At 40.4% G+C, this 144,179-nt stretch overlaps 7 protein-coding genes and 5 long non-coding RNA genes across 12 annotated transcripts; 6 read left to right on the top strand and 6 right to left on the bottom strand.

The window, feature by feature from the left end:
* Window positions 1-27,129: 27,129 nt before the first annotated feature.
* Window positions 27,130-30,267, bottom strand: LOC130992879 (glutamate-1-semialdehyde 2,1-aminomutase, chloroplastic-like). Its single transcript, XM_057917638.1, has 3 exons — window positions 29,916-30,267; window positions 28,818-28,991; window positions 27,130-28,371 (listed from the first exon to the last, which is right to left on the bottom strand). The coding sequence occupies exons 1-3, from the start codon at window positions 30,090-30,092 to the stop codon at window positions 27,304-27,306; spliced, it is 1,419 nt and encodes a 472-aa protein (XP_057773621.1). The 5' UTR covers window positions 30,093-30,267; the 3' UTR covers window positions 27,130-27,303.
* A 2,220-nt stretch (window positions 30,268-32,487) lies between these two features.
* LOC130992875 (pentatricopeptide repeat-containing protein At1g50270) lies at window positions 32,488-35,429 on the bottom strand. The gene has a single exon (XM_057917634.1). The coding sequence runs from the start codon at window positions 35,359-35,361 to the stop codon at window positions 33,505-33,507; it is 1,857 nt and encodes a 618-aa protein (XP_057773617.1). The 5' UTR covers window positions 35,362-35,429; the 3' UTR covers window positions 32,488-33,504.
* Window positions 35,430-45,715: 10,286 nt separating this feature from the next.
* Window positions 45,716-48,350, top strand: LOC130992909 (uncharacterized). Its single transcript, XR_009091469.1, has 2 exons — window positions 45,716-45,976; window positions 47,476-48,350. It is a non-coding gene; the product is annotated as an uncharacterized LOC130992909 (long non-coding RNA).
* A 1,470-nt stretch (window positions 48,351-49,820) lies between these two features.
* LOC130994199 (uncharacterized) lies at window positions 49,821-50,780 on the top strand. Its single transcript, XM_057919233.1, has one exon. It carries the CDS (start codon window positions 49,821-49,823, stop codon window positions 50,778-50,780), a length of 960 nt encoding a protein of 319 aa, XP_057775216.1.
* A 492-nt stretch (window positions 50,781-51,272) lies between these two features.
* On the top strand, window positions 51,273-53,907 carry LOC130992907 (uncharacterized). The gene is made up of 2 exons (XR_009091467.1): window positions 51,273-51,533; window positions 53,033-53,907. It is a non-coding gene; the product is annotated as an uncharacterized LOC130992907 (long non-coding RNA).
* Window positions 53,908-55,377: 1,470 nt separating this feature from the next.
* On the top strand, window positions 55,378-56,337 carry LOC130994198 (uncharacterized). Its single transcript, XM_057919232.1, has one exon. It carries the CDS (start codon window positions 55,378-55,380, stop codon window positions 56,335-56,337), a length of 960 nt encoding a protein of 319 aa, XP_057775215.1.
* A 492-nt stretch (window positions 56,338-56,829) lies between these two features.
* Window positions 56,830-59,464, top strand: LOC130992908 (uncharacterized). Its single transcript, XR_009091468.1, has 2 exons — window positions 56,830-57,090; window positions 58,590-59,464. It is a non-coding gene; the product is annotated as an uncharacterized LOC130992908 (long non-coding RNA).
* Window positions 59,465-71,726: 12,262 nt separating this feature from the next.
* On the bottom strand, window positions 71,727-75,041 carry LOC130994197 (uncharacterized). Its single transcript, XM_057919231.1, has 3 exons — window positions 73,149-75,041; window positions 72,242-73,076; window positions 71,727-72,139 (listed from the first exon to the last, which is right to left on the bottom strand). The coding sequence occupies exons 1-3, from the start codon at window positions 75,039-75,041 to the stop codon at window positions 71,727-71,729; spliced, it is 3,141 nt and encodes a 1,046-aa protein (XP_057775214.1).
* Window positions 75,042-84,647: 9,606 nt separating this feature from the next.
* Window positions 84,648-87,628, bottom strand: LOC130992926 (uncharacterized). The gene is made up of 2 exons (XR_009091486.1): window positions 87,403-87,628; window positions 84,648-85,626 (listed from the first exon to the last, which is right to left on the bottom strand). It is a non-coding gene; the product is annotated as an uncharacterized LOC130992926 (long non-coding RNA).
* A 3,069-nt stretch (window positions 87,629-90,697) lies between these two features.
* On the bottom strand, window positions 90,698-93,689 carry LOC130992920 (uncharacterized). Its single transcript, XR_009091479.1, has 2 exons — window positions 93,464-93,689; window positions 90,698-91,692 (listed from the first exon to the last, which is right to left on the bottom strand). It is a non-coding gene; the product is annotated as an uncharacterized LOC130992920 (long non-coding RNA).
* A 34,483-nt stretch (window positions 93,690-128,172) lies between these two features.
* LOC130994196 (uncharacterized) lies at window positions 128,173-129,147 on the top strand. The gene has a single exon (XM_057919230.1). The coding sequence runs from the start codon at window positions 128,173-128,175 to the stop codon at window positions 129,145-129,147; it is 975 nt and encodes a 324-aa protein (XP_057775213.1).
* Window positions 129,148-130,949: 1,802 nt separating this feature from the next.
* LOC130992874 (nuclear pore complex protein NUP98A) lies at window positions 130,950-140,083 on the bottom strand. The gene is made up of 13 exons (XM_057917633.1): window positions 139,873-140,083; window positions 139,456-139,512; window positions 138,852-139,154; window positions 137,591-138,154; window positions 136,975-137,202; window positions 136,254-136,879; window positions 135,613-135,694; window positions 135,443-135,503; window positions 134,715-134,853; window positions 134,499-134,615; window positions 134,198-134,366; window positions 133,218-133,277; window positions 130,950-131,923 (listed from the first exon to the last, which is right to left on the bottom strand). Exons 2-13 carry the CDS (start codon window positions 139,469-139,471, stop codon window positions 131,229-131,231), a joined length of 3,060 nt encoding a protein of 1,019 aa, XP_057773616.1. The 5' UTR covers window positions 139,472-139,512; window positions 139,873-140,083; the 3' UTR covers window positions 130,950-131,228.
* Between the last annotated feature and the right edge of the window lie 4,096 nt (window positions 140,084-144,179).

Below are 144,179 nucleotides of genomic sequence, written 5' to 3'. Positions count from 1 at the left end.
TTAGCAAGAACATGTGATTTTTGAATTTTTGCCTATAAATCATTGAGGTATGCTTCTCTCACTCTTAATCTATGTTCATTCCTAAGCTTTTACTACGTTTTTTAGCCAAATTGGTTGATTTTTCTTGATTTAGTAGAGCTAGGGTTTATGCTAGAACAATGAAATAAGCTTAATTGTTTAAGGAGTTTGAGTTCTTATGCTTAGTGTTGGTGTTTGAGCTTATTGATATATACTTGTTGGTGATGATGAATTTTGGTTGAATCAAAAAGAGCATGCTAGTTTTAAAATTGTTAAGTCTCAAGGGGTTTTATCTTTGCTATGTTTTTGCTTGGTACTTGTTTGATGATCATTTGTGATGATAATTGTGGCATTGATAAAATTCATGAGACTTTGTACCCTTAGGAAGATTAAGCATGATATGGGGGATAATGTAGATAAAGGAAGTTGAGAATGTGGAGTGAGATTGATAGTTGGTGCTGGATTAACTTGTTTTACAATCTTGTGGAGTGATAAATGATTTCTAACTAGCAGTTAATCCAGGGTACTATGGCACCCAAGAAACGTCGAGCTACCGACGCCTCAAGCTCCCGCCAACCAGCCGAGTATACTCGTGAGGACCCCGAGTTTAATGGGGTATCACTCATTTCAGATGATGATCGGACTAGATTTTGAAAAAATTGCAAGGAAGGGGATTGAGATCACGCGTTATGCCGACCATGAGCTTCTGCGGGAGATGGGTATCTTCGAGGACGTGCGAGATTTGTTCTACCATGTCGGGTGGACTTATATCTTCAATGGTGGATGGCCCACCTATGAACGAGCGACTTTGGAGATCTTAAGCACGTTGGACCAGGCGGTTTTCAATCAATCCAGACCAAGCAGGATTTCGTTTCAGCTTAACAACATTTGGGAGACTGATATCCCTATGACAGAGATCACTACGGCGCTTAATAGCAGAGTGGGAGGTCACACCGTATATACGATTGGAGCAGAGTTCAACGCCGCATCATTCTGGAGAGAGATAGCATTGCCTAGCGCCAGTTCATTTGTGTCAGGGACATCAAATGCAGCTGACATTCGGAATCCTGTCCTAAGGATGACACACCGCATTCTTGCTCATACGGTACTTGCTAGGAAGGACAACAGCCACGTGACGCAGCACGAGCTATTTATCATTTGGGGGATGCTTACTCGCACACCAATGGATTTAACCCAAATCCTTCTCAAGCAATTGTTTAATGCGTCAAAGGCCAATGCAAGAGTTATCGCGATAGGAGGGATGCTTACACCCCTCGCGCGCCGCGTTTGTCCCGCACTTGCTACATGGGAACCGATAGCGGGTGATATGCTGCTCAGTGGTAACCGTATGGTTCGCATGAGATTCATGTCGAGGGCCCGACCACCATTTAAGTTGGTGCAGAATGAAAGTGACCACTTCCCTTTGCCAAACCCGACTCTCACCCGTTTGGGTGGGCACTTTGAGACCCAAAATTGGCTGATGAACACAGGCGCCCATGTGAGAGCTATAGCAGGTGAGCAGGCAGCCGAGCAGGACCCTCAGCATGTGAACGATGAGGAAGAAGAACAAGAGGAGCCCGCAGCAGCAGGAGCACAAGGAGGACATGGAGCTCATTTTGATGTCACTAAGCTCACCGAGAGGATGCGGGTAGTTGCAGGCCTTTGCTGAGCAACAAGAGGCACAACTCACTGTTATACGCATAGACGTCACGGCAATTCGCCTGCAAGAGCAAGCCATGGATGCTTATCAGCGTGAGCAATTTGCTCATTTTGACGCTTTCGAGACGTATGCACGGGCAGAGTTCGGTCGGCAGGTGACGTTTGAGGCCTGGCAGCGCGTAGAGATGGAGAGACAGCAGCAGGAGTATGCTAGGCAGATGGCGATGTAGGAGAAATCTTACGACAGTTTCAGGAGTTCCAGAGGAGACAAGGAGGACCACCATCTTGAGTGCTTTGTAAGTATGCTCACCATAACCTTTATCTGTTATTCCCTCCAAACTTATTTCGAGCATTCGGCTCCTTTATAAGTTGGGGGAGGGGGATGGAGATTGGTTATGGTTTGCATTTTTAGCCTAGTATGTTTTGTTCTTTTTGCTGCTTTGTGGAGGTATTCGTAGTATTTTATTTTTGGGTTGTTTGTTGGTAAGGTGCCTATGAGGAATTCTGCGAAAAGAATGTAATTTCTGATTTTTTTCGTGACATTGTGACATGATTTGAACTGATGTGTGTGATTGATGAGTATAATTTTGCCTTGACTTTCGACGTTGAACAAGCTTGTGAGGAATTGAGCCTTAACTGCCCATGTTTGCAGTTTGTTCTTTGTTTTTTAGTGTTGTCATGCATGTAGTGCACTTCTAGAACTTGCCATGGTTCTTGGTTGAGATTGCTTGTTGTGCCTAAGAGTTTGAGATAATTTTAGGCCATCTTTCGTAAGCCACGTTATATCCCAAACACTTTCCTGAAAATATTATTCCCTTGTTAACCGTGTTTGAGCCTTGTTAAGCTTTGATTCTTGGGTTAAAGTACATATTCACCCCTGAAGTCGACACCCCTAGAGCATTGGGCTCCCCAGACTCGGTCGTGGCGCGTTGACCTCCCTGAACTCTTGGAAAAATGGTGCTTGCATTTTCGACAGTTGAGCCATCGTCGATCCGGACTTTAAAGTCCGGATCCAAAATTCGGCTGATCCTAACTCTGATATGCCGGATACTCATCGGGGCATTAACCCTAACGTCGTTCCGGTTTGGGTGCATCAACTCGATGCAGGATTGCGAATCCCTCCCTTCCCCTTCTTGATTGACGTATGTAACCGGTATGGGATTCTTTTTTTCCAGCTTTCTCCCTCTTCTATTCGTCGAGCCCATTTGTTGCACATAGTCTGCGCCGCTAACAATTACCCTTACAGCGCCGCCCTATTTCATAAGACCCATGTCTTGAAACGGACCGGGTCTCACTATAATTTCACTTCCAAGTCCGGGGGCCATATGGCCTTCATGAAAAAATTGACTTCCTTAGACAAAAAATTTCATGACAAATATTTCTTTGTCCAAACTCGTCATGGTTCTTTGCCAGATATTATTGGTGCTGATGCCCAAATTCAATGGCATCGTACCAAACATCTTTCCCCTTCCAGCTCCGAACGTGTCACTGATATTGAGGACAACCTTCTGAATCAATTAGCTGCGGCCCGTAATGCTAATGTTTTGAAGGTGAAGGAACTAGTGACTAGGCCTTCTGTCCTGGCCGGCGCAGGATTATTCTCCCGCTATCCCTTGTCCCCCGCGGGTATTGAATGTGTTGTTGGTGTTTAATATTAGTATTTGTTCTGTTCTGCATCCTCATCTGTTCCTTTTATCTTGCTGATGCTCGTATTGTTTCTTGAAATATGTTTCTGACGTGTTTTTCATGTCGATTAATCCGTGTTAGGTATGGATTCGTGGAAAAACACCGTCACATGGTGTCGTCGCCAGCTTTAACTTTGCTCAAACAGGAGCTAACCCATCGGCCCCGGCTGCGCAGACCGTTGGCAGCGCCACTCAGGCCATTGCGGTGGGGTCTTCGGTCTCCCGTCGGCCCCAACTCAGTCCTTTTCAGCTTCGCGATGAGGAACTGGGCGATGAAGATACGGAAGAGAGCAGTCCCCTGATTCAGAGAAAACGAAAAGGGGCTCCGACTAAAAAGCAACCCCAACAAAAGAAGAAGAAGAAGAAGAAGGTAGCGACGCCAGCGGCGTAGCCAGAAACCCTTCAACTGATCTCGGAGGATGTCGACTCTTCTGCTTGATGCTTGCTTCTCCTCCTCGTCCTTTCGACGGTGGGACGACCTCTGGAGTGGGCATTGCCCCTCGTGCCCTTGTGGATCTGACCGGCGAAGAATGTCGGTCTCAAATGATCGCCTAGATCGCTCCCTCTGACCTCCAGGCCCGGGAATCCTTGGGACGCCAGCAAATGGCTGACAACCTTGTGTTGATGATTGAAACGGTAAAATGTCGTTATTTACTCTCTCTGTGGTGTTTTTAATGGATGTTCCTTCAATTTCTTCTCTATATTGTCTGCGCAGGCCAGGGTTGAGTGTCTGGCTTTCTCTCGAAGCCTTCTCCGTGCGGAGGGCGAGGTCCAGGCCAAGGATAAGGAATTCCTGGCGGCGCTGGCCAGGTGTACTAATGCTGAAGAGGAATCTCGCCGTTTGCGAGAGAAAAATGAGAGGTTGAGAGCCGAGAGACTGTCCATTGATGCGGAGTTGGCCCGGGTTCAAGAGAAGTTAGCGCGTACAAACCGCGAGAAAGAGGGAGAACTCGCGGCGATTACTCAGGATTGCTCGAAGAAGTTGTCTGCCCTCCAGCAGCAGGTCGTGGCCAAAGAGAATGAGGCCTTCCGGCGCGGAACCGAGCAATATCGTCTGCGCTATTTTATTTCTTCGGAGGGTTAAGCGTTCCTACGCATCATGCTGATGGAAACCATCAATGCGTTCCTTTGCACCCCCGAGCTGCTGAATACGGCAGCTCCAGCGCTGCAATGGCTTGTTAAGGAGTCAACCCAGGTCACTCTCGACTTGATACAAGCCTCTCCCGAGCAACGAGCTTTATGCGAGAATGATGCAGTGCTGAATGCCATCGACTCGAGTGGTCTCGGAGGGACTCTGAGTATCGATGCAAATGCGCCGAGAACTCCGAAGTGGTGGTTCCCGGTTGTAGACAAGGCGATTAGCCTGTTTGTGACTGGCCACAGCGTCGACCTCTTGCCGGCAGAACCCTTCGTGAGAACCCCTTACCTGGACGCTATCCGCCCTCGTATTCGATCAGTTCGAGGTAACTTCCCCGGCGGTGGGGTGTTCTATGCACCAGCTCCCGTAGCTGAGGCGGCGCCGACATCCGGAGCTCATGATCCTGCGCAGCATGGACCCTCTGGTGATGATGACAACGGTAGTACGGACTAGGAGCTGCACATGGAAGATCCCCCGGCTACGACCCCCAATCCCTAGGCCTTGAAATATTTCTGTATTTGATTTGTAAAAACTTTGAGTATCTGTACCGAGATTTTTGTGACGAAGATTGGTGTAACCTGTTTATCTTTTGTATGAATCTTTCTTTTCTGGTATTTTCCCTTTCTTGACAGCTGTTCGTTATTTTGCACTGTGCTTTCGTAAATATTGTTTGTTATTTATAATCTCTCTGTTGCTGTTGTAAGATGACATTCTTCGGGTCAGATTACACTTCAAATGATAACTAGGGTCGTTGTTTTAATTAATGCCCTGCACCCCTGCGTACGTTAAAATGTTTGAACCTGTGGTTTAATAATGGGAACTTCGGCTGATTACTTAGGCATTGTATTCGTTTGCACAGACTTGGGATATTGGTCTGCGCCGCCTCGAGACTCGGATCATCGCGGTTTAGGAGTTGCAGTTAATGCCTTAGATTTTGCAATTCGTGCCTTGGATCGTGCAATTAATGCCCTCGTCGTGCAATTTATGCCTTGAACTGTGCAATTAATGCCCTCGTCGTGCAATTTATGCCTTGAATTGTGCAAATAATGCCCTCGTCATGCAATTTATGTCTTGAATTGTGCAATTTATGCCCTCGTCGTGCAATTTATGCCTTGAATTGTGCAATTAATGCCCTCGTCGTGCAATTTATGCCTTGGATTGTGTAGTTAATGCCCTCGTCGTGCAATTTATGCCTTGAATTGTGCAATTAATGCCCTCATCGTGCAATTTATTCCTTGAATTGTGCAATTAATGCCCTCGTCGTGCAATTTATGCCTTGAATTGTGCAATTAATGCCCTCGTCGTGCAATTTATGCCTTGAATTGTGCAATTAATGCCCTCGTCGTGCAATTTATGCCTTGAATTGTGCAATTTATACCTTGAATTGTGCAATTAATGCCCTCATCGTACAATTTATGCCTTGAATGTTGCAGTTGATGCCTTTGTCTGCGCCGTCTCTATGACCAGTGTTGAAAATCATGCTGAAGAAAATATAAGAGGCGAATTTTTCCTAAAACCATAGATCTTTATTGATGATGACCATGGCCCCAGACCTCATTAAAACCCCTGTGGGAAAAAAGGGTATCTGGTCTATACAACAACAGAACATATCTGAAGTTCACACATAGAATTCTTGAGATGGTTGATATTCCACGGCCTCGTGAGACATCTCCCCTCTTGATCAGACAAGTGATAGGCTCCGCCTCCTAAGACTTCAGTGATAATATAAGGTCCTTCCCAAGTAGCTTCAAATTTTTCGGTGGTCTTTAGAGCATCCGCGCGCTTGAGCACTAGGTCCCCTTTCTGGAGTCGGCGCTGCTTGACTTTTCTGTCGTACCCTGCTTTGACAATACTCTTATATTTAGCTGCTTTGATTTGGGCCTCTTCTCTCTTCAAGTCTATCAGGTCCAGTTCGAGTCTGCGCAGTTCTTCATTCTGCGCTGGATCATATGTACAAATTCGATGTGACTCTAACCTTACTTCTGCCGGTATGACCGCGTTTAAACCATAAACCAAAGTGAACGGGGGTTCACCCGTAGCTGTTTTTGGGCTGGTACGCAATGCCCACAAAACCATATCCAACTCTTCTGCCCACCGCCCTCAGCTCCTTTCCAATCTTTTCTTAATGCCCCCCTCACAAATAGTGCGATTAGCCAGCTCTACTTGACCATTGGCTTGTGGATGAGCCACTGAGACGAATCTTTGCTTGATGTCCATTCTTGAACAGAAATCTTCGATTCTCTGGCTCGTGAACTGGGCTCCGTTGTCTGATATTAAAACTCTGGGCACTCCGTATCTACAACAGATGTTCTTCCAGATGAATGTTTCGATGGTGGCCTCATCCACCCTTGTTACGGCCTCTACCTCTACCCATTTCAAGAAATAGTCCACCGCCACTATCAGGAAGCACTTTCCGCCGGGTGCTGTCGGCAGCTTGCCTACAATATCAATTCCCCATTTGTCGAAAGGATGTGCCGAATACATTATCCCCATTTCCTCTCCTGGGGTGTTAATTCTTGGCGCATGTCTTTAGCAAGATCCACATTTCTTTACGTAGGCTTTGGTGTCTGTATCGATGCCGGGCCAATAGAACCCCGCTCTGATGATTTTCCTGGTCAGGTCCTTGTATCCCGCGTGGTTCCTGCAGCAGCCCTGATGAATCTCTTTTAAAGCAAACTCTGTCTCCTCTGGTGACAAGCATTTAAGGAACAGCTGTGTGAAAGATCTTTTGTAAAGTTGGTCACTGATCAGACAGAAATTCTCATATTTAGCGTACTTTGTGGTGTCTCCCTCCATTCTTTCCCCTGTTCGTAAAAAATGAATAATTGGAGCTCTCCGATCCTTTTCGACTTCGACCGCGCAGACTTGGACCCCTGAACCCTTCTTTGGCTCGAACATGAGTGTAATTTCATCATTCCATGATTGCTCGACGGCGTTGGCCATCCTTGCTAAAAGATCAGCTTTTCGGTTTTCCTCTCGGGGAACTTGTACTATTTCCAATTCTTCAAATTTTTCCTTGATCTGCTGCATCTGATCATAATAGGCTCTCATCCTATCATCGCAGACCTCGCATTCACCCCTCAACTGCTGGGCTACTAGTTGAGAATCAGTCTTGATGATGGTTGTGTCTGCTCTGAGCTCCTTTAGGATGTGAGCGGCCCTTATTACTGCCTCATACTCTGTCTCATTATTTGACAATTTGTCTTCGAATTTGATCGCGAATTGGTATGTTCCATCTTCCGGTGACTCGATGTATATTCCGACTCCACACCCCTCCTTGGTGACGGAGCCATCGACCTGCGCCGTCCATGGTCTTCGCAATGGCCACCTTGTAGTTTCTTGGATGAAGTCGGCCAAGGCTTGCGCTTTGATGGTTGTGCGAAGTTCAAACACCACATCGTACTCTCCCAGTTCAATGACCCACTTTACCATTCTTCCTGCGAGGTCGGGTTTCCCCAAAATTTGCGGAAAAGGCAGCGCTGTTCTGACGATAACCTTGTGTGATAGGAAATAAGGACGCAATTTTCTTGCCGTAATCATGATAGCATGGGCTTGTTTTTTTCTGCCGCAGTGTATCTAATCTCGGCTCCCTGAATGATTTTGCTCACAAAGTAAATTGGTTTCTGAATACCTCCTTCCTCTCGGACTAGCACAGCACTTAGCGATTCTATTTCCACTGAAGTGTATAGATATAATGGTTCCCCTAGCACTGGCTTGGTTAAGATGGGTAGTTCTTTGAGATAGTTCTTGAGGTCTTCAAAAGCTTGTTGGCATTCACTGTTCCATTCGAACCGGCTTCCTTTCCTTAGGATTTTGAAAAAAGGTAAATTTCTCTCCGCCGATCTTGATATGAACCGGCTCAGCGCAGTTATTCTTCCGTTCAGTGTTTGTATCTCTTTGATGTTTCGCGGTGCTGTCATGTCAAGAATAGCCCGAACTTTGTCTGTGTTTACCTCTATCCCTTCAGGTGTAACTTTGTATCCCAGAAATTTTCCCGATTAGACCCCAAAAGTGCACTTGGCCGGGTTAAGCATGAGCTTGTGTCTTCGCACTACCGAGAAGATTTCCTCCAAATCATCCGCATGTGTACTCACTTCGACACTGCGCACTAGCATGTCGTCTACGTAGACCGACACGTTCTCCTTTAACTGATCTTTGAAAATTTTGTCCATCCTTCTTTGGTACGTTGCTCCCGTATTTTTGAGTCCAAATGGCATGCTCTGATAAGCGAAGATCCCTGCGCAGACTGCGAATGCTGTTTTGATAACATCGTTCCTGTGCATCTTAACCTGATGGTACCCTTGGTAAGCATCCATCATTGACAAAAGTTCGCATCCTGATTGTAGCGTCCACTAGTTGATAGATTCGCGGCAGTGGGTAACAATCTTTCGGGCAAGCTGCATTGAGGTCTCGATAGTCCACGCACATCCTCCAGGTCTTGGCCTTTTTTTTCTACCATAACAGCGTTGGACACCCATTCCGGATATTGAACTTCCACAATATGCCCAGTTTCTAGCAATGCTTGTACTTGTTCCCGAATAGCGACGTCTTTCTCGGCACCAAAGTGCCTCGTCTTTTGTTTCACTGGCTTAATTGTGGGGTCTACGTTCAATCGATGTTCAGCTAGCTCTCTGTCAATCCCCTTTAAATCTGCTGTACTAAATGCGAATACGTCAGCGTTTCTGCGCAGACAAGCGATTACCCTTCTTTGCAACTCTGGTTCCATATGTGCTCCGATTTTGGTAGTAAATCCCTCCTTATCCGTGAAAAGTTCGATAATCATACACGTATCACTGGTGGTGACGAGGGGAATCTTATCATTCCCCCCCTGTAGCTCTGCGATTTCCTTACGCTCAGGCTCTGAGGCTGTCACTGTTCCGGTTTTCCCCTTCTTGCTTATCTCTGCTTGGTGTACTGACCTTTCCCTTTTTTGTCCCGAGTATTGAGTTAGCACTTGTACGTGACATTTTTTCGACATGGCTTGGTCTCCCTAAACCTCTCCAGTTTTCCCACCTTCCAAGGGGAACTTCATCTTCAGGTAAAGAGTGGAAATTACTGCTTTGAAAGAATTCAGCGCTAGTCTCCCAAAGATCATGTTGTAAGAAGGCTTTGGTGCGTTGATGACCAGGAATTTGACCATTCGAGTCTTTTTTCCCTCTGCTTGCCCTATCGTGATTGGCAATTCGATTGTTCCCACCGGTAGGACTGATTCCCCTGAAAAGCCGTAAAGAGGAGCCACAGCGAGCTCTAACTTAGCCTCTAAACCCATCGCCTGCCAACATTCCAGGTATAGAATGTTGACAGCGCTGCCTGAATCAACAAAGATGCGGTGCACTAGCACGTTAGCCACATTCGCGGAAAATACGAAGGCGTCTTCATGAGGATAAAACAGGGGCCTAGCATCTTTTGGGCCAAAAGATATTGTCGGTTCATCGGGCGCAGTGCTGACTGTCATGACAGATTGGTCGTAGTATCCGGATCTAACTGTGCGAGCGATTTGCTTTTTGGCCCTGTTAGATGTTGGTGTATTGTTCTCTCCTGTGATCATGTGCACTTCTCTGTCATACTGAGCATGATTTGCGGGGTTATGTCTATCTTGACTGTCTCATCTGTGGTCTCTTCTTTCCCTTCTTTCTTCGTGTCTGTCCCTCCTATCCCTGTCGTCTTGACCACGGCGGAAGTCGTCGTGTCTGCGCCGTTCGTTTTCTCTGTCTCGTCTATGTTCATCATAGCGGCGCTCTCTGTATGTGCCACGGGGCCTTTCTATATACTGGTCCAGAAACCCCTTCCTTACTAAGATCTCCAATTGATGTTTCAAGTGTCCGCATTCGCGGGTGAGATGACCATAACGGTTGTGATACTCGCATAATAGATTATTCCTGCCCGGTGTTGGTGCTCCTGGTTGATAATCTTTTGGGGCCCTGAAATAATTCTCTCCTTTAATTTGGTGGAAAATCTCATCTATGTGGCGATTCCATTGGGTCTGATTTTGCAGATCGTCTCGATAACCACTGCGTTCCTCTCTCCTCTCTGCCTACGCCGCAAGTAACGGAACAGCTTCGGTCTCGACGGACATTGTTGGAATTCTTGGAGGTAATCCTCGGTATGGGTTCCTCGTGATGTATTTTTCTCTAGTGTCTGCGTTGTCTTGTTTTTTAGGCTTGAGTTTGTCGGCTTCTACTTTTCTTGCCATTTTCGCATCTTTCAACTGAAGGTACCCCGGTATTATTGTCATGATATTCTCGAAATTGGTAGGCGGTTTGATCTACAGTGCCTCGAAGAGCGGACCTTGCTTTAACCCTCTAGCAAAGGCGTACTACTTAATTTGAGATTCTGCCTCTGGTATATCCAGCGCAATTGTGTTGAACCTGGCCACGTACTCACGAAGCGTTTCCTGCGGTTCCTGTCTGATGTCCATTAAAGAAATGGCCGTTCGCCCTACCCTCTTGGCGCTAGCAAATTGTCTCATGAACATGAGGTGAAGATCACCATAGGATTGTATAGAGTTGCTTCTCAGGTTGTGAAACCACCGCAGAGCCATTCCTGACAGAGTTGTGGCGAAGATCCTGCATTTGATTCCCTCCCCATACTGATGCAGCGCGGCTAAACCCTCAAAGCGAGCCATATGCACCTCCGGGTCGGTGGTACCATCATAGTCCAGTGAGATAGGACGATAATTTACCGGTAGAGGCTCCAACAGTATTTCTTCTGAAAATGGGCTCTTGCTGACCGGCGTCGCTATGGGAGTGTTGGGATCGCGCCCTTCCCTATCTCTTATACGTGTGGTCTCAATCGGTCTGCGCCGACTTCTTTTGGGAAGCTCTTTTCGGGGCTCTTCAAACCTCGGCTCATATTGGTCAGGGGATTTATTCACCTCCGTATTACGATCATGCTCTTTGAGTTCTGTCTCCAAACTCTTCAACTGGCCTCGGAGGAAAGATACTTTCTCCTTGAGTTTGTAATTGTCTTTGTGCATTCCCAGACTGCGCTGCGAAGTAGTCCCGCTAGTTGAATCAGTTACATCCTCAATCTGAACACTATTCGTAACGAACTTTCGTTTATTTCATCCCCCGTCTTCTTCCCTGTTCACTCCCGTCTGCGCGACCATCGCTATCCCTCCTTCCCCAGCCTGCGCGGGCGCCGTTACTGCCTTTTGAGTAGCGAGAATTCCCTCTGGTGTGGTGACGGGCTGAGTAATGCCCATTAGGGAGCGCATAGTTGCGTAGTTAAGCATGGCTAGCATTTGTTCAGTGATAGGGACATTGGCTGGCCCCGATGCCGGAGCAATGGTGCCAGTAGCGGGCATGACTGTTCCCATATTAGATTGCACGGAGCCTGGGATCGTGTTGTTGATCGTAGTGAAACCTGGTGGGGTGAGTCCAGTCAGATCGATTCCCTTAGTCGATGTGTCGTCAGTTGGTTTGGTGCCCGTGTTCCCTATAGCAGCTTCGAAATCCTTGTTTAGATCTTTGCGGTGCTCGTGAGTTTCCATTGCGAAGTACCTGTTCTATGTGTGGCGATAAAATGAAAAATAATGAGTTAAGATCGAAAATGTATTGGCGCAAACGAGCTGCGCTGGCATAGCTTATTTTTGCGTATAGTTTCCTTTTCATAATAAGTGGGCCCATAAGCGCTCCAATAATAGAGATAAACTCTAGAAAAACCCATGAACTCCGGCCCATAGAACGATTCTCGATCAAATGTACGGAAATCCATAGATAGAAAGAAATTTATAGAAATCCTCTTTGAAGTTCGTGAATATCCCCATTTTCTGGGAAATAAACCCAGAAAAGGTAGGCGAAGTCCCCGTCGCTCGCGTTTGAAACAAAAGATATTCCCATGATAAAAAATTCCGATAGAACATACTCCCGGTAAAACACAAAGGTTAGCCAAAAACGACAACAAAAGATCAAGCGCAAGTAAAGAGAGTTACCTCGACCAGCTCGCGACGGGCATTCATCAGAATCAAAACAGGCAAAATTAATGAACGGTATAAGCATAAGATTTGAAGAACTCAGAAAATGACACAATTCCTAAGAATATTTCGAAACTTTTCATTCCCCTGTTATTTCTCCTTTGTTCATGCAAGGTGGCAGAGGCCATCCAGATCTCAAAAACCGAATAGATCGTAAACACGGATGATCAGCCGTACATTTCATCGATTAGAAATGCGAGATGAAACACATTAAGCATTTATACACGAGCCACGTAATTATTCTGTTCCCCTCTTACACACAATATTCAGATATGGTTAAATATGAACACAAGCGTAGATCTAGCAATTAGAACCCCATTCCCCCTTTAGATTCACGCTTTAAACAACCAGATTCAATTAAAGCATGCATGAGAACACCCAGATACATTCCTAAAACTCATGCCTTAGCCCAGATTTCCCACAGACGGCGCCAGTTGGTGAAGCTCAACATTCAAACCTAGATCTAAACAAATCGGAAAAGAAGATCGGAATAACCTGTGTAGCGATATGAGAGAAAACTTGCTTTAACTTGCAGACGAATTCCTTAAAGTATTTTTGCGTGTCTATTATGATAGGTTACAAGGAGTATTTATAGAGTTACATTAGGGCGAAGGGTAAAGAAGACTTTACAGGTCATTCACGTGCTCCATATGCGGTGCTCGTGAATGATTCTCTATCTATTAACAAACTTTCCTAACTACTTCGCAGCTTTATGCTGAACATGTGTGCCTCCCAAGCTCGACACTAGTTGCTTCCACTCTTCGTCTGCGCCGACTTTATAGGGGCGAGCCTTCATCTGTGTTGACTTAATCGGGATGAACTTTTGTCTACGCCGCCTAAAATGGGGCGGCTCTGAGTCTGCGCCGTCTTAAACTGGACGGACCTTTGTCTGCGCCGACTTTTATATAGGGCGTAACTGATCCCTTCGTGTGTGTTGCCTTCTGGTCTTATCCACGCATCTCTTTTGATCCTTGTTCTCGCTGAAGATGTTTCTTTCTTTGAGTCCTCTCCAGGTATTATCTTGAGGTTAAGCCATCTCTTCTAGTCTACGCAGACTTTAGTCTGCGCCGCTGACTTGCTTCGACAATTGTATGATGCATCTATGCTCTTTAAACCAAGTACGTTTAGAGCCTAAATCGGCGCTGCTGATTCTCATCTCCTAGTTTCTGTGCTGACCTGATATTTCTGGAATAGGGTGGCTGATGAGATCCTTACTCCTCATCACGATCCACTGCAGGATTTTGAATGGGCCAAATGTTGGGAACTTAATGAAATATCCTAGCCCTAGTTTTGATGATACAAAAATCCTTAGGTTTTCTTTGTAATAGACTAGAACCCTCTGAACTCAACTGTTGGATTTCACTTTCTAGTTTATCTAGTGTTCTGAAGACTGAAAACTGAAGACTGAAGAGCAGAGGAATAAAGACTAAAGACCGGAGGACTGAAGACTGAAGAACTCAACTGAAGTTTGCAATGAAAGGCCAAGTCAAATACTGATGTTTTGACTTAACGAGTTTCTCAACTGAAGAATCAGTTATGACCGATTCATCAAATGCTGGCTACGTGGAATTAGCGGACTAATACTAAAGTCAAGTATCAGTTGACATTCTTCCTCGTACTGAAACTCCAATGATAAAAGGAAGCCACGCACTTTCAAGTACAACCGCATTAATTGCAGAGATATTGAGGATCGTCCTTTTCTCTGCAGAGCATTCTTTTTTGGTGATTACTTTTCAGAGGCGCTTTACCTCTTATACCTGAGACAACGTTTCTCACCAAATATGGAACCTCGAAGATTGAACCCTCAGCCAAATTTGAATTACTCTCACAACAGATGAATTCTTGAAGACCATCCCCGCCAACGGATCTATTCAAGACCTCTCCTATAAATAGAGCTCGATGATCACTTCAATCTCCACCGATTCAAAAGCACAATCTGAAATGCTGCCAAAATTCCAACTCAGCCATTCAAAGCATTCTAAGATTTGAATCGAAGAAGAGACTTCACAAAGCCAAAATCAGACTATTGATTTCATACATTCTCTTAGATCCTTAGGCAAATACCTTGTTATATTCAAAGCCTAAGTTCCGATTACAGAGAGCATGTTCTTTGTAATCTAGTTGGTACTTCAAACCTCCTTTCAACCGAGCGAAAAGAGTGTTTGAGTAGAGATGAGTTCAGACCAGTGTTCTGACTCCAAGAGATCTTAGCCACCCACTGAAAAGACATTGTTGTGTCTAGCATGCTAAGAGCGAGTGAGAAATCCAACCCAGAGTGTTGGTACTGAAAAGTGTATTTTCAGTTCAAGGTTTGCTGTGCACCCGCAAGCACAAGCCTAGAGTGATTATCAGTGTGATCAACTGACCGTGGACGTAGAAATTTGTTCCGAACCACGTAAAAATCCTTTGTCGTTTATCGCTTTCAGTTTTACTTTCTTATCTGTGCACAAACGCCTCTTTAACTGAAACTGATTAATTGCAAAGTGAAACCTAAACCTGACAACGTGATAATCAAAGGCTTTTTCAAAAGATAAGTTTTCCGCTGCCAGTGTTATTAGTCTAACCGATAAATCTTTGGATAATCAGTAAGATTCATAACACTACTCTGTTTAAATTCAAGACTAACGCTCTACGAGAATATCAGTTAAAGTCTTGTGCCTAACTGATATATTTACTGAAGTAATTTCAGTATCAATCTTCAACCTTTGTTTAACTGAAGTCTTCGCTAACTGGGCTCATCAGTCAAACTTTTCTGTATCAGTTGATACTATATCAGTTAACTTCAAAAGGTGGTCATGTGAGTTTTGAAAAATAGCCTATAGGTGTATTCCCCCTCCCCATACACCTATTCTAGACCTTCCAAGACCTAACACCAAAATACTGTAGCGATAACTTAGCTGATGCGCGCTTAGCAACGGAGAATTGGCGATACGATTGTAGGCGAAGCCAAACCTATTGGCCTTCTGCCAAAGTAACGTTGCGGTGGTGATTGTCATAAGCACTTAAGCAGCCCACATTCTCTCTTGTGCCCGAGTGAGGTGAGTCAAAGCATCACACAGGATTTCATCTTGGCTTTTCAAGGCTGCATCGACAGCCTCGATCTTGGATAAACCTGGGTCATACGAGAAGAGTCTCGGTGGCTTGCGCCCATGCACCATCTTAAATGGAGAAGTGCCTAAAGCTGAGTGATAAGATGTGTTGTAATAGAATTCCACCCAAGGTAACCAAGCAACCCAAGTGCATGGATGAACATCTGAGATACATTTCAAGCGTTCGGTTCACCACTTCCGTTTGACCATCGGTTTGCGGGTGGTACGATGAAGAAAAAACCAATTTTGTGCCACATAACTGAAAGAGTTCTTTAAAAAACGAGCTTGTAAAAACAGCATCCCTATCACAATGGATTCCGACAACCCATGTAACTTGAAAATATTAGAGAAAAATGAATGAGCCACGGACGCAGCTGAGTAAGGATGTGAGAGTGCCATGAAGTGAGCATATTTTGAAAAGCGATCGACCACTACATAGATTACTGATTTCCCTTCCACTTTGGATAGTCCGTCGATAAAATCCATTGAAATATCAAAGCAAATGTGTTCGGTAATTGGCAGGGGTTGTAACAAACCAGCAAGATGTAGGTTTTCCCATTTATTTTTTTTGACAAATCGCACAGTTGGTGATAAAGTCCCTCACCCATGCAGCCATGCCTTCCCAAAAGAATTCACGTTTCAGTCGTTGCAGAGTCTTTTGAATCCCTTCATGTGTAGCATTGTGGATGGCAGCTAAAATGGTTGGAATATAATCCGAGTCAGGCCCTACGTAAATTTTGGATTTGTAATAAATAAGGCCATCGCGCACTGTCCAATTAGGATTATCTCCTTGAGCTGCTTGTGCTAGAACAGAGCGCCCCTCCATGAAATTTTGGTATTCTTGCCTCAGATCCTGCAGCAATTGGGAGTGCACCATCGTGACTTCCATGAGAGATGCGTACTCGGTATCACGACGAGGTAGAGCAACTGCAACTTTGTTCAATTTGTCGGGTTTATATTCCACTGTAAAATCAAAACCCAAGAGTTTGCTCATCCAATGCTGTTGCAGCAAGTATTTGAGGCTATAATGGTCCGTGCGAATAACGAATGAGCGACCCCAGACATAGTGCCTCCAATTCCTTATAGCTTGCACCAATCAATTAATTCTCGCTCATAGGCCGGAAGCTTATTGTGGCGGTGATTTATGCTTAATTTTCTCTATTTTTAAGGGTTTGTTTGTGCGTGTTTTAAGATAATCTTCTAGAAATTGGTGCGTTTATGGTGTATTTTATGCTTTGCAGGAGATTTAGGCTTTCGTGATGGAAGAATGCAGTTTTGGAGAATTTTGGATGAATTTGGCGTATTCTAGGTGTTCTGGCGATCCATTCCGCTGGCGATTCATTTCTCTGGCGAGGTCAAAGAAATCATCCATTCCTCTGGCGAGAGCCGCGAAGTCGGCAAGAGTAGGAGTGTTTTCCGGAGTGAGCATCCAGCTGGAGAGTTGCCTTATTTTACACGATTCTATTACCTTTAGAATTCTACTTTGCATGGCAACTTCCATGGTGATCCGAAGAAAATCTGAAAACTATAAATAGGTCCTCTTTTGACCTATTCGACACACCCCGAACCCTAGCATTTATATTTCAGTTTTCTAGTTTTAGAATATTGTTGTTTTCTAATTTTCAAGGCTTGGATCAAGATTGAAGATTCAAGCCGCTACAATCGTTTTCATTCGGTTTTTATACAATTTGTTTTTTTTACAATTGCGTTCAATTTAATTATGTTTAAGTTTTATTTCAGCATGTCTGGCTAGTTTACTTTAGCTGATTCTAGGGTTTGTAAATAGTTGATTAAATTTATGTGGTTTTTTTGTTAATACATTTGTGCCTTCCAGTTTATGATTCATAATTCCCGGTGCTTAATTTCTTGTGAATTATCTGATCAATAGTTTGCATGTTTAGCTATTCGGTTTGAGACCTAGCGGAGATAACTGTTTAGCGGATTCAGGAATGTATGATATGATTTTAACCTTGAGACCTAGCGGAGATAGGTGGATCATAGGGAGCTATTCTTAGGAGCTTTTGGGAGTTAGTAGATTTTCTTGAGACCTAACGGAGATAGATAATTTACTAATCTACGATCGTTGCTGCTCTAGCGAGAGTAATTGATTAATTAAGTGATCTCTCATCATAACTGGATTAAACTGGTACATAGGATTAATAGATTAATTGCGTAGATTTAGTTAATGAATTTACTACCCTAGGATCAGTTGTCTTTTATTATTTGATTTTTGCCTACGTGTTTTGATTTATCGTTATTTGCGTTTTAGTTTAAGTAAATCAATCTCTACTTTCGTTTGCCTGTCTACTGTTTTAGTCTGTTTAGGAGATAGTTAAAGTAGTTTCGTTGTGTCAGTCCCTGTGGATACGATACTTGGTTACCAATTTGTGCTACAATTGCACCGTGTTAGTTGCGGTAATTTGTTGCTAATAATTTAGTGATCAACTTTTTGGCGCCGTTGTCGGGGACTTATTAGAATTTACTTTAATATTTCCGATAGGACTTTATAGTACTTCAGGCTTTTATTTGTTTTTATTTTTCTGTTCTAATTTTTTTTTTAGTGTGGTTTTGTAGGGTGCGCATGAACACTAGATCTCACGGAAATCCTCTTTTTGAGTTTGACCCTGAAATCGACAAGACTTTGCGCAATATTAAGAAGCAGCAGAATCAAGTTGAGCAAGATACGATGGCTACTCCTGAGGAAATCCAAATTCAAATGCGAGCTCTTCAAGAGCAATTGAAGAAGCTGACTGATGAACATGAGACGAGAGAAGCTCAGAAACAACCAGCCATAAATGAAGCGTTCATTCCGCAGTATGTGTACCAGGAGCCCCCACGAGTGAACGTAAACAACTTTGAGCTGAAAACGGGATTGATCACGATGGTCCAACAGAGCCAATATGGTGGACAAGCGATCGAAGACCCTAATGCGCACCTGGCGCATTTCCTGGAGCTGTGTAGCACGGTGAAGATGAATGGTGTCCCTGATGACATTATCCGTCTTCGTCTTTTTCCCTTCTCACTGCGGGATAAGGCGAAGTCGTGGTATCATACGCTGCAGCTAGGAGATAATATCATGTGGGAAGATTTAGCTCATGCATTCCTACGCAAGTTTCATCCACCTGGCCTTACGTTGAAACTGAAGATGGACATCGTGCAGTTTCAACAGTACGATGGAGAAAAGCTAGCGGAGACTTGGAAGCGGTATCAGGAGAAGCTCAGAAAATGCCCAAGTCATGGATTTGATGAATGTACGCTCGTGATAATGTTCTACAATGCCTGCGGGGAGCGTACAAGGATGCACATGGATACAACTGCAGGTGGCTCTATACTCCAGAAAAGTAGTTCTGAAGCATGGAGCATTATTGATAGTATGGCTTCTACGAGCTACCAATGGCCATCTGAGCGAATTCAATTGAAGAAGGTTGCAGCTGCGTCCAGTTCTGATCCTATAGCAGCATTGGTTACTCAACAGGCATCGATGGCTACACATCAGGCAGCGATGGCTACACAGCTGACAGAGTTGACTACAAAAATAAGTGAATTGAATGTTGGACGTCCTGAGCAAGACCCATCAGGCATGGAAGATGTTAATTATGTGAATGGCAGAAATTATGGGAATTTCCAGGGAGGACAGCCAGGAATGTATAACAGAGGTCAGCAATATCAGCAGGGCCAGCAGCAGTTCTAGCCAGGAGGACGCCCGCATCCGAATCTTTCTTATGGCAACCCAAATAATGTTGTGCAACCTCCACCAGGATTTTCTGTTTCTAGTGGGGGAGTCATCAATGAGCCAAAGAAAGATACAATGGAGGACATGATGAAGCAGATGCTCATGAAGATGACTGGAATGGAGACAAATGTGGGAAATAAAATTTCTAACATAGAAAATAATTTCTCAGCACTTTCCAAGCATGTGCAGATGTTAGAAAATCAAGTTGGTCAGATTGCCAATCAAGCAGCTGCGCAGCACACACCAGGAAAGTTTCCTAGCAACACTGAGATCAATCCTAAAAATCAGTGTAATGCAATTCATCTAAGGAGTGGAACTCAATATCAAAATCATACAGAGCAGAGGAATCATCATTCCTCTGCAGAGCAGCGGGATCATGCAGAGCAGCGGGACGGCAAGAATGGAAAGGAGAAAAATGTAGAGATTATGGAGGAGGATGACCTGGAGACGATTGTGTGCGATTCGTCGCCTCCTTCTAAGGTATCGTCGAATACCTCTGCTGTTAAGAAGCCTATTCCTACTCCTACGCTTCCCAAGCCAGAGTACAAGCCTGTAGCACCCTTCTCGAATAGCCTGGAAAAGCCGAAGATGGATCAGAAGTTAGCCAAGTTTATGGAGATGTTTTCAAAGCTTCACATCAACATTCCTTTACTTGATGCTTTGAGAGATATGCCAGGCTATGCCAAGTTCCTCAAGGATGCAGTCTCCAACAAGAGGAAGTTGGGGAAATATGAGACGATTAATCTCTCCGAGGAATGCAGTGCAGTGCTACAAAGGAAGCTACCATTGAAGCAAAAGGATCCTGGCAGCTTTACTATAGCTTGTGTAATTGGAGGGCAGAATTTCTCCCGCGTTCTTTGTGACTTAGGGGCAAGCATCAATCTGATGCCTCTCTCTATTTTCAACCGGTTGGAGATTGGAGAAATCAAGCCTACCTCTATTGCTTTGCAGATGGCAGATCGTTCCATCACATATCCCAAGGGAGTTGTGGAGGATGTTCTAGTACAGGTGGAGCAGTTTATTTTTCCTGCAGATTTCGTAGTCTTGGACATGTCGGAGGACAAGAATACTCCATTGATCTTAGGACGTTCGTTTCTAGCTACGGGCCGTGCGTTGATAGATGTGCAAGAGGGAAGTCTGACTTTCCGCGTCAATGATGAAAAGATGACATTGTCCATTTATGATGCGATGAAGAAGCCATCTGAGCCACAAATCGAGGATTGCAATTCCATTGAGTCTGTAGTGGATTTTCCTGCAGCCGTGGAGGATCTTTTAGAGAAGTGCATCACACAGTCATTATACCCTTATTCCAATCTAGACGAGGCGTGTGATGAGATCTTAGATTATATTGCAGAGCTGGAGGCCGTAGAGAGACATTCCATCGATCATGTGCCTTACATGGATATTCACAAACCTGTTGATAGGGGAAGCAAGTCGGTGGAAAAAGAAAAAGAAAAAGAATTCCCTGCGCCAGCAGAATCAGCCAGGCCAGCGGAATCAACTGCGCCAGCGGAATCAACCAGGCCAGCGGAATAATCCAGAGCTACAGCCGCACCCAAACTTGAGCTGAAACCGCTTCCTGAGCACTTGAAGTATCAATTTTTGGGTGACAATGAAACTTTTCCTGTTATTGTATCTGCCTATTTATCTCCGTTGGAGTTGGAGAAGTTGATGCGAGTTTTAAGGAAATACAAGTCTGCTATAGGATGGTCTATTTCCGACATCAAAGGAATTAGTCCTTCTATTTGCATGCATCGTATCTTATTGGAGCAGGAATACAAGCCTAAGGTGCAGCCACAGCGACGTTTGAATTCGGCGATGCAAGAAGTTGTAAGAAAGGAGGTGCTCAAGTGGTTGGATGCAGGAATCATTTACGCCATCTCTGATAGTGAGTGGGTGAGCCCGACGCAAGTTGTCTCTAAGAAGGGAGGCATGACTGTGGTTAAGGATGAGAGAGATGAGCTCATAGCTACAAGGCTGGTCACAGGATGGCGCGTGTGCATTGATTACCGAGCTTTGAATGCAGTCACACGTAAGGATCACTTTCCTTTGCCATTTATTGATCAGATGCTTGACCGTTTGGCAGGATATGAGTACTACTGTTTCTTGGATGGGTACTCGGGCTACAATCAGATTATGATAGCCCCGGAGGATTAGCATAAGACCGCTTTTACTTGTCCCTATGGCATCTTTGCCTTTAGGAGGATATCTTTTGGTCTCTGCAATGCTCCTGCCACTTTTCAACGCTGCATGATGGCGATTTTCCATGGGTTGATTGAGAATATTATGGAGGTATTTATGGATGACTTCTCTATTTTTGGCTCCTCCTTTGATAATTGTCTGGACAATCTTGCTCAAGTGTTGCAGCGTTGTGAGGAGACGGCACTCGTGCTCAATTGGGAGAAGTGCCACTTCATGGTTCGCGAGGGCATTGTTTTGAGGCATAAGGTCTCTACCCAAGGTTTGGAGGTGGATCGTGCTAAGATCGTGGCCATTGAAAAGTTGCCGCCGCCTACTTCTGTGAAATCAGTGCGGAGCTTTCTTGGGCATGCAGGATTTTATAAGCGCTTCATCAAAGACTTCTCCAAGCTGTCCAAGCCACTTTGTGCTTTACTAGAGAAGGATGTGAAGTTTATATTCACCGATGAATGCCGCGTCTCCTTTGAGAAGTTGAAAGCCGCGCTGATCTCTACGCCAGTGTTGATCACGCCGGATTGGAGTGCTCCGTTTGAGTTGATGTGCGATGCTAGCGATTGGGCAGTGGGAGCTGTGTTGGGGCAAAAGAGAGATAAGTTATTCAAGGTAATTTACTACACTAGTAAAACTTTGGATTCTGCTCAGAGGAACTACACAACCACGGAGAAGGAGTTGCTAGCTGTGGTGTATGCCTTTGATAAGTTATGTTCTTATTTGATTGGAACTCATTCAATTGTCTACACTGATCATGCCGCCATCCGCTACTTGTTCACGAAGAAGGACTCCAAACCCCGATTGATTCGTTGGATCTTATTGCTGCAAGAGTTTGATATGGAGATCCGTGATCGAAAGGGATGTGAGAACATGGTAGCTGACCACTTATCTCGTTTGGAGAATCCGATCGAGGGGGATGATCCGAAGATGGCCATCAATGAGTCTTTTCCCGATGAGCAGATTAGGGCGATGCTTTTTAAGGATCCTTGGTATGCAAAGTATAGCAATTACTTGGTTATTGGAGCTCTTCCCGAGGGGTTGTCGCACTATCAAAAGAAGAAGTTCCTCCATGATGTCAAGTTCTATTATTGGGAGGATCCTTACCTATATCGGAGGTGCGCCGATGGATTTATTCGACGATGTGTTAAGGAGCATGAATGGCCGAAGATCATTGAGGAGTGCCATAGCTCGCCTAGTGGAGGTCACTTTGCTGCCAACCGCACTGCCATGAAGGTAAATCATAGTGGATTCTATTGGCCTTCAATTTTTGCAGATTGCCATGCTTTCGTGAAGTCTTGTGATCGATGCCAGCGCATGGGCAACATTACCAAGCGGGATGAGATGCCACAGAACATCATTGTAGAGGTGGAGCTATTTGATGTTTGGGGAATTGACTTCATGGGTCCTTTCCCTCCTTCATGTGGTTTTTCCTACATATTGCTTGCTGTGGAGTATGTGTCCCGATGGGTGGAGGCGATCCCAACTACCACCAATGATTCCAAGGTAGTCATTAAATTCTTGCGAAAGAATATTTTGACTCGGTTCGGAGCACCGAGAGCGTTGCTTAGTGATGGGGGGTCGCACTTCAACAACAAGTTACTAGCAAGCGTGTTGGCAAATTATGGAGTAAAGCACAAGGTGACGACTCCATATCATCCTCAAGCTAATGGACAAGCAGAGTTGGCGAATCGAGAGATCAAGCAGATTTTGGAGAAAAGTGTGGCCAACAAGAAGGATTGGGCGAAGCACCTAGATGATGCTCTTTGGGCGTATCGCACTGCCTACAAAACTCCGATTGGTATGTCTCCCTATCAACTTGTCTTTGGAAAGTCATGTCATTTACCTGTTGAGATTGAGCACAAGGCATATTGGGCGACGAGGAGAATTAATTTGGAGTTCAAAGAGGCTGGTCATACAAGGCGTGATTTATTGACGGAGTTAGATGAATGGAGGAATGAGGCCTATGAGAGTTCCCGCATCTACAAAGAGAGGGCCAAGAAATTCCATGATTTGAGCATCCGCACCAAGGAAATCAAGCCAGGAGATGAGGTACTTTTATACAATTCAAAATTACGTTTGTTTCCTGGCAAGCTGCAATCAAGATGAACAGGGCCATATGTGGTGCATAAGAGCAATTGGAATGGGACGTATGAGTTGTTTGCCGCTGATGGCACTATCTTCACTGTCAATGGTCATCGTCTCAAACCATACTTCAAGTCAAACGTGGATCGTGGTCTTGAAGTTGTCAAATTCAATGACCCGTGAGTTTGAGGTATCGTCAAGCTCTAGACGTTAAATTAAGCACTTGTTGGGAGGTAACCCAAATGTTTTTCTTTGGTTTGTTTTTTTTTCTTTTAGTTCGTTTTGCTTCGTTTTGTTTCTTTTTGTTTTGTTGTTTTATTCGGGTTTTTAGTACGGTGTTGAACTTGGAAGTTGCCAGAGCTCGCGCTCTGTTCATGCCACCTCCAGAGGAACAGGTGTTTCTCTGCCAGAGTTCTGGAGGTCTTCATGTCCAGCGCAGCCACTCTCTACTCTGCCCAAGGCCACAAACCTCCATTTTCGCCGTCTCTCACGATGGTTCATCTTTTCATTGCCGATAATCAGGGACGTTTTCTACACGCTTCGTATTTCTTTTATGCCCTGAGGACATGGCATACTTTAAGTGTGGGGGGTGTTTTGTTGCTTATATTTTTCAAAATTGGGCGAAATTGATTTTTCTATGCTTAGTTTTTGGTCTCGAATCTGGCTAATTTTCATGAATTTGTGGAAGAGAAGATGGTTTTCGATGTGCATTTCGGGTTGTGTTTGTTTGGTGGTTATTCTTATTTTAATTTTAATATATGTTTCTTGATTGTGCAAAGAATTATGAGTTTTGTTGCAACACTTTTGTAAGTAAGTAAAACGTGATTTGTCCGGTAGATGCTAGAAGGAGTGTTGTCATTGTGATTGCCTACGATCGTATCTTATCTGTGAAAATGTTGGACGAATTGCCAACTTCAAAATTGCCAGCTCTGAAACATCTGGCCTGTTCTGAAACGTGATAGCTCTGAGTCTTTGCTCCTCTAGTCTAACTATGAGCATGGGAAACCACGTGAAAAGACTTTGAATTACATCCAAATGGTTTTATTTCATGAATTATGGCTCAACTGTCAAAATCTCAAGCACACAAAGTGTGAAAAATTGGTGATATTGATTATAAAGGCGATCACATTAGGGAATTCACTTTTAGTGGAGAATTGGGTCTGATCGAATTACTTGCATTACTCTTTTGTTGCTTCTTGAACTTTGAGTTACTTGCATGACCGAGAGATGTATGTTGATTGTAAAGTTTTGAATTGACTTTGTGAATGTTTGGATGGAAATGAACATTGTTGAAATCATTCTCTTCCTAGGATTCATATAGATTTTTGCTTGAGGACAAGCAAAAGGCTAAGTGTGGGGAGTTGATTTATGCTTAATTTACTCTATTTTTAAGGGTTTGTTTGTGCGTGTTTTAAGATAATCTTCTGGAAATTGGTGCGTTTATGGTGTATTTTATGCTTTGCACGAGATTTAGGCTTTCGTGATGGAAGAATGCAGTTTTGGAGAATTTTGGATGAATTTGGCGTATTCTAGGTGTTCTGGTCTCCAGAGCAGAGGAACCGACATCTCCAGAGCAGACAAATCACCATTCCTCTGGAGTCAGAGAAATCAAGTCTCCAGTGCAGCGGAATCAATCGCCAGAGAAATCACCATTTCTCTGGAGTCAGCGAAATCAAGAAGCCAGTGTAGCGAAGTCATCAACAGAGGAGTCAATAGTCAGAGCAGAGAAATAAGTCAGAACAGAGGGGAGAGAAGCCATTACAGTGGAATCGAGATAGCAGAGAAATCACCATTCCGCTGGCAATCCATTCCGCTGGCGATTCATTTCTCTGGCGAGGTCAGAGAAATCATCCATTCCTCTGGCGAGAGCCGCGAAGTCGGCAAGAGTAGGAGTGTTTTCCGGAGCGCGCATCCAGCTGGAGAGTTGCCTTATTTTACACGATTCTATTACCTTTAGAATTCTACTTTGCATGGCAACTTCCATGGTGATCCGAAGGAAATCTGAAAACTATAAATAGGTCCTCTTTTGACCTATTCGACACACCCCGAACCCTAGCATTTATATTTCAGTTTTCTAGTTTTAGAATATTGTTGTTTTCTAATTTTCAAGGCTTTGATCAAGATTGAAGATTCAAGCCGCTACAATCGTTTTCATTCGGTTTTTATACAATTTGTTTTTTTTACAATTGCGTTCAATTTAATTATGTTTAAGTTTTATTTCAGCATGTCTGGCTAGTTTACTTTAGCTGATTCTAGGGTTTGTAAATAGTTGATTGAATTTATGTGGTTTTTTTGTTAATATCTTTGTGCCTTCCAGTTTATGATTCATAATTTTCGGTGCTTAATTTCTTGTGAATTATCTGATCAATAGTTTGCATGTTTAGCTATTCGGTTTGAGACCTAGCGGAGATAACTGTTTAGCGGATTCAGGAATGTATGATATGATTTTAACCTTGAGACCTAGCGGAGATAGGTGGATCATAGGGAGCTATTCTTAGGAGCTTTTGGGAGTTAGTAGATTTTCTTGAGACCTAACGGAGATAGATAATTTACTAATCTACGATCGTTGCTGCTCTAGCGAGAGTAATTGATTAATTAAGTGATCTCTCATCATAACTGGATTAAACTGGTACATAGGATTAATAGATTAATTGCGTAGATTTAGTTAATGAATTTACTACCCTAGGATCAGTTGTCTTTTATTATTTGATTTTTGCCTACGTGTTTTGATTTATCGTTATTTGCGTTTTAGTTTAAGTAAATCAATCTCTACTTTCGTTTGCCTGTCTACTGTTTTAGTCTGTTTAGGAGATAGCTAAAGTAGTTTCGTTGTGTCAGTCCCTGTGGATACGATACTTGGTTACCAATTTGTGCTACAATTGCACCGTGTTAGTTGCGGTAATTTGTTGCTAATAATTTAGTGATCAGGCGGTCAGCTAGTCTTGCTAAAGAAAGCAATAGGGTGGCCTTCTCACAAGATATGAATACACCTCGGACTCGAAGAATGCATAATACACAAACTCAATATCTTAAATTTAACATAAAAGTAAATTTTGCTTGATTTTGTATGTTGAAAGCATGGGAGTCTTTTCAGAAAATGATTAGTGATTGTACTTGTTTTACTCATATTCAAGTTTCAAACGGAATGCTGGACATTATTTGACGAATGATTTTAGAGAAGATCAATTCCAACCTTCAAAAATATATAAAGGAAAACTTGTTTCTGTATTCAGGCGCGGCGGAGTAAATTTTGAATATTTCGAAGATTTCGAGAAAGAAAAAGAAAATTTTCTACAACGAATTAAAAAGTGAAAAGGTAGAACACGGTCAACACGATAAATTGACCGCAATTACTTAAATTGTATTCTCATCCAAAATTCCAAAAAAAATGATTAAAATTTAATGAAATATAAAAAGTGAATTTTCACTATAAAATTTTATATGGTTATCCCAAAAATAACCTTTTATTATTGTCCATACAAAAGTGCAACAAAGATTGTCTGTATCACACACCAACGAGATTCTAAATCTAGGAATTACTTTGCTAGAAAAAAAAAAAGTCAAGTCGAACTGAAATCCATCAACTACAGATAAATGGTACAGGCTTTAGTTATTGAACATCTACAATCGGAACTCAACTGAACTCTCCATACACCAAAATTCTATGAAATAATTTAGCTTACAAAAATGAGAAGCATACTACAAACACCAATAAACAAGAGAACCTAAAGGGATTAGAGCGTCTTGAAAACCTTCTCAGCTGCAGCAATCGTCTGTTGAACATCCTCATGAGTATGCGCCAAGCTCGTAAAACCAGCCTCGAATTGAGAAGGTGCGAAATAGACGCCTTCCTCCAGCATTGCTCGGTAGAACTTGCCAAATTTTGCAGTATCACTTTTCTTTGCATCCTCAAAATTATAAACCGGGTCATCCGTGAAAAAGAAACCAAACATACCGTTTATATATCCGCCACTTATTGCATGGCCAGCTTTCTTTCCAGCATCCACAATGCCTTGTACAAGTTCACCAGTGATCTTGTTCAAGTATTCATACGTGCCTGGTTGTTTTAGCCTCTTAAGCGTGTGAATCCCGGCAGTCATTGCCAATGGGTTTCCACTTAGTGTGCCGGCCTGATACATTGGTCCAGCTGGAGCAACCATCTCCATTATTTCCCTCCTTCCTCCATATGCACCAACTGGCAGACCGCCACCAATAATCTTTCCAAGAGTTGTCAAATCAGGAGTCATTCCAAAATACTCCTGAGCGCCGCCATAAGATAAACGAAATCCAGTCATAACTTCGTCAAAAATGAGCAGAGCGCCATTGTCCTTGGTAACCTTGCGGAGGAAACTGAGAAACTCAGGTTTTGGTGGGATGAAACCAGCATTTCCTACTACAGGTTCAAGGATAACAGCTGCAATTTCTCCTTTGTTTGTCTCGAAAAGGCTTTCGACCGTGGAAATGTCGTTGTAAGGGGATGTCAGTGTCGTAAAAGTAGCTGCCTTGGGAACTCCAGGGGAATCTGGGAGCCCCAATGTAGCAACTCCACTTCCAGCCTTAACAAGGAATGGATCAGCATGGCCGTGGTAACATCCTTCAAACTTAATGATCTTTTCACGGCCAGTAAAAGCACGAGCCAATCGGAGAACGCCCATGCATGCTTCAGTACCAGAGTTGACAAAGCGAACCATTTCAATACTTGGAACAGCAGAAATTACCATTTCTGCCAGGACATTTTCTAGGAGACAGGGTGCCCCAAAGCTGGTTCCTTTCTTCATTGTTTCAGCCAAGGCAGCAAGTACCTGCAGGTTGTCAACACACAAGAACTTTCAGTTAGAGCATTTAAGGCATTCTCAGCTTACAGATAAATGGTTACTACTACAATACATGAGCACATTGAAGCATTCTAAGGTGGATTCAGACAACATAATATCTAGACCATTTAACAAGCACAAAATTCTAACTTTTATATGCCAGGAAAAAGTAGTTTAAACCACCCTATCCACAATCTCTTTTCTCAATCAAACATAGACATTATTTTGGGAAAGGCAGATTAATCATAGCCACTATCTTCGGACGCACATCTTTTGAAACCTAGAAAACAAGATTGCACTTTCTGCAAATTAAGAGGCCAACACTTTCTTGTATAAGTGATTGATTTGTGATTTAAACATTTCATTACAGAAGTTCCACACATGTTATAAATTCCTGGCAATATGATGTCAATATAGGCAAATATTGGACGCACCTCATCATCCGCATGACCAATAATGGCTGGTCCCCATGATCCAACGTAGTCAATGTACTCATTACCATCAATATCCCACATATGAGAGCCCTTGACAGAATCAATAACAATTGGCTGACCACCAACTGATTTGAAAGCACGGACAGGGGAATTCACACCTCCAGGCATCAATTCCTATCAACAATAAGAAAATGCTAAAATTGTAAATTTTATCACAAAACCTCAAGCCACGAAGATAGAAAATATCTCAATAAAATAACAAACTGCGCTGTCTGTCTGTCTCTTTCTCTCTCTCTCTCTCTCTCACACACGCACGCGAGTGCGCGCATACGAAGGTACTTCCATGGACATATAACTCAAGTAATAATTACAAGAAAGGTCCACAAATTCATTCTATTTGTCATCAATTTCAGCATACTTACTCACTGCTCCATAGCAATACTGGTGAAGAAAAATGGTGGTGTTGTATACTATATGGCCAAAGAACTATCTGATCCTGATCTAAAACAAAAGCTGCCCTAGCATTTTCATCAAGAAAAATCCAATATAGGACACTTTAACCTTGTTTACTTGTTGGATTAGGATGGATTATTAGAAATTGTTCAAAATGATTACATCTCTTTAACTTTTATGGGAAAATAGCCCAAGGCAGACCTTCGATTATTTTGGATCTAAGTGATATTAATCCAGCATAAAAAGGTAGGTTGTGTTTAATCCATCTTCTTCCTGTTGGTGAACCAAAGTATACATAATAAATAAGCAATAAATTTTATCATTTCCAACATCCAGTCCACTAAAATATAAAATCATAAATCCTCAAAGTAACAAGCCTTTTAAGCTCTAACATACGATCTATGATCATCAGACAGCCACATTACCCTCAAAGTAGTGGAAAATAAACCTCCTCAAATTTCTGCAAATAGCACTATAAACTAAACTATCAGAGGCAATTCAATACCACAAACTCGACGGAACAAAAATCAGCAGGATTGCTTTTCCAGTCGAGCAACTAGGCGAAATTGCAAGCGCATCAGGTTCGAGGTGGGGGATGGAGAATTTGTCGATCAATTGATGAAAAAATTATGATAACAGTAGTACCTTGGCAGCCTTAAAAGCCTCCTCGGATTTGGTGAGAGTGTAAGTTTTCTTCTTCTCCTCAAGCAAAGTCATCCGAACGACCGAGGCAGACCGCCTCCTGAAGCGGCGGTCGGCGACGACAGCCTGAGTCAATTTTGACGGACATGACACAGCTAGACCGGTAATTGCAGCCGCCATTTTGGTGGAGGCGATGTTGAGTTGGTGATCTAAGCAAGAGAGGGGAGAGCTATCTGTTAGCTGCGATGTCTTGAGTTGGAAGAAGATAAGAAATTCAGATAAAATTATTACTCCATTCGTAGTTGCAAAAGATGGACCTGGCCCAGTAATTCCATTCTTTGCAGCACAAATTACATTTTTGCCCTTCAAACTTGCTCGCATTTTTATATGGATTGCTTTGACCTATTTTCAAAAACAAAAGAATACCCCATATAGAAATTATAAAAACTGCTCATTTTGAATGCAGAAAAAATAAAATTATTTTTATTTAAATCGTAAACTTTGCTCGATATATCCGATTAATATATGTCGAACATGTCAAGTATTAATGATAAATGCACTAATGCTCGACATATTCGACCAATGCAAGTCGAGTATATCAAGTATTAGTGTATTTATGGTAAATACATTAATGCTCAATATGCTCTACCTCTGCGAATCAATCATTAGTGGTAAATATATCACTACTTGACATGTTCAATCATTATGAATTGAGCAATTGAGCATTAGTAGTCGAATATTCTTAAAAAATGCATTGATGTTCGATATTTGTCAATTGCGAGTCGAGCATCAGTGTAAAATACACTAATGCTCGACATAAGGGTAAAAAGTCTTAAATGAGTATAATTTATATATATCTTGTAAAAAGTTAGTATTTTTTAAATTTTATATTTCAAAATGGAAATATATCATTTTGCCCATTTTTTTATTCTTTTAACTCAGAAAGTGGAGCAGAATCACAACTGAATTTGAAAATTTTTGTTGCCTAAATATGAAAGGGGTAAAATGATATATATACACTTTTTGAAAATTAAATTCTAAAAATTATCAATAATTTACGAAATAATAAATTATATCCATTTAGGATTTTATTACCCTTATGTACCATTGATTTTATTAAAATTGTAAAAATCATTAAAATAAGCAAAATAAAAGGAGAAAATTCCCCCTACTCACTGTGCAACCATCGGCCGACGACCATTACTACACTTTTGCCACTACCACGGTTTCTCCACAGCCTCGTTTCTCAAATCTAATCCACCACTACCGTCACCAATCCACAAATCCTCCACCACCACCACCAATTAACAGATCCACCTACACCACCATACATGCTTGACTAGTGTCGAGCATCGAACATTCGCGCGTTGCTCGACACTCGAGCGTCGAGTATAGAATATCGTGTGTCGAGTGTCGAGCATTGAATTTAATTCCAATGTGAGGTGAGCCAGAGGCAGAGCACGGTGAGATGAGGCGAGACGGAGGCACGGCGCACGAGGCAACATGTGGCAAGGCAGAGGGAGAGGCGGCAAATTTGGAGAGAGAGAGAGAGAGAGAGAATTGGAGGCGCGTCACGGCGAGGCGAAGAGGGGAGGCAACGTATTTGAAGAGAAAGAAAGAGAGAGAGGCCGAGAATAAGAGGCGCGACACAGCTGGACGAAAGGGGGAAGCAGCGGATATGAAGATAGAGAGATGTGAGAGGGAAAGAGAGAGGGCGAAGACGGTTTGAGGGAGGGGAGAATTTATGCGGCTTGCTTTTTTTAATTTTATGAAGGGTATAAATGTCAAGTTTAATAAAAAGTAAATATTTTCTCCATCCATAAAAGTGTGCATGATAGTTGATGGCACAAGTTTTAATAAGTACTAGGTGAGTGTGTTATTAATAAAAAAAGGGCCAACTATTATTAATGTAAGGAGAGTTTAAAAAGGAAAATGCACACTTTCATGAGATATCTTAAAAAGATAAAAAGCGCATACTTATGAGACGAAAAGAATATTATTTATATACTCCATCCGTCCACCAATTAAAGCCCCATTTGGGTGTCGGTGCGGAAACTAAGAAAGCTGAAAAAGGTGTTGTATGTGAAGTAAAAGGGTAGTGATTAAGATATTGAATTATTTTTACTAATCTACGATTAAAAGATACTTTTGCTTTATTGATTTATGCTTCTTTTCCTCTCCCTCACTCTCTCTTCTCATTGATCTCTCGCTCTCTCCCTCCTGCCACCGTCTTCACATCTCAGGCAAAATGCTTGTTAAATTCATGAAGCAACAAATGTCACTATTGATACAAATAGGGGAATAGAAGTAATGACAAATCCAAAAACCCCCAAGTGAAAAAAATTCATGCCTATGTCTCACCCCCAATTTTTGTTCGAACAATAAGAGGAAAAAAAAAAAAAGAAATTCAGTGAACAAATCCAACCCCCCCCCCCCTGAAAATTCAGTGAAAAAAATCAAATCCCACAAATCCAAGATTCATACGCCCAAAACCCCCCCCCCCCAAGTGAACAAATTTCATCAAAAAAAAAAAACTAAGAACACTACATCCAAGATCAGTTGAGAGAGAGAGAGATGTAAGAAAAAACACATGCTTTGAAAATTCAGTGAATACCCACTTCACAAAACAACTAGAAGCAGACAAACAACACATAAATTAGAACCCTAAAGAAATGCAGAGTCCCCAAGGATACACCCCCAAGGACATGAGCCCCAACTCCTTTCTTCGCAGACGGATTCCGGGCTTCAATGGTGGCCTGAGCTATGATTCAGAGATTTCAAACCCCGCCACTTCGAATTCCGGCAAGAACAACTCCGATTCAGAGAGATGGAAGCCCGCCGCTTTAGATTCCGGTAGGAACGATGCAGATTCATAAGATCGAAGTCGCCGCTTCGGATTCCGGCATCGGCGACTCCAATTCAGAGAGATTGAAGGTCGGGAATTCGGTTTCTGGCACAATCGTGTCTGAATCGCTAAATCGAGGCATTTCGGGTGCAAAGAGATTCATAGATTCGTGAAGACGAGAGAGAGAGAGAGAGAGAGAGAGAGAGGTAAGGTTTCATTTAATACTCTAAATCATCAAAATGAAGAACCACGAAAATCTAGAACATAAAATGGCCCAGACATTGTTTCAAGGAAATTTGGCCCAAATTTGTGGTTGTTTTGAAACTACCGAAAAATCATGTTAGATTTATTTAGGGAATAATTAGTTAGTTGATTAAACGGGTTAAAAAATGAGATGGGATAATTAATGGCAAAGGGTAGTAATTTCAAATAAAGAGGGAGGATAAAAGGGTACAAAAAGCAAAATGAGGCTTTAATTGGTGGACAAATATTTAAGGGCAAATGGGGCTTTAATTGGTGGACGGAGGGAGTATTTAATTTGTGTGAATATTTTTCTATTTTTTAAAAAAAAATCTACTATTAACCCAATATGAAATAACTGTAAATCACATGGAATAAATCACCGTTGAAGACACTTCCTCGAACTTCTACGGTCAAACTTGCCGACAATCTTTTCTTTTTTCTCTTTTCGATAAATGAAATTATAAGCACTGTTTGAGACGCTTCAACAAAACTATCTCAACAATGTTAATTTAATTTTGAATAACTAAATATGTTGGAGGCATTTTTGCAGAGAGGCGACAAAACTAGTTGATCCTCTCCACATAAATGAGCAGCAAGCATATCTAATGTGTTATACACAGCTTGTGCTGCAACATGCGATGTATCAAACGCCACAAACTCATGCACTTCCCCATTCGACTCGATCCAACTACACCCACGACTCTTCTCCACCCCACCTTCCTTCATTCTCTTCCTCACACCCGCCGCCGCTTCTCGATCACCACACTTCGCATACAAGTTCGCCAAAACAGAATACCTCCCGCTACGATGCGGCTGCATCTCAATCACGCGATTCCCCACACATCTCCCCACCTCCAAATCCCCATGAATCACACACGCACCTAACAGAGCACCCCACACGCCCCCATTCTCCGCCACCGGCACCGGCATCCCCTCCATCAGCTCCACGGCTTCCCTCAACCGCCCCGCCCTCCCAAGCAGATCAACCATGCACCCGTAGTGATCAACACCAGGCCGCACCCCATAACACCGCTCCATTGCTGCAAACACCTCTCGCCCCTCCCTCACTAGACCCCCGTGGGCGCAACCGCTCAACACAGCGATCAAGGTCACCTCATTAGGCTTCACCCCACTACTTAACATCTTAGCGAAGAGACTCAGGGTGCCCACGCCATCCCCGTTCATTGCCACCCCGTGTATCATGGCTGTCCACGGGTACACGCCCTTCGCACGCACCATCTCAAAGACACGAAACGCCTCCTTCACACACCCGCACTTTGCATACATATCGATCAGAGCTGTGCCCAGCACTGAGCTTAGCTCTAGTTTGCGTTTGCCTATGTAGTTATCAAGCCACGTTCCCTTATCCAACGAGCCCAAATGAGCACAAGCTGTGAGCGCAGTTGCTAATGTAGCTTCACTAGGTTCCACTTTTTCGAGCAGCATTGCATCAAAAAGAAGCAACACATCCTTAAACTTACCCAACTGCAGCAAACCAGAGAGCAAAGCATTCCAAGAAACAGAATTTCTGTGAGGCATATCAAGAAAAGCTCTCATTGCATCCTCACAGCAACCGCATTTCAAATACATGTTAACAATAGCTGTGGAAACATAAACATCTCGCACCACTCTCCCCGGCTCGACGTAGAAGCCGTGTATCCACCGCCCTAGCCAAACACGGCCCAGCATTCCGGCAGCGGAGAGGGCGCTAACAACTGCTACCTCATCCGCCTCAACTCCCGACGATCTCATCTGTAGAAAGAGCTCTAGAGCTTTTCCAGCTCCACCAGTCCTAACATACCCATCCATCAATGCTGTGTAAACAACGGCGTCTCTGTACGGCATTTCATCGAACACCTTGCAAGCACACTCGATGAGCCCGCCGTTAGCGCAGACACTCAACAAAGTGTTGCACAGGAAGTGATCAGAGCCGAAGCCGAACTTGATGGAGTGCGCGAAAATCTGGAAAGGGATGTGGGTTTTGGACTTGAGGAGTAGAGGGAAGGTGTGCTTGTTGGGGAAGACGCCCTCCCGGCGCATCTTAGCGTAGATGAGAATAGCGGTGTTTTGGTCGGAGGTGAAGGCTCTGATGAGAGCGTTGTAGGTGTAGACATTGCGGCGGCGAATCTGGTTGAAGATGGAGAGGGCGTAGGCGCGGGGAAAGGAAGGGAGGGATATGCAGTGAAGGAGTAGTGTCGACACCAATGAAGACTCGTCGGAGAAACCGGAGACAATGAGAAGTGAGTGGATTTGCTGCAACTTGAAGAGTTCCGGCGAAGAATTGTTGGCTCTCAGATGGAATTTCTGCGATAAGAAACGCACTGCAAGATCCAAATTCTTGAAATTGGGAGTTGTAAGCATCTAGCCAGTGATGTACTCTTTGCATTGGTACGGGTCTTTGAGTCTGTCAAAATTTTAAATCTTTCACTATCTTAAATAATACTCATGGTCTCCGAAAAATATGCACAGTTTTACAATTTTGGATCGTCTATAAAAATTACTACTATAAATATTCGATTTTGTCTTTGTCGTATTAGCGTTTTAACAAAAACTAACATTTGCATCCCGTGCATTGCACGGGCAACAATTTTAGTTTTTGTATTTATATAAAATTAATACTAGTTCAATTATTATACTAATAAATATAATAAAAAATTAATTTTAATTGAATACATTTGAATTGAATATTAAAAATATAAAAAATAATTAACAATTATAAAATTTGATATTATGAAAAACAAAAATAAAAAAATAAGTTAGAAAAACTAAAAATAAAATACTAATTACAAAGAATTAAAAATATATTTATTCAAAAAAGAGATGAGAGAGAAATTTATAAAACTTTAATATTTAAATAAATTTAATTTTTACATTTTAAATCAAATATTTTTTCATAAAATATATCATATTAAAGGTCTTATCGTGATCTTTAATTTGATATGCATATTAAATATTTTATAATAATCGAATTTCACAATTTTGGAAAGAAATGTAACAACAAATAAGAAGTTATAATTAAAAGAAATGAAGGTAAAATGAAAAATATATAGTTTAAACATAAACCTTCAATTTTACTATAATTACAAAATTACCACTCAATTTTGAAATTGATTTCAAATTGGAAACTCTTTTTTTTTTAAATATAGTATAGATGTCCCAACCTAAGGATAAGTGCATACAAGTACTCATCGTTTCAGAGTTTAGTCATTTTTGTCCCAGAAAAAAATTCAGGCACCAGAGTGCTATTCTTACGTGACAAACTTTGCTGATGTGACATTTATTTTTTTATTTTTTATTTTTTGTTTTGTCCCATCGTATTATAGTTTTAACAAAAATGTCCCATCGTATTCAATTTCCTCATCTCAATTTAGAAAACCTGTTTTTTTTTCTTGTTTATCATTTACTGACAAACATTCAACTTGAGATGCAATTATTTCAAAATTTTCCATCAAAACATTTCAAGTGTCTAAACATAATTACATCAAAATGGCTAAAATTGAGTCTGACAATGACACTTGATTACCTTAATTGCTCACATAATATAGTTTTGGATTCTTAAATTTCCAAAATTATATTACTATTAAAAAAATTATATTTAGATGTAAACAACATAAAAATAAAAAGATAACAACAAATAGATATATATATATACACACACACACACACACAAAAATAAATAAAGAGTAATTCGTACACAAAACATAGCTAAAAATTAAATAAATATGTACTTCCTCCGTCCACAATTTAATGTCCCTACTTGCCTTTAAAAATCTGTCCACAATTTAATGTCATATTCTGCTTTTGTACCATTTTACTCTTCTTCTTTTCCTATATTTACTACCTTTTGCCACTAATTGACCCACCTTAAAACACTTTTATCATTTTTATATTCTATATTTACTACACTTTATCACTAGTGGACCCACTCACAACACCTTTATCACTTTAGTCAACTATCTTTATCACTTTAGTCAACTACCCTTATATTTCATCCACGTCACCTTTTTTAGCTTTCTTAGTATCCCTGCCCACACCCAAATATGGCATTAAATCATGAACGGATGGAGTATAATATTTTAAGTATCAATTTCACCCTTAATGTGGAGGCCCTTATTACGTTTAGCACCCTATGGGCAGGGGTGTGTCAACTAAGCCCCTGAAGTACCTATTTTTCTCCAATTAAGCCCTCCGACTTAACAGAGAGTTAACACTGTTAACTATTTTTAGTTTTTTTTTTTATTTTGTTGGTGGTGGAACCCACACCTTCTTCTTCACCAAACTCTCCGGAAACTCAATTGATGGAAAATGAGCAACCGCCGGCTGCCACCACCCCCGTCTCTCCCCTATAACACTCTCCATCTCCCTCTCCCGGCGACACACAGACCCTAGCCCCACTTCCAGACCTCCCTCTGTTTCTGGCGACCATGCCCTCTGTCAGCGGGAACCGCCGCCCCTCCTTCTCCCTTTAATTTCTCCACCCACTTCCCTTCTCCGGCAATAGCAGCCCCTAGCTACCACCGCTGCCGCCGTATCTCCCTCTGACTTTTCTCTCCCTCGTCTCTCTGTTTCCTCTCCCTTTCGTCCCTCACAGAACACACACTCAACACTCCTCTCTCTCACCTCCTTGGCAACGACGAGAACGCTGCCGCCTCCCTCGATGTCTCTTTCTTTCGTCGACACATGGGCGAGCCAACCACCGCTCGTGAATCAGGCGGCGCCGCCGTACATAAACCCTAGCCCAAAATCGCGGCCTTTCCTCCTTCAATTTCTGTTGAACGCACGGCCTGGAGAGGTGCTGCCACCGAGCTCCCAAACTCTCCCTCTCTTTAAAACTGACGACGACGCAAGTATAGGTTGCGCCTCCGCCGACCTGAAAACAAGATACTTGGGAGACCTCAAAACAAGATACTCAGCTCACCGACCCACCGTAAATATTAATGGTGGGTCCCAACGAATAAAAAAAATAAGAATAAGAAACGGAGTTAAGTAGGCGTTAGGGCAAAGGGCTTAATTGTCCGAAATTAAGTACTTCAGGGGCTTAGTTGACACACCCCTACCCATAGGGTGCTAAATGTAATAAGAGTCCTCTACGTTAGGGACTTATTTGATACTTAACCCTATATTTATATATACACACACACAAATAAATAAAGAATAATTCGTACACAAAACATAGCTAAAAATTAAATAAATATGTATAATATTTTAAATTCTACCTTTTGGATATATAACTAATTTTCATCTACAAATTTATATTAAAACTAATGCAAATTTCATGTTTTGAAACTTTTATTTAAAAATTTAAAAGTTCTAAAATGAATCAATATAATCTTTTTCTTTTTAATTGCATTAAGAATTACTATAACTTCAGCCCGAATAGCCCTATTACGTAATAGAATAGTCCGACAATCCAATAAGATTGATCATAAAATGGCTACACGTTTTAACCAATTTGATGTAATTATGTTTAGACACTTGAAATGTTTTGATGGAAATTTTTGAAACAATTGCATCTCAAGTTGTATGTTTGCACTAAATGATAAACAAGAAAAATAATAGATTTTCTAAATTGAGATGAGGAAATTGAATACGATAGGACATTTTTGTTAAAACTATAATACGATGGGACAAAACAATAAAATAAAATAAATAAATGACACATCATCAAAGTTTGCCACGTAAGAATTGCGACATGGAATTCCAGCATTCCACGTCAGCACTCCGGTGCCGAAATTTTTTTCTGGGACAAAAATGACTTAACTTTGAAACGATGGGTACTTGTATGCACTTATCCTTAGGTTGGGACATTTTTGTTAAAACGCTAATACGATGGGACAAAATCGAATATTTACCCTAAAAATTATATATATACTCCCTCCGTCCCACTCCAATAGGCTCAGTCTAAAATTAGAAATAGCTAGGGCTCTAATTAAAATTATAACTACTTAATTAAAGGGGATATACACCCCTAATTATAACTCTCCCTTTCTCTCTCAATCGCTCTCTTTCCCTCTCAAGACCACAGCCTCCGCCACCGCCTCAAGACCACAGCCTCCACAGTTCAACACCACGGCGCCGTCGCCCCCTCGCCCTCTCCCTCTCGTTCTCACCTTCACTCCCGTCTCGATTTCTCTCTCTACGGAAACAGGACGCACGGACACAACCCATATTGTGCTGCCGCCGTCTCTCCTTCGTTGGTGGACGGTTTGGAGCCCCCACCGCCGCCGTCTCTAGCGGCGCAAACCCTAGCCGCCTCCACCGCGTTCTCCGTCTCCACCGTGTTCTACCATCTCCACCCTCTACCGTGTCCACCGTCTCCATCCTGTTGGATTTGTATACTGAAAGCAAGAACGTTTTATGCTTGTATACAATGATTCCTGTGTTCACTATTTTATCTCCTATCTGATTGGGTTCATGATTGCATATGTATGTTCTTTATCTCTATATAAGTAGATTATATGGTGTGTTGTAGATCAAAGAAGACCGTATAATTGGAATAACCTTAAGAGATATAATATATTCACAGCCGAAATAACTCTAGGACAAGTTATTGGTTTAGGCTGCGGTATAGATGGAAGTAGTTTGTCTTGACTACTTATCTATACTGGTACGTCATAACGTATTGATAGGACCACAGTGAGATGTATTCTTCTATCTGACTTAAGTGAAGAATCAAGATCTCGGTAACTTATATGATCTTAATACTAATAAAATTTCAGATATATATGTTGATTCGTTTATCACTTTGATTTACTATGAGCAAGAGTTATATAGTAACTTGAGTACTCTGTATCTTGGGTGATAGCGGTTAATATATGATATTTGATTATCTGTATTAGTACTCGTATCCGTATAGGATAATGACATCCCCTTAAGGAGCTCAATAATGTTTATTGCGCTAAACCCTGCAGGTTGATTAAATTCAGGCGCAATAATAAGTTTTGAGTGGTACTGCTTAAGGATTACAAAGAGATTAATTAATTAAGGCTGTCAGAGCTCTAATTAATTAATGGATGTCGGATATTTTAAATACGAGGATTTAATAAGTCTAAATACAAGCCCCGACTCATCACCGGCAATAAAGGGGTAAGTCAATATTGGTTCTGTAACACCCCGCCTATTTATATTAAGTTTAGAATTTATTTTAAACTTAGATTAGGATGATTTACGCCGGAAAAATGAAAAATGATTTATATTTTAAATTCCAACAAAATTTATTTTCAGAAGCCTTTATAAAAATTTAGTCTTTTGAAATTTTGTGCATTTCATAAATTGAATTATATGAATATGTGATTATTCTATATGATTAGTATTTATTTGTACATGATTTAATTTAGGTCTATGTTAAGCTTTAATTTTTGAATGTGTTGGGCTTTGACAAATATTATTTTGGGCCCTAGTTTTAATTAAGCCTTCCTTGTTAATAATTAAGCCCAAAAATAGAAGCCCAACCCACGCTTCCTAGCTGCCAAGTACAGCACCTCCATTTTGACTCCTTCACCCATCTCAACATGCGCCACTCCTCCAAAGTCATCCAAAATCCCTATGATTAAGGGATTTTGGTTATTTTTTCAATCTTCACGTCACAGTCTCATTCACTCCTTCACCCAATTGTTCAATCCTTTCTCTTTAAAATATCATTCTTCATTCACCTTTTTTTTCACAGCAAGCAGAGCGGCCATAGCTTGATTCAGCAACCTCAAACCTCAAACCCCTAAAGGTTTCATCTTTTAATTCCTGCTTATTTCATTTCACAGTTTGATTAAGAAACTCACTTCATTTTGTGTAAAGATTTTCACTGCAAGCAAGAATCACACACATACTTTCATCTCATCATTTCGGTGCATATACACATTTCATAAAGAGCAACAATTTCTTAAAATCACCAAGTGTTAAGGCATACAATTTATGTGCATATAGATACATACATGAAGCATGCCTGTTTTTAAAGAAAAGAAGGAAGAAAGGTTGAGTCTTGGTTGTGTGTTTACTGTCGAGTCGAGAATCGAGGGAGGCAGGGCACGGCGGTTGTGCCGCTGCTGCCCGGCCACGGTTGGAGAGAAGGAGGTGGGCTGGTCGGAGCTGGTCTGGGTGGAGGGCTGAGCGGAGGACGACGACGGCTCTGCCCGCTGCTGTCGGCGGTGGCGTGGTGGCCGCGACGCCGATGGATGGCGGCGGCTTCTCGCCGGAGAGAGAGTGGAGAGTTCAGCGCGGCGGTGGCGGATAGCTACTGCTGCTGCTTTCCGGCTGAAACAGAGGGAGTGGGGCGGCAAGGTCAGAGAGAGAGATGGGGCGGAGGCGGCGTCGTGTGTGGCGTCGTCGCTGCCGGAAATTGAAGCTCGATCTAGATTTTGGGGATCTAGGGTTGGAGGCGGTGGTGGCCGGCTCTTCGCTGCTACTGCCGTCGACTGCCGGAGTCGAGAGATGGGAGGTGGCTGTCGTGGTTTAGAGATCTAGGGCTGTGAGTGTGTGGGTGTGTGAGCTATCGAGAGAGAGGGAGATGGAGGTCAGGGGGCGACGGCGGTGGCCGGAGGCCGGCTGCTGTCATCCGCCGGAAGAGGGAAAAGGGGGGAGCTGGGCGGCTGTGAGTGTGTGCGTGTGTGTGTGGAGTCGGCAGGTTTGAGAGAGAGAGAGAGAGAGATCAACATTTTTGTGTGTGTATGCGTGACTTAGGTTGTAGAAGAAGGGTGGGGGTTTGGGATGTGGGCCTTTGGGCCGAAAATTTTATTTTTGAAAACTTAGGATTGGGCCAGATTTATTAGGAAAATGGGCTACTTACTTTTAATTGGGCTGCATTTTATTAAAATGTTGGGCTGCGAATTTTTGAAATAAAAATATGGACTTCCATTTAATTGTTGGACTTGTTTAATTAATTTATTAATTTGACTCTTTATTTGAGTTTAATTAATTATTTTTGAAAAAATTTGCATAATAGTATTTTCTTATTATGTGCATATTTTAAATGATTACTTATTATATGCTAAGCATGACATGCATTTGCATATGCATTTTTGCAAATAAAAGTATTTATGATTTAATTAGTTTTAATTATAATTCCAATTATTAAAGAAAGTCGAGTAAGAATATTGTTGGTGTTCTTAACTCAAGAGAAATGTTTTCAATTATTTATTCATTAAATTTTGAAAACCCGGCTAAGTGAATCATAGAATATTAAGCACTACACCATGACTTAAATATTAGATTCAGGAGACCTATTAAGATTATAGATTTCTTGTAGGCTTTGTGGATCGTGAGAAGTAGCACTGCTATACCGATTCAGAGTTAAGAATAAACGACAGGCATTGCCTAATCAGGTGGGCTTATTTTCCAAAATATATGATTAGCTATTGAGCTTAAATGTTTCAATGAAATGAAAACTGTTTATCCGATAAAATATTTTGTGCACTCTGCTCTGTTTAAGGCTCGCAACAATGAATCGATCGAGGTTCTCTCTTGACCTAACACGTTATTTGAGAATTGTGTACACCTATTAGCTGACCTGGTGGGTTGATCTCCATCGGGCACTAATCATGTATGAGGCGTTATAAGGGTGCTCGACGGGATGTGTTCCGGAGCATTGGGTCCCAAATGGGAACTTGGCTGGGTTACGCCCTCAGTCCAAGTAAAGCAGGAGTAATGGATCCGTCGGTGGCTAAAAGGTCCGGGATCACAGCGAGTAACGGAAAGGGAGTGTGACAATTGCGCGCAATATAATAAAATGTTTTAACATGCTTAGAAGTTATTTCAATTTAAAACCTTCTAAGTCATGTCAAGTATAATTGGATAAACTGCTCTTATGATTATGAAATGTTTATAAAAATGCTAGCCCACTAAGTACATTAGTACTTAGCCCAAAATTACTTTCAAATGTTTTCAGGTTGATTGGTCGGTGCTGACGGGGCAGAGCTGAGGCTAGGATTCAACTCCGTATTTTGTCTTCCGCTGTTGCACTAGCTCTTATTTGTCTTTTGTTTCTCCAACTTAAGACTTTTATGTTAAATTCTGAATTATGTTTCTTATCGAGCTTAAACTCTCAACTTCTAGCTCTATGTTATTAACATTGGTTATCGGAAGCATGAAACCGAACTTGTGATCCTAAGGCTTAGAATGTTGTTGATTGATTAATATCACTTGATTTTTGTCTTTCTTCACTCAAAGGCTGTTCCCCGACTTTTATCCCATTATTTGAATCCCACAAGGCTCTTTCCTTATTTATTTCTATGATTTTAGTCGCACCTCGATTATATTTTATTCGTTCAAGAATTGGGGTGTGACAGGTTCTCTAGTGGAATGAACTGATATTTATAAATTAATTATGGTCTGGGCTGACCATAGATAAATTAATTTATTTGAGGCCCATCTTTATTCCTTGTATCTGGTCCCTGGACTGGCCCAATGTCTCCTAGCCCAAGTAGGGCTAGAAATCGCCCCCTACCATATTGGCGCCCCCTCTCTCTGTTCTGTATTATATAATACAACTGTCAGCTCTCAGGAAATACACACTGATAATTATTAGGGTTTTGAGAGCAGTAAAGAGGCGCAAGGAAACGTGTAGGGAGATTTCTAGCTTGGGACTTTCATAGCTCGTTGTCCATCAAACGGTGAAAGCTGAGCGGGATACAGTCGAGAAGATCAGAACTGGAGTCCTTTGACACGATCATCAACGACCTCTGCATCCGCTTCACAAGTAAGTATTTCCTAACACCTATGTGCAGCTGTTAAATTCATAGGAGCATGTTTAAGATTAATCGTTGTATGATAAATTAATAATAACCAAGAAACGATCATCGGGCAAAGCGGAACGTTAATTCAATCTAATATTCCTTTACATCCTCCATTCTTACAGATTTGGAATTTTTTTTCTCAGAGTTTGATTTTTCAGTTCTTGATTTAGGGTTCTTGATTTGGTAGAAAGTTTCTGAAAGTTTGATTTCTCAGTTCTTGATTTAGGATTCGTGAAATGCAGATATGAATTTGCTTGATTTAGGGTTCTTGATTTTTTGTGAATTTTCTCTCTCATAATTTGTTGAATTGTTGAAGCTTGAAGAAGAATGAAATAAGGGAATTTTCGTTCTTGATTTTTGGAATTCTTTTGCTGAATTCGTTCTTGCTGATTTCTAATCTCATAATGAGATTAGAAAAAAACTAAGGGAATACTTAATTTTTGGTGGACCACACTATTTACCTATCAATAAGTAAGTTTCTTAATCTCCGTGCCGAAAACAACTGAGCCTATTGGCCTGGGACAGAAGGAGTACTTTTTATTTTTGAACACTATCCATCAAAAAATTTTAATTTTCTATTCATACTTTCAAGGGTTAATAGTGTTTTATGTCCCAAACTTTCAGTATTTTCCATAAAATGTCCCGAACTTTCATTTCTCCAGATAAAGCCCAAAATTTAAGGTTTTTTTCCATAAAATGTCCCAGTATACAAAATTCGATGACGAAAAGATGACAAACAACTCAGAATTTTCAACGTTTCCAACAATGATGGTTCATAATATGATTTTCCAACAATGACGGTCCCCAAAGTATTTCATTCGACAAGATAAATCATGTTTTCATCACCGAATTTTATATAGCGGGACATTTTATGGAAAAAATTAAAAGTTCGGGATATTTTAGGGGAAAATGAATGTTCGGGATATTTTATGGAAAACGCTGAAAGTTCGGGACATAAAATACTATTGATCCTACTTTTAAAGAGTAATTGTATCAAAACATACGAATTTTAGTCACTTTTTTATTTTTACACACAAACTTTAAAAATTACTCCCCCCCAGTCCCGGCTTTTCATATCCAATTGAGAGTGACACGAGTTTTAATAAAGTGATTGTGAGTGGAATAAGGATCCCACCTTTATGTGAGTGTTAAAATAATTAAAGTGGAGTAAGGGTCCCACTTACTTTACCTAAAATAGAAATGGATACTAAAATGTGGGGCAGACAAAAAAGGAAAGTTGGATACTAAAAGTTGGGACGGAGGGAGTACATATTAAATCATAAACTTTGCACGTCGTTCAAATTTTCTATAATATTTAATTCCGGCGTCTTGAAATCCAGCGTGTCATTTAACATGGCACGCGTATATACACGTGTCTTAGTAAAAACGACATCGTTTTGACATAGCGGAATTAAACTACATTGTACTACTATTAAATGAAATTGTTTTGACATTTTGACGTTTGAACACGTCGAGTTAGCAGAATTCGCAGAGGAGGAAGACATTTGCAGTGCTTTCGGAATGGGGGTTTATTCGAAATGAACCCTAATCGAGATGAGAGAATGAGCTCTGGTTCGAAGGAGAGAAAATAAGAGCCTAATTCGAATGAAGATGAACCCTAATTTGAAATGAAGAGGAATGAACTTAAAGACACACTTCTAGCTGCCACATCAGTAACTAATCTGGGGGAATCTGTGACACCCCGTCTTCTCATAGCTAAATTTAGAGTAATTTTGATTTTAGAAGTTAAGATAATTCACTGCCGGGTAAAGAGAAATAATTTAGTTATTTTTGTTTTAAATTCCAACAAAATGATTTACAAAAGAACTTTTGTAAAATTCATTTATTTTAATTTATATGAATTGCATATTCATTTAATTAAGCATTCAAGCATTTACACGAGCTTTTAATACGCGAACCCTGAAAAATTTTACAGTTCACATAATTTAACCCTGAAGTTTTAATTGTCCAATCAACTAGCCACCCTACCTATACTCCACTCTACATACTAGCCGCCCAACCTACCTACTAGCCGCCCAGCCTAAAAGAGACTTTCAACTCCCAACACACCTTTGCTTAAGGCAACTCCTCTGCCAACTCAAGAGAGAATGCAGCCAAGTTCTCCTTCACTCATATTCCACCCAAATTGTTTTCGCAAAGCCAAGTTCATACAGGAGCATTCATCAAGTTCTTCCTCACCACAAATCCAGCAATCAATCAACTTCAAAGTTTCAACAGATTCATTCTGAAAGGTTATACCTTTAACTTAGTTAGCATCTCAACTCTCTTAGAGACAAAACAAGAAATACAGCATATGCATCCATTTCATCTTTTCAGTACATATATATATGTATATTTGAGCATAATACAGCAAGAAAATTCAATAAAAAGCATTAGCTTTGTTTTTACAACTAGATAAAGATTTTTGCTTAAAATGGAAGAAAAGTTTCAAACTTTTGAAACGTGTATGGTGTAGTGTGTGTGTTGAGCTGAGTCGAGCGGCGTCGGGATGGCGGCGAGCTTGTTGCCGGCCATCCGGCCGATACAGGAGAAAGGGAGGCGCCGGAGTGTACAGGTGAGCGAGAGAGGGGCCGTGAGACAGAGGGAGGCGTGGCACGGCGGCTTCGCCGCTGCTGCCGGGCTGGAGACGGTGAGAGAGAGGGAGATATGGGCTGTGGCCGTTCGACAAAATGCAGGAGAGAGGCGGTGCCGTCGTCTGAAATTCAAGCGGCGGCGGCTGGCCTCACCGGCTACTACGGTTGCCGAAGTCGAGAGAAGGAGAGGAGGGCTGTCAGTGAGTTTGGGGCTGGGGTTTTCAGAGGGAGAAAGGGGCGGCGACGGGGAGCGGAGCACGCGGCGGTGGCCATGGTGGTGGTGGCTGTCGCCGGAAAATTTTGAGGGAGGAGGCGACAACATTCAGTGTGTGAGTGTGCGTGTGGGGAGGTGAGGAAGAAAGAGAGAACAAGGGCGAGGGAGAGGGAAGTCAGGGATGGCGGCGGTGGCGGCGGCGGCGGCGGCCGGAGGACGACGCTGCTGCCGTCCGCCGGAGGAGAGAAGAGGGCGAGAGGGAGGCTGCTGCGCTGCAGCAGCTGCGTGTGTGTGTGTGTTTGTGTGTGTGTGAGTATGTGTTTTAAAAAGATGAAGATAGAGTTTGGGCCTTGCCCTAATTAATTTGGGGCCTCTTATGGGCTATGAATTCTTTTCATTGGGCACAAATTTTATTTAAAACTTGGGCTTTATATTTTTTTTAATCAATTGGACTACCTCATTTAATTATTTGGGCTCTGTTATGGACTGCATATCTCATTTAAATTGGGATGCAGATTTTAATTAATTGGCACTTTTATTTTTAAAGAGTATGACTTGCCCTTATTTGATTATTAAGCTTGACATGTATTTAGATTTGATTAAAAAAATTACTTTAATGAATGATTGCATAATATTATATATATTATGTGCATATATTAAGTACAATTACCTATTATATGAGTTGAGCATGAAATGATTTGCATTATATATTTCGCTAATAGAATCATTTATGTTTTAATTGGTTTGATTTATAAAATCAATTATTGAAGAAAAATGAGTAAGGATATTGTTGGTGTCCTTAACTCAAGAGATTTAGTTTTCAAATATTTATTTATTAAATTTTGAAATCCCGGCTAAGTGAATCATAGAATATTAAGCGTTTCACTATAAGATTAAGGTTTATTTTAGGACTATGAGTTTAAGTTGAGAACTTATCTTGTAGGACCTACAGAAGAGGATACTTAGTTTCCTGATCAGCTCAGTTAAATTATTTGGATTGTCTCCAAATCAGGTGAGGCTTTATTTACGAAATGTATGTTTGAGCTAATAAGCTCGGTTTTATGTAAGGTTAAAGTTGATGGTTCATGCTTAAAATGTTTTTGCTCTCTATTGGTTATTGCTTCTACCAGAACATTGTTGGCTCCGCCAACCAGAACATTGTTAGCTCTGCTAACCAGAATTGTGTACGTACACCAGAACCTGTTGTCTTGAGAGATTCGATGACAACCAGTTGTAGATAGCACGCCCAATAGATGAGCAAGGAAAATATGAGCTCAGATTATTTTAGTATGCATGGAATGACTCACTTTAAAAACATTCTGTGTTATACTGTTTAAGGCATGAATTATCTTTTTCAGTAAATGATTTTTAAAATGTTTTTAAATGGCTCAACCCACTGAGTACACTAGTACTCAGCCCTGCAATTGTTTTCAAAACCTTTTGCAGATTGAGCAGCTGGTGGCGACGTGCGAGGCTGAGGAAGGGTTGTTGTTATGGATTTTGAAGAAATGCTATGTTTACTTCCGCTGAAATAAATTCACTTAGTGAATATTATCTTATGCCTAACTATGTTAATACTTTTATTCATATTTTTAATATGAATTTCACTCTCCATCACTTTCTTAGCGATTGTTTTCCGCATCTATCATATGTTTAGTATGAGACGTTGTCTTGGTCTCAGACCTTCGAACTTTCGATCCTGATAGGGAGAATAATTATGTTATAATGTCGTACTTGTTTTCATTTAAATACGGCATAATGCCCAACCCTCAGGGCACATTACCTATTTAATTCAAGTAAAGCTTAGTAGTCCTGTCACATAGCCCATTTCTTTTTCTCCCGGGAAATCAGGGCTGTTACAAATGGTATCAGAGCAAAAGTTCTTGGCTCTGAGACCGCTATTTCATTGATGTTGAGTCTAGAATAGCATCTCTAGACTTCTAAGCTACACAGCAACCCTCAGCTCGCCTTCACACCGCTCTCAAGAAAGAAAGGTACGCGATTTTAACAAATTTTTACTTAAAGTGCGTACAAGTATTTAAAGTGGTTATAAAAGCAAGAGTTCTTGTTAAAAGAAAATATTTCGGTTTGTTGTATTATTTTACAACTAGATTCCCAGAAAGATGTTATTTTGAGCTTTAGCTTGAATAACCAGAAAGTTTGTCATGTTTTTATGACTAGAAAGATTGTCATATATATTTATATGACCAGAGAGTTTGTCATGTTTATATGACCAGAAAGATTTGTTATATTCATTTATATAACCAGAAAGTTGTCATATTTTTATGACCAGCATTTGAGCTTTGACTCCAGAATCAGTTATATGTTACAGTCAGAACAGTCAGTGAAATTGTCATAATGATTTTACGTCTTTATGACCAGCAGCTATTAGTAGGCAGGCCTAGTTTGTCGCCTCAGTTATTAGTTCAGACAGGTGTAATTTTCTCGTAGTTAGAGAAATACACTAGATAGTAGCATGAGAATCTTATGAGATAGACTCATAGCATGAAGTGCTATAGAAGAATCAAGGAAAACTTATAGTGCTCAGCGGAAGCACGTATAACTTAGAATGCTTGAATAGAAAGATAGAACGAAGGCAGACAGAACATGGAAAGACATCATACGAAGAGATAGAACATAGAAGTTTAGAATTTAGAAAGATAGATCTTGAAAAGACAAAAGAGAAGATCAAGACACGAAGAAACAAGCCCAGGATAAGCAGAAAGACGCATGAATGGTTCCACGCACTCTACAAGTATGGAAGACTCAAGGGCGTCACAAGAACGTGTACCAATCAGAAAAGATAGGTGGAATGGAACTAACGGAACCTCGCCACAAGCTAACAAGAATTTGAAGCTACAAGCATAATATCCCACTATATAGTAGAGTTACCGGATATCTATATATGTATATATACACACACTTTCTAAACGCAAACCTATTGTAGACCTTTATTTTCTTTCGATTAAAAGCCCCAATACTTTTGGACATATATGTATCCTATATATAAATCATTGAAGAGCCTTATTTCTTGTGTTCAAAAGCCTTGATATTCTGGATATATATAAATCCTTTTGGAAAGACCTTAAGGACCTTATTTTTTTCTAAATACCCTTGAGAGCTTTCTTTTGAGGCATAAACATAAATTTTCATACCTTGATGTATGAGTCGTTCATTCACACACCTTCATGTGTGTTGTTGTCTCTCTTGCAACATACTTCGTTATTTTTGCTCATATATTTTTTCGATGTCGTTAAGCTTTCACTAAGCAAGTTGTTACTACAGAAAATGGCTGGGGAAGGAGGAATGATACCTAACGCTGATGGACCTGGTGCACCAGAACGTAGAGCAAGTGAAAGGTTCCGAAAGCACAACCCACCCACTTTCAATGGAATGGGAGATCCAATGGATGCAGAAAAATGGATACGATGCTTGGAGCGAATCTTCGACTTCATGGGTCTTACTGACAAGGAGCGTTTGACATGTGCTATATTTCAACTAACAGACGAGGCCGACTATTGGTGGGAGTCAGTGCAGAGGACATTGTCGCCACAACAATGGGAGGAATACACGTGGGAAAATTTCAAAGCAGAGTTGTACGAGAAGTATATTCCTCAGAGTTATCGAATCAAGAAAGAAGCAGAATTCTGGAATCTTCGACAAGGGAATAAATCTGTCACTGAGTACGACAGACTATTTGTCCAGTTATCACGCTACGCTCCACACTTGGTGGATACTGAGGAGAAAAGATCTGAAAAGTTCAGGCGAGGTCTACGACACGAGATAGGAATGCCCTTGGCTAGTCAAGGAACACTAACATATGCTCAATCCTTGAGCAGAGCACGAGATATTGAAGCTATGATGCCAGAAGAAATGAAAACACGTATTCAAGACAATAAGCGTGTCGACAACAACAACAAACGAAAAAGAAAATGGCAAGGGACTGATCAACAAATGCTGCAAAACCAACAAGAAGAGCGAAATACCCAGCAACAAGTACCGTTTTGCCAGAATTGCCACAGAAATCACTTCGGAGTTTGCAAAGCTGGGAGCGACGTTTGCTACAAGTGTGGAGATAATGGTCACTTTGCTCGACAATGCCCAGGAACCCCACACAGACCTCAACAGCATATTCAGAATCAAGGGAGAAAACGAGGCCAAAGGCCAATTCAAATAGCAAGAGCATATGCACTTGACCGACAACAACAAGCTCAGGCACCAGAAGATGTGGAAGGTACGACCATATAGAATTGACGTACTAGAATAAGTGAAATTCGTAGTGATAATAAGTTGTCATTTGGGATGATGTTGAATCAGAAAAGCGAACATATTATTCCAGTAGAGTCACTACGAACTAGAAAGAATATATGATAGCTACAAGTTGAAAATGATACTCAGAGGTTCGAAATTTCGAGGACGAAATTTTTTTAAGGGGGAAGGATTGTGACACCCCGTCTTCTCATAGCTAAATTTAGAGTAATTTTGATTTTAGAAGTTAAGATAATTCACTGCCGGGTAAAGAGAAATAATTTAGTTATTTTTGTTTTAAATTCCAACAAAATGATTTACAAAAGAACTTTTGTAAAATTCATTTATTTTAATTTATATGAATTGCATATTCATTTAATTAAGCATTCAAGCATTTACACGAGCTTTTAATACGCGAACCCTGAAAAATTTTACAGTTCACATAATTTAACCCTGAAGTTTTAATTGTCCAATCAACTAGCCACCCTACCTATACTCCACCCTACATACTAGCCGCCCAACCTACCTACTAGCCGCCCAGCCTAAAAGAGACTTTCAACTCCCAACACACCTTTGCTTAAGGCAACTCCTCTGCCAACTCAAGAGAGAATGCAGCCAAGTTCTCCTTCACTCATATTCCACCCAAATTGTTTTCGCAAAGCCAAGTTCATACAGGAGCATTCATCAAGTTCTTCCTCACCACAAATCCAGCAATCAATCAACTTCAAAGTTTCAACAGATTCATTCTGAAAGGTTATACCTTTAACTTAGTTAGCATCTCAACTCTCTTAGAGACAAAACAAGAAATACAGCATATGCATCCATTTCATCTTTTCAGTACATATATATATGTATATTTGAGCATAATACAGCAAGAAAATTCAATAAAAAGCATTAGCTTTGTTTTTACAACTAGATAAAGATTTTTGCTTAAAATGGAAGAAAAGTTTCAAACTTTTGAAACGTGTATGGTGTAGTGTGTGTGTTGAGCTGAGTCGAGCGGCGTCGGGATGGCGGCGAGCTTGTTGCCGGCCATCCGGCCGATACAGGAGAAAGGGAGGCGCCGGAGTGTACAGGTGAGCGAGAGAGGGGCCGTGAGACAGAGGGAGGCGTGGCACGGCGGCTTCGCCGCTGCTGCCGGGCTGGAGACGGTGAGAGAGAGGGAGATATGGGCTGTGGCCGTTCGACAAAATGCAGGAGAGAGGCGGTGCCGTCGTCTGAAATTCAAGCGGCGGCGGCTGGCCTCACCGGCTACTACGGTTGCCGAAGTCGAGAGAAGGAGAGGAGGGCTGTCAGTGAGTTTGGGGCTGGGGTTTTCAGAGGGAGAAAGGGGCGGCGACGGGGAGCGGAGCACGCGGCGGTGGCCATGGTGGTGGTGGCTGTCGCCGGAAAATTTTGAGGGAGGAGGCGACAACATTCAGTGTGTGAGTGTGCGTGTGGGGAGGTGAGGAAGAAAGAGAGAACAAGGGCGAGGGAGAGGGAAGTCAGGGATGGCGGCGGTGGCGGCGGCGGCGGCGGCCGGAGGACGACGCTGCTGCCGTCCGCCGGAGGAGAGAAGAGGGCGAGAGGGAGGCTGCTGCGCTGCAGCAGCTGCGTGTGTGTGTGTGTTTGTGTGTGTGTGAGTATGTGTTTTAAAAAGATGAAGATAGAGTTTGGGCCTTGCCCTAATTAATTTGGGGCCTCTTATGGGCTATGAATTCTTTTCATTGGGCACAAATTTTATTTAAAACTTGGGCTTTATATTTTTTTTAATCAATTGGACTACCTCATTTAATTATTTGGGCTCTGTTATGGACTGCATATCTCATTTAAATTGGGATGCAGATTTTAATTAATTGGCACTTTTATTTTTAAAGAGTATGACTTGCCCTTATTTGATTATTAAGCTTGACATGTATTTAGATTTGATTAAAAAAATTACTTTAATGAATGATTGCATAATATTATATATATTATGTGCATATATTAAGTACAATTACCTATTATATGAGTTGAGCATGAAATGATTTGCATTATATATTTCGCTAATAGAATCATTTATGTTTTAATTGGTTTGATTTATAAAATCAATTATTGAAGAAAAATGAGTAAGGATATTGTTGGTGTCCTTAACTCAAGAGATTTAGTTTTCAAATATTTATTTATTAAATTTTGAAATCCCGGCTAAGTGAATCATAGAATATTAAGCGTTTCACTATAAGATTAAGGTTTATTTTAGGACTATGAGTTTAAGTTGAGAACTTATCTTGTAGGACCTACAGAAGAGGATACTTAGTTTCCTGATCAGCTCAGTTAAATTATTTGGATTGTCTCCAAATCAGGTGAGGCTTTATTTACGAAATGTATGTTTGAGCTAATAAGCTCGGTTTTATGTAAGGTTAAAGTTGATGGTTCATGCTTAAAATGTTTTTGCTCTCTATTGGTTATTGCTTCTACCAGAACATTGTTGGCTCCGCCAACCAGAACATTGTTAGCTCTGCTAACCAGAATTGTGTACGTACACCAGAACCTGTTGTCTTGAGAGATTCGATGACAACCAGTTGTAGATAGCACGCCCAATAGATGAGCAAGGAAAATATGAGCTCAGATTATTTTAGTATGCATGGAATGACTCACTTTAAAAACATTCTGTGTTATACTGTTTAAGGCATGAATTATCTTTTTCAGTAAATGATTTTTAAAATGTTTTTAAATGGCTCAACCCACTGAGTACACTAGTACTCAGCCCTGCAATTGTTTTCAAAACCTTTTGCAGATTGAGCAGCTGGTGGCGACGTGCGAGGCTGAGGAAGGGTTGTTGTTATGGATTTTGAAGAAATGCTATGTTTACTTCCGCTGAAATAAATTCACTTAGTGAATATTATCTTATGCCTAACTATGTTAATACTTTTATTCATATTTTTAATATGAATTTCACTCTCCATCACTTTCTTAGCGATTGTTTTCCGCATCTATCATATGTTTAGTATGAGACGTTGTCTTGGTCTCAGACCTTCGAACTTTCGATCCTGATAGGGAGAATAATTATGTTATAATGTCGTACTTGTTTTCATTTAAATACGGCATAATGCCCAACCCTCAGGGCACATTACCTATTTAATTCAAGTAAAGCTTAGTAGTCCTGTCACATAGCCCATTTCTTTTTCTCCCGGGAAATCAGGGCTGTTACAAATGGTATCAGAGCAAAAGTTCTTGGCTCTGAGACCGCTATTTCATTGATGTTGAGTCTAGAATAGCATCTCTAGACTTCTAAGCTACACAGCAACCCTCAGCTCGCCTTCACACCGCTCTCAAGAAAGAAAGGTACGCGATTTTAACAAATTTTTACTTAAAGTGCGTACAAGTATTTAAAGTGGTTATAAAAGCAAGAGTTCTTGTTAAAAGAAAATATTTCGGTTTGTTGTATTATTTTACAACTAGATTCCCAGAAAGATGTTATTTTGAGCTTTAGCTTGAATAACCAGAAAGTTTGTCATGTTTTTATGACTAGAAAGATTGTCATATATATTTATATGACCAGAGAGTTTGTCATGTTTATATGACCAGAAAGATTTGTTATATTCATTTATATAACCAGAAAGTTGTCATATTTTTATGACCAGCATTTGAGCTTTGACTCCAGAATCAGTTATATGTTACAGTCAGAACAGTCAGTGAAATTGTCATAATGATTTTACGTCTTTATGACCAGCAGCTATTAGTAGGCAGGCCTAGTTTGTCGCCTCAGTTATTAGTTCAGACAGGTGTAATTTTCTCGTAGTTAGAGAAATACACTAGATAGTAGCATGAGAATCTTATGAGATAGACTCATAGCATGAAGTGCTATAGAAGAATCAAGGAAAACTTATAGTGCTCAGCGGAAGCACGTATAACTTAGAATGCTTGAATAGAAAGATAGAACGAAGGCAGACAGAACATGGAAAGACATCATACGAAGAGATAGAACATAGAAGTTTAGAATTTAGAAAGATAGATCTTGAAAAGACAAAAGAGAAGATCAAGACACGAAGAAACAAGCCCAGGATAAGCAGAAAGACGCATGAATGGTTCCACGCACTCTACAAGTATGGAAGACTCAAGGGCGTCACAAGAACGTGTACCAATCAGAAAAGATAGGTGGAATGGAACTAACGGAACCTCGCCACAAGCTAACAAGAATTTGAAGCTACAAGCATAATATCCCACTATATAGTAGAGTTACCGGATATCTATATATGTATATATACACACACTTTCTAAACGCAAACCTATTGTAGACCTTTATTTTCTTTCGATTAAAAGCCCCAATACTTTTGGACATATATGTATCCTATATATAAATCATTGAAGAGCCTTATTTCTTGTGTTCAAAAGCCTTGATATTCTGGATATATATAAATCCTTTTGGAAAGACCTTAAGGACCTTATTTTTTTCTAAATACCCTTGAGAGCTTTCTTTTGAGGCATAAACATAAATTTTCATACCTTGATGTATGAGTCGTTCATTCACACACCTTCATGTGTGTTGTTGTCTCTCTTGCAACATACTTCGTTATTTTTGCTCATATATTTTTTCGATGTCGTTAAGCTTTCACTAAGCAAGTTGTTACTACAGAAAATGGCTGGGGAAGGAGGAATGATACCTAACGCTGATGGACCTGGTGCACCAGAACGTAGAGCAAGTGAAAGGTTCCGAAAGCACAACCCACCCACTTTCAATGGAATGGGAGATCCAATGGATGCAGAAAAATGGATACGATGCTTGGAGCGAATCTTCGACTTCATGGGTCTTACTGACAAGGAGCGTTTGACATGTGCTATATTTCAACTAACAGACGAGGCCGACTATTGGTGGGAGTCAGTGCAGAGGACATTGTCGCCACAACAATGGGAGGAATACACGTGGGAAAATTTCAAAGCAGAGTTGTACGAGAAGTATATTCCTCAGAGTTATCGAATCAAGAAAGAAGCAGAATTCTGGAATCTTCGACAAGGGAATAAATCTGTCACTGAGTACGACAGACTATTTGTCCAGTTATCACGCTACGCTCCACACTTGGTGGATACTGAGGAGAAAAGATCTGAAAAGTTCAGGCGAGGTCTACGACACGAGATAGGAATGCCCTTGGCTAGTCAAGGAACACTAACATATGCTCAATCCTTGAGCAGAGCACGAGATATTGAAGCTATGATGCCAGAAGAAATGAAAACACGTATTCAAGACAATAAGCGTGTCGACAACAACAACAAACGAAAAAGAAAATGGCAAGGGACTGATCAACAAATGCTGCAAAACCAACAAGAAGAGCGAAATACCCAGCAACAAGTACCGTTTTGCCAGAATTGCCACAGAAATCACTTCGGAGTTTGCAAAGCTGGGAGCGACGTTTGCTACAAGTGTGGAGATAATGGTCACTTTGCTCGACAATGCCCAGGAACCCCACACAGACCTCAACAGCATATTCAGAATCAAGGGAGAAAACGAGGCCAAAGGCCAATTCAAATAGCAAGAGCATATGCACTTGACCGACAACAACAAGCTCAGGCACCAGAAGATGTGGAAGGTACGACCATATAGAATTGACGTACTAGAATAAGTGAAATTCGTAGTGATAATAAGTTGTCATTTGGGATGATGTTGAATCAGAAAAGCGAACATATTATTCCAGTAGAGTCACTACGAACTAGAAAGAATATATGATAGCTACAAGTTGAAAATGATACTCAGAGGTTCGAAATTTCGAGGACGAAATTTTTTTAAGGGGGAAGGATTGTGACACCCCGTCTTCTCATAGCTAAATTTAGAGTAATTTTGATTTTAGAAGTTAAGATAATTCACTGCCGGGTAAAGAGAAATAATTTAGTTATTTTTGTTTTAAATTCCAACAAAATGATTTACAAAAGAACTTTTGTAAAATTCATTTATTTTAATTTATATGAATTGCATATTCATTTAATTAAGCATTCAAGCATTTACACGAGCTTTTAATACGCGAACCCTGAAAAATTTTACAGTTCACATAATTTAACCCTGAAGTTTTAATTGTCCAATCAACTAGCCACCCTACCTATACTCCACCCTACATACTAGCCGCCCAACCTACCTACTAGCCGCCCAGCCTAAAAGAGACTTTCAACTCCCAACACACCTTTGCTTAAGGCAACTCCTCTGCCAACTCAAGAGAGAATGCAGCCAAGTTCTCCTTCACTCATATTCCACCCAAATTGTTTTCGCAAAGCCAAGTTCATACAGGAGCATTCATCAAGTTCTTCCTCACCACAAATCCAGCAATCAATCAACTTCAAAGTTTCAACAGATTCATTCTGAAAGGTTATACCTTTAACTTAGTTAGCATCTCAACTCTCTTAGAGACAAAACAAGAAATACAGCATATGCATCCATTTCATCTTTTCAGTACATATATATATGTATATTTGAGCATAATACAGCAAGAAAATTCAATAAAAAGCATTAGCTTTGTTTTTACAACTAGATAAAGATTTTTGCTTAAAATGGAAGAAAAGTTTCAAACTTTTGAAACGTGTATGGTGTAGTGTGTGTGTTGAGCTGAGTCGAGCGGCGTCGGGATGGCGGCGAGCTTGTTGCCGGCCATCCGGCCGATACAGGAGAAAGGGAGGCGCCGGAGTGTACAGGTGAGCGAGAGAGGGGCCGTGAGACAGAGGGAGGCGTGGCACGGCGGCTTCGCCGCTGCTGCCGGGCTGGAGACGGTGAGAGAGAGGGAGATATGGGCTGTGGCCGTTCGACAAAATGCAGGAGAGAGGCGGTGCCGTCGTCTGAAATTCAAGCGGCGGCGGCTGGCCTCACCGGCTACTACGGTTGCCGAAGTCGAGAGAAGGAGAGGAGGGCTGTCAGTGAGTTTGGGGCTGGGGTTTTCAGAGGGAGAAAGGGGCGGCGACGGGGAGCGGAGCACGCGGCGGTGGCCATGGTGGTGGTGGCTGTCGCCGGAAAATTTTGAGGGAGGAGGCGACAACATTCAGTGTGTGAGTGTGCGTGTGGGGAGGTGAGGAAGAAAGAGAGAACAAGGGCGAGGGAGAGGGAAGTCAGGGATGGCGGCGGTGGCGGCGGCGGCGGCGGCCGGAGGACGACGCTGCTGCCGTCCGCCGGAGGAGAGAAGAGGGCGAGAGGGAGGCTGCTGCGCTGCAGCAGCTGCGTGTGTGTGTGTGTTTGTGTGTGTGTGAGTATGTGTTTTAAAAAGATGAAGATAGAGTTTGGGCCTTGCCCTAATTAATTTGGGGCCTCTTATGGGCTATGAATTCTTTTCATTGGGCACAAATTTTATTTAAAACTTGGGCTTTATATTTTTTTTAATCAATTGGACTACCTCATTTAATTATTTGGGCTCTGTTATGGACTGCATATCTCATTTAAATTGGGATGCAGATTTTAATTAATTGGCACTTTTATTTTTAAAGAGTATGACTTGCCCTTATTTGATTATTAAGCTTGACATGTATTTAGATTTGATTAAAAAAATTACTTTAATGAATGATTGCATAATATTATATATATTATGTGCATATATTAAGTACAATTACCTATTATATGAGTTGAGCATGAAATGATTTGCATTATATATTTCGCTAATAGAATCATTTATGTTTTAATTGGTTTGATTTATAAAATCAATTATTGAAGAAAAATGAGTAAGGATATTGTTGGTGTCCTTAACTCAAGAGATTTAGTTTTCAAATATTTATTTATTAAATTTTGAAATCCCGGCTAAGTGAATCATAGAATATTAAGCGTTTCACTATAAGATTAAGGTTTATTTTAGGACTATGAGTTTAAGTTGAGAACTTATCTTGTAGGACCTACAGAAGAGGATACTTAGTTTCCTGATCAGCTCAGTTAAATTATTTGGATTGTCTCCAAATCAGGTGAGGCTTTATTTACGAAATGTATGTTTGAGCTAATAAGCTCGGTTTTATGTAAGGTTAAAGTTGATGGTTCATGCTTAAAATGTTTTTGCTCTCTATTGGTTATTGCTTCTACCAGAACATTGTTGGCTCCGCCAACCAGAACATTGTTAGCTCTGCTAACCAGAATTGTGTACGTACACCAGAACCTGTTGTCTTGAGAGATTCGATGACAACCAGTTGTAGATAGCACGCCCAATAGATGAGCAAGGAAAATATGAGCTCAGATTATTTTAGTATGCATGGAATGACTCACTTTAAAAACATTCTGTGTTATACTGTTTAAGGCATGAATTATCTTTTTCAGTAAATGATTTTTAAAATGTTTTTAAATGGCTCAACCCACTGAGTACACTAGTACTCAGCCCTGCAATTGTTTTCAAAACCTTTTGCAGATTGAGCAGCTGGTGGCGACGTGCGAGGCTGAGGAAGGGTTGTTGTTATGGATTTTGAAGAAATGCTATGTTTACTTCCGCTGAAATAAATTCACTTAGTGAATATTATCTTATGCCTAACTATGTTAATACTTTTATTCATATTTTTAATATGAATTTCACTCTCCATCACTTTCTTAGCGATTGTTTTCCGCATCTATCATATGTTTAGTATGAGACGTTGTCTTGGTCTCAGACCTTCGAACTTTCGATCCTGATAGGGAGAATAATTATGTTATAATGTCGTACTTGTTTTCATTTAAATACGGCATAATGCCCAACCCTCAGGGCACATTACCTATTTAATTCAAGTAAAGCTTAGTAGTCCTGTCACATAGCCCATTTCTTTTTCTCCCGGGAAATCAGGGCTGTTACAGAATCGAATTTTATGGAAAAATTAAAGGAGTTGCAAAGTTTGTGATTTAAAATGTAATTTTTAAACTTTGTGTGTGAAATAAAAAAGTGACTAATGTTCGTGTATTTTGGTGCAATTAACCCTACTTTTAATACTTATTTAATAAAAAATTAGGGTAATGGCCTGTAAAATCACGAACTTTGGGCATATTTTGATTTTAACCTCTAACAAAAAATTATACCTGTAAAACCACGAACTATGAGTATATTTTGGTTTTAACCTCTAACAAAAGATTCTGCAAATAAATATTTAAACTTTTAGTTGTTTTCGATTTTAACTACGTGAATAGTATCGGGCACATACGTGTTATTTTAATCTTACATAACTTATAACTAGCTGATGCAATGTCACAGTCCGCTATCTCTAAGTATGACTTAGCTAGGTTTATGACTCGGGAGGGGGATTAAGCAGTGGGGGAAAGAAAGGGGCAGTTACTAAACAATCAATCACTTGGGGAAAAATAACATTTATTTAATTAACACTAGGATCATTACTGATCACTTGGATACATATTAAATTACTCAACAAAAGAGTATCATATTCGTGATTAGACATTAACATAATTAGAGTATCTTGCAGCGGGAATACGTGTGAGTTATACGTATGAAGATGTATACCCAAGGTTACATTACTTTTGCACGACATAGAGGTACATACGCTTAGCTCCACTCTATTTCATCACCAACTTAACCTGCTGATCACTAATTTCTTAGCAACAAAAACTGCAACTAACACAGGAAATTGTAGCAAATAATAAGCAATCGAGTATTGTATCCACAGAGACTGTAAAATCGAAATTACTTTAGCTATTTCCTAAACAGACACTCACAGTAGACATGCAAAGCAAATAAGACGGTGAATCAAATACTCAACTTAATAAAATAAAATCTAAACAGCAGAAAAACAATGATAAATAAATCAAATATTAAAAGACTCTGACCCTAGGGATGTACTTTTACTAATTAACTACATGCATTTAATCTATTGATTCAATTACCAATTTAATCCAACCCTGATGAGAGATCACATAACTATTCACAAGCTTCTCTAACGAACACCTATGAAAGTAGATTAATTTATCCCCCTTCACATTCAAGATTCCAAGGAATAAATTAACTCCCAAGCGTACACAAAGAATAGCTCCCTATAGTTTCACCTATCCCATTCAAGTGTCAAGGCTACTACTATAACATGCATTCCTGAATCGGCTGAATAATTATCGCATTCAAGACTCCAAATCGAACAACTAGACATGTAAATTATTGGCCAAATAATTCACAAGAAATTAAGCACCAGGAATCATGAATCACAAGTTGGAGGGCAAATTGATATCAATAAATCATACACACATAATTAATCAGCTATGTACAAACACTAGGTTCAGATTAACGAACTAGCCAAACATACTAAAATAAATCAAAAGAATTAAATAAAAAGAAAGCAATTAAAATAAATGAAATAGATAAAACCCAGAAGAAATTCTGGATGAACAGCTTGAATCTGCAGAAATAAATCTAATCTATGAAAACTGAATGTAAAACTGAAAAAAAGAAAAAGAAAAAGAAAGGAGGTGAAGAGATGTGAAAAGATGTGTCTAATAGGTCAGGAAAGGACCTATATATAGGCACAGGAGATAAATACAGTGTAGAACTCGAAAATACTGATAAAATCCGAAAATCCCGAAAATTCCCGAAAATTCAAAAATTCCCGTCGGGCACTATTCACTGCTGCGCGCGACTTTCTTGTTTTGGCCATAACTTTCTCGTCCGAACTCCGATTTACGATCCGTTTGCGCCTACGAACTCGTATCGAGACGATCTACAACTTTCATTAAGATCAACAGTCCAAATTCGAACTCCATATTTCTGTAAAATTCATCAAAGTACGAGCAAGTAACATATTTCACAATATAAAGCAATTTAAGCACAAAACAATCATCAAACACTCAATTTCCTATAAAATTTACATCATAAGAACACTAAAAACAATGGAAACATGAGTGTTATCAACTCCCCCAAACTTAAGCCATTGTTCGTCCTCGAATAATGAGAATAACACAATCAATAACACGAATGGGTAAGAAATCTAGCTCATCGATGCCTCCGAAAGATAAAGAATGATAGAATTCTCAAATCCTCAATAATTAAGCACAAAATTGACCAATAAACACAACCTATAGCAAAATCAACCTTGACATTCCAAACAATTGAATCTCACAAGTATGTGTTTCACTCAACTCTCAATTTGATGGAATATATAGGACGTGTATGCTCTCATCGAATTCAATACAATGCAGATCACTTACCATAAGCTTGCCAATCGTCTACAATCTCTATCGCTAAAAGTGTGTCAGGACTAAGATAAAAAAGGTCTTTGTTTTCGGGTTATAATGTAGGGACATTGGTTAAGGTATGGAAATATAGGTTAAGTGACTCAAAATAATTAAGAACACCAACCTTATAACTTCACAAATCAAGTATGGAATACATTCCATCTTCCACCCAACTATATCACCATAATCAACACAACTCAAGGGATTTAATCATCACAAAACAAAACTAAACACTCTTTTATGCTCTCCATTTATTTCCAACAAACAAAGTCGATTTTCTAAGAAATTTCTCAATAAACACTCGACTTCACACTTTTTTTTTCTTGAACAACTTTTTTTTTTCACAACTTTTTCTAGAGCTTATAAGAGTAAATAGTAGTACAATATCATCCCTTCTTTTTCACAACCCACTATGAATATTCACCATACAAAGATCCCCATATACTTCATCACCCCTATCATCCAGCTAAAGAATAAAAGCTAAACAGGCTTAAAGTGGATAACAAAGGATAATTTTTCGTTAAGGACAGTGTTTGGGATAAATTGTGGCTAACAAAAGATGGCCTAAAATCATCTCCTAATCCTGGGCACAACAGCAACCTCGACACAGAAACTATGGCAAGTTCTAGAAGATCACCACATGCATGACAAAACTCACAACAAAGAATAAACTGTGTATGATAAACAGTTATGGCTCAAAATCTCACAGGTTTATTCAACGTCCAAAAGTCAAGGTTAAAATCACTCTAGAATTATGCAAATTAGTTCCAATCATGCTTAAATCATCAAAGAAAATCAAATTCCAATTTTTTTTTCACAGAAATCATCATTGGCATCTTACCAGAAATCTAATGGAGCAATAATCAACTCAAAAACAAAACAAACACACATCACCAACCAAGCAGGATAAAACAATAAAGCTAACAAAAATAATAAAAGTGATACACATATCTACTCTCACCCCCTCCCCCAAACTTATTACAGAACATAAGTTCGAAAATAAGTTTGGAGGGATGATGATATGTGTGTCACTACTCACAGAAACACATGCTCCATGGTGGTGGTATGAACAAGGTGCGAGTTCCCGCATCTTCCAAGCTCAACACTGCACTAAACTCCCAAAACAAAAAAAACAAAGAAACAAAAAGAAACTAAACGAAAGAAAAAAAAAACAAAGAAAAACTGTTGGGTTACCTCCCAACAAGTGCTTAATTTAACGTCTAGAGCTCGACGATACCTTATGACTCATCCTATCCCCACACGCTGGAAAACAAAGAGGGGCATCAAAAGAAGGCAAACCTCTAAATCCCAAAACACCTCTGAAAAGGTAAGCCAAGCAATCACACAAGCAACGATAAAGCAATCGGGATCATTATGCTTCAAAGATATCTCCAAGAACTTGACTATCTTTTCATCTGAATTTGGCTTGGCCAAGCAGCGGGGGATTGGAGCAGCAAGCTTGCACTCGGGCCTGGGACGAACAGGAATAGAAACATGCTCTATAGCAGCAGAAATATGAGGGATGCTAAAATCCTCCTTAGGAGTAGGGGGCTCATCAGCTGCTATTTTCTCAATCTCCTCATCTTTCTCCTCGGCATCCTGCAGCTTTGAATAAGACTGATGTTGTGCATGCCTGTCCGATTCTTCGAGCAGTCTTTCCAGATCTTCCACTATACGCCTATACTCTGAGGGACACATCAGTCAAACATCAGGAGCCATAAAATAAAAATAAAAAATAAATAAAAGCCTGAAATAATGCCTAAGTCCTATAAGGAATATTAAAGTAAATTCTACACATTCTCCGACAACGGCGCCAAAAAGTTAATCACTAATTTCTTAGCAACAAAAACTGCAACTAACACAGGCAATTGTAGCAAATAATAAGCAATCGAGTATCGTATCCACAGAGACTGTAAAATCGAAATTACTTTAGCTATTTCCTAAACAGACACTCACAGTAGACATGCAAAGCAAATAAGACGATGAATCAAATACTCAACTTAATAAAATAAAATCTAAACAGCAGAAAAACAATGATAAATAAATCAAATATTAAAAGACTCTGACCCTAGGGATGTACTTTTACTAATTAACTACATGCATTTAATCTATTGATTCAATTACCAATTTAATCCAACCCTGATGAGAGATCACAGAACTATTCACAAGCTTCTCTAACGAACACCTATGAAAGTAGATTAATTTATCCCCTTCACATTCAAGATTCCAATGAATAAATTAACTCCCAAGCGTATACAAAGAATATCTCCCTATAGTTTCACCTATCCAATTCAAGTGTCAAGGCTACTACTATAACATGCATTCCTGAATCGGCTGAACAATTATCGCATTCAAGACTCCAAATCGAACAACTAGACATGTAAACTATTGGCCAAATAATTCACAAAAAATTAAGCACCAGGAATCATGAATCACAAGTTGGAGGGCAAATTGATATCAATAAATCATACACACATAATTAATCAGCTATGTACAAACACTAGGTTCAGATTAAGGAACTAGCCAGACATACTAAAATAAATCAAAAGCATAAATAAAAAGAAAGCAATTAAAATAAATGAAATAGATAAAACCCGGAAGAAATTCTGGATGAACAGCTTGAATCTGCAGAAATAAATCTAATCTATGAAAACTGAATGTAAAACTGAAAAAAAGAAAAAGAAAAAGAAAGGAGGTGAAGAGATGTGAAAAGATGTGTCTAATAGGTCAGGAAATGACCTATATATAGGCACAGGAGATAAATACAGTGTAGAACTCGAAAATACTGATAAAATCCGAAAATCCCGAAAATTCCCGAAAATTCGGAAATTCCCGTCGGGCACTATTCACTACTGCGCGCGACTTTCTTGTTTTGGCCATAACTTTCTCGTCCGAACTCCGATTTACGATCCGTTTGCGCCTACGAATTCGTATCGGGACGAACTAAAACTTTCATTAAGATCAATAGTCCAAATTCGAACTCCATATTTCTGTAAAATTCATCAAAGTACGAGCAAGTAACATATTTCACAATATAAAGCAATTTAAGCACAAAACAATCATCAAACACTCAATTTCCTATAAAATTTACATCATAAGAACACTAAAAACAATGGAAACATGAGTGTTATCACCTGCACATTTAGAAATATATGCAGGTGATGAGACAAGGAACCAACACCTAGACTAAAGAGCGGTAAACATAGACTATACCTAGTGTGATTGAACGGAGGAGACAAAGAAAGCAGTTGGAATGCTGGAACTCAAGAGAAAAACTATTGCTGTATTGAGAATTAGAGATAACGTAAATTACAAAGGAGCACGTCAAAAGCTATTTATAGATTACAACTGAGGACAAAAAGGTAAAATCAGTGTTGGGGCATGCGCTTGGCATGGTCGAGGGCCATAACGGTAAATTCGCCTTCACGCGGGAAATCTTCCGCGTTTCTGGCGATTCCGCTGGTGAAGACCGTTCCTCTGGCGAGGGTGACTCTTCTGGCGAAAGTGGCTTCTCTGGCGAAGGTGCCTCTTCTGACATGCATGATTCCTCTGATGAGATTGATTCTTCTGGCAAGGGCCATTTCTCTGGTGAGCTTGATTCTTCTGGCGAGGGCCTTTTATCTGGCGAGGATGACCTCTCTAGTATAAGCTGCTCCTCTGACAAGTGTGATTCCTCTGATAAGAGTGATTCCTCTGGTGCAATCCGCTTCTCTGCCATATTCATTCCGCTGGTACATGGCTAATTCCTCTGATTTACCTCATTTCCCTACTCTGCACATATCACTCCTCATCAACCACTCCCCCCGAGTCTGGTTGAACCGGGCATTCTTCGTGTTCAACCAGCGAAATGTTGTTAAAACCAGTGCTGTGCTATTTTCCCTGATCTCTGTAAATCATGAAGACATAAGAGTTTTAATATTTGTAAGAAAACAAAGGTAGGCCATGCAGATGGTTCTTTGGGATTTTTGCCACTCCCCCCTCTGGCCTGACTAGTTCGCTCTGGAATAGTGCAACTAGTCAGAAGTTTCGCCCACATGGCTGATGTCATCAGCATTAAATGCCCATCCCTTCTACAGTGTTTTGTCCGTATCTCGAGGTTACTTTTTCAGCCTTTGCGTCCTTTCGCCTCCCCGTAGGAATTCTCAGCCGTTGATTAATTTCCGTATGCCACGTGTCGTTCATCCCGCACGTTGGTAGTTGCCCGCGTACACGTTACTTAGCCGATTCAAATTTTTATTTTTCACTATTCTTTTTCTCCAGTTTTTCTGAGTTCCATTGTCTGCGATTTTCGGCGATCCTCTCCCTGTTCCGGCGTACGTCCTGCGATCTTTCCGTTCCAGTTCTTACCATCGACCCTTCTTTGACCTAGGTAATTCGCGTATCCTCCTCTCCCGATATTTGTGTTTAGTGTAAAGTGGTTTAGAGATTTGTTGGTGCTCTGACTGAGCGTGCTAGAAACCCTAGGTTTTTAAAAAACTCCGACAATGGCTTCCACTTCCGTTCCCCAACCCTCGCGGTCGCCTTCTCCTTCTCCCCGAGGTTCACAGAGGGAGCCTCCTCTGGCCAGGTCCCGTAGACCTTCCTTCCCCCTCCGCTTCACACAATTCTGAGGCTACCCCAAATCCTTCTAAGCCTGCAAAGAAAACTAAGAAAGCACCCCAGCCCCCCAAGCCTATTCCTGACTCCCGCCTTGGCGTCGCGGAGATGGAGAAAATCAGGGACAAATGTCGTTGTCCTGCAGACCTGAAATTCATAGCCTTCTCCAAAGCCTCAGCGCCCCCCGAGAGATTGCGTGATCCTAAAACGGCGGTTATTTGGAAAGCCCAGATAGATGCTGGCCTGAGGCTTCCTCCCCCTACTCTTTTGGTTGAGGTTTGCAATTATTACCGCATCCCTTTTTACCAAATTACCCCCTCTGCCGTCCGGAGACTATACGCCTTCCACATTCTATGCCGCGCCCACGGTGTTGGAGACACCGCCAAATTATTTTTCCAAACCCAATCTCTCCGTATGCAAGGCAGCCCTTTGTATAGTTTCGCTGGCCTTAAGAAATATCCCACCACTTTCCTTTCTTCCTTGAATTCGTATGATAAAGATTTTTTATTTCAATACTGTTATGTGCGCACCCTTATTGGCTCCTGGCGCAACCACGGCGCTTTGGAGCTGGAATGGCACAGCCCTCGCACCACCTATAAACCAGCCTCTCCGGGTCCCCCCTCCGCATTTGACCTGGGGGTTATAACCCGAATTAATGCCATGAATGACGCCGAGCCCCTCCACTGTAGATATCTTGCCGAGAACAATTCGGCTTTGGCATACAATGGCCTATTTCCCCTGTATCCAAAGGCATCAATAGGTAAGAATATGTGTTAGAAAGTATATTGACTATTGTTACCCTGCTTCTAACAGTGTAGAACTTTTTTATTTGCAGGCATGTCTTGGAGGATTGAGTGTGGGCTTGATCTGACTGCTGCTGCTTCTCCCATTCGCAGCGAAGGGCATGGCTCGGGAGGCTCTGCTTCCCATACAGGTCCAACGGAGCAACCAACCGGGCCCGAGATGGACACCTCTCTCACGGTGTCAGAAGTCCCAGAGATGGTCACCCCTTCCCAAGGCTCTCGCCCTGGTAAAGGGAAAAATATCCATATCTTGCCCACATTCAGCCCAGAGGAGGCTGAAGTTGATATTGGTGGCCTCGTTCATAGGCGTCGACGCTCCAGTACTGGTGAAGTGTCCGGTGCTGGTGAAAAAGATGTCCTAGTCGTGGACATTACTGATGAAATCCCTTCTCCCGACCCGGTCCCAGAGATCCCTACTCCCGGATTCACGAAAAAGAGAAAAAGGGGCTCTCTGATCTCTGTGGGCGAGAAGGAAAAGCAAGAAGGCCTGAAGAAGGCCGACAAATCCGTGGAGCCCGCGAAGAAGTCTGCCGGTGGCTCGGGGGCTCTCTCCTCTGCTGCCCGAAAGGGCAAAGGCAAAGTTCCTGCCTCTCCCGCCGAGGAGTCAGAGGTAGCTGTTCCTGGCCCGATTGCACGTCTGTCGGGGCAGCAGTTTGTTGAGGCCCTATCTTCCCTTGTTCACCCCACGGACAAGGAGTTGACGGGTAAGTTGCAGCGAGAAGTTCTGACCAGCCAGCTTGGCCGGTTGGCTCTTCAGGTACCTTGCACTTTATACTTTAATTTAAAGATTAAATTACTAACCTCTTAATTTGTCTGACGAAACCCGTTTCTCTGGTGAGAATTATTTCCCTATTCTGACATTACCCATTGTATTTCTCTGTAGATGAATTCCCGGATCCTGGCAGCTATCCAGTGCGTTAACGATTATGCTACCTTGGAGACGGAGAGGGAAAAGGAGCAGGCGGAAGTAGCCAAGCGGGATGATGATGTCGCCGGCGTAGTGGAACGTCTTAGTGAAGCTGAGGCGGAGGTTGCCGAATTGAAGGCCAAGCTGGCGCAGGCAGAGGTGGAGAAAGCCTCCCTATCCTCTGAACTGGTGAGGGTGACTAAAGAAAGTCACGAGAGCCTCGCCAATTTCAAGGCGAGATATGAGAATGACTACAAGGAGGCCAAGCGTGGCTGGAGGAAAACTTGCGCGGAGGCTTAGAGCCGTGGGTATGTCCTGGGGGCACGGGACCAGCGTCTGGAGTATTTCTTATCTTCACAAGGCCAGCACTTCCTGGGGATGATGTTGGAGGGCACCTTGGCGGCCTTCAAACAAACTCCAGAGTATCTGGAGGACTTCGGGCCCCTCTTCGCTTATGTAATAAAGCAGTCCGCCACGAAGGCGTTGGAGATGGCGGGGGCGACTCCGGAGCAGCTTGCTACCCTGGATCTGCGGGCCTTGATGGAGAACATCAAGGATGAGGACGTGAACAAGCTGATGGGGATCACCGAAAATTCCCCGGGGAAGCCGGAATGGTGGTATCCGGTTTTGGAGAAGGCCGTTCCCTTTTTTGTCTTTGGGGTCGGTTCTGACTCACTGCCCGCTACTCCGATGTACAGGCCCGCTTTCTGTGATTCCCTGATGGGTTTCGTGAACCGGCTGCGAGATCCGGCGGCTAGTAATACTTGGGAATTTTCTCGTCACAGCATGGAGCCTCCTCTTCCCTCTGGTATCAAGCCTTCAGCCTTCAAGGATTCTGCTTCCTCCTCCGTCGCGGTGGATCAGCTTTTTACCCTGTACAGAGATGAAGCATTATATATGAAAGAAGCTGTGAAGCTGTTGGATGTAGAAGCCCGTCTCCCTAAGGTGAAAGATGCTGGCACGCTGTCGGTGTTCACAGAGGGAGCCTCCTCTGGCCAGGTCCCTGCAATTGTCACCTTTGCTCCGATCTCCTCTACTCCCGCTGAAGGCTCTTCCATTCCTCCCTCTTGATGGCCCTAATTTCCCCTTTGACTTGACAAATATTTCTGTAACTTTTTGTAAAAACTTAGTATCTATTTCTGATATTTTGATGTACAGTTTGCCTCTTTGGCTTTTTAAATGAACTTTCTTGACCGCATGTTTCGCCTTTAGATCTCTGTGCCGATCCTACTTTTCCTTTGTGCTTTGTGTTATTTTGTTGCTTGTTGATGTTGAGCTTGTGTTCCCGGACCTCCAACTGTGATGTATGTTTTTGTAACATAGAGTATGATTTCTGCTTTCTGTCGAAGTCTTTGTGACTCCTCTGCTGGTTTGGTTTGGCCCGCTGTGCTTGTTCCCGATGTTTCTCTGATCTTCTCCTTTGGGGTTTCTCTGATTTCTGCTTTGCGGGTTCCGCTGATTTCTCTGGCGAGGATTTTGGCTGATTCCTCTGGCGAGGATTTTGGCTGATTCCTGTGGCGAGGATTTCGCTGACTCCTCTGGCGAGGATTTTGTTGACTCCTCTGGTGAGGGTTTTGCTGTTGCTTCCCATCCAAGCATTCCTTTGCTGCTTCCCATCCAGTCTTGAACACTCTGCGCGGAGCATGGAGGACCCGGGGGGTGCAACCAACTTTCGCAGCTTACGATTGAATAGTAACCCTCTGCGCGGAGCATGGAGGACCCGGGGGGTGCAACCAACTTTCGCAGCTTACGATTAAAAGAACACCCTGCACAGAGCATGGAAGACCCGGGGGGTGCAACCAACTTTCGTGGCTTACGGTTAAGAGAACACTCTGCGCGGAGCATGGAGGGCCTGGCCGACGCAACCAACTTTCGCGGCTTACGATTAAGAGAACACCCTGCACGGAGCATGGAAGACCCGAGGGGTGCAACCAACTTTCGTGGCTTACGGTTAAGAGAACACTCTGCGCGGAGCATGGAGGACCTGGCCGGCGCAACCAACTTTCGCGGCTTACGATTAAGAGAACACCCTGCACGGAGCATGGAAGACCCGGGGGGTGCAACCAACTTTCGTGGCTTACGGTTAAGAGAACACTCTGCGCGGAGCATGGAGGGCCTGGCCGGCGCAACCAACTTTCGCGGCTTACGATTAAGAGAACACCCTGCACGGAGCATGGAAGACCCGGGGGGTGCAACCAACTTTCGTGGCTTACGGTTAAGAGAACACTCTGCGCGGAGCATGGAGGGCCTGGCTGGCGCAACCAACTTTCGCGGCTTACGATTAAGATAACACTCTGCGCGGAGCATGGAGGGCCCGGATGGCGCAACCAACTTTCGCGGCTTACGATAGCATCCCTCTGCTCTGGTGACAGTATGATCCCTCTGCGCGGAGCATGGAAGACCCTGGGGGTGCAACCAACTTTCGCGGCTTACGATAGCATCCCTTTGCGCTGGTGACAGCATGATCCCTCTGCGCGGAGCATGGAGGGCCCGGATGGCACAACCAACTTTTGCGGCTTACGATAGCATCCCTCTGCACTGGTGACAGCATGATCCCTCTGCGCGGAGCATGGAGGACCCCGGGGGTGCAACCAACTTTCGCGGCTTACAATAACATCCCTCTGTTTTGGTGGCTGCGTGATTCCTCTGCTTTTCCCTTGACTTGCTGAGAAGCAATTTTTGAATTTTTGAATTTGAAAATTGGGGACTACGGGTATACACCCTACTCCCCCCTGGTAACATGTGCAATGCTCTGCATGAATATGTTAGGTAGTATATGTAACATAGAAAACGATAATTAAAGTAAATGAAACAACACCAGGGAATTCCCTAGAACCACGTATCTGATTTTATTGATATCATGGCCCCGAACCTCGTTAAAACCCCTGTGGGGAAAAAGAGTATTCGGTCTACAATGTGATCATTCCTGCTAAGTAGCAGTTATACATAGAACTTTTTGAGCGTATTTATGTTCCATGGTCTGGGAAGAGCTCTGCCGTCTGGATCCGACAATATGTACGCGCCGCCTCCCAGGACCTCTGTGACGATGAACGGGCCTTCCCAATTGGCTTCGAACTTGCCCACTGCCTTTAATGCGTCGGCCCGTTTGAGGACTAAGTCGCCCTTGGCTAGCTTCCGTGCTCTGACCCTCTTGTCGTATCCTGCTTTGATGACACTTTTATACTTCGCTGCTCTGACTTGAGCTTCTTCTCGCTGTGCTTCAACAAGGTCGAGCTCGGTTCTTCAGAGATCGGCATTGTGCTCTGTATCGTAGGTTATGATGCGGTATGATTCCAATCTGGCCTCCGCTGGTATCACTGCATTGGATCCGTATACCAGGGTGAAATGTGTCCTCTCCTGTTGCCGTCTTTGGGCTAGTTCGGTAGGCCCAAAGAACGGTGTCTAACTCCTCAACCCATTTCCCTCTGCTCTGCGTCAGCCTTTTCTTGATCCCCTCACATATTGTCCTGTTAGCCAACTCCACTTGACCATTTGCTTATGGATGAGCCACCGAGACAAAGCGTTGAGTAATGTCCATCCGGTCACAGAAATCCGCGATCCTTGCCATTGTCCGATACAATGATCCTTGGGACTCCAAATCTGCAACATATGTTCCGCCAAATAAAGCGTTCCACTGCCACCTCATCAATCTTTCCTACAGCCTCGGCCTCGACCCATTTGGAGAAATAGTCCACTGCTACAATAAGGAAACACTTGCCCCCTGGTGCTGTGGGCAATTTCCCGACGATGTCGATGCCCCATTTGTCAAATGGGCAGGCAGCAGACATGACTCCCATAGTTTCCCCTGGAACATTGATCCTCCCAGCGTGTCTTTGACAGGCTTCGCACTTGCGGACGAATTCCCTGGCATCCTTGTTGATGTTAGGCCAGTAGAACCCTGCCTGAATGATTTTACGTACGAGATCCCGGAATCCCGTGTGACTACCACAGCAACCTGCATGAATTTCTTTTAAAGCAAAATTAGCTTCTTCTGGAGATAAACATTTTAACAAGGGTTGGGTAAAAGATCGCTTATAAAGCTGGTCGTTGATCAAACAATAATTCTCGTATCGAGCCCTCTGATTAGATTCCCTGCTCAATCGCTCCCCTGTCTTGAGAAAGTGTATAATCGGAGCCCGCCAGTCGTCCCTGATTTCCACCAAGAAAACCTGTGAAGTCCCCATTTCTCTGGTATCACAGAGCAAAATGATCTCGTCACTCCATGTCTGTTCCACTGCGCTGGCCATGCGTGCCAGTAAATCCGCCTTTGTGTTCTCTTCCCGGGAAATCTGCTCAATTTTAAACTCCATAAATTTGTGCTTCATTTCGTTGATTTTGCCATGGTACGCTTTCATCCGCTGATCCTTGACATTATAAGCCCCTGCCAATTGTTGAGCTACCAACTGGGAGTCCGTCTTGATGATTACACATTCAGCCTTGAGTTCGGATAGAATATGCGCCCCTCTCACCACAGCCTCATACTCAGCCTCATTATTAGACATTCGGCAAGTGAACTTGATAGCGAATTGATATGTCCCGTACCCTGGTGAGGTGATGTATACCCCAATTCCGCACCCCTCCTTTGTGACTGATCCATCCACAAAGGCAACCCAAAATTCTGGAATAGGCTGTCGAGTGGTTTCTTGGATGAAATCCGCCAGAGCTTGTGCCTTGATTGCCGTTCTCGGCTCATACTCTACGTCGTATTCTCCCAACTCCACGGCCCACTTGACCATTCTTCCCGACAAATCCGGGTGCCCCAACACTTGTCTAAAAGGTAAAGCAGTGCACACCACTACCCGATGTGATAGGAAATAGGGCCTCAATTTTCGAGCCGTGACCATGACCGCCAGAGCAGCCTTCTCGATTTCTGTGTAGTTTAGCTCGGGACCCTGGATGATTCTGCTGACAAAATAGATTGGCCTCTGATGACTTCCCTCTTCTCTGAGAAGCACGGAGCTGACTGACTCCTTCCCCACAGCTATGTATAGATATAATGTTTCTCCCGGGACCGGCTTGGTCAGAGTTGGGAGCTTCGCCAGGTAAACCTTGAGATCCTCAAATGCCGCTCGACACTCCGCTGTCCACAAGAATTTAGTTCCCTTCCTCAAGATTTTGAAGAACGACATGCTGCGCTCTGCCGACCTCGATATGAACCTGCTCAGAGCAGTGATGCGCCCATTCAGAGTCTGTACTTCCTTAATCCCTATAGGTGGTGTCATTTCCAAAATAGCCTTGACCTTTTCCGAGTTGACTTCAATCCCGGCGGGCGTGACCTTGTACCCCAAGAATTTCCCTGTGGTGACCCCGAAGGTGCACTTCGCTGGGTTCAGCATAAGTCGGTGTTTCCGGATGACTGTGAAGACCTCTTCCAGGTCAGAGACATGATCCTCCGCTCTGACACTGCGTACCAACATATCATCTACGTAAACTGAAATATTCCTTGAAAGTTGTTCTTTGAAAATTTTCTCCATCATTCTCTGGTACGTGGCCCCTGCATTTTTCAAGCCGAATGGCATACTCCTCCAGCCATACACCCCACAGCAGACGGCGAAGGCCGTTTTGGCAATATCCCCTCTATTCATTTTGACCTGATGGTACCCTTGATATGCATCCATCATAGACAATAAAGCACAACCCGAGGTGGAATCTACTAACTGGTCAATCCTCGGCAGAGGATAGTGGTCTTTTGGGCAAGCAGCGTTTAAATCTCTGAAGTCGACACACATCCTCCAAGTATTTGTTTTCTTTGGTACCATCACAGCATTAGAAATCCACTCTGGGTATTGCACCTCCTCGATGTGCCCCGCTTCCAACAGCCCTTCGACCTGCTCCCTGATTGCAGCGTCCTTTTCGGCCCCAAAATTTCTTGTTCTCTGTTTCACGGGCTTAACTTTAGGGTCCACATTAAGGCAGTGCTCTGCCAACCCTCTGTCGATTCCCTTTAAATCAGCGGTGCTGAATGCGAATACATCTGCATTTCGCTGTAGGCAACTGATAAGCTCTTCTCTGTCCTGGTCACTCATAGAAGACCCTATTTTGGTCTGAAAACCCTCCTTCCCTGGAAAAAGATCAATCATATTGCAGACATCATTCGTAGAAACTAGAGCGGTTTTCTCTGTGCTGTCCCTGTCTTTCAATAGGTCCGCTAACTCCCGTCGTTCCTCTGCCGGGGCATGTACTTCGCCCACTTTCCCCTTCTTCCGCGCGTCCGGTCCCTCTGTCAATCTTTCTCTCTTCTGCCCCGACGAGTTCGATAGCATTTTGACATGACATTCCTTTGACACCCTCTGATCGCCCCATACTTCTCCCACTCTCCCATCCTCAAGGGGGAATTTCATTTTGAGGTGGAACATGGATATAACCGCTCTGAAGGCCGTCAGAGCAGGGCGTCCCAATATTACATTATAGGAAGGGCTGGGCATATCCACTACCAGGAACCGTGTCATCCTATTTTTGCAAGCATCTGCTCTACCCAGTGTGACTGGCAATTCCACAAAGCCCAAAGGCATGACAATTTCCCCACCAAATCCAAACAGGGGAGAATTCGTTGGCTCGATATTAGCTTCAATTCCCATTTTCTGGAGGCATTCGAGATACAAGATGTTCACTACACTCCCTGAATCCACGAACACGCGATGGACCCTACACATCGCTATATCCGCCGTAAAGACCAATGCATCGTCATGCGGATACATTAGGGTTCTAAGATCTTCGGCCCCGAAACTGATCGCTGGTTCTTTCTCCACACTTGTAATTCCCATTACCTGCTTGGGATAGTACCCTGCTTTCACAGCGCGCACGACTTGCTTTTTAGCTCTATTGGACGTTGGCGTCCCATTCTCCCCGAAGATCATGTGCACCTCCCTGGGGTGCGGGAAATGAGGTTCTCGCCCCTACGGTAGCTCTCTCCCGTTGTCACGGTTACCCTCCTGCCGTTGGTCCCGATTATTTCTTTGATCCCTCTGATCTCGATGATCCCTGTGATCCCTCTGATCCCTCTTATCATTTCCCTGATTCCGCCTCTGGCCCTCGTTCCCCCTGGCGATGAATTGATCAAGAATTCCCTGGCGCACCAATAGTTCCAACTGGTGCTTAAGATGCCCACAATATTTGGTATAATGTCCGTAGACATTATGATACTCGCACAGCTTATTGTTAGGCCCCTCCTGTGGCGGCCCATCCCGGTAATTCCCTGGTGCTCGGAAGAATGGTTGATTCTTTATCAAATGGAAGATCTCCTCCTGTGGCTTGTTTAAGGGCGTGTACTCAGTAAACCTCGTGACTTCATTCACAGTACGGTGCTGACGGGGTGGCATGTCTCCCTGGGGTGGTAGTACCCTCGGGGGCAACCCTCGGAATGGTGCCCGATCCTGGTGTCGCTGTCTCTCTGGCGCTTCCTCGGCTTTTTTGGCCTTGTGTTTATCGTTTTCCGCTTTTCTCGCCATCCTGGCGTCCTCCAACTGTAAATAGCCTGGCAACCTTGCCATAATATCGTCGAAATCCTTGGCCGGTCTAATCTGTAGCTCATCAAAGAAGAGCCCCGGCTTGAGCCCTCTGACATAGGCGCAGTTCTTGATTTGTGACTCCGCCTCTGGCACCTCCAGGGCAGCGAGATTAAATCTGGCAGTATATTCCCGTAATGTCTCATTCTGATCCTGCTTGATGTCCATCAGCGAAAGAGCTGACTTCCTACCCTTCGTGAGTTTGCGAACTGTCGTAGGAAACGAATATGCAAATCCTCAAAGGAGTGAATAGAATTTGGGGCAAGCGTCCCAAACCACAACTGAGCTGGTCCGGTCAGAGTAGTGGAGAAGATGCGGCACTTGATACCCTCAGTATACATGTGCAGAGTAACCAGTCCCTCGAACCGGTTGAGGTGTACCTCCGGATCAGTGGTACCATCATAATCCAGAGAAATAGGTTTGTAGCTTCTGGGTAGAGTATCCGCCAGAATGTCATCGGAGAATGGACTGCGGTTGCTGATGGGGTGAAATCTTGACGTCTTGGCCCTTTTATCCTCCTTAGGTCTCCCATGCTCCCTTCTTTCCTTTGGCGCGTCATGAGCGCGACGCTTGTGAACCCTGTGCCCCGGCCTGCCAGAGGAATACTCCAGCTCCCGTTCCTCTGACCTCTCTGTGTAACGTAATTTCTCTGATCGATGGGGTCTCTCAGACCGATACGACCTCTCAGCCCTGTTCGATTTCTCTGACCTCTGCCCTCTGGCATCCCTCTGGGATTTCTCCCTCAGTGAGTTTTCCAGATCCTTAAGTTGGTGTTTCAGTTGCGACACTTGGTCTTTCAGCCGCGCTTTCTCCCTTGGCCTCTCCTCCTTAAACACAGGGGAGATGGATTGACTATCAGACTCGTCAACCCTCTCTACCCTCTCCTTCATGACAACGCTGTTGAGCCTAACGCGGCTCCCCTCTGGCACTTCTCCAGGCACCACAGCCTGTTTGTTGGTTACAGGGTTGTTTGCCTCCGGAGCAGCTGGAGATGGGGCCTCAGTGCCTTGTAGAGTGGTCGCTCCGACCAGTGGAACTACAGCGGGGATGGTGGACAGCATAGGAGTGCCCAGCGCCTGACGCATAGTAGCGTAGTTGAGTAGAGCCATCATTTGCTCTGCCAGCCCGAAGTTGAGCGATCCCCCTCCAGACGTAGGGGCCAAGCTTGGCAGATCAGAACCCGGTGTTACCAGAGCAAACCTCTGGGTGTTAACATTCAACCCTGTCGGCGGAGTGGCTGAGATAGCCTGAAAACCTGGCGGCACAGTGAAGGTGGGGTTACCCTGCAGGCCGTTGAACAGTGAGGTAGGCACCTCAGTTGTCATATCCCGGCTTTTAATAACTGATTAAAGGCTTAATTATTAATAATTAGGGTTCAGCATCCATTAATAAAACTGATTTTATTTATCAGTTGTGATTTAATTGTTTTACGTTTGGTTGATGCGCTTGATTTTATTTACTTAAATCAATTTGAGATTTAAAGGATTTTATGCATAAGTTTTAATTCGTAGGTTGAGCATAATATATGAACATGATTTCTTTTAAATTGGGCATGAAGTCATGAATTTCCTTTTAAATGGATTATTATATTTTTATCAAAGATTTTATTACAATAATTTTATTTGAGATCTTTTTAATTTTATTAAAGTCATGAGTTATTAATTGATCTTATCTTACCATCCCACTTGCATTATTTAATTATTTTTGACTAAATATCTCATAATCCTCATCCATGCTTTTTCTTTTCTCTCTCTTATCCACTTGCAAGCTTTAAACTTCTCTGATAAGCTAACTTCTCTCTTAAGCATAAATTTCCTAATTCCCTTTCTCACCCCTTTCTCACCTTCACCCTCGGCTAAAAAAACAAAAGAGGAAAGAAACTCCAAATTAGCTTCCATTTCCAAAATCAGTTCCGGATCTCAAGTCTCGACTGCTCCCAAGCTTCCAAATCAGGTGATTAATTAATTAATCTCCATTAATTCTTTTTTTTTCAGTTTCAAAGAGAGAACAATTCATTCTTATACTTGATTTCCAATTCACAGATTTCTGCTAAATACCAAATACCACCAAATCAAGGTTACTCCAATTCCTCTCCACTCTATCTTGATTAATTTCGAATCAAGCATCAGAGAACAACAGAATACACACGCACACATTTTACTATATTCTCTAATCTATTACAAGTACAGATCAGTTTTTGTAAATAGAAATGATGAAAGAACAGATTTTAAAACCCTAACTTTGTTGTTGTGAGTCTGGACTGAAATTTGGAGGGTTCCTTGTGTTTTGCTTGTGTGTGCTGTTCAAATCGTGAGAGGGGAAGGAGGGAGCAGCAGGCGGCTGCTCGGCGCCGGCAACGGCGGCGCGGCGGCAACTGCCGCCCAGTCCCTGTTCTGCCAAAATGAGAGAGAAGAGAAGAAAGTTTAGGATTTCAGTTTTGAAACAAAAAGGGAGAGAGAGAGAGAGGGGAGGACGGAGAGAAAATGAGGGAAGAGGGACTTATCTTTCCGGAGGCGGCCTCGGCGGTGGCGATACGACGGCGGGAGCGGCGACGCTCGGCTTTTCACAACGGCCGGAGAAGGTACATGCAGCGATGAAGAGGCCTCTGCCACCCTGTTCCAAGGCTGGGGACGACCAGGCGGCGCCGTGCTTGGCCACGGCGGAGGCGGCAGTGGCACGCGAAGGAGGCGGAGGCGACTGTACCAGCGAGAGAGAGGGAAGAGGAGACCGAGGGAGTGAAAAGAGAGGGGACGAGGCGACGGCGAGGCGGCGCGCCGGAGGCGGAGCCGCCCTCAGCCGAGTGAGAGTGAGAGAGGCGAGAGGGAGCCGAGAGGGAGAGTGAAGAGAGAGGCTTGTGTGTTTGTATGTTATGTGTGTACATATATGTTAGGATTAGTTTTTTTTTTTTATTGGGCTTAAGCCCTCTAATGAGGTTGGGCCGAGAGAAAAAAAAAAAAGTGAGAGGGGAATGGGCCGATTTTATTTAGTTTAATCCTGCTGGGCCCATTTCGTTTTAAAAGCTGATGTGTTTTTATTTAAATTGATTGGGCCCCATTTTAATTGATTTTGGACTGTTAATTGATTAATAAAGCCTACGAATTTTGGCCTTATTTCTTTTATAAGTGTTTGAATTTTCACTAAATTATTTTAGTGAATTTAAATCTTTTGATTTAACTTTTAATATTGAAAGTTGGGACTATTTATTTTAAATGAAGTCCGTTCTTTTATTTAAATTTATTGATGGACTTTAGAAGAAATATTTTGGGATTAAGCCCTCATTTATTATAATATTTCAAGGCTTTATGAGTATGGGTTTTAAATGGTTAAAATGTTTTTATTTCACCTCAATGGGATTTAAAATGACTTATTTAAGGTATATGTACACGAATAATGGTGCATGATCTTATCGCTTATGTGAGCACGTGATTTTTTTAAAATGATATTAAGTTAAGGATATTGATTTCTTTTATCTTGTTTGTTATGTGATTAGACGAGGTATGTTGGTTTTTGACTGTCTTTAATGGAACGAATTATGGATGCTAGAACCCTAAAACTAAAAGATACCCTAGGCTCGTAAAATCAGACTTTGTCTTATGACAATTTCTTCACGAACTTACCGACTCTTCATCAATGAAGGTCCGGGCGACGGAAAGTGAAGCCGAAGAAGAAGCGACTCCACGCGCCAGCTTTAAGAACGTTTAAGGTGGGCATTACTTTTACTACGTATATAGAGATCCCCTGCGAGACGTAGGCCTCTTATACAAATATATGTGCATGATATGTTTTAACTGTTAATTTCAGTTTATTTTTATTATGCCCAAATGATAAATGACTCTTATGAAATGAGATGAAATGTTTACGAAATGAAATGAAAAGTTTATGAAATGATTGACTGCCAAAAATGTTCATGTTTTACGTATGTATCCTATCTGTGTTGGTTCGCCAACTTTAAAGGAAATCCAATTGGGATCCTATGCTAGACAAAGGTCGCTAGCTAGGGTTAACGTGTACACTCATGGAGACCGCGAGTCGCTTGCGACCGGTCTTGGCGTCTGTGGTAAGGAGGCCTCCTTCCCGGCGCGTGACAGAAAGGAACAGATATGGATCATATGAAGGAAAATGGGTTGGCCGGCCAATCTTATGAAAATAAAAGAAATGTTTTAGTAAGCGCAGGTCTTTCAAGAAAACCCCTGTGTGTTACTGTTATGGCAGTTCAATTTATATATGTATGCATGTTGTATTTTCGGCTTGTGCCCACTGAGTATTTTTATACTCAGCCCTGCATGTATTTCTAAATGTGCAGGTTGAGCAGGCGATGGAATGGATTGGTGTTGAGCGGATTCTCTTTTAATGATTAAGTAATGAAACCTTGAGTATGTATCTTCATATGCATAACTCACACGTATTTCCGCTGCAACCCTCTGATTTTTGTTATCGCTTCTATAAGAACTTAATACTATTTTATTTCGGATGATGTCACATGGGTCCAGTATTTTAATATGAACGTTTGTAATTACCCAAGCAGTTATATATATATATTGTAATTGCTTTAAATGAATATCTTTTTCGTAAAGTGTTTAAGTCACAAATAAACTTCCTTTTTTCCCCGTTTCTTAATTCCCACCCCGAGTCATAACCCCGATTAATCCGTACTTAGGTATAGTGGGCTGTGACAGAGTGGTATCAGAGCGGTTCGTTCGCTCTGGCCCTAGAAACCTTATTCTAAAGAGTCGAGTCTAGTTTGATTCTTTAGACTTACATGGGTTCATACGGCACCGCTCAACACTCCATTGCATCGTGCTCGATCAAGGAAAAAGGTAACTGCAGTTTCAACGTTTTAAAGATGTTAATGTTCTAAAATGCTTCTTGAATATGTTTATGTGAAAAGCATGTTATGATGAAATGTTGAATGTTTTGCCTTTCATGGCATATTTTCGCAGTCTATGATGTTATGATCAGATGAATGATAGAAAATTGACATATGTTTTCCCAGAGAACATAGATTGCCATAAGATGCATGATCACAATTTCAAAAGAACATAGACTACTAGATTAGTAGGATATCTCTACAATCTAGATTCTTAAAGTGATGATGTAGAAGAATGAAAGAGAACTTAGAGCGTTTCAGCTCCCTCAAGAAAACAATGATTCTTTTGAACTACAAAGAGGAATGAAAAGATATGTACGAAGTAAAGGAAAAGCATAGAATGACGATACAAGACAAATTCAAGGTAAACGTTGCATCAAAGGTTGAACCATAGTCTCTACGTTCGAATGTTCAAGTGCGACGGAATATCAAATCGACTTTTGCTACAGGATAGATTTTAAGAATAGTGTGTTTTGCCTGTGTACGTATGTCTGTGTGTATATGTCTTAAGAGAGGTTTGGGGTTTGAGATCAATAGGATATGGAACCTTAAGATAAGTTTAGTTGCCATAATGAACTTATTGTTTTGTTATGTATAGTATGTTCATGGCTCTTCAAGTTCGGGACGATGTTTCCCGTGTGACTGGGAGGTGATGATGTTGGACCTGGCCAGTCCACATGATCCAAATCTCAGTAGACGTCTTTTGGGTTGAAAACCCATGTGTTTCAACTTTCGGTTGAAAAGCCAGATGGGTTCTTACTCGAGGTCATTTTGTTCGACCTAGTAGTTAATCATTTCATACCCTCTGGTCATTCTTTTGATTCTCTTGAACAATTTCTACAACACCTTGCTTTGATGTTGTGTTGAGTTTGAGTCTTGCAACTCGTGAGTTGTCATAATAGATCCCCTTGATTGATAAAACTAAGAAGTATTAGTATACTGACCTAGTATATCACCCAAACTATAGCTTCGTATAGCTGTGTCTTATTGTGTTTAAATTAGTTGATATTAGTCTTTGTCCTATGAGTACTATCGACCCCTCATTGTGATAGAAATTCAGAGTTCAAACTGAGACCGTAATATAGTGTTTGTGTACAAGGACTTAAGTTATTTGGTCTATGCTACTTTTAGGATAGATTCACAGGAAAGTGTTATGTATGTGATAGGTAGCAGGAAATGGGTCGATCACCATTTTAGTCTTTGAAAATAGAATGCCCCGTAGATGAGCCCTAGGAATGAGTTAGGAGCAAAATGAACCGCCGCAAAAGGGACGAGGGAACTTATTCTCAAGTGAATCTCGTGTATATAGATTGGATTGGGAAAATCCAATTGATAGTAAGCTTGGGATTAAGGCGATGGACAAGACCCTTGATGTTTTCTTTCCTCCATCATACCGCCAAGAATGACTTCATGTGTCGCATTCCTGTTGACTGAATCTGCAGATTTTGGTGGAAGGCAAAACGAAAAGGGATGACTCAACAAGGGTTGGCATAATCGCCTTAGAAATGACCTTAAGGCAGAGATATACGATATATATATTTCTGATAGCTGCTATAGGACGGAAACGAAAATGACTAACCTGAAGCAAAACAAGATATCTAGACTTAGTACGACCGTAGCATCCGCGACATGTTCGTTATGCCCTACAATAGGTGGATACAATGAAAATATGTCAGAAAATTTTCACCCCAGCCTAAGGCACGAGATAAGAATGGCATGCACTGACCACAGTGAGTTTACATACTTTGAAGTACTCAGCAAAGATTTGAAGGCAAGGCAGTTATGCCGAGAATCGCCCGACACAAACTCAACTCAGGGAGCAAAAGATCGAGGAAAAAGGTAATGAAAAGGAAACAACAACAACAACAACAACAACAGATACTACTATGATAGTCAAAATGACAAGAAGACTTGGTAGGAAACATAGTGCCCAAAGGCAGGGGCAAGGACGTCAAATAAACGTAGTACCTGCTAAGGATAATCAGGGCCAGCTTGGGACACCTCTATAGCCGAAGTTTTCCAAGTCATATTATGGTGTATGTTTGGATGGTAATAATACCTGCTTTAAATATAGTCAGAAGGATCATTTTGCTAAAGATTGCCAAGTAAGGCCACAAGGAGGAATGTGAAGATCGAATCAACTCGGGTCAAACTCAACCTTTTAGGGTCATTCTAGGCCAACAACTACTATATCCACCGCAACTCCCTTAAGTTAGAACCTATGCCATGCACAAGATTAAACAAGGAAGCAACCAAGTAAACCTGATAAGTATGGATACGCTACTCAGCACGCCTGTTATACTTCTGTTCGACACGAGTGCCTCACATTCCTTCATTGCAAATGCATGTGTAAAAAAAAAACCTTAAAGCTCCAACCTGAAAAGACAAATCAGGACTTGAGAATTTCTTCACCCATAGAAGGGGCGACAGTAGTAACACATGCTTGCTCGAACCTAGAGCTAACCATAGGATCGTTTAAGGTCATAGCGAACAACTTACACGTCATATCGATGGAGGACGTTGATATAATCCTGGGGATGGACTGGCTAGCGGAGAACTATGCCACGATATTTTGCCAAGAGTGGAGAATTGCTTTCAATTTTCCAGGAAAGGACGCTTTGAGTTTCCATGGAATATGCAGGAGGAATAGAGTGCCGATTATTTCAGCTTTACAGGCAAGGAAGATGATGAACAAGAAAGACTGTCAAGCCTTCCTCGTATACCTGAACGGGGGAGTTGATACCGAAAAGACAATGGAAGATGTAGAGATCGTGCGGGATTTTCAAGATGTTTTCCCAGAAAATTTGCCAGGATTACCACCTGACAGACAAGTAGAATTCACCATCGATCTAGAGCTAGGAGCGGCGCCAGTATCAAAAGCACCGTACAGAATGGCTCCGAAGGAATTGGAGGAGTTGAAAATCCAATTACAAGAGTTGTTGGACCTAAGCTTCATCAGGCCTAGTGTGTCCCCATGGGGAGCGCCGGTGCTATTTGTCAAGAAGAAAGATGGCACCTTGAGATTGTGCATCGATTACCGAGAGCTGAACAAGCTAACGCTCAAGAACAAGTATCCATTACCAAGAATCGATAATTTATTCGACCAACTCAAGGGCGCAAGTGTTTTCTCCAAAATCGATTTGAAGTCTGGGTATCATCAGCTAAAGGTTAGACATGAAGATATACCCAAAATGGCTTTTCGAACAAGATATGGTCACTACGAGTTCGTAGTTGTACCGTTCGAACTAACAAATGCACCAGCTGTGTTCATGGACCTCATGAACAGAGTATTTCATCCTTATTTAGATAAGTTCGTCTTGGTGTTTGTTGATGATATTCTCATCTACTCCAAGAATGAAGAAGAACACAAGGAACATCCGACAATAGCATTGCAAACGCTAAAGGATGAACGTCTGTATGCCAAGTTCAGCAAGTGTGAGTTTTGGCTCAAAGAAGTTACATTTCTGGGACACATTGTGTCTTCAAAAGGTATTAAGGTGGATTCCGCCAAAGTGGAAACAGTATAAGGGTGGAGATCACCAACTACCCCAAACGAGATCAGAAGTTTCTTGGGATTGGCTGGCTATTATCGAAGATTCATTGAGGGATTCTCCAAGATAGCAAGGCCGATGACGCAATTGCTCCGAAAGGGAATTAAATACACATGGACTAACGAGTGTGAAGAAAGTTTTCAGCTGCTCAAGGAGAAGCTAACTACGGCGCCAGTGCTAGCAATTCCGGAACCCGACAAGGAGTATGTGGTCTACACGGATGCATCAAAGAATGGACTAGGATGCGTTTTGATGCAGGAAGGCCAAGTGATTGCATATGCATTGCGGCAACTTAGGCCACACGAATTGAATTATCCGACCCATGATCTGGAGCTAGCAGCGGTAGTGCACGCACTGAAAATTTGGAGACATCATCTATATGGTGTCAGGTGTGAGATTTACACCGATCACAAAAGTCTAAAATACTTTTTCGAGCAGAACGATCTCAACATGAGACAGCGAAGGTGTCACACCCCAATTCTTGAATGAATAAATATAATCGAGGTGCAACTAATTCATAGAAATAAACAAGGAACAACCTTGTTAAAACCCGAATAATAAGATAGAGAGTCGGGATATGCCCCTTTGGATCACAAGTTTTGTTTCATGCTTCTGACAACCGACATTCATTGGCATAATTTAGTAGTGAAGAGTCTAAACTCGGTCAAATATATCATTTGAAATTTAACAAGAAGATCTTAAGTTGGAAAAACAAAAGACTGAAATGAGTAATTGCTACAGCGGAAGTCTAACATAGGAATTTAACTCTAGCCTCAGCTCCGTCCCGTCAGCACCGGCCAGCCAACCTGAAAACATTTGAAAGTATTTTTGGGCTAAGTACTAATGTACTTAGTGGGCATGCATTTTTCTGAAACATTTCATATTTTAATAAAGACAGTTTATCCAATCATACTTGACATGACTTAGAAGGTTTTAAATTGAAAGAAGTACTTCTAAGCATGTTAAAACATTTTCTTTCATTTGTGCGCACATGTCACACTCCCTTTCTGTTACTCGCTGTGATCCCGGACCTTTTAGCCACCGACGGATCCCTCATTCCCATTGCACTTGCCCTGAGGACGTAACTCAGACAAGTTGAATTGACCTCGGGACGCTACCCAGGCAGGCCTTACATGATACATGCTCCGGAACACATCCAGCCAAGCACCCTTATAACGCCTCTTACATGAATTAGTGCCCGATGGAGATCAACCCACCGAAACAACTAACAAGTGTACACAATTCTCAAATAACGTGTTAGGCCATAAGAGAACCTCGATCGATCCATGAATTGCGAGCCTTAAACAGAGCAGAGTGCACATAAATATTTTATTGGATAAACAGTTTTCATTACATTAAATAAACAATTTGCATTTCATTGAAACATTTAGAGCTTAATAACTCAATCATACTTTGTACATTTGGAAAGTAAGCCCACCTGGTTAGGCAAAGCCTGAAGATCATAATCACATATAAACCTGTCTTGGGAAAGCAACGCTAATCCCCCTGGTCACAAAGCCTACAAGAAATTCTATCCTTAATAGGTCTCATGAAACTAATCTTAATGTATTTATGGATGTACTAAACATACTTGATTCATCACGCCGGGTTTTCAAATTTAATGAATAAATACTTGAAAACTAAATTTCTTGAGTTAAGGACACCAACAATATCCTTACTCGATTTTCTTTTAGTGTTTTAGGGTTCTAGCATCCATAATTCGTTCCATTAAAGACAATCGAAAACCATCATAACCTCGTGACTAACCACATAATATCACGTAATCACGTAAACAATAAACAGAAAGAAATAAAATCCTCAAGTTTAGTATCATTAAAATCACAAGTTCACATGAACATAAAAGAAATCATGCACCATTTTATAACATTCTATACATTTCATTTTTTTTTTCATGTAAATAAATAAGAAATTCCATTATTCATTTATAAATAATAAAACATTTTAAAATCCATTGAGATGAAATAAAACATTTTAACCATTTAAAATCCATACTCAAAAAGCCTTGAAATATTATAAAAATGAGGGTTTAATCCCAAAATTTGTTTTCATTTTTAAAGTCCATCAATAAATTAAATAAAAGAACGGACCTCATTTAAAATAAATAGTCCCAACCTTAAATATTAAAATTTAAATCAAGAGATTTAAATTCACTAAAATAATTTAGTGAAAATTCAAACACATAGGCAACACAATCACATAAGGCACATAAGAATCACAATCAAACATCATTAAAATATGCTCCGTTTTTACACTGACTCAACTTCAAAATTTAAACTGTTCTGACTCCGACATCTCCTGGACTCGAGACTCATACTGAAAGAAATATCTTCGAGTCTAGAGTCAATTAAAAAAAAAATAGAGTCGAAAGCTCCAAGTGGTTTGAGAGATATGACGTTTTTACCACGATCTACCATTTCTGGCAGTTTTGTGCAACCGAAGGTTACAATTTTTGAAAAATAGTAAACGTTGTCAAAATGGGCTCAACTTTGGTGGATATCTAGATAACACAATAAGGTTGATACCATAAAAAGTTGGAAAGCTAGATCACATAGGAAGCTACTTAAATGAATGACTCGTTCCCCTGTTCTCTGAAATTCTCGGTAATAATGTGCAGTTTAGGTTTTGCATTTTAAAGAAATATCAAACGAAGTTGAAATAGCTTGAAATTTTACCAGGGTACTCAAGACTCATGTAGAAACTTGCTATAAAATTTTCAAAGCTATTATACATCGACAAACCATCGATCACAGTAGGTCAGTAGGCCTACGAAATTCTCCAATTTGTATTTAAAACTTATATATCTTAATAATATCTCTAACTTGAATATAACATCATAATTCTCAACAACAACTCATCCCAAAACTCATTTCATCACTTCTAATCATCAATCTAAACCATCACTTAACATCATAGCATGCTCAAGAACTCATATACCCACTCAAATCTTCAAATCAACATCATATAACAAAATCACATATAGAAACACATATATATCATCTTCTTCCTCAAACTAACATTTTTCATTTTTCACTTCTCAACCTCAAGCTTCAATCTCATCCATCATTAATCATCTAGATCATCTCATAAACTCAAATCCATCATCATATAACTCAAGCCAAGTCAAGAAAATAAACAACAAAATTCGTAGGGTTTCAAGCTCCTAATTTTCGAAAGTTTCATAAAAATAAATTGGGTGATTTTCTTGCTCAATCATGATCATATACTCACTCACATATCATTAATATGATCAAATAAATAATCTAAGATCACTTACTCAAGGATTTAAAAGGTGATCAAGACTTTGCTCCAACTTTGATCTTAGCTCTAGCTTCTTTGAATTTGATGAGATATGATAGTATTTGATTGGATTGGATGGTGGATTATCTCATAGTAGTGTTTGATGAAGCTTCTCTAAGCTTTCTTCAATGGACATCAATGGAGGAAAAGAGAGTATAGAGAGAGAGAGGGGAGGCCGAGAATGAAGTGTGAGGAAGAAATGAAGTGTGCTATGTCTTGCTAAGTGTAATATGGAATGTAGTGGTGGGGAGGTAGGAGTAGTGGTGGGAGAGTAGGTGGATGTGGAAGAGTAGGTGGAGAAATTAGGTGATTGAATAAAATAAAAAGTCTTCCGGTTTGTACTATGAAAACTGTAATAATCGTTCAGGGTACGCTTAAATAAATAGCTCGTGAAAATACTTGAATGCTAAATTAAATAAATATGCAATGCATAAAAATTTAATAACTAAATTTACAAATGTTTTTGTAAATCATTTTTGTTGGAATTAAAATAAATTTATTTCAAATTCTCCGGCGTAAATCATCATAATCTAAGTTCAAAATGAATTCTAAACTTAGCTGGAGGAAACGGGGTATTACATTCCTCCCTCCTTAAAAAAAATTCCGTCCTCGGAATTGCATATCTGATAATCTAGCTGGGGATACTAGTCTTTTATTTCATTCATCTCTTTCGTGGCCTTTTCCATCCTGTAATGGTTCCACTACATGACGAGAACAATATTATTGCCTCGTAAAACTTGAACCTTGCGATCAAGTATCTGGACTGGTTTTTCTTCATAACTTAAGTCCTGACTAGGACTACTTTATCTGGCTTAATCAAATGTTTTTGATTAAACACATACTTTCTTAACTGTGAGACATGAAACACATTGTGTATGTCTCCAATACTGGGCGGCAATGCCAACCTATAGGCATAGGGCCTATCTTATCTAGGATCTCAAAAGGTCCTATATAACGGGGCCGTAACTTGCCCCTCTTTCTGAAACGTATAACTCCCTTTTGAGGGAGGAACTTTGAGGAGAACTCGATCCCCAACATTGAATTCTAACTCCGATCGGCGTTTATCGGCGTAGGACATTTGTCTATCTCGAGCTTCTTTAATTCTTTGCTTGATGTGGTCGACCTTCTCAACCATCTGTTGGACCAGTTCAGGACCTAACAGCTTTCTTTCACCCACTTCATCTTAGTAAAGTGGTGAACTACATTTTCGGCCATACAAGGCCTCATCTGGATTATTCCAAATGTTGCTTGATAACTATTGTTATAAGCAAATTCTACCAGAGGTAACAAATCCTCCTAACTTCTACCTTTGTCTGCGACAATCGTTCGCAACATATCTTCTAGAATCTGAATCGTTCTTTCTGACTGTCCGTCAGTCTGAGGGTGGTACGTTGTGCTGATGTTCAGCTGAGTGCCCATTGCTTCTTGTAAACTTTTCCAGAAACGCGATGTGAATCTGGTGTCACGATCTAACGTGATAGATACAGGTACACCGTGAAGGCGTACTATCTCTTTGACATAAAACTTTGCAAGTTTCTCCAATCCAAAAGTCATTTGAATTGGCAGAAAGTGCGCTGACTTTGATAATCGGTCCACTATGACCCAAATTGCAGTGTTTCCACATGCTGACTTCAGTAGGCTCACTACGAAGTCCATGTTGATGTGCTCCCACTTCCACTCGGGAATGGGTTTCCTCTATTTCTTTCATTCCATTTCATTTTTTTTTTTACCTCCATCTTGAGGTGGTGTACATATCTTGTTTGTGCGTGAACTTTTTCCTTCTCCAATTGTTGTAGTGACTCGGTGGTGAGAGTCTCGTTCATTGCTTGTTCCTTCATAATATCTCCCTAGTTTACTAGGGGAATTGAAAATCTAATGCCGCGATTCATTTACGAACTCCTTTATGCGTTTCTCATTATTGTCCACCATGTGGACCACATATTGACAGCTGGTTGAAAACTTCATCATACTCACTACCTGCTCCAGTTCTTCGCTTGGGATTCCAAAAATCGCTTTGATTACCAAAAGACAGCTTGATACTTAGTGCATCGTTCTAATGGTTGAAAACTAATGACAAACTGAGTAATTCTAATCGCTACTATACTTATCGTGATAAAATGATATTCTATTGTGACAACTATATAGTGCGAGTCTATATATTGGGATGATGCTCTACCTCGAGATCAAAAATCTTGATTGACAATCACCGAGATCTTAGTCATGTGGGCTGGCCAGACCCAACAAAACGAATCACTCAGTCAAACGGAAGCTTCGCCCCCAATCATGTCAACGTTTTATTCATGAAAGGCTCTGGTCAAACTTCTAACTTAAAACACTTACTAACGAGTACTTCATCATAAGTCACTGGTACCATGAAAGTCCATTACTAACATCATAATCATAAGCAACATAAGTTCTTATGTGAAAAACTTAATCTTACCGCTATTGAAATAGGCTCAAGTGAATCCTTAGTCTTAAGGCATTGCCTCTATGTTGTAACATATCTATGTTAAACATTTCTATCTTATCAATCCTTACTTAAATCGATCAAGCGGTGCTATCACGACTAACATTCTCAAGGCATTCTTGGGTGGTACTCAAACAGTTTGTAAGAGGATCCACCATTCTAATCGTATAGGCAGCTAGCCTAAAACGACAACATAAAGCTCTCTCATTCGTTCATTCATACATACATACTTCTGTTTCTTTTGAAACCTTAATATATATGGACATTTAATGTCCCTTTCATGAAAACTTTGCTTGTGCCGGAAAGATTCAAGGAATCTAACTCGACCATACATTCATTGATTCGTTAAGGGCTCGGGTAGTCCCAAACATAAAATAACATTCATTGAGTCGTTATGGGTTCGGGTAGTCCCAAACACGACACTTACTTAGTTATATGAGTCGGAGACCCAAAATAACAATATGAAAGCGATTAGCAATTCATAACTTATAGCATATGGAAAGCGGTAAGCAATTCACATAGCATCATTCATTGAAAGCGCACACTTTTTCTTGAAAACTTTCATAACATCTGAAATACATATATGTATATTTTCGAAACTATTATCGTACCTTGGTTGCGGCAGTGTGACGGCGAGCTGAGGGCTACTGACATTCTTAGAAGTCTAGAGATACTATTCTAGACTCGACATCAAAAGCTTATGGTTATCAGAGTCATGAAAGAAAACTCATGCTCTGATACCATTCTGTCACACCCCAATTCTTGAATGAATAAATATAATCGAGGTGCAACTAATTCATAGAAATAAACAAGGAACAACCTTGTTAAAACCCGAATAATAAGATAGAGAGTCGGGATATGCCCCTTTGGATCACAAGTTTTGTTTCATGCTTCTGACAACCGACATTCATTGGCATAATTTAGTAGTGAAGAGTCTAAACTCGGTCAAATATATCATTTGAAATTTAACATGAAGATCTTAAGTTGGAAAAACAAAAGACTGAAATGAGTAATTGCTACAGCGGAAGTCTAACATAGGAATTTAACTCTAGCCTCAGCTCCGTCCCGTCAGCACCGGCCAGCCAACCTGAAAACATTTGAAAGTATTTTTGGGCTAAGTACTAATGTACTTAGTGGGCATGCATTTTTCTGAAACATTTCATATTTTAATAAAGACAGTTTATCCAATCATACTTGACATGACTTAGAAGGTTTTAAATTGAAAGAAGTACTTCTAAGCATGTTAAAACATTTTCTTTCATTTGTGCGCACATGTCACACTCCCTTTCTGTTACTCGCTGTGATCCTGGACCTTTTAGCCACCGACGGATCCCTCATTCCCATTGCACTTGCCCTGAGGACGTAACTCAGACAAGTTGAATTGACCTCGGGACGCTACCCAGGCAGGCCTTACATGATACATGCTCCGGAACACATCCAGCCAAGCACCCTTATAACGCCTCTTACATGAATTAGTGCCCGATGGAGATCAACCCACCGAAACAACTAACAAGTGTACACAATTCTCAAATAACGTGTTAGGCCATAAGAGAACCTCGATCGATCCATGAATTGCGAGCCTTAAACAGAGCAGAGTGCACATAAATATTTTATTGGATAAACAGTTTTCATTACATTAAATAAACAATTTGCATTTCATTGAAACATTTAGAGCTTAATAACTCAATCATACTTTGTACATTTGGAAAGTAAGCCCACCTGGTTAGGCAAAGCCTGAAGATCATAATCACATATAAACCTGTCTTGGGAAAGCAACGCTAATCCCCCTGGTCACAAAGCCTACAAGAAATTCTATCCTTAATAGGTCTCATGAAACTAATCTTAATGTATTTATGGATGTACTAAACATACTTGATTCATCACGCCGGGTTTTCAAATTTAATGAATAAATACTTGAAAACTAAATTTCTTGAGTTAAGGACACCAACAATATCCTTACTCGATTTTCTTTTAGTGTTTTAGGGTTCTAGCATCCATAATTCGTTCCATTAAAGACAATCGAAAACCATCATAACCTCGTGACTAACCACATAATATCACGTAATCACGTAAACAATAAACAGAAAGAAATAAAATCCTCAAGTTTAGTATCATTAAAATCACAAGTTCACATGAACATAAAAGAAATCATGCACCATTTTATAACATTCTATACATTTCATTTTTTTTTTCATGTAAATAAATAAGAAATTCCATTATTCATTTATAAATAATAAAACATTTTAAAATCCATTGAGATGAAATAAAACATTTTAACCATTTAAAATCCATACTCAAAAAGCCTTGAAATATTATAAAAATGAGGGTTTAATCCCAAAATTTGTTTTCATTTTTAAAGTCCATCAATAAATTAAATAAAAGAACGGACATCATTTAAAATAAATAGTCCCAACCTTAAATATTAAAATTTAAATCAAGAGATTTAAATTCACTAAAATAATTTAGTGAAAATTCAAACACATAGGCAACACAATCACATAAGGCACATAAGAATCACAATCAAACATCATTAAAATATGCTCTGTTTTTACACTGACTCAACTTCAAAATTTAAACTGTTCTGACTCCGACATCTCCTGGACTCGAGACTCATACTGAAAGAAATATCTTCGAGTCTAGTTTCATTTAAAAAAAAATAGAGTCGAAAGCTCCAAGTGGTTTGAGAGATATGACGTTTTTACCACGATCTACCATTTCTGGCAGTTTTGTGCAACCGAAGGTTACAATTTTTGAAAAATAGTAAACGTTGTCAAAATGGGCTCAACTTTGGTGGATATCTAGATAACACAATAAGGTTGATACCATAAAAAGTTGGAAAGCTAGATCACATAGGAAGCTACTTAAATGAATGACTCGTTCCCCTGTTCTCTGAAATTCTCGGTAATAATGTGCAGTTTAGGTTTTGCATTTTAAAGAAATATCAAACGAAGTTGAAATAGCTTGAAATTTTACCAGGGTACTCAAGACTCATGTAGAAACTTGCTATAAAATTTTCAAAGCTATTAGACATCGACAAACCATCGATCACAGTAGGTCAGTAGGCCTACGACTCCAATTTGTATTTAAAACTTATATATCTTAATAATATCTCTAACTTGAATATAACATCATAATTCTCAACAACAACTCATCCCAAAACTCATTTCATCACTTCTAATCATCAATCTAAACCATCACTTAACATCATAGCATGCTCAAGAACTCATATACCCACTCAAATCTTCAAATCAACATCATATAACAAAATCACATATAGAAACACATATATATCATCTTCTTCCTCAAACTAACATTTTTCATTTTTCACTTCTCAACCTCAAGCTTCAATCTCATCCATCATTAATCATCTAGATCATCTCATAAACTCAAATCCATCATCATATAACTCAAGCCATGTCAAGAAAATAAACAACAAAATTCGTAGGGTTTCAAGCTCCTAATTTTCGAAAGTTTCATAAAAATAAATTGGGTGATTTTCTTGCTCAATCATGATCATATACTCACTCACATATCATTAATATGATCAAATAAATAATCTAAGATCACTTACTCAAGGATTTAAAAGGTGATCAAGACTTTGCTCCAACTTTGATCTTAGCTCTAGCTTCTTTGAATTTGATGAGATATGATAGTATTTGATTGGATTGGATGGTGGATTATCTCATAGTAGTGTTTGATGAAGCTTCTCTAAGCTTTCTTCAATGGACATCAATGGAGGAAAAGAGAGTATAGAGAGAGAGAGGGGAGGCCGAGAATGAAGTGTGAGGAAGAAATGAAGTGTGCTATGTCTTGCTAAGTGTAATATGGAATGTAGTGGTGGGGAGGTAGGAGTAGTGGTGGGAGAGTAGGTGGATGTGGAAGAGTAGGTGGAGAAATTAGGTGGAGAAATTAGGTGATTGAATAAAATAAAAAGTCTTCCGGTTTGTACTATGAAAACTGTAATAATCGTTCAGGGTACGCTTAAATAAATAGCTCGTGAAAATACTTGAATGCTAAATTAAATAAATATGCAATGCATAAAAATTTAATAACTAAATTTACAAATGTTTTTGTAAATCATTTTTGTTGGAATTAAAATAAATTTATTTCAAATTCTCCGGCGTAAATCATCATAATCTAAGTTCAAAATGAATTCTAAACTTAGCTGGAGGAAACGGGGTATTACAGAAGGTGGCTCGAATTAGTGAAAGACTATGACTGTGGTATAAATTATCACCCAGGGAAGGCCAATGTAGTAGCCGACGCATTGAGCCGCAAGGTCCCATCGAAACTGGGATACATCCTTACAAAGGAAGAAGAGCTCATACGAGATTTTGATAGTATGAGATTAGAGGTGATAAAACCACCTGCTACAATAGCGGGGGTGGTCGCGATTATACCGAATTTGAGGAAAATGGTGGTAGAAGCTCAGAGGAAAGATGAAAAGTTGGAGAATTTATGAGTGAAGATAAGAGAATGAAATCACAAGAACTATCACGAAGAAGCCGACAATGCTATTTTCCTTGAAAATATAATATGCATTCCCCATGATGAAGAACTCAAGAACAAGATCATGAGCGAAGCCCGTGACACTCCGTATGCCGCCCACCTAAAAAGCACTAAGATGTATCAAGATCTAAAATAGACCTTCTGGTGGGAAGGAATAAAACGAGATGTGGCCTTATTCGTCGAAAAGTGTCTAGTTTGTCAGCAAGTAAAGGCTTTGCACCAAAGACCCTACGACGCACTACAACCTTTGGAGATCCTAGAATGGAAGTGGACGATATTGTTATGGATTTTGTCACAGGACTACCAAAGACATGACGAGGTAACACGGCGATATCAAGATCACTAAGATGTATCAAGATCTAAAATAGACCTTCTGGTGGGAAGGAATAAAACGAGATGTGGCCTTATTCGTCGAAAAGTGTCTAGTTTGTCAGCAAGTAAAGGCTTTGCACCAAAGACCCTACGACGCACTACAACCTTTGGAGATCCTAGAATGGAAGTGGACGATATTGTTATGGATTTTGTCACAGGACTACCAAAGACATGACGAGGTAACACGGCGATATGGGTCATTATTGACAGACTCACAAAGAGTGCACACTTTCTGCCTATCCCCATCACGTATGGATCAGATAAGTTAGCCCAACTCTACATCAAGGAGATCGTGCGTTTACATGGGGTGCCGAAGACAATCACGTCCGACAGAGACTCTAAGTTTACCTCCAGATTCTGGATAAGCTTGCAAAAGGAATTGGGGACAAGGTTGAATTTCAGCACAACTTTCCACCCACAGACCGACGGCCAGTCCGAAAGGACAATTCAAACGCTAGAAGATATGTTAAGGACTGTCGTGCTAGATAAAGGAGAAGATTGGAAGCGTGTGTTGCCACTAATCGAATTTGCTTACAACAACAACTATCAAGCAACTATCGCCATGGCACCTTATGAGGCGTTATACGGGAAGAAATGTAGATCGCCGCTTTACTGGGATGAAGTGGGCGAAAGAAGAATCTTGGGGCCAGATACAGTAGGCGAGATGATCGAAATCATCCGTCAGATTCGACAGCGTATTAAAGAAGCCCAGGATAGACAGAAGTCTTATGCCGACAAACGTTGAACCAACTTGCAGATTGAGTGTGGGGATAAAGTCTTTTTGAAGGTTTCTCCCTTTAAAGGGATTATAAGATTTGGCGTGAAGGGTAAGCTTAGACCCCGTTTTATAGGACCCTATGAGATCCTAGAAAGGGTGGACCCGGTAGCTTACAGGCTGGCGTTACCGCCAAGCCTTGGGAATTTGCATAATGTGTTTCATGTGTCGCAATTGAGGAAATATGTTTATGATCCAAAGCACGTGATCCAAAGGGACGACGTTATCCTTAGTCCAGATATGAGCTATGAAGAGAGACCCGAATCTATTCTAGATCGAAAAGTTTAAGTACTAAGAAATAAGTCGATACCATTAGTAAAAGTCCTTTAGATGCACCATGATCAAGGAGAGGCGACATGGGAACTCGAGTCTAGCATGAAGGAGAAGTACCCAGAATTATTTCCTGAGGTACAAATTTCGGGACGAAATTTCTTTTAAGGGGGATAGTATGTCATATCCCGGCTTTTAATAACTGATTAAAGGCTTAATTATTAATAATTAGGGTTCAGCATCCATTAATAAAACTGATTTTATTTATCAGTTGTGATTTAATTGTTTTACGTTTGGTTGATGCGCTTGATTTTATTTACTTAAATCAATTTGAGATTTAAAGGATTTTATGCATAAGTTTTAATTCGTAGGTTGAGCATAATATATGAACATGATTTCTTTTAAATTGGGCATGAAGTCATGAATTTCCTTTTAAATGGATTATTATATTTTTATCAAAGATTTTATTACAATAATTTTATTTGAGATCTTTTTAATTTTATTAAAGTCATGAGTTATTAATTGATCTTATCTTACCATCCCACTTGCATTATTTAATTATTTTTGACTAAATATCTCATAATCCTCATCCATGCTTTTTCTTTTCTCTCTCTTATCCACTTGCAAGCTTTAAACTTCTCTGATAAGCTAACTTCTCTCTTAAGCATAAATTTCCTAATTCCCTTTCTCACCCCTTTCTCACCTTCACCCTCGGCTAAAAAAACAAAAGAGGAAAGAAACTCCAAATTAGCTTCCATTTCCAAAATCAGTTCCGGATCTCAAGTCTCGACTGCTCCCAAGCTTCCAAATCAGGTGATTAATTAATTAATCTCCATTAATTCTTTTTTTTTCAGTTTCAAAGAGAGAACAATTCATTCTTATACTTGATTTCCAATTCACAGATTTCTGCTAAATACCAAATACCACCAAATCAAGGTTACTCCAATTCCTCTCCACTCTATCTTGATTAATTTCGAATCAAGCATCAGAGAACAACAGAATACACACGCACACATTTTACTATATTCTCTAATCTATTACAAGTACAGATCAGTTTTTGTAAATAGAAATGATGAAAGAACAGATTTTAAAACCCTAACTTTGCTGTTGTGAGTCTGGACTGAAATTTGGAGGGTTCCTTGTGTTTTGCTTGTGTGTGTTGTTCAAATCGTGAGAGGGGAAGGAGGGAGCAGCAGGCGGCTGCTCGGCGCCGGCAACGGCGGCGCGGCGGCAACTGCCGCCCAGTCCCTGTTCTGCCAAAATGAGAGAGAAGAGAAAAAAGTTTAGGATTTCAGTTTTGAAACAAAAAGAGAGAGAGAGAGAGAGAGGGGAGGACGGAGAGAAAATGAGGGAAGAGGGACTTATCTTTCCGGAGGCGGCCTCGGCAGTGGCGATACGACGGCGGGAGCGGCGACGCTCGGCTTTTCACAACGGCCGGAGAAGGTACATGCAGCGACGAAGAGGCCTCTGCCACCCTGTTCCAAGGCTGGGGACGACCAGGCGGCGCCGTGCTTGGCCACGGCGGAGGCGGCAGTGGCACGCGAAGGAGGCGAAGGCGACTGTACCAGCGAGAGAGAGGGAAGAGGAGACCGAGGGAGTGAAAAGAGAGGGGACGAGGCGACGGCGAGGCGGCGCGCCGGAGGCGGAGCCGCCCTCAGCCGAGTGAGAGTGAGAGAGGCGAGAGGGAGCCGAGAGGGAGAGTGAAGAGAGAGGCTTGTGTGTTTGTATGTTATGTGTGTACATATATGTTAGGATTAGTTTTTTTTTTTATTGGGCTTAAGCCCTCTAATGAGGTTGGGCCGAGAGAAAAAAAAAAGTGAGAGGGGAATGGGCCGATTTTATTTAGTTTAATCCTGCTGGGCCCATTTCGTTTTAAAAGCTGATGTGTTTTTATTTAAATTGATTGGGCCCCATTTTAATTGATTTTGGACTGTTAATTGATTAATAAAGCCTACGAATTTTGGCCTTATTTCTTTTATAAGTGTTTGAATTTTCACTATATTATTTTAGTGAATTTAAATCTTTTGATTTAACTTTTAATATTGAAAGTTGGGACTATTTATTTTAAATGAAGTCCGTTCTTTTATTTAAATTTATTGATGGACTTTAGAAGAAATATTTTGGGATTAAGCCCTCATTTATTATAATATTTCAAGGCTTTATGAGTATGGGTTTTAAATGGTTAAAATGTTTTTATTTCACCTCAATGGGATTTAAAATGACTTATTTAAGGTATATGTACACGAATAATGGTGCATGATCTTATCGCTTATGTGAGCACGTGATTTTTTTAAAATGATATTAAGTTAAGGATATTGATTTCTTTTATCTTGTTTGTTATGTGATTAGACGAGGTATGTTGGTTTTTGACTGTCTTTAATGGAACGAATTATGGATGCTAGAACCCTAAAACTAAAAGATACCCTAGGCTCGTAAAATCAGACTTTGTCTTATGACAATTTCTTCACGAACTTACCGACTCTTCATCAATGAAGGTCCGGGCGACGGAAAGTGAAGCCGAAGAAGAAGCGACTCCACGCGCCAGCTTTAAGAACGTTTAAGGTGGGCATTACTTTTACTACGTATATAGAGATCCCCTGCGAGACGTAGGCCTCTTATACAAATATATGTGCATGATATGTTTTAACTGTTAATTTCAGTTTATTTTTATTATGCCCAAATGATAAATGACTCTTATGAAATGAGATGAAATGTTTACGAAATGAAATGAAAAGTTTATGAAATGATTGACTGCCAAAAATGTTCATGTTTTACGTATGTATCCTATCTGTGTTGGTTCGCCAACTTTAAAGGAAATCCAATTGGGATCCTATGCTAGACAAAGGTCGCTAGCTAGGGTTAACGTGTACACTCATGGAGACCGCGAGTCGCTTGCGACCAGTCTTGGCGTCCGTGGTAAGGAGGCCTCCTTCCCGGCGCGTGACAGAAAGGAACAGATATGGATCATATGAAGGAAAATGGGTCGGCCGGCCAATCTTATGAAAATAAAAGAAATGTTTTAGTAAGCGCAGGTCTTTCAAGAAAACCCCTGTGTGTTACTGTTATGGCAGTTCAATTTATATATGTATGCATATTGTATTTTCGGCTTGTGCCCACTGAGTATTTTTATACTCAGCCCTGCATGTATTTCTAAATGTGCAGGTTGAGCAGGCGATGGAATGGATTGGTGTTGAGCGGATTCTCTTTTAATGATTAAGTAATGAAACCTTGAGTATGTATCTTCATATGCATAACTCACACGTATTTCCGCTGCAACCCTCTGATTTTTGTTATCGCTTCTATAAGAACTTAATACTATTTTATTTCGGATGATGTCACATGGGTCCAGTATTTTAATATGAACGTTTGTAATTACCCAAGCAGTTATATATATATATATTGTAATTGCTTTAAATGAATATCTTTTTCGTAAAGTGTTTAAGTCACAAATAAACTTCCTTTTTTCCCCGTTTCTTAATTCCCACCCCGAGTCATAACCCCGATTAATCCGTACTTAGGTATAGTGGGCTGTGACATCAGTAGTGAGAGTAGCGGAGTCAAACTCCTTCTCCAAGTTGCGGTGAGCATCAGAGGATCCCATAGTACCTACACATAGACAAATGTGAGAAAAATTCAAATAACAAATGAGTCGATCTTCCCTTCACGACCGAAATTCCCAATATAAGAAATCCAGAACACCGGCGCAGAGGCCGTGAAAATATTTTCCCTCAAGATAACTCTATACACTGGGAAATAAACCCAGGGCATAGATTGAAATAACAGAGCCCGAATAACAGAAGTTTCCCCTAGTGTGCTCGTATTAAGATCCGGCAGAAGAAACAGAGTGTCAAGAGAACTAAAGTAAGAGACCCAAAGATAGACATAAACAGAGCAACCACCAAGAAACTTGTTAGTGCAATACGTTAGGCATGATACATAATAAGAATCAAGCAAGAAAACGAACACCGTAACCCAAAATTACCACGATCGTGCGCTAAAATAACCACAAAACCCAAAAACAACAGAGTTATCACAGCAATCATCCGGATTACTAGCATAGCGCGTTAAATAGGGTATAAAACAAAGATTAGCCGAAGAAAACATGGAGAACACCGATAATTGTCACCCTTAAACGAAGAATACCCGCGAATCCACAGCGCAAGCCCAACACAACAGAAATAGAGTACCACCCCACAACCCACCGATAGAAAACGAAGATTACCCGCAAAAACATGGAAACTATCGATAATTATCACCTTTAAACGAAGGACACCAGCAAATCAACAGCACAAACCCAATATAACAAAAACAGAGTGCTAACCGGCATATTACCGGTGCAAAACCCGTAAATCCACAGCAAAAACCCAACACAACCAAAAACAGAGTACTACCCCACAATCCACCGATAGAAACGTCAGATCTATAAGAAAAACCCCAATTCTACGAAGAAACCTGGCATTCGCCTACAAATAAACCGATCAATCGGTAAATAAACACAAATCCCCCCAATTCACGGTTTACGACTTTCACCACCTTTCCCCATGCACAAAAAAATGTAAATAAACACAGATCGCAGAAGCTTAAAAGCAAATCAGCTCGAAAAACGTAATTAACGGATCGAATTCATCTGGGTGCCCGAATTATCGGCTAAAACGGTGCCGACACACGCAAACCCGATTGGAATTTCAGATCTGCATGCGCCGGCGACCACAAACTCACATCCTAGCTCAGTTACTTTCCCACAGACGGCGCCAATTTGATGAGACAAGGAACCAACACCTAGACTAAAGAGCGGTAAACATAGACTATACCTAGTGTGATTCAACGGAGGAGACAAAGAAAGCAGTTGGAATGCCGGAACTCAAGAGAAAAACTATTGCTGTATTGAGAATTAGAGATAACGTAAATTACAAAGGAGCACGTCAAAAGCTATTTATAGATTACAACTGAGGACAAAAAGGTAAAATCAGTGTTGGGGCATGCACTTGGCATGGTCGAGGGTCATAACGGTAAATTCACCTTCACGCGGGAAATCTTCCACGTTTCTGGCGATTCCGCTGGTGAAGACCGTTCCTCTGGCGAGGGTGACTCTTCTGGCGAAAGTGGCTTCTCTGGCGAAGGTGCCTCTTCTGACATGCATGATTCCTCTGATGAGATTGATTCTTCTGGCAAGGGCCATTTCTCTGGTGAGCTTGATTCTTCTGGCGAGGGCCTTTTCTCTGGCGAGGATGACCTCTCTGGTATAAGCTGCTCCTCTGACAAGTGTGATTCCTCTGATAAGAGTGATTCCTCTGGTGCAATCCGCTTCTCTGCCATATTCATTCCGCTGGTACATGGCTAATTCCTCTGATTTACCTCATTTCCCTACTCTGCACATATCACTTCTCATCAGCAGGGCTGAATATAAAAATACTCAGTGGACATATGCCAAAATACATTCATGCATAACATATATATATATATATATATATATATATATATATAAATTGTACTACCAACACATGAGTTTTTCTTGAAAGACATGTGTTTACTAATACATTTATTTCATTTTTATAAAGTCGATTGGCTGATCATTTTCCTTCATATGATCCATATCTGTCCTTTTTGTCACGTACTGGGAATGAGGCCTCCTTCCACGGATGCCAAGACCGGTCGCAAGCGACTCACGGTCTCCATAAGTGTACACGTTAACCAGTACTAGCAAACCTTCATCTAGCATAGGATCTGAATTCGATTTCCTTTAAAGTTGGCGAACCAACACAGATATGATACATACGTAAAACATAAACATTTTTGGCAGACAATCATTTCATAGATCATTCCATTTCATTTCATAAGAGCCATTCACCATTTCAACATTTCATAAAACTAAAATTAACAGTTAAATCATATCATGCTTTCATTCGTATAAGAGGCCCACAACACGCAGGGGATCTCTATATACGTGTTAGGTCCGGGGGGTCTCGAATAGGTGTATGGGGGGGGGAATACACCTATAGGCTATTTTTACAACAATCTACCGACCTCAATCAGAGAGATCTCAGTCAGAGATTAGAACGAAACTTTGCATGCAAACAAGACACCTGTTTTACCGAAATTAGTTTTGACCAACAGGGTTGACGACTGATACTGAAAGCTCTTCAGTAAAGAGTTATCATTTATGTTGCTGGAACTTAACTGATCCAAGTAAGGGCTTCAGTCGTGTTTGCAAAGATAGAGATGATATCACTCTTCCTTACTATCAGAGGATAGTTCAGTCAGATTGATATCATACGCAGCGGAAATTAAACTTAGTTTCGTAATAGCCTCGGTGGAGCAGATAGTTGGATTAAGGTTTCTCTTTGCTGTTAGTCAGTGTTCAGTTTTATCAATTGAAATAGCACAAGTATGAATGTAAAACTGAAAGCTGTAAATAACACAAAGACTTTTACATGGTTCGGAAAAACCCTTTCCTACATCCACGGCTGGTTGATCAGACCAATAATCCACTCCGCAAGTGCTTCACTGGTGCACTGCAAACCGTACCCGTGTGCTTGCCTGGTGCACACAACCGTAAACTGAAGATAACCCCTCTTCAGCACCCACACACCTCGCGTAGGATTTCCCTGCTAAGCACACCTCGTGCTCAGACTTTCCACTCAGAGTTCAGAGTACCTTCCTGAACTCCGAATCACTCAAACACTCTTATGGGGGAGAGGTTTAAACGAGTGCCAACTATACTTACAAAGAACAAGTTCTTTGAAGCAAGTTTGACCTTTGGCTTCTGGGTAAACAGATATATGCCTAGGGTCTAAGAGAATGTATGTAATCAGCAGTGACTGATTTTGGTTTTGGAATTCTCTTCTTCGATTCAAGCTTTGGGCGGTTAAGCTTTAGGCTGAGTAGCAATTTCGGCAGAGCTTCAGCTTATGTCGTTGAATCGGTGAAGATTGAAGTAATCCTCGAGCGCTATTTGTAGGAGAACTCTTGAATAGATCCGTTGGCATAAATCGTCCTCAAGATTTCTTCCGTTGGAGAGCAATTCGATTTTTGGGCTGAGGCTTCAATCTTCGAGGTTCCTTGTCTGTGTGGAAACGGCTCTCTTTGATGGACAGGAGATGTCACATCTCTGAAAAGTAACCACCAGATAGGAATGACCTCTGCAGAGATAAGATATTCTGAGATCTCTGCATTTAATGCGGCTGTACTTGAGCGTACGTGGCTTCCTCTGAACGTTGGAAGATCAGTCCTAGGACGAATGTTCAACTGATACTTGACTTTAGTATCAGTCTTTTGCGCGCATTAAATAATCAGTCTTCAACTGATTCTTCAACTGATACTTCAGTTGGTAACTCCAGTCTTCAGTCTTCGTTCTTCAGTCTTCAGTCTTCAGTCTTCGACACTGCAACTAGACTAGAAACGAACTCTAACACTTGAGTTCAAAACTATTCTAGTCTATTACACATAAGTCCTATGAATTTTGGTATCATCAAAACAAGGGTTAGGATATTCCACAAGGTTCCCAACAATACGTATAGTAAAAGTAATACCCATCTGGACTCCTACTTACTCTTTCTTTATTAACTCTTGCTTTACCACGCTTCCTTCCGTCGCTCGTGCCTTCAGGTAGCATAAACGGTGTAGGTAGTTCATATAACAAAACATCAATCAATCAGTAACCTTCTTACTGATAGCTCTACTCTTATCTTAGTACTAGTCTATCAATGTCTCATCACTTTACTCCAACTATCTCGATCTCCCATCAATCAAACTTCCTAAGTAATCATCATTTCTATTCCCGACTTATCACCTAATTTAGGACTAGACTTCATCAAGAAATAAACACATAGATAAGCACATGGAATAATTAATCAAGTTCGATAACATCTTAGCAACATATTCAAAACGTTTTGTAAAATCGAGAAAAATATTTTTAGTTGGGGAAAAATTCCCAAAAATTTGATTTAGAAAGCCACAGACATATAATAGAACATTCTTAAATCAATTTCCTAAAAATAATTCACAAAAGAAAGTAATTCCGATTTATGTCACTTTTAACAAACAAACCTCTAGATTTCTTCATCGAAAAATTCTCAAAAACTCACGTTAAACTCACATGATACACAATAGCACAAATAAATGATCATATAACTCATAACTCTTCCAACATGGAAGATTCCTTTCATATATACAAACTAAACTCGGGAATTTTCACAACTCAATATTTTCATTCAATTTAACCATGCTTTCACCTTTCTAATAGTCTAATTAGCACATAGAAGTCATTAAACCAAACATTTATCTTATTAATAAAAAAATACCCAATTTCTAGTAAACTAAACTCAATCAACTCTCTACATATATCTCAATTACTCAAATTTGTCCTTAATCAACATTCCTATCATGCTCATAGTCACATAATTTCAAACAATTTTGAAATCTAACAAGTAAATCAAAAAATCCCAAATTTTGATAAACTAATTAAACTTTTTGAAAATCTTTAAACATGTATAATTCATCAATCAAACCTTAGATCTATCAAATTGACACACTTAAATGCATACATAAATCATCAATTAGCAATTTAAAGCATAGAAACAATTATGCCCAAATTTCATCAAACTAACTCACATCAAACTTCCAATCAATTTCAATCATCAATTCAATCCATGAAACACCATATTAATACTCCCAGTAGCATATATCACCAATCAATTCATCACTTAAGTCCCAAATTTAAAACTTCCCAAATTAGACAAACTAAACTATTTCAAATCTCATAATCCTTTTTAAATCTATTCTTTTACACATGGAAATCAATATCATAGGTCCTCAATTGCATAAATATCAGCTCAATTTAAGAAAAGGAAATGAATTTTTTTTTGAAGGGTATGAACCCTAATTTTTGAAAATTTGAAAAATAAAAGAGAGGATGTTTTTCTTGTTTGATTCATCAATACACACACATATACAACACCATAAGGTATGGATCTAAGTGGATTTATCACTTACTCAAAGACTTCAATAAAAAGAGAGACTTTCTTGACTCAACTCTTGAAACTCCTTCAATCCTTGCTCTTGATTCAAAGTAGTTGATGTTTAGACTTGATTTTGATGGAGATCTAAGTGTAGAAATGATTCTTGGAGCTTTGAAATGATCTTCAATGGTGGTAGTGAGATAAAAAGAGTGAGAGGGGAAGAGAGTGTAGAGAGGGCGTGAGTTTTTTTTTTTGGAATGAGAGAGAGTTGTTTTGATTTAGTCATCAACTTGCTCACTAAGCTACTTAGTCATTTAATGCTCATTAAAAGCCCACTTCGCTACTTGATGCAAAATCTCCAAAGCTAAATACTAAACTATTGATGTTACTGTAGGGAAATTAATGAAATATCATAGCCCTTGTTTTGATGATACCCAAATCTCTAAGGTTCTTTCTATAGCATTAGTTTTTCTCGTTGAGCTCAAGTGTTAGAGTATAAAGTACTTAGAATAAGACTCTGGCTTGCTGACTGATGTGTAAAGACATCGCAACTGAAGTCATTCCGACTGAAGCATCGCGAGACATTCCAGACTGAAGAATGAATGCAAGTTCCAGTCAGATGCTACTCAAAGGATTCATGCCTAAAGCAAAGTGAGAAGGGCCAACGATCTTTTTACTCTCGACTGAACCAAGGAGTATCAGACACACAACATTAAATGCCATGTACGAAGCATTAAATGCAGAAGATTTGACGACCGTCCTTGCAAGGACCAAACTTTCTCTTTTCTTGTAAAGCTGCAGAAGTAACAAGCTCCAAGACAACTCCGATTCAAATTCAACTATGAATGAGCTTGCAAAGATTTCCACCTTAGCCCATGAAGTGACTACATCTCACAACGGCATGAATTTCGAAGACCTTCTTTCCAACGGAACTATTCGGAACTCCTTTTATAAATAGCGTCGAGGATCAACCGCAAATCTTTACTGATTCAATAACATAGCCAAAGTGAAGGAATATTAAATTGAATAAATACTCGATTGCCGGATGATCGTTTCTTGGATTATTATTAATTCATCATACAACGATTAAATCCTAACATGCTCCTATGAATTTAACAGCTGCACACAGGTGTTAGGAAAACTTACTTGAAAATCGGATGCACAAACTGTTGATGATCGTGTCGAAAGAATCTGACTCCAGCTCTGATCTTCTCGACTGTATCCCGCTCAATTCCCAACGTTGGATGGACAACGAGCTATGAAAATTGCCAAGACAGAAAGACCACACACGTTTCCTGCGCCTCCCTCTGCTCTCAAAACCCTAATTTTTTATCAGTGTGTTTTCCTGAGAGCTGACAGCTGTATTTAATAATACAGAAAAGGAGGAGGGGGCGCCAGTTTCTAGTGAGGGCCGAAAATCTGCCCTACTTGGGCTAGGAGACATTGGGCCAGCCCAGGGACCAGATACAAGGAATAAAGATGGGCCTCAAATAAATTAATTTATCTATGGTCAGCCCAGACCATAATTAATTTATAAATATCAGTTCATTCCACTAGAGAACCGATACTGACTTACCCCTTTATTGCCGGTGATGAGTCGGGGCTTGTATTTAGACTTATCAAATCTCCGTATTTAAAATATCCGACATCCATTAATTAATTAGACTTAAATTAATTAATCTCTTAATAATTCCTTAAGCAGTACCACTCAAACTTTATTATTACGCCTGAACTTAATCAACCTGCAGGGTTTAGCGCAATAAACCTTATTGAGCTCCTTAAGGGGATGTCATTATCCTATACCGGATACGGGTACTAATACAGATAATCAAATATCATATATTAACCGCTATCACCCAAGATACAGAGTACTCGAGTTAGTATATAACTTTCACCCATAGTAAGTCAAAGTGATATACGAATTAATATATATATCTGAATACTTATTAGTATTAAGATTTATAAGTCACCGAGATCTTGATTCTTCACTTAAGTCAGATAGAAGAATACATCTCAAACTGTGGTCCTATCAATACGTAATGACGTACCAGTATAGACAAGTAGCCAAGACAAACTACTTCCATCTATATCTCTTAAGGTTATTCCAATTATATGGTCTTATGTGATCTACAACACACCATATAATCTACTTATACAGAGATAAAGAACATACATATGCAATCATGAACACAATCAGATAGGAGATAAGAATAGTGAATACAGGAATCATTGTATAGAAGCATAAAGTTCTTGCTTTCAGTATACAAATCCAACAATCTCCCACTTATACTAAAGCAAAACTTTTAGTATACAATGTGTCTAAATACTAGCTATTACAAAAACTTCACTTCATCTCTCCCACTTATACTGAAAGTTTTCCCTAAGTGGGTGGCATCAACCGCAATCCCATCCCTCGAGCATGCTTCTCATAGGTCTTTTGCGGTAAGCTTTTCGTGAAAGGATCAGCTAGGTTCTCCAATGTGTCAATCTTTTCTACTAGCACATCTCCTCTGTTTACGATTTCTCGTATAATGTGGTACTTTCTCTCTATGTGTTTGGACGCCTTGTGGCTCCTGGGTTCCTTAGAATTTGCCACTGCACCCGAGTTATCACAATAAATTATGATACTCTTAGGCAAATTAGGGACCACTCCTAGATCCAAGATGTAGTTCCGGAACCATACAGCCTCCTTAGCAGCTTCCGAAGCAGCTACATACTCGGCTTCCATGGTGGAGTCTGCAATGCACTTCTGCTTTGCACTCCGCCACGATACGGCTCCACCTCCCAAGGTAAACACATAACCAGAGGTAGATCTCTTCTCATCCCGGTCAGCCTGGAAATCCGAATCGGTGTAACCCAAAGGAAATAGACTGTCTGACTGGTAAACTAGCCTATAATCTCGAGTCCGTTTCAGGTACTTGAGAATATGCTTTACCGCAGTCCAGTGTCCTGGTCCAGGGTTCGACTGATATCTTGCAACCATGCCAACGACATAGCAAATATTAGGTCTCGTGCATAGCATCGCATACATGAGGCTACCTACGGCGGAAGCATAAGGTATCTTCCTCATCTCCTCAACCTCACTAGGCGTCTTAGGACACATGTCCTTAGACAGAGGAATGCCATGTCTAAAAGGTAGCAAGCCTTTCTTGGCATTTTGCATGCTAAAACGAGCAATCACAGTATCAATGTAAGACGCTTGAGATAAGCTCAACATCCTTTTCTGGCGATCACGAACGACCTTGATCCCCAAGATGTACGCTGCATCTCCTAAGTCTTTCATTTGAAACTGTTCGGATAACCACTTCTTTATGTCTGATAATAGCTCAACATTGTTGCCAATGAGGAGGATATCATCTACATAAAGTGCTAGGAAAACCACGTCGCCATTGGCATCTAAACGGTACACACAACTTTTGTTCTCACAACGAGTAAATCCATAGGATTTAATGACCTCGTCAAAACGTTTGTTCCATGACCTCGAAGCTTGCTTAAGTCCATAAATGGACTTCTTAAGCTTCCACACAAGATGTTCTTCGCCCTTCTTCACAAACCCTTCAGGTTGCTGCATATAGATGTCCCTTCCTTCTTCAAGGAAACCGTTTAAGAAAGCGGTCTTGACATCCATTTGCCAAATCTCAAGGTTCATGTGGGCTGCTATGGCAAGGAGTATTCGGATAGACTTGAGCATGGCAACCGGTGAAAAGGTCTCATCATAATCTATACCCTGTTCCTGGGTATAACCTTTCGCCACCAGTCTAGCTTTAAAAGCTGCGACTTCGCCATCCGAATCTCTCTTTCTCTTGTATACCCACCTACTACCTATAGCTAAAAAGCCATCTGGTAGTTCGGTCTTCTCGTATACATCCATAGCACCCATGGATTCTATTTCAAAAACCATGGCCTCGTACCAAGAATCTGCATCCTGATCTTTCATCGCTTGTCTATAGTTATCAGGGTCGACATCCTTTTGTTCATCAACAGGAAGAAGATCCGAAGATTCTCCCAAGAACATAAATCGATCGGGTTGAACTACAACCCTCCCACTACGACGAAGCGGTGGTGGTACAGCTGTGACAATGGTTTGTGCAGTGTCTTGTGGTGCATTCACTTGCACACTTGGTTGGGGTGATGGAATCGCCTGTCCATTGCCTTCGATTTCTTGAAGGAAAATCTCGGACTTAGACTTGTGTTTATCTATATAATCCTGTTCCAAGAATCGTGCGTTGGTGCTAACAACCACTTTCTGATCCTTAGGATTATAGAAATAACCACCTTTTGTTTCCCTTGGATATCCTACAAACAACATTACTTCGCATCTAGGATCCAGTTTCCTTGCCTCTTTGTCAAGAACGTATGCAGGACAACCCCATATCCTCACATGATTTAGGCTGGGCTTTCGCCCTGACCATAATTCAGTGGGAGTCTTGGGCACAGACTTGGATGGTACTAGATTCAGCAAGTAAGCCGCTGTTTCCAAGGCATATCCCCAAAACAAAATGGGCAACGATGCATAGCTCATCATCGATCGTACCATTTCCAAAAGAGTTCTATTTCTTCTCTCCGCTACACCATTCTGTTGGGGAGTACCCGGTGCAGTCAATTGGGATGTAATCCCTGAATCTGACAAGTACTGCAAGAACTCGTTCCCGAGGTATTCGCCACCGCGATCAGACCGCAATGACTTCTCCACCTCCGCCTTGAATTCTTTGAATTTCTCAAAGCATTCAGACTTGCGTTGAAGTAGGTAAATATACCCGTATCTTGAGTAATCGTCAATGAAAGTGACGAAATACTCATACCCTCCACGAGCCTTTGTGGACATCGGTCCACACAAGTCAGAGTGAATCAATTCTAACACATGCGAGGCCCTATTCCCCTTTGCCTTAAAAGGCCTTGCCATCATCTTTCCTTCTATACAGGATTCGCAGGTTCTAAATGGAACAGCTTGAAAATCTTTCAAGACTCCATTTGAAACGAGCCTTTGGATCCTATTTAGATTGATGTGGCCTAACCTTAGGTGCCACGCATGCGTATATTGTTCATGAGAATAATACTTCCTCTTATTCGGATTAGGACAGATTTGTGATGTAGATGCAACATGGACAGAATTATTAATTGGACATGTAATAGTATAGAGAGAGTTATTCAAAATTCCAGAACAAATAGTCTTGTTATCTCTCATGATAGAAACACCTCTATCAAAAATAACAGAATATCCATTCAAAAACAATTTTGAAACAGAAATTATGTTCCGCCGAAACTCCGGCACATACAAAATATCTCTCAAAACTAAAATGTCATCACCAAAACATAAAGATAAATCTCCAATAGCAACAGCTGCGACCTTCGACGCATTGCCCATGGAGATGGTGATCTCATCACTTGCTAGCTCCCTTGTTGGCTTGAAGCCCTGCAAGGTGTAACAAACATGGTCAGTTGCCCCCGTATCCACTACCCACGAATGAGTAGAAAACGAAGCTAAACATGTTTCAGTTACTAAAACTTGTGACGTACCTTGTCCCTTTGCCTTGAGCACTGGACAATCTTTCTTCCAATGCCCAACCTTGCCGCACTTGAAGCACTTTCCCTTGGCCGTTGGCTTGATCACGCCGCCGGTAGGGCCATCTACTTTGGCTTTACCGCTCCCACTAGCCTCATGGTCATGCTTGCCCTTTGGACATTTCCACTTCTTTTTCCCGCCTTTCGACGAAGAAGTAGATCCCTTGGCAGCAACAAGGACCTCTTTCCCATTGCGCGTGCCCATGACTCCCTCCGCCGTAACTAGAGCATTCAATAACTCATTGAGAGTATAGTTGGCCTTGCTCATAACGACGTTGAGACGGAAGTTCTCATAGGATTTGGGGAGAGTGTTGAGGATGATATCGACCTTGGCTTCGCCTTCGATACCCCCTCCTAGCAGATCAAGCCTGTCAAACAAATTTGTCATATGCATGACATGATCGTGCACAGGACTGCCCTCGCTCATCTTACAAGATAAGATTTCTCTCATCAAGTTAAAACGAGCAGACCTCTCGGACTCCCCATAAACCTCCTTGAGGTTTAACATGATGGTCGCTGCGTCATCCATGACCTGATGCTGGAGTTGCAAAGTTTGCGACATAGTCATCATAATATAGCACTTGGCCATATTATTCGACTTGTGCCACCTTTTATGCGCCTCACGTTCCGCATCAGTCGACTCATCAGTTAAGGCCGCGGGACGTGGAGTGGTAAGCACAAAACTGTGCTCATCAGCGTCAAGTATGTACATTATATGGCGTTTCCATTCGGTATAATTAGGACCGATGAGAGGATTGTTTGCTAGAATGTTAATTATCGGAGACATAGACATATCTGTAAGTAAACAAATAAACATGTAAGAACATGAAGCGCATATAGTTCGTAACAATAATATTGTAACCTTTTGATAAAACAATATTAATGAAACTTCCAACTGCCCAAGAAAACTCATGAGTAAGCCACGATAGGGTGAACGTTTACCATGATTTCCTCAACCAGACTATTTACCTAGTCGTTTAATTTCCATCCATGTCAACTTAACCTTTTGACAAAGGAAATTAATAGTCGGACTTTAACTAGACCATATCATATTCAAGAAGGGACTCCGATGGGGAGTTGTACATTGTACTTGAATTGATATCTAAGCAATGACCACAATTTAACCTTAAGCATTAAATTCTTGAAATTAGCATACTCACTAGGACCATACCGCTTTCAATTTAACCTTTTGGTTATCTTATTTAAAATCCATCCTCTAAAGTACTTATGAGAATCATACGAGTAAGCCACGATAGGGTGGACGTTTACCGCATAACTCCCACTACTTAAATGGATTTAAATATTTTTAATAGAAATCCCAACTTAACAAACTTGTGAAATCAAATATGAAGTAAGCCACGATAGGGTGAACGTTTACCCATACTCTCAATCACTTCGTCTTGGGACCGCATGTGGAGGTCTAAAATAATTTTTAATTACTATAAAAATTATTAAATAGCTTAGTCTTTTTCTTTCAAAAGGTTTGTTCATGCTCAAGCACATAAACCTAAACATGCTTCTCTAGAATGCAACATGTAAAACATGCTCGCAGAATTCTAAAACATGCTTAGGAAAACGATAAACCTACTATCATGCTCGTCTAAGCGCAATTAATAAACAAATATTAACAAGCAAAGACGTGCAAAAGCAGGTAAAGAGCATAAGGGATTAACAACCACGACATGCAAAGAACAGTAATAAAAGAATTAAAATTCTTCGTGACCCATTCGTGGAAACCCAACATCTATTCTATTACAAAATAAAAAAGAAAAACAGGCCCAAAACTAAAAACAGCCCAAAAACTTCAAGCCCGTCGTTGGAATTAGGGTTTGGGCCCCCTAGGGTTTGAGACGCAGCTAGGGTTTAGAAACCCTAGTCGCCGCCGCCCTTGGCAGCCTCCACCGCCGCACAGCAGCCCTCGGCGCCGCACAGCAGCACGCCGGTGCTGCAGCAGCCATGGCGCGCGCAGTGTCCCGGCGCTGGCAGCAGCTCGGCGCTGCATCAGCACCGTCCGGCAGCCTCCAGCAGCGTCCAGTAGCAGCAACGGTCGGCAGCAGCTCTCGTCTGACTCGGCCTCGATGTCCCCGGCAGCAGCAACGAACGGCGACAGCAGCGGCTCCAGCGTGTGGCAACAGCAGTGGCAGCAGCGGCAGTGCGCCGCCCGCCGGGCGCGCAGCGCGCAGAGCGCGCAGGCGCGGCCCCGGGCGCGCACCACCCCTGCCGGTTGCTTCCAGCCGCTCGCTCAGCCCTAGCCGAGCCCGCCTCGCCACGCCTCGCCACGGACCAGCAGCCTCGGTGACAGCAGCACGCAGCAGCGCGGCCGCCTGACCAGGCGCAGCGCAGCGCACGGTGCCGAAGCGCCCGTGCGCGCGCGGCCCTCGGCGCCGCGGCTGCCCGTGCCACACCGTGTCCGTGGCAACCTCCTTACACCTTCCTCGTCGTTGATTCGTCGTCATCCTTGTTTCGTTCCTCAGTTTTACAGATTTACAACGGAAAAGCAAATACAATTGAAATCCTAATCTAACCACGGATTTTCTCGTGGTGAAAAACGATTACAACGTCAAACGACGTATTCCACGAATCAACGAACCACGAAGAACAACAGCAGTAAAAACAACGCACATTATTAATCGTACATAAATTAATAATAGAGCCAAGAAATTAATCCTGGGCTCTGATACCAATTGAAGGAATATTAAATTGAATTAATACTCGATTGCCCGATGATCGTTTCTTGGATTATTATTAATTCATCATACAACGATTAAATCCTAACATGCTCCTATGAATTTAACAGCTGCACACAGGTGTTAGGAAAACTTACTTGAAAATCGGATGCACAAAATGTTGATGATCGTGTCGAAAGAATCTGACTCCAGCTCTGATCTTCTCGACTGTATCCCGCTCAATTCCCAACGTTGGATGGACAACGAGCTATGGAAATTCCCAAGACAGAAAGACCACACACGTTTCTTGCGCCTCCCTCTGCTCTCAAAACCCTAATTTTTTATCAGTGTGTTTTCCTAAGAGCTGACAGCTGTATTTAATAATACAGAAAAGGAGGAGGGGGCGCCAGTTTCTAGTGAGGGCCGAAAATCTGCCCTACTTGGGCTAGGAGACATTGGGCCAGCCTAGGGACCAGACACAAGGAATAAAGATGGGCCTCAAATAAATTAATTTATCTATGGTCAGCCCAGACCATAATTAATTTATAAATATCAGTTCATTCCACTAGAAAACCGATACTGACTTACCCCTTTATTGCCGGTGATGAGTCGGGGCTTGTATTTAGACTTATCAAATCTCCGTATTTAAAATATCCGACATCCATTAATTAATTAGAGCTCTGACAGCTTAAATTAATTAATCTCTTAATAATTCCTTAAGCAGTACCACTCAAACTTTATTATTACGCCTGAACTTAATCAACCTGCAGGGTTTAGCGCAATAAAGCTTATTGAGCTCCTTAAGGGGATGTCATTATCCTATACCGGATACGAGTACTAATACAGATAATCAAATATCATATATTAACCGCTATCACCCAAGATACAGAGTACTCGAGTTAGTATATAACTTTCACCCATAGTAAGTCAAAGTGATATACGAATTAATATATATATATCTGAATACTTATTAGTATTAAGATTTATAAGTCACCGAGATCTTGATTCTTCACTTAAGTCAGATAGAAGAATACATCTCAAACTGTGGTCCTATCAATACGTAATGACGTACCAGTATAGACAAGTAGCCAAGACAAACTACTTCCATCTATACTGCAGCCTAAACCGATAACTTGTCCTAGAGTTATTTCGGCTGTGATCATATTATATCTCTTAAGGTTATTCCAATTATATGGTCTTCTGTGATCTACAACACACCATATAATCTACTTATACAGAGATAAAGAACATACATATGCAATCATGAACACAATCAGATAGGAGATAAGAATAGTGAATACAGGAATCATTGTATACAAGCATAAAGTTCTTGCTTTCAGTATACAAATCCAACACAAAGCTCTGTAGAAATTGCTACTCAAGCTCAACCATCTACAAAAGATTGAATCGAAGAAAAGAGTCATCAAAGCTCAAGCCATAAAAATATCTGATCATCAAAGCTCTCTTAGATTTCTAGGCATATATCTCATATACATTCTAAGCCTAGATTCTGATTACACGAGATTCTGTTCTCAAGTAATCCTAGTTGGAAAACAAGTTCAAACCCCTCTTTATTTAGAGTTAAGCGTTTGAAGTTAGAGTGAGTTCAGACCAGTGTTCTGACTCAAAGTTCTTAGTGTGTGTTATCGCACTAAAAGGAGAAAGAGAAATCCAACCTAGTGTGTTGATACTGAAACAGTTGTTTCGGTTGTTCAGGTTTGCTTTGCACCCGTAAGCATTGCGTTCAGGTTTGTTGTGTACCCGTAAGCACTAGCGAGTGATTGTCAAACTAATTATCTAGCCGTGGACGTAGAAACGTTGCTTTTCAAACCACATAAAAATCCCTTGTGTTCTTACTTGCTTTATATTCAGTATTTATGCATAACTCTGTTCTCTTAATACTGATTAACTGAAAAGAGTAACTAAGGGATTCTTTGTCAAGAAAATCTTTTCAGGCTATTTCACTAAGTTTAATATTCCGCTGCAAGAGCAGGTTGTTCAAAAGAACAGTTTGTTTTGATCAAGTTCTACTGAACTCTCCTATTCAAAAGGGTAGGATATGAGGGACGAAACCCAAAATGGTGATGGCGGCTCTACCCTTACCCTACTTTTGTTGTCGCCGTTTGATGGCTGGAGATCGGTTTGCTCTCCGGCTTTCACCGGTTTCAAATAACTTTACCAACCCTTCCTCTGCCCCGGCTAAGCTTGGGCTCAACCATAGTGATGATGTGTCTTCGTTGCTTTCTTCAAACCCTAAATCCTCGGGGGTTTCAGCCGTCAACAAAGTCGGCTCTGGTGCGGCCTCTGCTGCCAACCGTGAAATCCCTCCGCCGTTGCGTAATAATGATGAGTCTTTGACATTCGTGTCAAACCCTAATCCTACCAGTGAGGCCGACTCTGGTGCGGCCGCTGCTACTATTTGTGATATTTCTCTGTCGCATGATCAATTGAAAGTCTGATACCTGTCCGGTACTCCTCCCGTGAAGTCGTTTGGCGAGTCTCTTAGGCATTCTTCGGGACGTCCCGCAGACGTCCCGACTCATGATTTCGCGGTGCTGAAACCCGCTATGGTGGACGATAAGCCGTGTCTTACTATCTCCATGGCTTTCCGTCAACGGCAAATCAAATCCTTTCAGCATGCCATTCATGGAAGGGTTTTTCTTCGCAAAGGCGATTCGCCGAGATTTGCGGTGGATCTCTTTACTGAGCTCTCTATCCTTTGGAAAACGTCATCTCCATAGCAGGTTATCCCTCTGGGCAAGGGATATTTCACTTTGAAGTTCTCGTCACCTGAGGATTATGCTTTGGCTTTCACGAAATCTATTTGGTGTCTTCTTGTGGGGATTATTTTCCTTCAGGCATGGACTCCCAATTTCAATCCAAACAAGATTGTTTCTTCTTTTGCTCAGGTTTGGGTCCGTATCTTTAATCTCCCGCATGAATTTTGGCATCCTGAAGTTCTCTCTGGTATAGCTAGGCATGTTGGCACTCCTATTCTCGTTGATGGCATGTCTGCGAGGGCTTCGGTGGGTTATTTTGCTAGGGTGTTAGTTGAGATAAATGTGGCATTGGATATCCCTGAGTTTCTTGATGTTAAATATGATGATGATATTTATGAAATTGAGTTTGGATATGAGAATTTGCCATACTTCTGTTGTCTTTGTTCTGCGATTGGCCATGCCACTGATGACTGCAGAAAAGGTAAAGAGCCTGCTTCTCTGACTAAGCAGACTGAACAGGATAATAGTTTGCGGGGCCGGAAGCATCGCAACAGATTTCGCAATGGAAGAAAACTAAGAGCCGCTCTGTTGAGAATCGACAGCACGCGAAGGAGGTGCCTGGTTCTGTTGGGCTGGATAATGATGAGGAGTCTTCGCCCAGATGTGAATATGTTACTGTTGGAAAGAATTCTGTGGAAAAAAAGCAATCGGTTTGAGGTGCTGGAGGATATGGAGTAAGAGAATGGAGACAATACGGCAGCGCGTAGAGATTACTCGCTTTCGGGACCAGATTTACTGGAGTCCTTAATGAGACCGGTTCAGAATTCTGTTGTCGATCGGCCCATTGAAGCTGGCTCGGATGCTCAAGCTAGCACGGAGGACACGGCTGTTATGGAGTATTCTGACAGCTCCGTGGATGAGGAGATCATTGCAGACGATAGCGAGGCCGCAAGGTTGGCAGCGTGTAGGGAGGATGCGGTCGGGTCTAAGGGTTCTCCGCTGTAGGCCGCTCCGGAGTTCGGGCAGCATAAGGAGGTCATAACTCAGTCTGCCGTGGTTCCGTCCACGGACATGGCAGATGATTCGGCATCTCGGTTGGTCTTTGAGCCCACACAATCTGCTTTGGAGGAGTTGGCTAGTTGTATTAGCAGGTTAGTCAGGGGATGCAAATGCTCGTTGACAATCCTAAGCATCGATCCGGGTCGACCTAAAAAGGGTATGGAATGTCCGCAAGCTCCACCGAATGACAGTATAAAAAGTCGGCTCAGAAATGCAGAGGGTCTAAGCATGCGGGTTATGAATAAGGGCGCTGTTCTTGACACGCCGTCGCCGGTGGAGTTCTTGAATAAAGTGCACAATGTTCAGTCTGGAGGAGCGATTATACAAAATTTTGTGGTTCACTCTTCTTCTTCAGACGCAGCTCGAGCTATGTCGGCTGTGGTTTCTAAAAAATAGGGAGATATGTTGGACGATGAAGAATCTTTTGACGAGGATGATCTTATGTTTTCTTAGTCTTGCTTGGTTTGCAGGTTCTTGTGTCCCTCCGTTCTGGTCTGCTCTGGATCTTCCGAGCTGATGTTGGTCTGTTTTAGATCTGTCGAGCTGATGCTGGTCTGCTCTGGCTCTGGGGAACTGGTGTTGGCTGCTCTGGTGTTTGCTGCCCTGGCGAGGTCTACTCTGGTGTTGTCTGCTCTGGCTCAGCAGCTCTGGTGTTTGTCTGCTCTGGCTCTGTTGGTCTGGTGTAGTCTGCTCTGTCTCTGCGCAGCCTTGGCCGAAAGGGTGGCTTGCTCTTCCTTGCGTTGTTTTGGATGTTGCTTTCCTTTTGCGTTGTTTACTCCCTTTTTGCGAGGGTTTAGTTTTTTTTTTTCCTATTTTTTGGGCTTTCTTTTATTAGGCTCAACTCCTTGTTTGCACCTGTGATTTCAAGGTTTTTTCCAAACTTCTTTTTTTCAATAAAATTTCCATTTCAGCAGATCCTATTCAAAAGGGTTGTCGAAAGATTTCAAAAGTTTTCAAAATTTTCTTTCCACTCTGTGCTAAGTGCTCTCATTCTGTTTTTCCTTCTTTCTTGTTATGTCTTCTAACTCCTGCAACTCATCCTCTCACCCAGGCTCCGTAAAGAATGAAGACAAGCGGATCGAGAAAGGAAAGGCGATTGTCGAAGAAGAATCTGAAGAATCAAGTTCATCATTAGAATCCTCCACCTCAGAACAAGATCTTCTTGAAGTAAAAGAGGTAGATCAGGCTTTAAATGCCTACAGTGGTCAAAGGATGATTCTTGAGAATGTTCTTGTGGGGAAACAAAGACTGGAAATGGCCATTGCCAAGACTGCCTCCAAGATAAACGAAATCTCCCTGATCCCTGCTGATGAAGAAGATGAAGAAGAACTGGCTATTGAGTACGCCAGATTGGAAGACTTGATGCAGATACTTCAGATTGAGAGATTTAAACGCATTTATCTTCTCAGAAACGTAGATGCAAATCTTATCCAGATGAGAAGAGATCTTGATGATGTGTTGGTTAAAGTGTCAAATGTAAAGGTCAAGAAAGATCAATGGGTTGAGTTTGACATGAAAGAAGTCAAAGTAAAACTCTTTCCATCCATCTCACGAGAAGAATATCTCAGAAGAAAATAGGATGAACATGATAAAGGAAAGAAAATTCAGAGTGCACATTCTTCACTGATGATCGGACATCAAGAGCCCATAGTGCAATTGGTGCAACCTGATGGTTATCAATCAATTCGTATCCCTCTGTTCTCAAGAGAAACTGTGACATCTGCTGATGATTCCTCATCATGTAAAAGAAGATATGTCACCTACCCTGAAGCAGATCTATCCTCCCTAATGATGGAAATGATTCTCAAATCTATCTCCACTTCTTCAATGACGGAGGATTGTACAGTAGAAAGGTCTTCTGAAGAAGTCAAAAGAAAATGAGTTCTTGAGGATATTCAACTAAAAAATTCAACCTCGACTCCACAAAAGAACATTCAGTTGAAGTGATTGAACTACAATAGTGGTTGACCAGTCAACAACAATAATCCACTCAATTACTTCAACAAAGGGGATCTCAGACACTTTGCTCTCTTCTATCTCAAGAAATAGACAACGATGAAAAGGGAGAAATGAAGAAAAATGAGAAAGAAGAGTCAAAAGAAATGTTGAGTGAATCCAATGTGTCAGACAATCAATCAGTCAATAATCCATCACCCATCAACAGAAGAAAGAGACCAAAAATCTAAAAGGATGCACCATCATGAGGAAGCAACGATCAAGACAACTGCAACAACTGAGGGAGAACTTCATCAACTGAAGATTCTTGACTGATGTACCTGTCAACTTTAAATGAAAAACAGAACTTCAGATTGAGTATGCCAGATTGGAAGACTTGATGCAGATACTTCAGATTGAGAGAAATAAACGCATTTATCTTCTCAGAAACGTAGATGCAAATCTTATCCAGATGAGAAGAGATCTTGATGATGTGTTGTTAAAGTGTCAAATGTAAAGGTCAAGAAAGATCAATGGGTTGAGTTCGACATGAAAGAAGTCAAAGTAAAACTCTTTCCATCCATCTCACGAGAAGAATATCTCAGAAGAAAATCGGATGAACATGATAAAGGAAAGAAAATTCAGAGTGCACATCCTTCACTGATGATCGGACATCAAGAGCCCATAGTGCAATTGGTACAACCTGATGGTTATCAATCAATTCGTATCCCTCTGTTCTCAAGAGAAACTGTGACATCTGCTGATGATTCCTCATCATGTAAAAGAAGATATGTCACCTACCCTGAAGCAGATCTATCCTCCCGAATGATGGAAATGATTCTCAAATCTATCTCCACTTCTTCAATGACGGAGGATTGTACAGAAGAAAGGTCTTCTGAAGAAGTTCAAAGAAAATGAGTTCTTGAGGATGATTCAACTAAAAAATTCAACCTCGACTCCACAAAAGAACATTCAGTTGAAGTGATTGAACTACAATAGTGGTTGACTAGTCAACAACAATCATCCACTCAATTACTTCAACAAAGGGGATCTCAGACACTTTGCTCTCTTCTATCTCAAGAAATAGACAACGATGAAAAGGGAGAAATGAAGAAAAATGAGAAAGAAGAGTCAAAAGAAATGTTGAGTGAATCCAATGTGTCAGACAATCAATCAGTCAATAATCCATCACCCATCAACAGAAGAAAGAGACCAAAAATCTAAAAGGATGCACCATCATGAGGAAGCAACGATCAAGACAACTGCAACAACTGAGGGAGAACTTCATCAACTGAAGATTCTTGACTGATGTCACCTGTCAACTTTAAATGAAAAACAGAACTTCAGTTCAACCATCACCTTGAATCGACTGATTCAATTGTTCACTCGACTCATAAGCCTCCCTATGTACTTCAAAGTCTATGCCTTTGTCTCGCTTCCTAAAATCTACATTACATATATCTTTGTCCACTTCTGATGATTTGAAAATTGTAGGGAAATGTTGACTGAATTATCCGATTTTATAAAGAAAATATCCTTAGATTTTCAACTTCATATTCTTGTTTTTATTTGTGCTAAACTTCCCTAAAATAAAATTATCTCATTTTCAATTTAGGCAGTTAACTCCATGATCTTAATGATCCCGCCCTTTTTACTAACAAAGCAAAAATCATGACACGTGTTGATATCCTATTTGTCCGAACGTTTCACTTCATCATTCCTCACAACAGAATTTACTCTATCTTTCTAACCTTTGAAATCCAGAGTTCTCTTTCTGTGAGAGAAAAGTCTAAAATTGCAAAAACCTTTGAAAATCATTCACTCATGGCAAAGTCATCCAAGTCCATTAATCAGAAATTAGTTTGCTACGAAGCGTCTATCACCACTGAGGTGCTGCTGAATCTTGCAAAGCACAATAAGATAAACGAGATTCTCACTCGTCACGGCTGGCTAAACTTTGTGCATACAATGCCAACCTTTCTTCTGGGAGAATAGACCATCAAGGAATTATATGACTCCATTGTCTTAATGATGCCACCGGAGAATGCACGGCAGAAATCAGCATCTTCACTTCGGAGGATTTCTCAATCTCAGAGAAACATCATATTAATGTCTCTCAAGTGGTAAGGGAAATATTTCACCTCCCTTCCGATGGTCAGTGCACAAATTTCATAGACGAGAAAGCCAATCAACTCATGAGGAATGCATTGAGAGAAGGAACATACTCAGAGCTTAAGAACATCATGAGTGTGTCACTACTTCAACCGTATCTCCGACCAATTGCCAAAATCATTAAGAAATGTTGGTTTGGTATTCTGGGGCCACCGGATCACATGTCAAAGCCTCACAAGATACTGCTGATTGCACTGATGCAAGAAGGTCCGTACAACTGGGAACAAGCTTATCTTCGAATTTTAGTAGAAGAAAAAAGCAAGCTCACTCCACCAGACACCTTCGACAAGGAACAAGAGTATCATCAATCATCTTTCACAGCACCAAACGAGTGCAATGCTTCTGGAAAGACACTGTTGAAGTATCTGACTTCATCTACTTATTCAAAAGCCACAAAGGTTCAGTCAAAACATCTCCCATTGTAGTCAGTGCAACCCCTACACCAACAACTGGTGTTCACAGTTGAACACGTAGCTCAACCAGAAATGCTCAAGTCAGTCAAGCAGCTCTCAGTGAAATTTCTCTCATCAACCTTGATGACTCAACCCAAAACACCTAAGGGATTGACTCGCAATCATACGAGGTCGTCCTAGTGTAATAAGCTAACCTAAGTCGTCTCTCAAGGAAGGCTAAACAGGGCTCTGATCATGCTACGCACAGAAAACGGGAAATAACCTAAACACTCTAATCAGAAGGTTGGGTCTGACACTCTCTCTCCGGTTAACTAATTCGTAATTAAAATAAAGCATATAAATTTATCTAGGCGAAAGATAGGAAGCAGGTAAAGAAAGCAATAAGACAACATAAAGAACTAGGGTTCTAATCTAACAATCTAAAAATCAATAATTAAATCCAAAATCATAAAGCAACAATTATCTAGGCAAGGAAAATAAACAGGCATTCAAATCTATGGCAAACACTAGTCATGATTTTTCCTAAGGAACATGTAAAAGAAAAGCGACACAAATTCAACGGAGTATTACTCTAACAAATCAACCAACAATCTAACTATACTAACTAAGCAATAAGATTAACAAAGCATAAATCAATGCAAAATATCATTATCAAAACGTATTCAATTATCTAGGAAAAGAGCAACCAAGTAAGCTTGTAGAATTTGATAAATTAATAGATAGAACTTACAATTGATTAAAGGAAACGATGATCTAGCGTAATTCGAGAGTTTCTAATGTGTTTCTCCCTACCAAAACTCTAAGGAAATACAGTGAAAATGGAGCTGGAGGCTGGATGGGTCGAGAATGGGGGCAGAAACCCCTAAAAAATGGGTTTTAAACCCTAAAAACGTAACTGCCAGACCGCGCAGACGGCCATGGCCGCCGGGCGGCGCCGCCGCCTATGCCCTTCGCAGAATGGGCACTGCAATGCGCAACATTTTTGTTTTGGTCCGTTCTCCCTCGTTTCAAGTCGGATTTTAGATCCGTTTTTGCCTCCGAACTCGTATCGAGATGAACTTCGATTCTTTTGAAGACCATTCAACTAAATTCTGACTTTATTTTTGTCCACATATCAATCAATTTGAGCATAAAATCCTGAGACAACAAAATTAGCACAAAAGCTCAATTCAATCAACTCTTGAATGAAAGAGACCAAAATAAAAGTCAATATAAGACGTAAACACCCACAAATTCATCACAAAATAGGACTAAACACTTGATACTCCAGACTCCCCAACTAAAGAACTTCCAAAAGTTAAATCCGAGAAGTCCCCTGTTTAACCATCCGTCTCTCCTGTTGTTTCATCCCACTTTTCACCACAGTCTCCAGAAATACCTCAACCGAATCCAGAGGAACAAACCTCTATTCGAACCCCAGCAGCCACTCACACAGAGGAAGGTCCAACTGAGGAAATTATCCCTCCTCTTGTTGGATATTTTCAGCATTGCGCAGAAACCTTCTAGGAAAGGGTCAACTTTGTCGAGCCTGATGCTCCCTCCTCATCAGCTAAAACACCAACAGCAAAGCTCAGGAACTACTTCCTCTTATTTGCTCAACATAATGTCAATGCCTCCCTGCCATCAGTCACGGCTGAAAGGCATCCAGACGTCTTCCAGGACCTTGTCCAATACCTCTTCTATAAGTTTGTCAAAACGGCATCCAAATCCTAATTTCCAGGGATAGATGAAATCATGCCCGTCTCTGAAATGGAATCAATGTTTTTGAAAAATTCAACGTCACAAATCTATGGGATGCCATCCATGACTGGGTGCCTAACTTCAAGCAATATCTGGTTGCTAGAGGTCTGATCAACGTTCCTCCGAGCGAAGATCCTTCCTACAATGATGAAATTCCCACAGATACATAGCAAAAGGTAGAAGAGTTTCCAACTGCGACGGATCAACAGACTGATGCAGAGAAACGATCAATGAAAAGAAGACTACTGATAAACATGCATTTTTACCTCTTGGTGTGTCATATTTGATGGTTAGTTATGAGGTTTTTGTGTGTTTGATGGTTTATTTTGAGCTTATATTGGTTTTTGGTCAAGAACTTGTCACTTGCTTGTGTTTGAACGTATTTTTTAGAAATAAAGAAGCATAATTTGGAAGTTTTGGCTGAAATACAAGTTGTAGTTCATCTCGAGAGGAGTTCGTGAGCGTAAACGATTTGTAAATCGGAGTTCGGACGAGGGAGAACAAGCCAAAACAAAATCACTGCGCAAGGCAGCGCGAGGTCGCGCGGTCCAGGCGCGCGGCCGCGCGACCGAGCCGCGCGACGGAACAGGAAGTTCTGGACAGCGCACGCGGGCTGGAGGCGCGGCCGCGCGACGTGGCCGCGCGAGTCGCCGTTTTTCCGCCCAAAATTCATTTTTTTAGTGATTTTGGGTATTTTTGAGAGCTACAAGACCTAAGGCATATAAATACTCCCCAATAACTTATTCTCTGCAGCTTTTATCACTTTGTATCATATTTTACTTTTCCTGAGAGCTGAGAGAGACGGAGAACAGAGCAAGAACAAGATTGAAGATTCTCGATTTCAATACGGTTTTTCTTGTTGGATGTTTATTTATTTGATTGAGAATTATATTCTAGTTCATATGTCTATGTGTGGCTAGAATCCCTTTTTCCCAGGGTTTAGGGAGTAGACATGATTTGAATTTCTGACTGTTTGATTCAATTGATTGAGATTGTTTTTCCTTTTTATGTTCTTGTTATTATTGTTTGCTTTATTGATTGGCCACCAATTTAGCATAATCATAGGTTTTAATTTGAGATCGGGAGATGATAATTATCACATGAACTAAGAACATAGAACACATATATTTAATTCTAAAGGGAATTGATATTTGTGAGGGCGTTAATCCTATGAGCTTTTAGGAGTTGCATGTTAGAAGTGCGATCCGGGAACGGTAGCCTTGCATGTAATCAACGGTTTGTATGCCACGGGAGTGGGTATAGACTAGTTTTGAGATTGCCTTAGGAATCATCTTATTAATTGAATTGAACATGTTAGTTAGGAGAATCTGTTGAAACCTTTGCCTTGGAAAATCTTCTCTTATCTGTTTCTCTGTTTCACAGCTTGATTTATTTTGTTTTCCGTTATTTATTTATTTATTTAGTTTTAAAAACCAAAAACTATTAATTTCATTTGTCCAGATAGAGTAGAATAATTTAGGATAGGAATTGATAATAATCAGTCTCTGTGGAATACGACCTTGCTTGCTACTGTACACAATTGCACCCGTACACTTGCGCGTGTCAAAGAAATTAGCGAACAACTACAAGCACAAGAATCGGAGCTGACTGATCTCAAAGACAGACTTGCCTTCCTTGAAACAACAGTGATGAATATCCTGCATCAGAACAGACAACAATCCAAAAAGGGGATGAGGACATCGAGCGCAACGGAAACTGAAACCTATGGCCATCAGAAGGAATCCTCCATTCTTGTTGATGCCAAAAAGGGGGGAAAAGGGTAAGGAGAAAGGAAAAGAGGACAAGAAAAAGGGAAAGGATGAAGAAGCAATAGGAAAGGAAGAACTGAAAAAGCAAGAAAAGGAAATGAATTTTTTTTAAAGGGTATGAACCCTAATTTTTGAAAATTTTGAAAAATAAAAGAGGGGGTATTTTTCTTGTTTGATTCATCAATACACACACATATACAATACCATAAGGTATAGATCTAAGTAGATTTATCACTTACTGAAAGACTTCAATATAAAGTAGAGACTTTCTTGACTCAACTTGCTTGGAAATGATCTTCATAGGTGGTAGTGAGATAAAAACAGTGAGAATGAGAGAGAGGGTGTGAGTTTTTTTTTCTTTTTTTTTGGGGGGGGGGGATGAGAGAGAGTTGTTTTGCTTTAGTCATCAACTTGCTCACTAAGCTACTTAGTCATTTAATGCTCATTAAAAGCCCACTTGGCCAGTTGATGCAAAATCTCCAAAGCTAAATACTAAAATATAGATGTTACTGTAGGGAAATTAATGAAATATCCTAGCCCTTATTTTGATGATACCAAAATCTCTAAGGTTCTTTCTATAACATTAGTTTTTCTCGTTGAGCTTAAGTGTTAGAGCTCAAACGAGGATTTAACGACCATCCTTGCAAGGACCAAACTTTCTCTTTCCGTGTAAAGCTGCAGAAGTAACAAGCTCCAAGACAACTCCAATTCAAATTCAAGTATGAATGAGCTTGCAAAGATTGTCACCTCAGCCCATGAAGTGACTACATCTCACAACGGCAAAAATTTCAAAGACCTTCTCTCCAACGGAACTATTCGGAACTCCTATAAATAGCGTCGAGGATCAATCGCAAATCTTTACCAATTCAATTACATAGCCAAAGCTCTGTAGAAATTGCTACTCAAGCTCAACCATCTAAAAAAAAGATTGAATCGAAGCTCAAGCCATCAGAATATCTGATCATCAAAGCTCTCTTAGATTTCTAGGCATATATCTCATATACATTCTAAGCCTAGATTCTGATTACGTGAGTTTCTATTCTCAAGTAATCCTAGTTGGAAAACAAGTTCAAACCCCTCTTTGTTTAGAGTTAAGCGTTTGAAGTTAGAGTGAGTTCAGACAAGTGTTCCGACTCAGAGTTCTTAGTGTGTGTTATCGCACTAAAAGGAGAAAGAGAAATCCAACCCAGTGTGTTGAACTGGAACAGTTGTTTCAGTTGTTCAGGTTTGCTTTGCACCCGTATGCATTGCGTTCAGCTTTGTTGTGCATCCATAAGCACTAGCGAGTGATTGTCAAACTAATCATCTAGTCGTGGACGTAGGAACGTTGTTTTCTGAACCACGTAAAAATCCCTTGTGTTCTTACTTGCTTTATATTCAGTATTTGCGCATAACTATGTTCTCTTAATACTAATTAACTGAAAAGAGTAACTAATGGATTCTTTGTGAAGAAAATCTTTTAAGGCTATTTCACTAAGTTTAATATTTCGCTGCAAGAGTTATTGGTTTAACTGATCAATCTTTTGATAGTCAGTTAGACGAGTAATTCTACTCTGTTTTACTTACGACTGAAGCCTTACTTGAATTAATTTTTTGATAGCAATCCTTCACCAGACAACATCAACGAAATCATTTCAGCTTAAATACCAAACATGAATTCAGATCCAATGTATTATACAGTTGCACATGATTTCATCCTTCATGGTCCATTTGGAGTAGCAAATAAAAATTCTCCTTGTATGGCAAATGGTCGTTGTACAAAATATTTTCCCAAAAAATATGTTGAGACAACGAACATTGATGAAGATGGTTATCCAGTATATAGGCGCGGGAATAATGGAAGGACAATTCTGAAGAATGGTGTGCCTTTGGATAATAGATATGTTGTTCCACATAATCGTTATCTTCTAATGAAGTATGGAGCGCACATAAATTTTGAATGGTGTAATCAGTCCCGATCCATCAAGTATTTGTTTAAGTACATCAACAAAGGAAATGATCGTGTTACTGCATCTTTTTATAAGAGTACAAAGGATAGGCATATGGAAAAAGATGTTGATGAAGTGAATATGTATTATGATTGTAGATACATTTCAACATGTGAGGCTGCGTGGCAAATTTTAAGATTTGAAATACTGTACAAAGATCCTCCTGTGAAAAGGTAATTGAACAGGTTTTGAGTAAATCGACAGTTAGAGAAAGTAAGTTCTTAGCATGGTTTGAGGCGAATAAGAAATATTCTGAAGCAAGAAAACTTACATATGCAGAATTTCCAACACAGTTTGTTTGGCATGCATATAAAAATAAAAATGCATGGAGCCAAGAAAAGAAAGGTTTTCGATTGGAATAATTTTTTATTTGCCTTCTGGGAGTGGAGAAATGTATTATTTGTGATGTTTACTCAACATAGTACGTGGGCCCACATGTTATGAAGACATAAGAACTGTTAATGGAGTTGTATATGGTCCTTTCAAGGAAGCTTGCTATGCAATGGGTTTGTTGAATGATGATAGATAATACATTTATGGTATAATTGAGGCAAGTTGTTAGGCATCTGGAAAAATCTTTAAGAAATTTGTTTGTCACATTGTTGTCGTCGGATTCGTTAGGATGTTGGAACACATGTTGGAGATACTTATCAGATGATATCTTTGTTGCATCATCCAGGTAAAATTAATTATAAATTTTTATGTTATAGATGTACACATTTATCACTTAGAAATTTAAATTAGATTGTGTACGTAAATTTATTTATTTTATTTGCAGAACTACATTTAACTGAAGATTAAATTAAGTGTTATACACTTGTGGAAATTGAGAAGTTATTGAGTAGTTTTGGTAGGACTTTACGAGAGTTTGAAGGTATCCCTTACCCAAGTTCAGAGTTCTTTGAATTTGATCAAAATAATTTGATCAATGATGAATTGCGATATGATCGAAATGCATTATCAGATGAATACAAAGTTTTGATTACTAAGCTTACTGATGAGCAACATTGTGTTTACGACACTGTTATGAATGCGATAGAATCAAATTTTGGATGAATGTTTTCATATATGGATACGAGGGTACTGGAAAAACTTTCATATGAAACACGCTGTCTGCAGCTCTTAGATCTAAAGGAAAAATTGTTTTAAATGTTACTTCAAGTGGTATTGCATCCTTGCTATTGCCTGGTGGAAGGACAACTCATTCACGATTTAGAATTCCTATTAATGTTAATGAGGATTCCACTTGCAACATTAATCAAGGATCCCCACTTGCAGAATTGATTGTTAGATCTAAGCTTATAATTTGGGATGAGGCACTAATGATGCACAAGTTTTGTTTTGAAGCATTGGATCGAAGTCTACGAGATATAATGCGGTTTGTCAATCCATCAAGTGCATCCACCCTTTTTGGAGGCAAGACAGTCTTTGGAGGTGATCTCAGACAGATATTGCCTGTTATTCCAAAAGAAAGTAGACAAGATATTATTTTTGCAACAATAAATTCTTCATATCTTTGGAGATATTGTAAAGTTTTACGGTTGACAAAAAATATGAGGCTTCAAAATATGGGTTCCAGTGTTGAAGCTATGGAGTTGGAAGAGTTCTCTAAATGGATTGCGAGCATAGGCGATGGAACAATTGGAAGTGCAAATGATGGTCATGTCAACATTGATATTCCGCCAGATTTGTTTATAAAATGGTCAGGAGATCCGATCAAACACATTGTTAATACAATTTATCCATCATATTGTGCTGATAATGTAGATACAAGTTATCTACAAGAAAGAGCAATACTCGCTCCAACTATTAATGCTGTTGAATCTGTAAATCAATATATGATTTCTTTAAACAAGACTGAAGGACAGTTATACAGAAGCTCAGATTCAACTTCTAGATCAGATTCAGTCACTAATTTGGTGCAACAGGTTCATACTCCAGAATTCTTGAATGGCATCAAATATTCAAGGGTACCAAATCATGAATTATATTTGAAGGTGGGAACCCCAGTTATGTTGTTGAGAAACATCGACCATGCAAATGAATTGTGCAACGACACGCGATTGATGATAACAAGACTTGGTTATCATGTTTTGGAAGCGCAAATTCTTACAGGAGATAATGCAGGTCAAAAAAATTTGATTCCAAGAATGTCACTGACTCCAGCTGATCCGAGATTGTCTTTTAAGTTTGATCGACGACAATTCCCTCTAATCGTCTCTTATGCTATGACAATCAACAAAAGTCAAGGTCAATCGTTTTCTCATGTTGGTTTATTCTTGCCAAAACCAGTTTTTACACATGGCCAATTGTATGTTGCAGTATCAAGAGTACGAAGTCGAGAATGACTTAAAATTTTGCTTTCTGAAGATGGTAGAAATGATGATACTACTATTGCAAACATTGTGTTTAGGGAAGTTTTTCAAAATGTGAAGTATTATGTGTATTTATATGGTATTATGTGTCTTATTTCCTTTCCCCCACCCCAAACCCTAATTCCCCCTTCCCCAATCCGGCGTCACCCCCTGCCACCTCCGGCCACCGGCGCCCGCTGTCGTGCGTCCCCTTCTCCCACCTCGGTGCCGCTGCTGCCTCGGATGGAATTGAGAATTCGAGGGGGAAGATTATCTGAGAAATTGAGAGAGAGACGACTTAAGAGAGAGGGAGAGGCCGACTCTCGTCCCTCCGCCGCCCCTGCCCCTTCCTCTGCTCACAGCTCCTGCTTTCCGCCACCGCCACCCTCTGCTACGACCTTAGGAGCGTCGACGCCCTTCCCGCGCCTACGCTCTTCCTGTTCTCTCGCGCCATGTGCGGTGGTGGCAGAGAAATGAAAAGGGAAAGAAGAAACCGTTCGTTGGGGAATCTGGATTTGAATCCAGTCGATTCAAGTTTCAAGTATAGGGCTTCAATTTTTCGGAGCTCCTTCAAAGGTTTCACCGGAAACTGAAGGGCGATACTTGCGCCCCTTATTTGTGACTTCGATTCAGACCAGCAGTAGCTCGATTTCTCAAATTCCCGGTTGTTCGACCACCTCCAACAAGAGAGCTTGGCCATAGCTTCATATTTGTGGGTGAAGAAGCTTCACGCCAAATCCCCAGGTTGATCTGGATCTGGAGAGAAGGTCCGGCGGCAGCATCGTCGCCGCTGCCCTGAGTTGCCGCAGAAGGAGAGGTGGGTGGCGGCGGCGGGTGGGTGGGAAGGGGAATTAAGGATTGGGGGTGGGGGAAAGGGGAAGAAGACGATGGGGGGGATTTTTTTTGTTTTATGCCATATGTCATAATCTGCTTAGGTGTCAATTTCCGGCTGCCACGACATCAATTCCGACTACCACCGTGTCATTTTCGGCGCCGGGTTAGAGAAAATCAGTCACCAGACAAAAATGAAAGGTTATGTATTTAAAAACTGATTTTTTAAATTGGGAGCAAAAACCAATTCGGTGGAAACGTTATGGATTTACAGACAATTAACCCATAAAAATTAGAATTAAAATAAATCTCACAATTCAAAAAAATCATTAATCGAATAGTACAACAATTTTGTTGCAATTACAATTTTTTCTTACACAAATACATTTGTACAATTATGTAAGAAATTGTAAGAATTTATAAAAAAAATCCAGCAAATTCATTAACATCCAAGATATATTAGTCTATTCATCTTAATTCTGACACAATATGTCCTATAAAAATAAATAATTTTCATATAAAACTCAAAAAAGTGACATCTTTACCATTGACACTTCTATTTAACTACTGGGGCAAATATTCATAAATGCATTTAGATGAAATTCTTTAGACCAAGACTGAATTACATGCTTAGAGATTCACTATATTCCACTTGGTGTCTCACTTTCGAATTGTTAAAATTTTATATTTTTGAAATAAAATTTATTCAAATAAGAAATACGATATTTCACACAATTTATTAAAAATTAAATAAGCTTATTGAATCATCATTTGTGATTCTCTCGTTGTTAAACGTATAGAAGATTCCATTCATGGCTATTCTATTATGACTTCATGTTCACCATAACAATCTCATACTTATCAATTACAGATTTTATTTCGAGGTACAAAACCTTTTTTAAAAAGGAAAGAAAGTTGGTATAATAGGTGATGACTATTGCAATAAGTATGTAAAATTTCAAGGATGAAAAAATTGGTAATAGATTCGTGGCATCACTTTACCTCCATTTTCGTGAGCCTTAGGTGTAATTCAAAGTGATACAATTATGATGAGGAAGAGTGTCTTATAATTCAATCTCCCATCTCCCCGAAAAGTAAGAAACTAAACCAACAACAAAAAAGCAAAGGCCTAACTGAACATTACTCATGACAACTTAAATTTTATACAAGTTGCTAACTCAAACCAAACTTACCAACATACTTGCATTTGCACAAACAAAACCCACATAATCATCTCTAGTGCGTCAACTACAACAAGTAACCACGTTTTCATGACTTTCCTCTTCATCATCGCCAAGCTTATACACACTGAAATGGTTGACTCTGAACGTCCATTCTCCTTTGACTGGATCATACGACACAAACTCAGCACCTTGATCCTCAGCTTTTCTTTTCAGCATCTCTTTGTACTTGTCAATCCTCGGCCCCTCAGTGTATTGCTGACCCGTCTTCTTATCAAAGCATTTTATGTTTAGGAGTGTAACCTCAGCAGGCTTGTTCAGACCTTGTCCAACAGGAGGTTTCTTGCTCTCATCCATATAAACTATCACCTCACGATTGTTGAATTGGATAAGTGACTCAAGATCAAGCCTCCGCACATCAGTTTCCCCAAAGAACTTGATGCTACCGTAACCATGTCTTCCAACAATAAAATCCTTGACATGGCGACAATAACCTGGCTCAGCCCTTTCCTTTGCAGCCAGCTCCTGGATCCGTGGCTCGGTATAATAATCAGAGTGGCGGAGCTTTGGCATCAGCGCCTCAATTCCAGCTCCATGCTCATAAACAATAGCAGCTTCACCAGCTCGATGCCCTGTAAGAGTTATGTAGGAGTCACCCTTCTCTGTATAAAGACCATCATGGACACCGTTAGCTTTCTGGTTCTCTTTAGCTTGTTCCTTAGCCATACCATTTTCCATCAGATCTTCTGTTGGGGAAGCTGCATTACAAATAATTAATCAGGATTCACACGTTTTGCATTAAAGAGAAAGATCAGGTGCATAAAGTTACAGAAAAGAGAGTTCATACATAGCTAGAAAACATATCCAGATTATTTTGTGAAATTAGCCAATGTAGTGGAACTTCTATAATTTCAGCACCCTCTACTTTGTTTAGTGACTTATAGGTGGTTCATCGCTCTGATTCATGATTTCTTTCACATGTTGCCAATTTTAGTAACTAAGTACTACTATAACTCTTGAAGTCAAATTTGAAGCTTTGATTAAGTTGAAATTATCACAATCTCCAAGTTACTACATCACACACAGTATTTCAAAGATATAATCCGAGTATCAAGTGGTTGTATTTGAGAGCAAACAAACACCAAAGATAAGATCAAAGATGAATCTAGAATGAAGGGATTCCGGCAGCACAAACGAGCAATGCCAGACAATATTTTCTCTTTCTGTTTAGTTCAACAAGACAATGAGAGATTAAGTATTCTATTCTATCACTAAAATAATCTTGTTTACAAGTCAAGAATGTAATAGAACACTTGTACACAAAGAGAAAGGTTACTGATCCACAGAATAGACTAGTAGACATTCATGAATAAATCTTATTAACATAAAATTATAATAATGAAGGAAAATTCAGTTTCAATGCCATCTATGCAGATGAGTATTTATAGCTGGACAATGAAATGGGATTCCAACTTTCCATATTAATATTTGTTAATCTCCTATACGGTCTAGTACACAAATTGCCATTCGTGTATATATATGTTGATGAGAGGATTCAAATATCCATGTGAAGTTGGAGAAGTAAATAAATTCTAAACACTTTACTTTGATAGATAAATTTATCATGGGAAAATGAGGGATAACAAAAATTTATGCCTTTAAATACCTTCCTTATTTTCACTTCAAGGAGGGATAATATTATCCCTCCTTTTCCAATGATAAATTTTATCCATCAAAGTAAACCCTTAACATTTAAGTTTCCTTGTTAAATGAAATAAAAAAAATTCTAAACAGTTCCCTTATTAAATGATGCACAGCACCTTAGCCAAATGAGCAACCATAAGAATTCAACCATTATACATTTTTTGTTAAAAGAAAAGGCATATAACTATTGGGTTTAACTTTTCAAACAAGATAAGCCAGCGCAACAGTAAAGAGAGACACACAACACTTATGAAAACAAAACCTATGTTAAGAACCTGAAGAAAGTTTACATAACAAAATCTCAAGTAGGATACTTGCAAAATCTCAAGTGGAAGAAGACCAATTTACCATCTTTGTCCTTGGTCCTATTCCCATTTATGTAATTGTAACCATCTTGATGAAGTTTACCTGTTCATTACAAACAAAAATTGGACATCAAGATAACTACAAAAATGAACAGATGAACACTTAGAGCCACTAGTCCAGTTAAGCTTAAGCCCTCAAACATTCGGTAGCAACACCAAGAAAAAGCAGTTCACGAAGGGAGGAAGAAGATAAAGAGGGGAGAACATCTTAAAAGTAGTGTAGGCATGATCCTGATTTCTCTATCCAACTCTACTCATCTTAATACTAAAGAAATAATGAAATGTATCTATCCAGTAACAATATTCTGATATGGGGCTCAATCTCCATTGAAGGCAGTCTCAGCAGTCGTTGAGATGTGCATAGATGCTCTTGTACTATAAGTCAAAAGGGAATGAAGGATCCTCATTCAATAAATTTGGGATTTAATTAATCCTCTACCGGAGCTGATGAATCATCAATTCATCAATCATTTCCACATATGATATAAATTCTTCAGAATCACCCCAACAGCATAACATTGATTATCGCCATACCATTGTCCATGTATGATTGTGCAATATTATTGGAAACCATCTTTAAAAGTGTTACTGCACAGAATGGCAGAACTCAAAATAGAATGTTGTGTTTTACAGCTCAGGGATAAAACCAATTTGTTGGGTAGATCTTTCAAGTAACCCATTTTCAATAATAATACCACATAATAGTTCAAGGATAACAGAAGATCATAAATATCCCATCAAGTCAAAACATTTGCTCTGTATGTACCAAAACATACACACAAAGATAACGGACAATGTGAGCTCAAATAAGAAGAACAAGAAATTGTGCCAATATATTTGTACTACTATATTCCCACTCATCATGTCATAACATCTGCCTGTACTGTTACCTAGAAATCACTAGTAATCACATCATTACCAAAACAATCCAGCAATCAGGCAAATAAAGATACTGGTATATACCATTTTCATGCACGGGAGTGCCAGTGGTCTTTGGTTTCTCTGCGCTGGACCTAGAATGCCACTGTTCCAGTGGACGAATCACTAGAGCTCTTGGATTCTCCCTGGGAACAAACTGAGCATCTGCTTTTGGCGTGCTTGCTGTTTCTTCATCATCATTAAAGAAAGGCACCTGGGGTGATTTGAAAAAGAAAAAAGAAAAAGAAGGAAAGCATGTATTTAGAAAGCTGATTACTTTACAGCTGCATAAGAAATTAATCCAGAAAACATATTCGATTAGAGTTTCACTTGGGAGTAATCTTACCTTTGGGCCATTGGATTTAGGGTGATATTTCCTAACTGGGAGCTTTATACGCCTTTGGGAGAGGTGCCGAGACGTTAAAAGGGATGATATTCTCACAGGAACTGGTTTTTCAACAACCTGTTTAAAAAGGCATTCCATACATTCTTACATATATCTTCTAAATGCTCAAAGACAACATGCAACTATTTTGCTCAAGTTCTGTGTAAGAGTACTTACTGGCAAGCTAGAAATACCATACTGAACAGAAGGGGAAGTCCCTGTGCGACCAATTGACACCTGAGGCATTGTAGGTAAAGTTCCAAAGGGATTTGTCATGGGAGCTGCTTGTGCAGCAACAGTACCTTGAGTGCCAGGCCTGTAAAATGAAAGTAAAGCAACTCATATCACCGCACAGGAGGAAGAAAGGAGGAGATTCAGGTCAGGCCACGCTAAAGATGGCTTAAAAGAGACTTCTATGATACTAAAACCCTCCAATACAATTTCAAGCTCATAAAAAGATTAAAGAGAAATCCATTATGTCTTCAACACAAATATAAAGTAAGATGGAATTTTGAGGTGGCCAAGGTATAATAGGGCTAGGTCATGGGACATAGTTATTCCCATGACATGATTGAGCATTAAGACAACCAGAACCAAGGCGACATTCTAATTTTGTAATAACTACACCAACTGACCAAAGTGTAAGCCTAATTGTAGACAGAGTGGTACATTGGATAGGTAATAGGCAATAAAAGAGCACATAGCTCAGAATTTAATTGCAGTTTCAACCAGATTTACCCATGAACAAACCTCAGTAACGACTAACAAAAAAGAGCATGGACGATGAATAACAGGGCTACCATAACTAAGGGGAAAAAAGAAAGATCGACCATGCAAATTATGAATCCAATAATTTCATCACAATAGAGTGTAAGATCAGAAAAGTGAAGAAACAAGTGACATACACTTGTCCAAAAGCAGTATTGCTAAACATGCCAGGGGTGCCACCAAAGCCACTTGGAGCAGCTGCAAATACAAGATAATTAATAACTGTCAGGGATGCTGCATTATAAGCTACAGAGAGAGAGCACTAGCAAATGACATTAACTGAAAATTCTCAACAATAATGATTCACCTGCTTGTGACTGGCCAAAATTGCTAAAGTTGAAACCCCCAGGAGCTGACTGTGCCGATTGAAATGGAGTAGAAAGTGAAGGCTTCAAAGAAATGAAAGGAAGAGATATTACAATTGAGGGGGAAAAAAGTAACACAGAAATAATGAAATATAAATTTCTGGATATCATGAAAAACAATCTCTTGCAGAAGATAGCAACAAGAAAACTCTATAATTCAGCATATATTTATTTATTTAGTAGTCATGGTGGAGGACTCCACTGTAATTTATGGGTTCTCAAATTTCCATATGCTTACTTAAGAGTCAGAGAAATGATAATTACATCCACAGGGTAATTGTAAGGTCCTTATTAGACATCCATATCAAAATCCTACAACCCAACTGAGTATCTAAATATTATTTCGTCCCCACCAGTCAAAATAGTGAATTCATTTCCTTCTAAACATCTTGGTTGGATAAGAGATCTGTGCACAGATAGACACTTCAATTGCCTTTCTTATGAAGCATAATGCATGATGCCATGATGAGATCAACTATCGTCCTATTCATAATGAATACACTATTTCAAAAGGCATTGACTAAGTTTGTTCAAGTATATAACGATAAGCAGGAACAAGAAGAGAAGTTCATGAAGAACTCACAGTTGTTTGACCAAATCCCAAGGCGCCGGTGCTGCTTAGAAGCGATGAACTGCTGGAAAACAAATTGCCACCAAAACCCGTAGAGGGTGTAGAAAACAAATTTGACTGACCATAACCTGATGCACTTTGACCAAATGCAGATGTCTGTCCAAAAGGTGAACTAGTCTGTGCAAGCGTAGGTGTCGTTGACTGGAATAATGGGGAAGACTGAGTGTTACCAAACCCCAAGCCAGTACCAAATGTAGATGCAGTCCCCTGTGATGTTGAAGCCGCAAAAATAGATGACCCAAAAGGAGATGAGCTGGAAGAGTTAAAAAGAGAAGGAGAGGTGTTGGCTCCAAATGGTTGAGCTGCGGAGCCAAATAAGGAGGATGTCGTTGATGATGTAGAGCCAAAAGGGTTAGCTGTATTTGACGCTGCAAAAGGTGAAGAACCAAAGGCAGAACCAGTTGAAGCTCCGAAGCCTGAACTGCTAAACGCTGGTGTTTTTGGAGCAAATGGATTGGTAGATGTTGACGATGAAAAAGGATTCGCGGATGACTGGGAAAATGTAGTGGATGTGGCTCCAAACCCTGAACCACCAAAGCCAACAGCAGCAGTAGCCTGACCAGCGGGAGCCGGCCCTCCTGATTTTTTAACAGAAAACAAAACATTCAGTAACATATTAAGTAATAAGTTCTTTCTATAGCAAAAAAATCGCAAATTTCAACCAGAAGTGCACCTTTATCTCCTAACTGGTAGTCCTCCCATCGAAGTTCTTCATGACTTTTATCTTTATGGACTGGCATGGCTGAGATAGATTCTAGTTTGCCAGCTGGCTGTGTACCTGTGGCACCATCTGTCTCAGGTGTTGCTGAGTATGGAGTTACTCTACTTCCCCCTCGTTGCCCTCCAAAAGCAGTTTGGCCGAAACCTGAATTACCAAAAGCAGGGGTTGTAGTCTGAGCTCCTGTAACAAATTATTCACGCCAATAGTCAGAAGCAGCAGTTGCAGACATTGTTTAAACATGCTCTACCTGATATTGTTTCCATAAAACATGACCTAATAGCAATATTTATTAGTACTTTTTGCAAAGAAAAATGTAAATACTAAGTTCAATCAGTTTCCTGCAAGGAAAACAAGTGCAAGTCCTCAAACTAGTTTAATGTAATTGATTGCCATGGAAAACAAATTAACCGGCATATGTCATGTAATTCTTCAAATTTACGCATTCAAATTTGTTCTTTGCTGCTCAACCAAATTAAGGTAAAGCTATCTGCTCAGTATAAAGATACATTCAAACGTAGGACTTGACTTTGGAATGATATAGCAGTTCAGACATGGAAAACAAGCTTACCAAATGAAGTACTTTGAGCTCCGAAGGATGATGTTGCACCAAATGGACTACTTCCAAATGCAGAAGTTGATTGGCCAAATGCAGGACTTGATCCGAAGTTAAATGAAGGAGCACTTGAAGCACCAAATGCAGAAGAGGTTGTGGCACCAAATGCCGGGCTGCTTGTTGCACCAAAAGCAGGAGCAGCTGTGGCACCAAAAGCTGGTGTGCTAGAAGCCCCAAATGCTGGAGTGGAAGAAGCACCAAATGCTGGAGTGCTTGATCCAAAAGGAGAACTTGACACACCAAAACCACCACTTGTGCTGCCAAATGTTGGACTTGCAGTAGAACCAAAGGCAGGGGTGCTAGTTGCACCAAAAGCTGGAGTGCTGGGTGCACCGAATGCAGGACTACTTGATGCACCAAAGGCGGGTTGACTAGGAGCACCAAAAGGTGTTGATGAACCAAATAAATTGCTCCCAAAGGCAGGTTGTGATTGCTGGAATGAACCTCCAAAGGGACTCGATGGAGTAGTATTGGATCCAAAACCACCAAATGTGGGCTTCTGTCCGAATACTGAGGTCCCTATAATTTGAAAAAATGACTCAATACAAGAATAGTGGGGCAGCTTTCTCATGAAGATAGTCATTTAAATAAAAATAAAAGTAGCACATATGATTCATAAAAGGCGCCATAGAGCATGGGAGGCTAGCAACTTCAACAGGGCATGTGCCTTACAAGAGGCTCAAGGCACTGAAAAAGGCAAGCCATAGTGAAACTTATTCTAAGATGACTTCTAGTTACAATTTAAATGCTAAAATACTACTAGATCCATAAGTAATATTGTCATAAGAGTATGATTTTGAAGAAGATGATAGAATCATAGAGGAAACAAAAGATGATGAGTATTCATGAAACATGTTTGAAAAATTAGTCAATTTAAGGTTAAATAATTACATACTTCTCGTTTTATATCATGAACTTTCTAGCGGAAGTTCTCCGGGACATCTAAACCCTTTATTTGAGAGAGAAAAAGGGCCTAAAACATTTTGCCTCTCTCCATTCTCACAAAACCATCATATGAGAAGACAATATACTGGATATTCTGATTTTGAAAGTTGAAACAGATATGCATAAGTACAATTCTTAAACTAGGGTGCATAGATTGCCACGCAGTACAAAACAAACAAATCTATAAATGCAAAGAAAATTGCTACAAGCAAATGTTGAATACTGGGAAAACATATTTTACACCGTTTGTTAAGTGGATAGAACTGCTTACCACCAAATGCTGAAGATGAGTTTCCAAATGCAGAACCTGTGGAAGCTCCAAAGGTCGGGGTTGAGCTTCCAAAAGCAGGTGATGACGATGCACCAAAAACAGAAGTGGATCCTAGAGGAGAAGAAGATTGGGCACCAAAAACACCAGTAGACATGCCGCCAAAAATGGAACCCCCTGTCTGCGAGCCAAAAGGGCTGGTACTACTACCAAAAGGTTTAGGGGCAAAAGGATTGCTAGTAGTGCTACTAGTCTGCCCAAAAACAGGTTGAGACCCAAATGGGCTACTAGATGACTGCCCAAAAGCTGTAACAGAACAAAGAAAAAATCAGGATGTACAAACATAACCCAGGAACATATAAAATATTTTTAATTGTGCACTCTCCCATTTGTCAAATAAAAAATTAAACATTTAATCTCAAATAACCAATGCCATTATCATTACCTAACCATATAACAGATTTAATTTAGGAATTTGCTGTCAAGGGATATATTTAAAGGTAAAAAGCGGAGAGTTATCCACAGGAAGATGATAGAGGAGAACACCAATGTGGCTATACAAAACAATCAAATAAGAACCGACTAAGTTAGGGGAAACAGAACTTACGGTTGCTTCCGAACATTTTTCTTCAGCAAATAAGGCCAGTAGTGCGTATTCGTTAACCTGGAAGGTGAACAACAAGAGATTATGAGAAAAACTTCACTAACAAATTCGAAAACAACAAAGTATGAAATCATAAACTATTCAGAGCATCAATAAAAGAAATGTAATCCAGACATATACTATCTCTACTCTAACACTCGCATCCCTATCATGGCAATCAGTTCAATAAACGAATAAACACCGAGGTATCGTCATTATTATAATTTGCCTCAATACAAACGACATTGGGACGATAGAAACACTAGTAACACGATATAGTGCGGTAAACAGACAAATCAAAAAACTGTAGCTCGAAGAAGAAGCAAACGAAGAGCATCGGAATAAAAAAATAGGGTTAAACGAGGAGGAGCAGGGCGATACCTTCGACGAGAATCCGGAAAGAGCGAGGGATCCACCGGCAGCGAGACGGCGGCAATCGACGAGTAGGGTCGCGTAGAGAAGAAGCAGAAAGTCGGAGGAAATCGGGAGGAGCAGACGAAAATCAATTATTTTAAGAGAAACCGACTAATTGGGGATCGATCAACTTATTAGATAGTGTATAAAACTATAAAACTAGCTATAGTGGGCTTTTAGTATAGTTGGCCCTCTATATTTTGGGCTCATTTATTAACTTTTTTTTTTTTTTTTGAGAATCTCATTTATTAACTTTTGTAGATTGTTTATTGGAAAATATATACTCCCTGAACAGAATCTATATTATATTATAGATTCTATATTATATGACATTTTTACATCTTTTCTTCATCCATCCCACATTCAAATTATCCTAAACTTCAACAATTCATAATCTATATAAAAGGCTCAATCTTCATGTAGACATTAGGCCATCTATTTTTTCCACGTTGATATTATATTTAATCATTGGAAAATATAGATAAAGAAATACTTATAATATGTATTTCAAATAAATAGTTTTCCACATTTTTATAACTGCAATAGATTTTCACATTAAATTTATAATAAACTTCATAATTCAAAATCTAAAAAGTCGAAATTAAATTTCAATATTTGCAAACCTAAATAAAAGTATAGATGTTTCTGAAATAAATCTATTTATCTATTTATTATATGAAAACACAGTTTGTGGCAAAATTGTAATTAAATAATCAATCAAAATGTATTTATAAAACTCAACAAATCACATATCTCATATATTTTCTCTCTCCTCTCTCCTATCTTTCATCATACGACATTCTTCAATTTTCAATTCTCTCTCTCTCTCTCTCTCTCTCTCTCTTATTCTCTTTTTCATATTTTGATGATTTTTTAAAAAAATTAAATTTTATTTATAAAAAATATTCTATATATATCTTAAATTAAAGATGAATGCAAGATCTTTGATTTGGTATCAAATAATTATTCAACTCTTTTATTAGTAAATTCTAATAATATAAGAAAAAATTAATTTTATGCATAAAGTTTTCCATCAAATAGATGGAAAATTAAAAATAATACTTTTCAAACTTATAAAATAAAATTAAAGATCTTTACTGAGTAATTGATGTAGATTATTTTATTTTTTTAAAAAAAATAATTTACATTACTTATATTCTAACTATATTTAATATTTATTTTTTATTTATTTGATACATCATTTAATTTATTTATTTTTGATAAATTAACATGATTAAATAAAGAAATTTAAAGGCCGCGCCACAGAGGCTCGAACCCAAGATCTTCGATTTTAGACATTAACTCATAATAGCTTAACCGATACACACGCTACATTGTTTAATTTTGATACAAAATTATGTTCGCCGTGCATCGCACGGGCGAATGTACTAGTAGGTTCTTAAACTGAACTTGGTTAAAGTAAATAAAATGATTGTTAGATATATTTTAAATAAATAATTATTTAATTTAATTTGGTCATATAAAATAAAGAAAATGATAGTAAGATATATATATATTAAATAAATAAGTTCTTCAATTTAATTTGATCATGTATATAATTTGAAATAATCCTCATTTTCACATTAAACTCATAACCTAAATAAAAAACTTAATTTTCATTGATATTTTAGCTTTTCATCATTCTCACATTAATATTCTATTGAACCTAATCACTAAAGATCTAGATAAAGAAAAACTATGTATTTCAAGCACATAGTTTTTCATATATATTTTCTTATTATTGCAATAGTTTTCCACATTCAATTGAATTTGGATATATAAAATAAATAAAATGATACTTGAATATATTTTAAATAAATAGGTTATTCAATTTAATTTGTCATATGAAATAAAGAAAATGATACTAAGATATATATTAAATAAATAAGTTTTTCAAATTAATTTGAAATAAATCCTCATTTCCAAATAATCTCATAATAATCTAGATAAAACACTTAATCTCCATTCATATATTAGCCTTTCATCGTTTGAATTTTGGTTGAGACGGATGATCAACTAAGGTAACAAATTATATTTAATTATCTATATATTTCAATAACTTAAATAAGTATGAGTAGTGGTGGGTATTACGATAAATTGGTCCTCAATCAAAATGTATATTAAATAATTCTTTATTAATTTTCAAACGAATACAGGTGTGGATTTATAAATTCAAAATGAGTCTAATCAATTGTATAATATCCAAATATGTACCTTAAATTTGATTTTTTATATTTTGTTATTTATCTATGTACTATATCAATCATCTACATATTGAGAGGTCTCCACTATTCTTTATCCTATGTGGCACTCACACAATTTATATTTGTTTCACTCCCAATTCTACACCATATCTATACTATATTAAAAAGGGAGTTTTCAATTTGAAATTGATTTAGATGGCAATTTTGTAAATTATGAAGAAATTATAGTTATAATTTATGTAAAATTCAAATAACTACATTACAATTTATTATTAATATCATTCATTAATTATTAATTATGTAAACAAATAACCGTTCATTAGTGGCCACAAACCGTTGATTTTTTTATAGGTGACTCTATAAGTTAGTATGTGCTAAGCCTTCATTTTACATATTTCCATGTATTTTATAATAAGCCAAAAATTATGAAATTAAAGATTGGTAAATTTTTAATAGATTTAATAAGTTGATTGGTATATATATATATTTTCTATCAACATTTAAAAATTTTATAATTTTAGATTTTTTACACGATTACACATTTATACTATTCATATAATTTTAAGTTCCTTACACACACTCTTCATATAATTTTATATAAATATAATTTAAAATTTTAAAAACATAAAATATTTTTCGTGCATCGCACGAATGGCAAATCTAGTGACATTTATACATGAGTGTATTTTTAAAATGGTCACTTTCATATTGTAAAATTAAAAATTGTCCACTAAGATAAAAATATTAAAAAATGGCCACTGTTACCAAAATACCCTTTCACATTAAAAATTAAAAAAATGACCACTTTACATCACCCCTTTAAAAAATCCCGCAATTCACAACCAGTGTGAATTCACAACCAAAAATTGTTGGTTGTGAATTCACACTGGTTGTGAATTGTGAATTCACAATCAAAATTTTTTATTTGTGAATTCACAAATCCCGCAATTCATAACCAATTGTGAATTCACAACTAATCGAATTCACAACCAGAATTTTTTGATTGTGAACTCACAACCAGTCGAATTCACAACCAAAATTTAATTCACAATCAGAATTTTTTGGTTGTGAATTAACAACCAATCGAATTCACATTCATAATTAAAATTTAATTCACAACCATAATTTATTTTGGTTGTGAATTTGAGTTTTTAAAGTTTGAATTCACAACTAAAACTAGAATTTATTTTGATTGTGAATTCGAGTTTTAGTTTTGAATTAATAGATCTGGTTGTGAATTCAAGAATATTAAGTTGTGAATTCATAGATTTAGTCGTGAATTCAAAAACATTAAGCTGTGAATTCATAAATTTGGTTGTGAATTTAAGAACATTAAAAAAATAATTATACAGCTCAATCAAATTGTTGTACAACACAAAAATACAACCCAATCTACCATCAAAATACATCAATTCTTCTAAATCAACAATCAAAATACAACAAAATATTATCAGAATCAATTCAATCTACAATCAAAATCTCCTGCAGCACGCATCAAATTGGAAAACTGAGCCACAAATCGGTGACCACCGCTACTTGAGCCACCTCCACTCCACCGACATCTTATCCAGCATGTATGCGATTGGTTCATTAATTGAGAGAGAGAGAGCACCACAATGTAATTGTGGAGAAAGATTCCAAATTGTGGAGAAACATGAATCACCCAAATCGACTAATTAAATATAATCATGTAGTCGACTAATCATATTGGAATGATTCCAAATTGTGGAGGAAGAAATCATGCAAAACGCAAAGAGCAAAACATAATTTTCCACATCAATCTCAGGCTAAGCCTTTGAAAAAATAGCAGGAGATGGCGGTGGAATCCACAGCGGTGAGAAAGAGAGCTGCAATAGGGAGGCCGAGATCTGGTCGCCGGAGTCTAGTAAAGGGAAGGGCAACGACGGTCGCTCCTGGCTATGGAGTCGCCGGACCACGAAAAGAGGAAAAATAGGCGGTGGTTCGTCGTGCGGCGCTGCCGCTGTGCGTCGCGGTGGTGGTGGTTCGCTGTGCGTCGCGGTGGTGGTGGTTGTGCACCGTTGCCGATGCGATTGCCGGAGATTGAGTGGT

Source organism: Salvia miltiorrhiza, chromosome 7 (genome assembly GCF_028751815.1).
Source record: "Salvia miltiorrhiza cultivar Shanhuang (shh) chromosome 7, IMPLAD_Smil_shh, whole genome shotgun sequence".
Classification (NCBI taxonomy): Eukaryota; Viridiplantae; Streptophyta; class Magnoliopsida; order Lamiales; family Lamiaceae; genus Salvia; species Salvia miltiorrhiza.
The sequence above is the reverse complement of the archived record's forward strand: the minus strand, read 5'-3'. Positions and strand labels throughout refer to the sequence as shown.

Bases quoted from the DNA above. Each gene is read 5' to 3' on its own strand.
- LOC130992879 (XM_057917638.1), bottom strand. From the start codon at position 30,092: ATGGCGGCTGCAATTACCGGTCTAGCTGTGTCATGTCCGTCAAAATTG. The intron at 28,992-29,915 runs GTACTACTGTTA...TATTGTTGATAG, and splicing joins AGGCTTTTAAGGCTGCCAAG to GAATTGATGCCTGGAGGTGT. The intron at 28,372-28,817 runs GTGCGTCCAATA...GACAACCTGCAG, and splicing joins TTGGTCATGCGGATGATGAG to GTACTTGCTGCCTTGGCTGA.
- LOC130992875 (XM_057917634.1), bottom strand. From the start codon at position 35,361: ATGCTTACAACTCCCAATTTCAAGAATTTGGATCTTGCAGTGCGTTTC.
- LOC130994199 (XM_057919233.1), top strand. From the start codon at position 49,821: ATGGCTGGGGAAGGAGGAATGATACCTAACGCTGATGGACCTGGTGCA.
- LOC130994198 (XM_057919232.1), top strand. From the start codon at position 55,378: ATGGCTGGGGAAGGAGGAATGATACCTAACGCTGATGGACCTGGTGCA.
- LOC130994197 (XM_057919231.1), bottom strand. From the start codon at position 75,041: ATGATCTTCGGGGAGAATGGGACGCCAACGTCCAATAGAGCTAAAAAG. The intron at 73,077-73,148 runs GTCAGCTCCGTG...AGAATCATCCAG, and splicing joins TAGCTGTGGGGAAGGAGTCA to GGTCCCGAGCTAAACTACAC. The intron at 72,140-72,241 runs GTTTGATCAACG...AAATTCATGCAG, and splicing joins GGCTCGATACGAGAATTATT to GTTGCTGTGGTAGTCACACG.
- LOC130994196 (XM_057919230.1), top strand. From the start codon at position 128,173: ATGCGGTTTGTCAATCCATCAAGTGCATCCACCCTTTTTGGAGGCAAG.
- LOC130992874 (XM_057917633.1), bottom strand. The intron at 135,504-135,612 runs GTGAATCATTAT...TTGTATTTGCAG, and splicing joins TTTTGGCCAGTCACAAGCAG to CTGCTCCAAGTGGCTTTGGT. The intron at 134,616-134,714 runs GTAAGTACTCTT...CTTTTTAAACAG, and splicing joins ATGGTATTTCTAGCTTGCCA to GTTGTTGAAAAACCAGTTCC.